Source organism: Solea senegalensis, linkage group LG20 (assembly GCF_019176455.1).
Source record: "Solea senegalensis isolate Sse05_10M linkage group LG20, IFAPA_SoseM_1, whole genome shotgun sequence".
In the NCBI taxonomy this organism is placed as follows: Eukaryota; Metazoa; Chordata; class Actinopteri; order Pleuronectiformes; family Soleidae; genus Solea; species Solea senegalensis.
In genome coordinates, this window is record NC_058039.1 from 14,233,560 (window position 1) to 14,377,738 (window position 144,179).

The 144,179-nt window shown below is 39.6% G+C and overlaps 6 protein-coding genes across 8 annotated transcripts in view; 4 read left to right on the forward strand and 2 right to left on the reverse strand.

Annotated features, from left to right (window-relative positions):
• The first annotated feature begins 7,322 nt into the window (after positions 1-7,322).
• Positions 7,323-17,917, forward strand: LOC122786196 (sal-like protein 3). The gene is made up of 4 exons (XM_044052323.1): positions 7,323-7,903; positions 12,940-15,912; positions 16,001-16,344; positions 17,066-17,917. Exons 1-4 carry the CDS (start codon positions 7,729-7,731, stop codon positions 17,444-17,446), a joined length of 3,873 nt encoding a protein of 1,290 aa, XP_043908258.1. The 5' UTR covers positions 7,323-7,728; the 3' UTR covers positions 17,447-17,917.
• Positions 17,918-17,981: 64 nt separating this feature from the next.
• Positions 17,982-67,172, forward strand: atp9b (ATPase phospholipid transporting 9B). 2 transcript variants are annotated; one of them, XM_044052324.1, is made up of 30 exons: positions 17,982-18,907; positions 22,171-22,344; positions 25,268-25,418; positions 26,530-26,643; positions 27,061-27,169; positions 27,815-27,873; positions 28,999-29,050; positions 30,781-30,875; positions 33,069-33,149; positions 35,499-35,574; positions 37,640-37,716; positions 40,978-41,138; positions 41,646-41,788; positions 43,328-43,440; positions 48,091-48,342; positions 54,631-54,792; positions 55,451-55,543; positions 57,392-57,475; positions 57,808-57,978; positions 58,385-58,483; positions 58,572-58,661; positions 58,920-59,064; positions 59,755-59,819; positions 60,417-60,572; positions 60,655-60,719; positions 60,915-61,023; positions 61,658-61,715; positions 63,963-64,166; positions 64,997-65,029; positions 65,955-67,172. In XM_044052324.1, exons 1-30 carry the CDS (start codon positions 18,828-18,830, stop codon positions 66,089-66,091), a joined length of 3,408 nt encoding a protein of 1,135 aa, XP_043908259.1. In that variant the 5' UTR covers positions 17,982-18,827; the 3' UTR covers positions 66,092-67,172. The 2 variants fall into 2 exon arrangements, with proteins under 2 accessions (XP_043908259.1, XP_043908261.1); XM_044052326.1 differs by lacking the exon at positions 64,997-65,029.
• A 13,894-nt stretch (positions 67,173-81,066) lies between these two features.
• Positions 81,067-131,484, forward strand: nfatc1 (nuclear factor of activated T cells 1). The gene is made up of 10 exons (XM_044052337.1): positions 81,067-81,591; positions 82,929-83,973; positions 84,269-84,428; positions 90,915-91,117; positions 93,498-93,670; positions 95,897-96,037; positions 108,670-108,725; positions 112,382-112,514; positions 116,841-117,446; positions 129,682-131,484. The coding sequence occupies exons 1-10, from the start codon at positions 81,573-81,575 to the stop codon at positions 129,735-129,737; spliced, it is 2,592 nt and encodes an 863-aa protein (XP_043908272.1). The 5' UTR covers positions 81,067-81,572; the 3' UTR covers positions 129,738-131,484.
• A 2,260-nt stretch (positions 131,485-133,744) lies between these two features.
• LOC122786820 (2-oxoglutarate receptor 1-like) lies at positions 133,745-134,542 on the forward strand. Its single transcript, XM_044053317.1, has one exon. It carries the CDS (start codon positions 133,745-133,747, stop codon positions 134,540-134,542), a length of 798 nt encoding a protein of 265 aa, XP_043909252.1.
• A 2,706-nt stretch (positions 134,543-137,248) lies between these two features.
• On the reverse strand, positions 137,249-142,496 carry si:ch73-196l6.5 (riboflavin transporter 2). Of its 2 annotated transcripts, none has more exons than XM_044052363.1 (4): positions 142,218-142,496; positions 139,649-140,684; positions 139,341-139,464; positions 137,249-139,201 (listed from the first exon to the last, which is right to left on the reverse strand). In XM_044052363.1, exons 2-4 carry the CDS (start codon positions 140,647-140,649, stop codon positions 138,980-138,982), a joined length of 1,347 nt encoding a protein of 448 aa, XP_043908298.1. In that variant the 5' UTR covers positions 140,650-140,684; positions 142,218-142,496; the 3' UTR covers positions 137,249-138,979. The 2 variants fall into 2 exon arrangements, with proteins under 2 accessions (XP_043908298.1, XP_043908297.1); XM_044052362.1 differs by having other exon boundaries at positions 139,649-140,666; positions 142,218-142,494.
• Positions 142,497-143,022: 526 nt separating this feature from the next.
• The window catches only part of slc52a2 (solute carrier family 52 member 2), a 6,216-nt gene continuing 5,059 nt past the window's right edge, over positions 143,023-144,179 (reverse strand). The window contains exon 4 of the mRNA XM_044052365.1: positions 143,023-144,179. This exon is cut by the window's right edge and continues 1,035 nt beyond it. The gene's annotated coding sequence lies outside the window, so the exon portion shown is untranslated.

The following is a 144,179-nucleotide window of genomic DNA, read 5'->3' on the forward strand; positions in this document are numbered from 1 at the left end:
GTTGAAGCTGAGTTGACCCGGGTTCAAGAGCCTTTCTGCATGGAGTTTGCATGTTCTCCCCGTGTGTGCATGGGTTTTCTTCAGGTTCTCCGATTTGGGGTTTAGGCAAAATGGACACTCTAAATTGACCGTAAGTGTATATGGTTGTTTGTCTCTATATGTGTCCCTTGTGCTCCAGCAAATATTTACACCCACTTTATATCACCCGACCCTTTTAGGAACACATTCAATATCTTTTCCACCTCGGACAATCTCCTCCTTTTTGATCCCAGTGCATCGGCATCATCAGCTTCCCTCGTTTAAAGCTGGGAGACGAACCTGACACCCGGGACGTCATGTGAAATGGTGAAGGACAGGAGGCAATAAGCCAGAGAATAGCAGCAATCTTCGGGAAAGTTCTCCATTCACTCTCCTGTGCCAGTAGTTCTCTGTGCTCTTATCCAGCTCCGAAGATAAAGGGGAAAAAAATCAATACAGAAACACAGTGTTAGATAAAAGCAGAGAGAGAGCATGTTGGGTGTAATAGTGAATTAAAGCGATCAGAAATTTCGTTCAGTCCTCTCGGTCTACATAACCGACAGCGGCTCTGTCTCGCTGCTGTCCATCACTCTCCACTCTCTGCTCCTTTGTGCTCTTTTGATTTCGTCTTTGCACTAAATCTCCGTTTGCTTTGTGTTTTGGGGGATGAAGGAAGCTGCTCCCAATCAGCTGCAATAACTGCTGAGTGAAGGTTTTGGATATTGCATGGAAGCGTCCGTGTCAACCGCCAAGAGAATCACTGTGAGGACGGACTTTACTGATCAGTCTCTCTTGTTTCCCGTGGCCCCAGTGATACAAATGTTGGCCTTTTGATTGATTTACTGTTTTGGAGTGAGACAAAAAATATTGGATAAAATATGGGATACTTTTGGGCCACAAATGTCTGTTCATGGTCCCCAGAGGATGAAGTCCACACACTCAAACAGCGGCAATAATTCCTGTGCTATATTGGTATTACGTACTTAGTATTGGCAAGTACTCAAATTTAAGTAATCGTTCTAAAGTAATAGCGGTGTCCCTAGTGTAGAAGAGAAAAATCACCTATACAGAGACTAAGTCAATAAATATTGTAGATACATTCATTGTCCTCAGATGATTAACCCTAATGAATCCAATGGACACAAGACGTAGTGGTCTCCCTGGTCCACAATTATGGACAGTATTCAAAACTGTTGTAAAATGGTAAACTCTGTAAACTCTTTTATCCCCTGATTATTCAGTTCAATTTCTCACTTTTACCTCCTGTGACGAGATATGTCACCACGTAAGAAGACAGCTGTTATTATTATATATTATTATATATTATTATATATTATTGTGGACCACAGATGTGCCGCTGCAGCAAAGAGAAAAGAGAACATGTCTTTAAGGCTAATGATAATACTGCTAAAACTATTTGTGGTCAGAACAAGAGACTGCAAACAAGTTTTGTTGTGTTGAGCATAGCTACGCAACATGCTAACCAGTGTTATGATGATGATGGTATTAGTTTTCTTGGATTCAGTTAAGAATCTCATAACCTTCTGTCTGCAGTTTCCCCATGAATAAAAATCTAGCTAGCTCTTCCACTTTAACCTCGGCGCTAGTTAGCTCTTACACTTTATCCTAGGCGCTAATTAGCTCTTTCGCTTCATTTTAAGAGCTAGTTGGCTCTTACTCTTCATCCTTGGAGCTAATTAGCGCTTACACTTCAACCTATCCCTCAACCAGAACCAGGACATTAGCTTGTTTTTACTACTGATGCGAGTGGCAGCCATTTTGGAATCCTACAGTACATCAGGGTTTGTGAGGTTGCTTCTCAAGTTGGAAATTTCTGTCTTCCGACTACAACTGGAACACACCATAAGGGGCCGGGGTGGGGGATGAAATGCGAGTGATTCAAAATCATAAAATACAAAACCCAATTTGATTCTATTTAGTCTTTCTGATTAGTTTTCTCCAGCTCTGTGTCCACTCTGTGTGTCCACTCTGTGTGTCCTCACCCTCGTCTGCTCTGTCTCAGATCTCACTGACGTCTGATGAGCTGCAGCAGATATCGCGGGCCTGCGATTGTGCCGCAGGCTGTATTTCAAAAGGGGGTTGAGGTCATATTTCACTGTTTCAGGGCTGAGGCGCTGTCATGTATTAATTAAAATCCAAATACCCTGTATTGATTGTGTTATCAGGCCAGTGCAGCTTGGGCCAGCTGTATTGATCCGCCCTGTGATTTATTGTTATTTTCACGAAAAATCCTTTTGTGTGATTATATGAGGAAACACAGGCTTGAGTGAGCGTAATTCTTTCAGATCTATTCTGTGGCGTTGGTGCCGGTGGTGGAGAGCTAAATAGACTGCCACCCAGGAAACCCTCAGAGGAAATATATCTCCAACTAAAAAATTGTTATGATTCTGTCGATTCCACTGAGAACTAAATCAAGTGAAGAAGAATGCAGGCTCCACAGACCTGTGAGTTACTAACAGTCTGTGGCTTTTAACCTCTGGCTTCTCACTCTTTGAATTATTTAACTCTAAATTACAAAAAAAAACACACTGTATAACTATACTTTTATCCACCACCGATGATGCCCCTTATTTTACATATCATTTAGATTGAAGGGTATCAGCACAAGATTTTACATGTCAAAATCACAAAATATCCCTTTATAAATCCAATTAATTCAATTATTGTTTGATTAACTTTTTTCAAAACCTTGAAATACATCATAAAAAATGTGAATTTAACTTAATTTAACACTACTTTGCCACAAGTGTAGGAACTGTTTGTGAATTCCTATAATACAATTATTGGAATAATAATTTTGAACCATGAATGCATGTGATATGCTTTAAATTCATAGGAACAGTAGAATCATATTGCTGAAAATGTACATTTGTAAATGATGATTAAGTTACTCCTTAAGAACGATCATAAACACTTGTGCGGGTGTTGATTTTTGCATCTGAAGCCTTATTTGCTTTTATGTTGATGTAAGAATAAAAATGTATTTGACAATTCTTGCAAGACTTTGAAGTAACTTCCCACCTATGTTAAGCAGATATTGTCGGAACAGATTCACAGTGGAGTTTTTCTTATTTTCTCTGACATACTGTATCGCTGCGTAGTTGCGCCGGGTTCTCGTGGCTGATGGGAGCAGCAGGTCAGGGGTCATTAGCTCGTCATGTCTCCATCTGAGGCCTCGCGCTCCAAACAGCAGCGCTGACATTCCTCAGCTGGCACTGACTGCTGTGTCTGCTCCCCCTTCACCACCTCCTCCTCCTCCTCTCAGCTGCTGCTAAATAATCACAGACGTAAACTCATATGGACGGGAAAGTTTGAAATTCTGCAGACTCAGTTTTCAGTTTCATGTCGTCAGCGCGTCTTCCTCTGTGACGTGACATCACTGTCAAATCTGACACACTTACATGTAAGAAACTTTTAATGTTCAAGTTGCTGATTCGTTTATTAGATTTTAATTTAACTCAGTTAAATTGAAAGTGTGTATATTTCAGGGTTTCATTGATTTGTTCACTGTATCTTTTAAATTAATAATATGATATAAAGCTAAAAACTGCACTCACTCAAATTGTGCAGAATAAGTATAACTTTGGCAAAATAAAGGACCATTTTGGGAGATGAGTATTAACAAAGCAGCTTTAAATCTTTGTGTGGATACCTTTTTTCAATCCTCATTGCAGTATGGTCGCATATACATGAAATATGACACCAATGTCATCATTATTGTTTTTTTATGTAATTTAATAGTAAATTAAAATGAACATTATGTGAAAAAAAGTTTTTACATTTTTGCAATATTTATGTTAAAATAAGGTTTAAAGGCACAAAGTATTTCAAAAATGAACTTAAAATTCCAAAAAATACAGTTGAATTTAAACAGATCATTTATTTTATTCATGTCTTATGCATCACTGACGTTAATATACATGTCTTTAACGTCTACACTTGGTGAAACGTTCACATATTCACGTCCTGCAGCACTTCGACGACCCGTGGTGATGGAACTGATTTATCTAACTTGTATTGGCCTTGTTGGGACAAATCTCCGCATCCCAGATGTACACAATAATGAAATTCAAGTGGTGCTTAAGGCCATGAGTGGAGTCTGTGTCGGTGCACGGGCCAAGTTTGGATCTGGAAAAGATCATGGTCAAGTAGTCGCTGGTTTGATTTTGTGCGCTGACGCTGGTTACAAAGAATCAATATTGAATCAAGGAGGGCGGGGGGGTCGAGTTTCCAGATAAGCACTCGTGGCCACGATGGCTATTCATCATAAGTCCCTGGAAACCTGATAGGTCAGGAGAAATTATATTCCAACTGGAGTGGGGTCTCCTTATCTCTGCATAGCAGGGGAATAAGAGACATATGGATCGATACCAGGCTGTTGTGTCGTACTTTGCAATTATCAACAGCTGATTCTGTCGTCCGCTCACGCAGCTGCATCTTTTAATACCACCATAATCACAAGTTTTGGAACAATGCCTGAAAGAGGATTACAGCTTTGGTGAAGTGCACTTGAATTCTTTCCCTCAACTGAAAAAAAAAAAGAACGTGGCGGATGTAGAAGTAATAATAACTTATTTTTGCAGTTTTTAGCAAATATTGAAGGTTTGTTTGAGAAATAGAGGAAATAATTATCCTTAAATGTCTTTGTCAGTTGGATTAACGCGTAGCTAAAATTATTATTACAAAGTCAATTATTTGATGAATACTTCACCATTATAGTTGAAATTAACTTAATTGTGTGTTATTACTGTACATCAGTGATTTTAAAAAGTTTCCTTGCGAGTATTTAGTGTGTATTTCTCCATTACTTAGTAAAAACGTATACACAGAGGTGATAAGAATGTACAATATACGGTGTCTTGTGTCCTTTTTTCAGCACAATCTCTAAGCAATCTGATGAAATTATTTTTTTTCCCATTTCCACCAACTATATAAACACACAAAAGCAAAACATACTCAAATTTTTTTAAAAATCGGATTGAGTTTGTGAAATTTGGAAATAAGTCACATTTCAAAGTTCACTTGGTTCGTTTTTCGTCTTTTTTGCTACTTTTGCTACTAAAATGAATTATAACTAAGCACTTAGGGTTTCAATGCCTTCTTCAGCTGCATTAGCATGTTAAATAAAGCCAAACTGTGGAGAATAGAGGGTATACAGACTGTACATTTAAAAAAAAAAAGTATTTTTTAATCTTTATTGCGTGGAACACAAACATTAGTTCAGTTAAGTCACACTAAAGTTAGTAAATGAAGTGATGAATACGTGCCATGATACTTCAAAATTAACTTAATGTTGCTTTATCAATGTACAGTAGTGATTTTAAAAAGAGTTTTAAATTTCCCCAAACAAATTTGCTGAATTTTGCTCAGAGTTTTAGTAAAGATTTGTGTGTGCATATTTCTGATAACATGCATAAAAGGAAGTTGTAATTCATTAACTAAATGAGTTATTAAATTATGCACAAATTTGTTCTTGTCAGGTTATATATTGTGATTTAAAAAGGTGTGTTTTTGGTCTATTGGGACGTTTTAAATTGGAGAATGTAATTTATATTACCAAGTGAAGTGAATGAGTTTAAAGCTGCAGTATGTAACTTCATTTGTGGCTGTTGTGGTTGTTAACGTTCAAATTCTGCCTCTTGAGACAATGATAAGATGTTGTGTCCGTCGTTTAAAAACAGACTTCATCAGAAAAGCAAAACTATCAGACCTGACTGAGGGAGCGTTTGTGTGTATACAACAGCAGAGCAGGGACTTGGGCGGAGACAAGAACTGTAGAATTCACTCACAAGAAACTTTTCATTTATGCTTCTTTTTTGCATTTTCAGCCAAACTCTTGTGTTGCACTTCACAAGCTGCAATGTCGCTGTTTCCTCCGTCTGTCTTGACTTATTTTTATTTATTTATTTATTTATTTATTTATGGTATTTCCGAAAGGAACTTTTATGAATACAGTTTGACATTTGTTTTATTTGCATCACTGATGTTCACGTCCTGCAACAGTTTGACGACCCGTGGTGATGGAACTGATTATCTGACTTGTATTGTATCTTGTATCTTAACCCTCTTAACTCTGACTTAAGGCCATGAGTGGAGAGTCCTGCACAAGACTTTTAACTTCACTCAAACTACAGAAGTAGACTAAAAAGTTGTGACTTCCTTCTGGTGTTACCAAAACAACTACGTCTTTCAAAGTTTGTCAAATGTGTTCTTGAGCTTCACTTCACACTGTTTTCACTCTAATGTCGTCACACACGTCGTAATTTGCTTTGACTCAGATTCACAGTTTGCGTACATGAAACTTGATGTCCTACCAAAGACAAGATGAATAGAATCTCACATTTAGCAAAGAGTACTGAAATATCTCAAGTAAAATTACTGGTCTAAAAATCTACACAAGTAAAAAAGTCACTTAGTTACTTTTTTAATAAGGTTGTGGTTCTGTCTTGTGTTGTGCAAAAAGGACAAGGGAACACAAATCTCAAATGAATTGTTTTTCCTTGTCAGTTTCTGGTGCGTACATTTTTATTTTTAAATTTTGAAAGTACTTCCCAAAAAACATAATTAAGTAAAAGTAAAATTACAAAAGTAGATGTAAATGTTATTCATTACTTTGCACCGCTGACTTTTAATCCATGGAAAGAGAAACTTAAGCTCTCAACAAGATCAAGGCAGGTTTTATTACATACTGTATTCTCTGTTTTTTTTTTTACTTTATTTGACATTTTATTGCAGCTGCAGAAGCAAAAAAGTCGTTTTTTGAGGACTAAAGTCCTCACAGGACAACATGAAGCCTCACCTCTCTTTAATTTGAGCTCACAGTCCCTTGATCATCACTCTGAAGAATTTTTCTTCCCCAACAATCGAGACATTTTTCAGTCTCTTCTGGCGCCAAATAGTGGGAGGTCGTTAACCAATGAAGCGCAGGCTCCAACACCTCCTGTGTATCCTGGCAGTAGCCTATCGCAGCCGCCTGAAGGGCAGCTAATGATGGACAAGAGGCGGAGGCAACAAGGAGAGACGAGCGCCGGTGCCTCGGACACAAACCAAGGAGTCTCACTTCCGAGGAAGGAGCTGTGCGCGTTCTGCTCGACGCGCAAACTTTGACTTTACGCACGAATTTTCAGTGTAATCTGCGAGTGTTTTCACCTTCTTCTTTTTTTTTTTTTTTGCGGCGTCGAATGTGGACTTTACGCAGGTTTTCCTCTGCGCAGGATTAGAGGATGGCAGGACGACAGTGTTGCTGCTGTTGTGTATATGTGTGTGTGTGTGAGTGAGGTGAGAGAAGAAGCTGGAACTGGAGCGTGTGTGTGTTTGTGTGTTGTTCATCCCACATCTGTGCGCGTGTGTGAAGGGAAGAATAAAGTTCCCAAACGCACAGGGAGTTTGGCTCAGACTGGAACATTTTGGATTTGTGCGTAAAAGCAGCGGCTGATCCAGGACAGGAAGTGGGCTAATTCTTATGAACAGAAAAAAAGAAAGAAAAGAAAGCACACAGATATCCTAATTTCCATATCGAGTGTGAGTTTGTCTGGAGCGCAGCCAATCAGCCAGCGAAGGGCAGCGAGAGTCGTAAAAGCATTATCCTCCCTCCATCATAATTAGACTGACATGCGCAATCTGCACACGGACATCAGCACCATTTCACCGAGCCCGCTCCCACCGGAGGCTCCCTGTGTCTGCCCGTAGATGCTGCGGGGCAAAGTCAGCACTGAGCCGCACAGAGACAGACACACAGAGAGACAGGCACGGAGACACAGAGACACCGAGACAGACAGCAACATGTCCCGGCGCAAACAAGCCAAGCCGCAGCAGCTCAGGTCTGAAGGTGACGCAGCGCAGAGCGGACTCACCCGCAGAGACGGTGCGTGACTTTTGATCCACTTTTACTTTAGAAACATTTATTCAAAAAAACCCAACAACAAGTAACATTAGATTTCATGTTGATTAAATTGAAAGAAAAGTTATGATTTGAGGAGTTTTTAACGGAACAAACGAGCAAATTAAAGAGGAAACTTTTACATTTCAACATGTTTGGAAAAAGTTCACGATTTACACCCAAAAATCTTCATATTTCAACGAGTTATTACTTTATTTTCGTCAGATTCAACAACTCAGCATGCGTTTGGAACAGTTTATACATCTATATGACCTTAAAACCTTAACATCTTATTATTTAATCCAACAGCTTTACTGACGGTGGCTGTTAGTGTGAACTTTAAACCACCAAAATTAGGATCAAATCTATTTATTTATTTATTTTGCATTAATTATATTTGCTCACATTAGTTTAGGGTTAGTTTTTTATGTCAACTTAACTAACAAGAAACACTGACCATAAACTATAGATACACTATGAGTAAAACCATGTTTATGATATATGTGTGTTGATATAGTATATATATGTATTGTCCAGTGTCCATGTGCTGCATTATTATCTTTACACTTTACCAGAAGTGTGCAGAAGAATAATTATTAATAATTACGAGCACAGTCCATATTATTTGTAATGAGATCTCATTTATTGAATCTCAGTGCAGGGCTGTGTTATAAAACACCATCACACACACACACACACACACACACACACACACACTCAACATTTCAACATCTTAATATTTCATTTGACTGACTCAGTACTGTTATGTGTTTAAACTAAATTAACCTTTGACCTGATGATCACATTAAAATGTTCCTAATATTGACAGCTGAATTTGGTCTGCGTACACGTGTTTCTTCATACATTTAAATATTCCTCCGGATGCTACATGAGAGAGTATAAATCTAAATGATTCTGAAGTAACATAATTAACGTCACACCTCCTCTGTTGATATTGGCTGTTGTTGCTTCATTCTCTACAGCTAAAATCCTCTTTTACTGCATATAAAAAGATCATTTTCATGACTTGTGGCTAATCTTTTTCAATCTTTTAGTTTTGTTATATGTTACAATTTGAGTTGCAATATAACTTTCAAGCCAATCACCTTATTTACTGTTTTATAGATTTAAAACGAGATCATGTGACGCCATTTGAATGAATATACAGTAATGAAAGAATGAGACTTAATAGTTTCTGACATTTAATGTGGGGATTTCACTGTACATTGTGAGATTCTCATTAAATGATTAGAAATAAAGTAATTTATTGTGACGATTTGTGGACACGAGACACAAATTATAAGGTTTTTTTTTTTTAACAGACAGTTTCCCGTTGTCTTGATTTATTGCAATTTTTGTCCATATCAGTTAGTTTTGACGTAAAGGGTGGAGTTTGTAGGTGTAACTAACCTTTTAAATGTTTTTACTGATAATTAATCTACACTTCAGAATTATAGATAAAACAGTGTAACATAGCTGTTTTTAAATACATTAAAGCAAAATGACAAACTTTGCAATTAAAGGTACAGCGTGTCAAATTTAGCCACATGTATTGCTCAGGGACGCATGTTGCACCTCACTCTTGTCTTCCACATGTTGTTGTTGTTGTCGGGGTAATATAACATATATGTAGCCTTCAGTTATAGCGTCAAAGGTTGTTAAGTTTGTCCATTGTGGGTCATGGTGGTCCAAAATGGCCGCCTCAGTAGAGCTGACCTGGCTCCTGATAAAGATTATACACTTCTGACAAATCAACTATTATTATTTTCTCTTTAATTTTACACACTGGACCTTTAATAGTACAGATAAGTGGGGGTGAAGCCATGACTGGATTATTAATCAATAATTGTTTTGTTTTTTTCTAAAGAATTAAAACAATTTTTCTGATTTTTCAGCTTCTTAAATGTGAATATTTTCAGTTTTTTCCACTCCATGTAACAAAGAAATCACTTAAAAGGAATAGTTTTGGTTTGTGGACAAAACGAGACATTTGAGGAAAGATTTTCTACTCAATTAATTGAGAAAATGATCGTCAGATTGACTGATAATGAAAATAATCGTCCTAAGTCTATATAGGATCTATTTTAACAGTGAAACTGCTAGTTTGCGTTATATATCTTAAGTTTATGCAGCAGATTTTTGATAAATTGAACAACTTAACTTGTCAATTTGACAATAAATATTGTCACTCTGGTTTTTTTTAAGGCAGCAGATAAACTCTCAAAATCTCTCATAGTGGAATTACATTGTTTGAAAGTGTGATTTTGATTATTTGTCCTTTTTTGTCCTTTTTTTTGCTCGTGGTTGTGAAAAGTGTTGAGTTGTGTGTCAGACTCAGACTGGGGGGCCCTCGTCACTCGGTGGGGCCCTCGTCACTCTGGGCCTCCCACTGCTGTGCAGCAGGCGCTGAGGCTCCGGCACCGTGAGCCGGGCTTTGATGGAGCCCTGCTGACTTAACCTCTGTGCGAGGGGCAAGTGCTCCGAGTCGGGATCATAATACAATTAGTACATCTGACCCTTTGACCCCTGCGGCCCAGAGGTCAAACTGCTGCAGTCTGACAGCCTGTTTGCTCTTCAGCTACAGCTTCATCATTTTTTTTTTCTCCCCCCCCCCTCCTCCTCTACGTCTTCTTCTTCTTCTTCTCGAGGCCAAAACCGCACAACAAGAAACAGCCATAAATCTGTTTTCTGCCCCTGACACTGTGGACCAGAGCGAGGGTGACATTTCTAAATAAATTTCAAACCGACTGCGCTCGGAAACTCGCTCGGCGGAGTCAAATCAAACCTCATCTTTCCTGATCTTTGTTTTCACTGGAAGTGAATCTTACGGAGTGAAAACATGGTCCCGAGCTGCAGCAGTAAAAATGTTTTCGCTCCCGTGTTTGTCGAATCGCCCTGGTGATTCTCAGACCACCCACTTGCTCAAACCAGGAACTCTGATTATTTCCTTGTGACGACTTTACAGGTTTCACTCGCACAGCTTTTTTCATTACAGTTGTCTTCTTTTGAGCGGAAATTGGTCAGAAACTATGTTTTTATTAGGTCAGATTGTTTAGAAGTCAAGCTTTTAACATGTAAATCAACTTGTTTCTTCAATACACAAATGAGGATTTGCTGAGTTTGACTTGATACAAGTTTCACTCCCCCAACTTGAACTGGAATGAGTTGAAAACTGTGTTTTTATTAAGTCAAATTCTTTAGAAGTTACATTTTTAATGTAAATGTACTAATTTCTTCAGTTGGATTTGATATCGGTTAAACTCTCACAACCTTTGCCACTGTGTTCTGTGTTTCCATTTTTGTTAGATTACGTTTGTAAACATGTAAATTAACTTATTTATTCAGTGTACAAACAAGGATTTGCTGACTCGATGTGTTTTTTGAGCTGAAATGAGTCAAAAACTATGCTCTTATTAGGTCAGATTATTTAGAAGTGACTTTCATTTAAACAATTGTATTTCTTTAATATACAAATGTTTGAGTTTCACTCTCACAACGTTTCCTTTCTGAGCTGAAACAAGTAAAAAAAGGTCTGTTTTTAGTACGTCATATTGTTAAAACCTGAAGTTAATAACATGGCAATTAAAATACGTCGTTAATAATACAATTAAGGATTTGCTGAGTGTCATTATAAAGGTGTAAATACATCATCTCGACGTCTCTCTTTGTTTAGCTTGAGCTTTGAGAAAGTGAAACACTGACAACACTGAAACACACACACACACTTATTTATAACATAGACACTTTTTTTCATAAATTTCTGTCACATTTTCTTTTAAATAGAATTTTATATCAATTTCCAATTTTTATTCTCAAATTAGTGTGAAAGCATGTGTGTGTGTGTGTGTGTGTAACATTAATTTATTATTGATTCCCCCCCTGATCTTTCCATCTGCTCTTGCTGTCTGTTTCCTAATGGGGCAAAGCCTGAACAGATGATTGTAAAAATCTTAAGTCAGACATCAGCTCCTCAAAGAGGATGAAAAAAAAAATATGGATCAACGTCAAACTGAAGCAGTTATTTACCAAGAGTGAGTTTTTTTTATTTTTGGCAGAAAACTGCATTAATGTTTTTTGTGTATTTTTGTTTAAAAAATATAACACTTGCGTCATAATTACCGTAATACAAACTATAGAATCAGACGACTGTGACTTATTATGTAAAATTGAATGTTAATCTCGTGATAAAAAGTGATTTTCAACTTTAATTCACATTATTTACACATATATCGCCTGTGATGCGGTAAGAAAAGGGACAAAATGTCCCTCTCTGAGTGACGATGTGGCGTTGAGACCACTGTTGTCTCTGTTGAAAGACGAGACACATTAACTGAAAATTTATTGAATGCACAGAAAATCAATATCCTGTATGGAATTTCATTATGTGCCTGCGTGAACAGCAGAGAGATCAGATCACTTCACTGATGATCGTCATTGATCGTTTAAAGGAAGGTAATTAACATTGTAAAAATTAAAGAAGGGGTGGAAAAAAACCCAAAAAAGAAACATTTTTATGGGCCCTTTTGAATATCATGAGTTTATACACAGGCTTAACATCTGTTAACGGTTAGCCAACCTTTTCTATAATTGAACTTCTGATATAAACAAGGGGAAACATGGTGGTAGCTATTTAATTTCTAGCTTCATAACTAAAGAAAATATATTTTACACCGTTTATGACAGTGTTGGGTTCGCTGTAGTGCAACGTGTGGGAGACAGAACGCTTTTTTCTTTGACTTCAAACTAAACGTTTCCAGATGTGATTTGCATAATTTCATAGAAATCATCAAGGGCTTCGACGTGAACTGTTTGTTTGGTTTGGACACTTTAAAAACCCTGGTGGAATTTTGAAGTCCGGTGGGTTTGAACGATGCTTGTCCACACAACATTTGTTGTTTGAAAAGATGGGCTCTGTGTGTGTGTGTGTGAGGATTCATTACTGTGAGATAAAAGGGGATGTGCCACCGGTGAAATAAATGATCAATTTTGCATTCTTAATCTTGTTTTCTTTACTTTTTCAGGCATCTTGGAAGTCACGGGGAGAGAGGAGAGTAATGGAAGCTGCCAGAGCAGTGAGGAAACACACGTCTGTGACAAATGCTGTGCTGAGTTCTTCACTTGGACTGAACTGAGTGAACATCAGAAAGTCTGCACTGAGGACTCCTTGGTGCTGATAGTTAAGGACAATGAGGTTCACGAGGAATCTCCCACGGGACCCTCGCCAATTCCGAGTGTAGCGTCCAGCAGTGACTCTTCCCCGGAAGAGTCCACTGACGCCGGCTTTGATCTGGGAGAGACGCTGGTGAATGAGGACAGTCTGGATAACATGGATGAGGACGAAGCCATGGAGCTTGATCCTCATCCACAGGAGAAACACACTATGACCTCCAGCCCTCGGCTTCCACACTCAGCTGAGTCCACTTCCCCTCAGACGTCAGCTGCAGCTGACAGCTACAGCATGCCCAGCACCAATGTGACGCTGGAGATCCTCCACAGCACCAGAGTGGCCGTGGCTCAGTTCTCCCAGGGGATCAACGGCAGCGGTGCAGGAGGGAAGGCGGCGTCAGCGGCCATCCCCATGATCCTGGAGCACCTGCTGGCTCTGCAGCAGCAACAGGTCCACCAGCTGCAGCTAATTGAGCAGATCTGCAGTCAGGTAGCGACAATAAACAGACACCCAACACAAACTGCGTTAAACCCGGCCTCCAGATCCCTGTCTCTGGCATTGAACCCTTTCCCCTCTCAAGGAATCGTCACTCCTCCCATCCTGCCTCTGTCCGGGACAATGCCGTCCAGCGTTAATGGACAGGCTGCTGTTTCTTTGTCGTCCGTGCTTGAAAAGTCTCAAACTGTCCCCTCGCAGACTGTTGTTGGCAAGTCCGACTTTAGAGACGTTACGTGTACCTCAGCTTCCTTGGACAATTCAACCCCATCTCTCTCAAACAGCAGCAACAGCAGCAGCAGAAGCAGCAGCATTTCCATGTTACTGCCTCCTTTCACCAGCTCGCAAAGTAACAGCATCAGCTGCACTCAGACACTGAGCTCTTCCACCAGCCCGCTGTCCCTGGGGCAGAGCAACCTCCTTAGCTCGTCCTCCAGCCTGCCATTTCTACCTCAGAGCCCCCCCAGCAGTGTCATTTTCCCCAACCCGTTAGCTAGCATCGCTGCCACAGCTAATGCACTTGACCCGCTTGCCGCCCTGATGAAGCACAGGAAAGGGAAACTGTCCAACGTGTCCCTATTTGAAACGAAGCCCAGCCCGGAGGAGCCCTTCTTCAAGCATAAATGCAGGTTCTGTGCCAAAGTGTTTGGCAGTGACAGCGCTCTGCAGATCCACCTGCGGTCCCATACAGGAGAGCGGCCCTTCAAATGCAACATCTGCGGCAATCGTTTCTCCACAAAGGGGAACTTAAAGGTGCACTTCCAGAGGCATAAAGAGAAGTATCCTCATGTTCAGATGAACCCCTACCCGGTGCCAGAATATCTAGACAATGTGCCAACAACTTCTGGGATTCCCTACGGAATGTCCCTCCCTCCAGAAAAACCTGTCACCTCGTGGCTGGAGAGCAAAACAGGTGTAGCTACTCTGCCGGCCACCATGGGTCTTCCTCTGTCCTCCACTATTACCAGTGTCGGAGGCTCAAATGACCTTGTAAGTGTAACAACATCCGTTAAGTCTCCCTACCAGCCATCTCCTGGTGAATGTGTGTCTTTGTCTCCTAACCACAGAGGCAGTGAGGCTCATTTCTCTCCTGTTTCAGAGTCGGCTCCGTCTAACCTTGAGACAGAAGCATCCAATATACTGAAAACAGAGGGAGTTCACCTACCGCAAAACTGTGCAATGAGGCTGAGAGCCACCTCAGAAACAGACACAGCTCACGCTACTATCCCATCTACGGCCACCACACCCGAACCCACCACCTCATCATCCCCTGTCCCCAACTCTCCGCCAATCCCGTTCAACTCAGATGAAACAAAATTTCAGTCAGGTGGCCTCCTGGATTCTATGCAAACATCGGAAACCTCGAAGCTTCAGCAGCTGGTGGAGAATATCGACAAAAAGATCACAGACCCCAACCAGTGCGTGCTCTGTCACCGTGTCCTCAGCTGTCAGAGTGCACTGAAGATGCACTATCGCATTCACACGGGGGAGAGGCCCTTTAAATGCAAAGTGTGCGGCAGGGCCTTCACCACCAAAGGGAACCTGAAGACGCACATCGGCGTTCACAGAGAGAATCCTCCGGTTCAGGTGCAGCACTCGTGTCCAATTTGCCAGAAGAAGTTCACCAACGCTGTTGTTCTTCAGCAGCACATCCGCATGCACATGGTCGGACAGATTCCAGACTCAACCCTCGTGGACGGGCTGCAGGACATGGACAGCGACGTGTCTGTCAACGGGACAAACTTTGACAGCCTCAGCAGCAGCGGCAACGACTTCAATGATGACATTTCAATGGAGGACGATAACGAGGAAGAGGAGGAAAGTATGAAAGAAGATGCCAGTCTCTATAAACCTTTGATCTCGGAATGTAATTCTCCTCCTAAGTCCTACACCATTGTTTCAAGCATAGCAGCTCTGGAGAACCAAATGAGGATGATTGACTCGACTGTAAGCCTAAACCACTCGTTCACCATAAAACCCCTTACAAATGGTTTTATCAATAACAGCCAGCTCAACATTAAAAGTGCTTTATCAGAGAAAAGGGTTGTCAACGGCCAAAACGTGTCCGAATCCTCCTGTTTACCTCACGCGTCCACGTCTCCCAGTCGAACCAGTTCAGAGAATCTGACGATCAAGTCACCTGCAGTGAAACACAACAGACCGGAATCCCAGGAGGCTTTGGCAGCATCAGTGAAGAGAGAGCAACCTGAGTCTCCCACGTCAGCGTCAGCAGCCGCAGCGGCCCAGGAGCAGAGAGGAACACAAGCCAGCAAACTGTGTGTGAAAGAGGAGACGTCTTACAGTTTGTCCTTTCAGCTGAGCAGAGACAGAGGTACAGTTAGAATGACCTGGGTTCATTTTAGTGCGCTCTTCATCTTTTTGGTGGTTTTGCTCATTTGTGTGTTTGATTTCACCTGCAGGTCAAAGCATCCCCAGCCTGGTCACCAGCACGTCGCCGGCCACTATCGTAAAAACTGAGGTGAGCGGCCACAGTCACCCGAGCAACACACACGAGGGCCAGCACGCGCCGTTTACCGTCCACATCCCTCCGGCTTATCCGTCAGTCGTCAGCCCGGCGATGACGTCGCTGCTCAGCCCCGCGCCGCTGCCGCGACGGACGGCGAGGCAGCACAACTGCAACGTGTGTGGGAAGAATTTCTCGTCGGCCAGTGCGCTGCAGATTCACGAGCGCACGCACACTGGGGAGAAGCCGTTTGTCTGCTCCATCTGTGGCAGAGCTTTCACCACCAAAGGCAATCTGAAGGTAAAACTTGAGATGAAGGGCAATTTTGTGGTTCATAAATTGAGAGTGTACGAGATATTCATCTGGTATATTGCCATGGAAAATAAAGAAATAACATGTGAAATAGTGACCAACCAATTAACTTAAAGATCCTTAAAGCCCAAAACCAATTAAAGGTCATACTAGATGATCTCTAGTTGTCATATTATATACTCTACTGAAGGAAATTGGCAATAAAATATTCTAAAAGGTCATTAAAGATGTAGCAGGTACAGGTAATGGCGCTTTTCCATTATGCAGTTCTAGCTCAACTCAACTGTTTTCTTTTTGCTTTTTCATTAGTGATAGTACCTGATGCTTTTTTTTAGTACCCGCTGTGGCAAGGGTCCAAGCGAGCTGAGCTGATAATAAAATGTGATGTCAACAGACTGCAGGTCATTGATTGGTCAGAGAGTGTCATCACTGGAAGAGACATGAGCGCGACGTCCGACTTAAAAATCCATGAAAACATGCGTTAATCTCCAACATTTAGCAGAGGAAATGTCTAAAATGTCAATATTTAACAGAGGAGTCTGGTGTATTTAGCGACAGCACCACTGAACGCCAGCGATCATGAGTCAGATCATCACCTGTTCAGTCGTATTTCAGTTCAGTGACTGTGTCAGATGGAGGAAGTACTGAATTTTTCTGTGAACAAATCTTTTTAATTCTTCTTTAATTAAATGTATGTCATATTTTTTAGGTTCACATGGGGACTCACATGTGGAACAACGCACCAGCGAGGCGAGGCAGGCGACTGTCAGTGGAGAACCCCATGGCCCTGCTAGGTGGAGAGGCGGCCAAGTTTGGGGAGATGTTCCAGAAGGACCTGGCGGCTCGAGCCATGAATGTAGACCCTGGATTTTGGAACCGCTACGCGACAGCTATCACTAACAGTCTGGCCATGAAGAACAACGAGATCTCGGTGATTCAGAACAGAGGCCTCGCTCAGCTTCACCCTCTGACTGCAGGCATGGACAGAGTGAGCACCGCAGGAAGTCCCATACCCAGTCTAACCAAGACAGGCATGGACAGACATTTTTCTATGCTGATTGATGACAGCAAAGAAATTGGGATCAACTGAACAAAAAAAGCTGAATGTTGATTAAAAAAAAAACAAAAAACAAAACAAAAAAACACTTATGCAAACTATTGTGGACGTTAAAATATTTGTAAAACGACTCGTTTGTTCTAATGTATTATATAGACTTAAAAATTAAGTTTTTATCAATTCACATTTTGCTATTTTTTCCTTTGCAGTCATTTGTGAATGTTTTTTTTTTCTATAAATGAGGAATTCCTACGGTGCTCAGACGTATGGAGGCTCCAAAAAAAGAAGGGAATGTGTGTTCACATCAATAATACGAAGGGACCGTCATCTCCTGCGGACAGCTGCCCAGTGCTGCTGCTAGAGCTGGTGCAAAGCACAAACGTATGCTCCTGAAACGTAACAACAACTACACACTGCAATAGTCTGTTGTCAATGTTATGGAGAGAAATTGTTATTCTTAAAACAACAGTTGGACTGAATAAAAAAATAGAAAAAGAAACTTACTTTATGTCTACTTCACTTCCTCACAGATTAAACACTGATAACTGAGATCATCTTGATGTCATTTTCACACACCTGAATCAAATGTTCAATGAGGATGGATTTTTATTATTACTGTTCCCTCTAAAAACGGCAGCATTTTCATTATGTGTAAGTTTACAAATAATTATAGGAAGTATGTATGCATTTTATTTTGTATTCATCGATCACCTTACAAACTAAATTCATATTCATTAGATGTTGGTCATCTCCAGTGAATCAATTTCAAACAGATAGCAGATTATAGCTGAAGAATCCTCACAAATAATAGTTTTAATTGTTAATGGCTGTTGCAGTTGTATTTTTGCAGATTCAGTTTAAATCTTCAGTTTTTTTAAGGAAATAAAATGAAAACATAGTGGTCAGAAAAATCAAATTTTCATTCATAATGTAAACATTGTCAGCTGTGTTTTCAGCCCAGCAATGATAGGTTTCTTTCTTAATATGCATCAAACTATGTGTTATACATACTGCAGTTCTTATTTTCTTATATAGAATATAACAGCGCTTCACAGTCTTATGTTTATCATAAATAAACTATACAGTTTCTTCTACCACACAGTGACTGTGGTGACATATGCTACCTTCAGTTGCTCCAGGGATAAACGGTTACTACTTAGAATAATTATTATTTGTAAGAATAAGAACATTGTTAGTTATTTACATTATTTTATATCATACTTTAACACATTGAATAGAGTGGATAAAAAACGTAATATATTAATTTTACTTTAACATTAAAGCCCTCGGTTTGAGCTCCTTTTGTGCAGCATTTGAAAGTTCCAACCGTTTTTGACAGTACGTGAATGCTGCACACACTCGGGTCTTCCCTCGTGCGTGTGACGTCAGGACGTGCAGGTCCTGCCCAGCCAAGATGGCTGACAGCATCCCGTTAAATCCGGTGCGGAGTAACTCGAAGAGAATCACGTATTACAACTCCGCCAGACATTCAAGGTATGAAGGGGCCAGCTGAGCTGTTCTTCGGCCTGACACCGCAGTAAACGGCCGGTTGTGTGACACGTTAACCGTCAGCTGCGTCGGTTCCTCCCTTGCTCCGTAATTGTTTGTACCGCGGCTGTTAGCTTGTGTTGCTAACACTGCTCCTGACAGCTCATACGCCGTTTCCCGTTTGACAGATTTCCTGTGCTCACATTGTCACCATTTGACATAAGTAAATGTGCTATGTTTATTAAAAACGTGATTCGTTTTTTGTTCAAACGCAACGTGACGTGGCTTTGTTGGCCACTTTCATTTAATTGAAGTCACATGACATCAGTTTCTCTCTGTTCCTCGTGCTGGTCAGATGTCATATACATTGTTTTGTGTTTTTGGATTTTTCTTTATGGACTTCTTTGTCTGTGTTGGCTGGCAAATTGCTTAAAATTTGTCAAGGTTGTATATTTTGGGATTCATTTTATGTTTTTATACAGTGGAAACAAAATTAGGCAATTTGTGTCCCTTAGGCATTTTTTGTACCATTTTTTTCATTCCTTTTTATTCCACTGACAGGACTATTTGAAATATTAATTTCTGTTGTATATGGTGAGGAATTAAGTTAAAGATGGCGTTCATAAAAAAAAAGAGAAAGAAATCCTTTGCTACATAATGTTTCTATGGCAGTCTTTAATAGAGCATTTTTTTGTCTTAAGGACACACGTGGAGTAATTAACTTACAACCTGACTTTGCCAAACAAATAAAAAATGGATCAAAATCAATGTTGCTGCCCATTTTTTACACTCTTAGACCCAGGTTCAGATAACCCGCCTTAAAAAAATCTAATTTTCATGATTGGGACGAAATAATCAACTTTTTTGTTTTTTAAGAAAAGTAAAAAGGACTGGAATTTAAGGGGTTAAAAATCTGAAAATGCATTCATGTTTGTTACATATCCAAGGACTGAAGTTAATGATGGCTGCCGTAAAAAAAATAGAAAAAAAACCATGATACATGTTTCTATCTTTATTAGAGCATTTTTTTCTGTCAAAGAACTACAGGTGTGCTGATAATCTGACTTCAACAGTCCAGATTTTTAACTAGATGTTAAACATAAAAACAACAACTAACTTACAAAAACTACCAAAACACACAACAGTGGTAGTATGGGACAAACTGGAACAACTTGGTTCAGAATTGGTTCCAAATTGAAATTTAAATAATTAGGTTGGTATTGTTTAGTCCTTATTCTCCATTAGTGCCATAACTAATGATTTATTTTATAATCACTTAAGGGCTGAAACAATTACTCGATAATTTAATTTTCATTTCTAAATTAAATTAATCTAACTAGTTGTCTATTTAACTTGTTTCTTTGTTCCACATAACAAAGAAATCATTCAAACTGAAACATTTTTGTTTGTGGACAAAACAAGACATTTGAGAGCGTCATCATTTCCAGGTTTGAGAAACACTGACAGACGTTTTCTAAATTTTATGATTAAAAAACATAATCGTTAGTTGCAGCCCCAAATCGCTTCATCTGATGATTATTTCAAATATCAGAACAGCTTGATGTCTTGTTTTTGTCCAAAATCAAAACATTTCAGTTTTGTTCAATTTGATTTCTTTTTTATATGGTGCAAAGATATTCACGTTTTAGAAAATAAAAAAAATACACCCCAGCCGTTTATTAGATTTTCAAAATACAATAGATTAATGTAGTAATTACCTACCTACCAACCAACCAACCAATCAAATAAGCAATCAATCATTCAATCAATTAATTATACATTTTGGCTTTTGCTCTACTCTTACCCAATTTACTCAGGTTCTCAAATAAAACATTACTGACAATTTGGTTGGTTATTCTTTTACCTTTATTGAGTCTGTATTGATTTTCCATCTAGATTTCTACATAGTTTAAAAAGATCACTTTCTTTCTTTTTAACTAACCAAATTATCTTATTGTTGTTTTTTTTATTATCATTAATATTAGTAGTAGTAGTGGGTAGCACTGTTGCTTTACAGCAAAAAGACCCGTACTCTTTCCTCACACAGTCCAAAAACATGCAGAGGTTAATTGGACTACCTAAATGGACTGTAGGTGTGAATGTCAGCTGAGATTGGCTTCAGCTTCCCACGACCCTCATGTGGAGGCTAAAGAGGTAGACAATGAATGAATGAATGAATCTTCTTTCTTCTAATGAACATTAGCAGAGTGGACTGTCAACGTTTTAATGAATGTGGCCCCCGCAGTCTCTTGAAACAGCCCTGGTACCACTGTTATACCTGGCATCATATTTAAAATACACATGTCAAGTAGACACCGGCTGCTGTAGTGATGAGAGAATGTGTAACTTGGACAAAGATGGAAACTGTAGAGAGAGATGGATTTATTTTTAGAGGACAGAGAACAGAAACTGAAATTTGAGCCTAGATGCGATTGACGACACTTTTGTTTCTCCCTCTTTATTCAGTTTTCTTTGTCTCGTGGTCCATGATTAACGCTCTTGTGACAGTGGTGTTCTTGCTGATACGTAGCCTTTGTTTACGATCACAAATGATTCTCATGTTTAGCTGCTGATAAGCAGTGTCTGATACTTGGCTTTTTGGATTAGGGGGTAAGATTAAATTAAATGGCCCTGATGTGAGTCTGATTTTTATACATCTGAAGGTGAAACACTTTTAAGATGTTAGCATCTAAAAATAAAGTCGTCTTCCTGTATTTAAATGAGATTAAAAGTGACTGCTCCCCACGATCAAGCTGGAGTCCCGAGTTCTGCTCTGCAACGTATACGCTCTCCAATGAAATTCAGGAGACTATTATTTTGCCATGTGTACAGCTGCGACTAACAATTATTTTCTCCATTAATCGAGTATTTGTTTGGTCTATAAAATGTCAGAAAATTTTGAAAAATCTCCAGTTTCCCAAACCTGTAAATGATGATGTTCCCTAAATGTTTTATTTTGTCCACAAACCAAAACAATTCAGTTTTGATGATTTCTTGGTCAATTAGGGCAATTAAACCACAACCACAGAATAATCTGAATATCTTTGAAGGATCAGCATTTAATCAAATATTTGTTGGAACTTTTTTCATTTTTTTAAACATCCCTTGTTTCCAATTAATAATCAATAAACTGTTACAGACCTAGCTGGGTTTACATTGACAGTAACATAAGTGTTGGTTGTGTTGTTTTAACTAAAGGAAAAATAGTTTCCTGTATTGTATCCTGTGTCGTTATGACATTGACACAACTCTGGTTACTGTCCTCACAGATACTCTGTAGAAGATGAGCCATCTAACCTGGATGAAATGCCACTGATGATGTCGGAGGAAGGTTTCGAGAATGATGAGAGCGATTATCAGACGCTGCCCCGGGCCAGAGTCCATCAGAGACAAAGAGGTTTCGGGTGGTTTCTCCTCGGAGGGTGGAAAGTCCTCTGTGGCAGGTATGACTCAATTAATATATTTTTAACTAATAATGTGTTGGCAAAGAAATTAGCCTCTAGAGGTCAACCGATATGCCGATTTTTAGAAATCAGGGCAGTCTCGCCCCTGTTTTTTGGTGTTTTGTTTTTTTCCCTTCCATCTGATAAAATATAAATGTCATAATGATAATAAATCATTCAAAAAAATTGCTTAACTTCAGTGACCAGTTGAACTACAGTAATGGTCTGTAATGGTCTGTCTCTTTATGTCTGAAACAATAATATACAGTATTTCCCATAAAAATAATGTCTAAACTAAATATTAAAAACATGACACAAGCCTTAAAAAAAAAAAAAGCTTTAGTGACTAATAATCGACCAATGCAAAAAAAACGGTAAGTATAATGTATATATTGCAAAATATCTAAAACAGATGTCCATCTTTAAAGGCACAGGTAGAGGACCTTGTCTTAATATTTATTGTAAATTTGTTAATAACAAAATCCCAAGAATTTATTGATTGTAATGTCACAAATCTGTATTGCTTTTAAAGGTGCAATGTAGGGCTGCTGTAGGAGTACTTGTTTGGTCTGTAAAATGTCAGAAAATGTTTATCGGTGTTCCTCAAACTTGTAAATGATGATGTTCTCTAATGTATTGTTTTGTCCACAAGTAAACATTATTCAGTTTTCATGATTTCTTTTTTCATAAGGAGTAACGAAACCAGAAGATATTCACATTTAAGAAGCTGAAAAATCAGAGAGCATGTTATATTGAAAAAAAAACCCACTCAAAATTGTTGACGATAAATTTCGTAATTGAATAATGAGCGATTAATCGAATAATCATTGTAGCCCTAGTGCAGCGTGTAAAATGTACCAACATTTATTGTTGTTTATTTATATATATATTTATTGTAAGTTTTATGTTGCAGCTGAATATTCCTCACCTCACTCTGCCTGTCCAAGGATTGTTGAAGAACATATGCAGCCTTCAACTGAAAACATGTCAAGTTTGTCCTTTATGGGCTCCTGTAAAAACATGGTGGTCCAAAATAGCAGCCTTAGAGCTGACCCTGCTAAATACGAAAGGCTCATTCTGGAGTAATACAAAACAAGAATTGGTTATATGAAAATGATTTTACTCAGATTTTGCACACTGGACCTTTCACCTCCATTTGGACTGTGGAAGCTGCCGCCGTTTTGTCATTCAGTTAATGTATGTGCGGTGTATAATGTCAGTACGTCTGCCTGTTATGATCAGCTTGGATTTCCAACGCTCCAGTAGCTGTGCGTGAAGTGAAAAGGGAGGATAAGGGCATATTTTTGGTCGAGTTCCTTGATGCGCATCATCAGTCCAAAAAAGATTTTCAGGTCAAACAGAAGAGGGAGGGCGGTTTATCCAGCTAATGATTCATTTGACAGATTTTGTCCTCTAAAGATGCTCCCGTCTCTCTCTCTCTCTCTCTGGCTCAGAGATGAGTGTTTGTTTATGCCAGAACAATAAAGTGTCACAGTAATAAACAAATGTTTGTGCAGCACTCCACTGCCCAGAAAGTAACATTTACCAACAGAGCAATTTCATAGAATATATGGTTTTAGTTTTTTTTTCTGTTGTCAGCGATGCATCTCCTGTTGAAGCCACATATTGATCCCCACCCCTCCCCGAACAACCACCCCCCACCCCTCCCCCGACTAATGAACAAATCGGATTTTTCACAGCTGACCAGTTTGATGCTTTCCAGTAATTTTATGTGTGCTTAGTGTGGGATTATAAAACACAAATAATTCACACTGAATAAGCCCCGACTGTTCAAATAGCATATTATTTGAATAGCATTCATTTGCTCAAATAATCGCTCTTATGAATCTGGAGCGGGTTGTGCACAGAGAACAGGGCAAATCCAGGCCAATACAAACAAGGCTCTTTATATTTTTTTAACCAGAGTTGATTTATTTAGTTTCATGTTTTGCCAACTTGCTTAAAAGGTGGAAAAGCCAGGTCGATCAGCATGACGGTGCCCAGGTGCCAGGTTAGGTCATGCTCACATCGAGCCGCTCTCATTGTAATTTACCCCCACACGCTACGCTGCTGTGTTTGTGTTTGATATCAGATATGCTAGATAAGCTCCAGTGTAGTCATTAGCGGGTTGATGGAAAGTCAAACACTTTTTTTAAAAAAGTGAACGTCAACATAGCAAGTTATCTCTCTTTTCTTTCTTTTAGTTTTGCACATCGGTATGTTCTATAAGAGAGGACTGGTGCTTATGTTAGAACAAGGAAATGAATGCCATCATGGTATGGTGCAGTTTGGTACAGCACGTTATGGTGTGGAATGGTGAAGCCCTGGCTTGTGTTTGGACTGAGAACAGTTTTTATGGCTGTAGAATAGTCAAAAAATGTTCAATGAGTGAGTGCTTCTGCCCCTTTCTCCAAGATAATTTTCACTTTTGATATCTGGCAGTTGTTCAACCGTTGAGGAATTATGTTACTGAGAAGCTGACGTCACAAACGTGTAACGCATTGGTGATTTTACTGTGGAAGTCCTGAGGGCTACCGTAATGACAAGTATACGGGCACAAAGGTCTATTTCTCTGCTGGTGTCCATCCATCCGTTTTCTACCAAAAGTCGGGGTCACACCCTGGACAGATCGCCAGACCATAGTTTATGAATTTTCTAAACATCACAAACGGTCTAGGAGTTACGGTAATGAGAACCACACATGCCAAATCCCTATTGTTATTTATGTTTTCACATACTGTGCATTGTGAAGCATGTGGTATATATACAGTAGGATTTTTAGCCTTCCGATATCCAATCCAGTTACTTTGATGTCTTGTCACAAATAGTCAGAGAAACTGATTTTTATAACAAAAAAGTCACTTTATAACCTTTTATAATAATCTAATACTCAGTATTAATGTCTTGGGTTTTTTTCGGTCAGTTGCTGTGACTGCCTGGCTCATGTATTTTGGAGGAGGAAGGAGCTAAAGGCACGGACGGTTTGGCTCGGCTGCCCGGAGAAAAGCGAAGAGAAGTATCCGAGAAACGGCATCAAAAACCAGAAGTACAACGTCTTCACCTTCGTGCCTGGGGTGAGTCAGTGTTCACAGAACCACATTAGTGTGTTCTCTTATGTAACATCATTGATGTTTTTTGTTTGCGATCTTTGTTTTTTATTGCTGCCATGTATACAGCCATCGTTTCACATATTAACAGTATGTGAGGCACTGTAGCATGTGCTGGATCTATTTGTTAACCATCCTGTCATTAGGGTTAAGGGTTTTCCACTGTAGGAGGCATTAGGGATCCATCAGTTACTTATTAAAAAGCAACCGCTTCCATGATTAAGAGGGCCACCTTTGGTTCGGGCCATAAAATGTCAACTGACTATTAGAGACGTAGATATTCTCATCGATGTCGAACAAAACAGCTCCACCCCCGTTCTTTGAATTATTTAATGCACACAAATTAAGTTTAGCAGTGTGCGTTTCTCCCCCCTAAAGGTCAGGGGGGTTCATTAGCCGAAGCGTGTCGTCCATTGATCACATCGTCTCTGATAATCTGTGACCACACACTAGACTCTCATTATTGCAAACATTATTCAAAATGTGACCTTAGATTAATAGAATAGTTAAAGCTCCTCCCTCACTGTTGATGTATGGCCCATTAGTGACGAGGTGTCAGGAAGTTACAGTTGGCACTTTGGTGTAAGTGAATAAAGAAAGTTTTATTCCACCCCCACCACCAATGTTGTCATCTGTAAATCTGTCCTTCTGTTAGCAACTTCCTGTTTACAGCTTTTGACTGAATTTTTTGTTACGCGTAGGTGAGCAACCAAGTATGTTCCCATTTTGGTAAGAATCTACCCACTGCTGACACAAAAATCTCTTACAATGGGCAAAAATGTATGCAAGATCAGACACTTAACCATCAGATTAAGTTTCATCCAGATCTGATCCAGATTACAGATTTGGAGGGAGTTTAAATGCAACATGGGAAATCCCATTTAATAAGTATGTATACGTATACGTATATCTCGGCAACAGAGATATCCTCACTGTGTGCTCTACTGTAGGAGTTGTTAAAGCATTAACACGCATTATACTTTTATAATACATTGAATTGTTTTTGCATGCTCTTCCTCTTCCTACTGACATTTTTGTTTCACCTTTGGTGGATCCTTGTCCTCTTGTCTCTTCTCAGGTTCTCTACCAGCAGTTCAAGTTCTTCCTCAATCTCTACTTTCTGGTTGTGGCCTGTTCCCAGTTTGTGCCATCACTGAAAATCGGATATTTGTACACGTACTGGGCGCCTCTGGTAAATAAACTTTAGTTTGCTCTTGTGAAATAAAGTAAATAGGCAACGAGTAACGTTCTTAAATCAAACCATAGATTTTCTTGTGTCTGTTTCTTATTTTGTTCCATAAATGTCAGAAAATGTATATCAATATTTCTCAAACCTGGAAACAATTATGTCTTATTTTGTCCACAAACCAAAATGTATCAGTATTCATGATTTCTTTGTGATATGACAGCAAAGAAAATGGAAACTATTCACATTTAAGAAGCTGAAAACCATTCATTCAGTAATTGATTAATAATCGATTCGTCATTGGAGTAATTTAAAAGTTTGTTTATTGTGGAGTATATTGATTTCAGTGTTCCGTCTCAAAAAAATGTGATGTTTTATTTAAAGAAATGAAAAAGATTATGGTCTTCTTCTTCTGTCCTTCAGGCTTTTGTGTTGGCTGTTACGATGATGCGAGAGGCCGTGGACGAGATGCGTCGTTACCGGCGGGACAAAGAGATGAACTCCCAACTCTACAGCAAGCTGACAGTCAGAGGTGAGTGAAGGGGATTGAATGATATCTTTCCACTCTCCTCCTTGTGCCAGGAACTGTTTGCTGACGTTATGATAACGGATATTTCGAGCTGCTCCCCCGTGCAATTTAGAGACGACACCCCACTGCATCTACACTTGTAACTGAAGTCATTCGTCTTGCTGTAATTGCATTGATTTTTTTTTCTTTCTCTCCTCTCTCGACTTCTTGAGACCCTATGATCTAAGATCTGTTCCTTTGTTAGAAGTGTGGTAAAATCCCCTTGTGTGATATTTGTGACTGTGGCGGAGGAGGCAGCTTTCACACCCAGTGTGTGCTCAAGTGAGAAAGAGGGTCGCAGTGTATACAGGGGAAATAAAATTGACTGACCCTCTTTTATGGAGTGGGAGTCACAGGGTACCTCACGGTACGATATGCGATACAACGGTTCTGTGATAATCAATATATTGCAAGACAATCACAATCACGATACCTCTCTAGTCGAAGAAAACAAAATGTGAAAAGTTAAAAGTGCAGGATTTCTCTTTTTATTCCCAAAATAGAGAACTAAGTGCATAAAGTCTATGTAATGAACGTGGGTGGAGCATCTCTTAACGTAGCTTTTTCCACTGTTATATTTAATCTTGAACCTGTGTTCTTCTTCCTCAGGTAAAATTCAAGTGAAGAGTTCAGACATACAAGTGGGAGACTTGATCATTGTTGAGAAGGTAAAACCTTTTTTGGTCAAAGTTTCATATACTGCATTAATCTGTTTGTGTGTAGCTGCTGTGTTTAAGCAGAGAAAGTTAGAAAAGGACGCCTAATTTCTGGAAAATGTTATACCAAAAAACAAATGTAATACTGGTAAGCAAGTTCTGCTATAGAACAATAATGTAATTTTAGGAAAAAACATTTGTTTGTACTTTAAGCTTTCATTGCCAGTGACAAGCTGAATCCCAACTGCTCCTGGTTTGTGTGTTCACGACTGGTGTGTATTAAGTTTATTCACTAACACAGATTAGTGTATGCAAATATATTGTAATTTTTTAAATCAGCGCAATCAAGTAAAGGAAGACTCATTTTTTACATGAGAGAATTTGTTTGCTAAAAGTCCAACTTTCTTAAAGTTTGGTCAGTTTTGTCCCATTTGTGGCCTTTTTTCCTCCCATTACGGCGTAAGGGAAGCCTGATTTAAGTATTCTTCCAGCAGCCTGGATGGACAAACCAATCTGAATGTGCATTTTACACTTTGAAGCAAAAACAAAAAGAAGAACCCTTATGCACTTTGTTAGAATCTGCAGTTTCACCATCAGATGTCACTAATTCTTTCACACTGGACCTTTACATTTCGAGGCTAATCTTATTAAGGAGGTGGACACAGGGATTTTTTTTTCTTTAACTTTGTGATACAGGGTTGTTTTAATGACGCTGAGGTTCAGTATGTGATTACCTTTATGTTTTATTAGCCGTGACTGCACCGCCCTGTTATAATAGTTTTTCTGGATGAAACACTAATCTTGTAAGGTCAAATAAAAGGGGACATTTTAAAGGCCAGTCCACAGTGTTGATTACACATTTGTTGTCGCTGTAACTGTTGTTGCACTTTTGAAACATTAAAACTCACCCGTGCTTGAGCTTGTGTTTCAAGTGGACAAGTTAAATTTCCATTACTGCTCTCGATAGACTTTTTAAAAAATGACCCACCGGTCAAAGTATTGACCTCGCTTAATTATTCAGGAAGACTCCAAAGGCTTTTGCCACAGTAGCTCAATAACACACTTCTTTTTTCTTTCTTTCTTTCTTTCTTTCTTTCTTTCTTTCTTTCTTTCTTTCTTTCTTTCTTTCTTTCGTAGAACCAAAGGATTCCTGCAGACATGATATTCCTGAGAACGTCAGAGAAAAACGGTGAGTAATAGTGTTTCAATTCAGTGTAATTCAGTGTCAAGCAGGCAGCACTGAAAGGTTTTTTACAATATTCAATACGCTGAGCGAGTCTTCTGTTCATGGTTAGATGTGGTGAAGAAATAACTGACCATTTCAGTGCAGCTCCCTTTCAATAGATCCCTGTTTTGTGTATTCTTGTTTGTTTTTCATTTTTACCGATATCTCTTGCATTTCTTATTGAAATAATAGTAAAGTTGGTACTGCACTCACTGGTGCTCTTAGTTGGTCACTTGCCAAGTTTGAAGCCTGTCCGGTGAACTTGTTGACAGAAATTCAGTTTCAAAGGCTTTATTGTTAAAAGTAACATTCTTTCCTTATGCCACTACATGAACCGCTACATAAAACACTTACAGTCTCAAAAAAGAATATGAATAAGAGAAAATACCATAATAAGAATTGTGAATGTATACTCCTGACAGAATGTAAATAACATACTATACATAATAAACAATATGTACAGTAGATGTACATGAGTGAGCGAGTGCAACATAATCTGTGGATATAGTGGATGGAATGTGAAACAGAATATCAATAGTATATTCAGTTTCAGATGTGTGATTAACAGACTAGAATTTCCTTTTCCGTTGCTGCTGCCCTGTGTAAAATGTTGATCAGTGTTTTCCCGAACCTGGGAATGATGATGTTGTCAAATGTCTTGTACTTTTTTTCCAGGAACTAAAATTATTCAATTATATGGAGCATTATATCTCTATAAAGCTCCCCCTACAGTTTCGGCGTACAGATTTTTACGACACAACCCTAAACATCCATCCATCGTCTACCTCTTTATCCTCACACAGTACGTTTACATGCATGCTTTAATCAACCTCAGGCCGTAGTCCAACTAACAAAGACATTCCTTGCATTTATCGACAGATATGTTGAACTCTTACTGCCCTGTGGAATTTGTTATCACTGCGTTTAGATCGTTTTCCTGCACTTCCTGTCCTTTGACATCATCCCGATCAAGGCAGCATGCGATTCATATGATGTATTTTGCAATGTGCAAGTGACCGATGATGCAAATTCCAATTAATCAATGAGCTGTGCCACATCCCAGCTCTTTTCTGAGGGGCATCCGCAGGAAATGTTCTGAGGACATCGTTTCCATCAATCTTCCATGTGTCAATACGCTTTGACGGGAAGTTGTTGATGTCTTTATACCTCTTACACACTCACACACATACATAAACACTCTCTCACACCCTCGGTCATACACACACTGCAGTGGTGTTATGTGAGAAGTGCCACTGCAGCAGAGGGAAGACATGAATCATCCTCCTTGTGTTAGTGTTTTCCATCATAGTTAGCCCTCCATGGATGGTTTATAGCCGCCCTTTACCCCCGCTGTCAAATATGTTGCTCTCATCCATCAGTTTCATATGTAATATTAGCTCAGATCAATGCAGGTCACCACTGCTCAACGTTTATCAGACCCTGCGGTGTCCACAGCAGCCGCAGACTCTGCTCCACAGCCTCTCTGCTAATGTACTCTGCCAGTTGTCACCATTTAAACATGTACCAGGGCTGCAACAATTACTCCATTATTAGTCGATTTTTTAATTAATTGTCAACTATTTTGGTCATTGATTAATCAGTGATTTTTTTCTCAATAATAAAAACAAGTTTCAGCTCCTCGAACATCAAATGGTGACAATCTTGACAGTCTTGTTGTCTGTATTTGTTTCCAGGTGCGTGTTTCATCAGAACAGATCAGCTGGACGGAGAAACAGACTGGAAACTAAAAGTGGCTGTTGGCTGCACACAGAGACTTCCAGCAGTCGGGGTATGGATACTTTACAGTGCATTGAATCTAAATTTGGTCAAAGTTTCAGTAAGTCATTTCATGATTGGGCTTCATTAATCCTGACAAGTTATCCTCAGTTTAGCCTATTTTTCCCACGATGGCATGCTATTGATCAGTTCTTTTTAACCTTAGAAAAAACAAATAATATTTGACAGTTTTGACTCGGTCTCACTGTGTTTCTTCTGGAGACAAGAACGAACCGAATTGTTAAAGCTGTACTATGTAAGATCAGTGAAAAAACAGCTGATTGTTGAGTTTTTAAATGCTAATGTTTTGAGTCCTCTGCGCTCTGTTCTGAGCTCTTCCTCTCCAGATGAGCACATGTCACACATCACACATGACTCCAGGCAAAATTCTCTATCTCTAAAATGAGCAAACTATAAAAACAATCATATCTATGTTAGAACCTTTCAGTTGGTTTTTAAATGCAGGATTTAGACACTGTACCATCAACTAAGGCCCCCTTTATACCTGGCATTAAAATGCGGATTGCAGTCGGATAGTACATGAGCACTGCAAGACCACTTTAGGAGCTGGTCGGAGACGAATTGTGACCACATTGAACACAAGTGTAAATGCGATGTGTCTCTCAGGCACTGACTCCGAGCACAGTTGACTTGTCAGCGGCAACAAAACTGCACATGCTTGTCTGCTTTCATAATTTTTTCTGCTTGTCAAAGATGACTTCTCAATGAATTGTGTCATGTTTCTGAAAGATGGCAATAGCTTATAAGCAGGTAAAGGTCTATACAGATCCAGAAAGTGCTTCTGGATCCAGTGGGTCAAAATGTGTAGGTGACAAAGGGTTTAAGTCTTGTTGGAGGTCTGTGCTCTCTGAGTGATCTTTTTTATGTTTGAGTGGATCTAAATCATTTATTTGTATAAACTTAATTGTGAGTCCAGTGTCTTTTAGACTGTGGCCTTCATCGGCCACAGCTCTGCCTCTGATTGTGTTCAGACTCTTCAAAGTCTCTGAAAACGCTGGAGCAACATTACTCTCCACTGGGGTTTCAGTAAAATAATCTTCCCTGCTCCTCTTTAACCACTCTGCCCATGTTCTCACCAGGAGAACACTATCTGAGGACAAGCGAGGGCCGTCGACTCGCCTGCCTGAATAATTTAATGTTTACAATCAATTTTCGCTCCATTATGAGGAGAAAAGAGGCTGGTGTTTGGTGCTTGACAGGTCATAGGGATGATGTGTCTTCTTTTTTGGTCAAGCTGATCAAACATGATTATGTTATATCTGCTGATATATTTATTTTTTGGTCCACTGTGGTTGTTTTAAAGTGCTTTACAGTTAAAGTTGGATTGGATTGGATTGATGCCTTAGCATTAGATATACACTGTATTTGTCCACATTATAGCATTCAGGTGTTTCAATCAGGCTTTGGTCTAGACCAATTATCTGCAACGATGGACAATGCTATGCTTCGAAACGTTTGAGGACAGTTTCAGGAAGGTCCTTTTCTATTCCATCATGACTGTGTCCCATTGCACAAAGCAAGGACTATGAAGACATGGTTGGACTTTGAGTTTGGTGTAGAAGAACTTGACTGACCCACACAGAGCCCTGACCTCAACCCTATTGAGCACCTTTGGCATGAACTAGAACATAGATTATCAGTGTCTGAGCTCATCAATGCTCTACAGAATGAATGGACACAAATTCACAAAGAAACACAAACACTAAATTCAGGAATGTCTTCCAAGAAGCTTTTATAGCTGCAAAAGTGACCAACTTTATATTAAAGTACTGTATATACATTTGAATATGTCATTCCAATCCTTGTTGGTGTAAAGGTTAGACATCCCACTACTTTTGTCCATATTGTTTAGCTGTGGCATTAACGAAAGCCTAAATGTTTAATTTTGTGTGTTTAAAACTAGTAGAGCTGCAATTTTGCAATGGTTATTTTAATCAATTAATCTGTCATTTGGTCCATAAAATGTCAGAAAATTATTTAGTTTAAAGGGATTTCTTAGCTATATGGAGCTTCTTATTTGCATTTAAGAAGCTGGAAAAAATCAGAAAACACTCAAACCGAACAATTAATCTTTAAAATGGTACACGATTAATTTTGTAATTGATCGATTCATTGTGTCAGCCCTAAAAACTAGGGTAGTAAAGTTGATTGAGACCTTTTTCTTTTCTTTTTTTCCACTTCTCAGGACCTGTTCTCCATCAGCGCCTACGTCTACGCCCAGAGGCCTCAGCTAGACATCCACAGCTTCGAGGGCAACTTCACCAGGGTACAGTTGCCCGTTGACATATTTATAACCCAAACAACAAATCTCAAGCACATGCGGATTATTTCTATAGAAGCTGAACTGACGTAGAAGATGTGTATCACCGCAATATGTTGACATGAGGCAACAATGAGCTCTTGTGTGTCCATCTGGGCCCCGTTGTTATCTCCTGCAGACATGCCTCTTACATCACAGGCAGGTTCTCGCTGCTTCAGCTCCATCCATCCCGTCTTGCTTGTTGCTCAGTGATTTTTTTTTTCTTCCCCCTCCTTCCTTTCTTTTTTTCTCGTCTTTTTTTTTTTTTTTTTATTAATAGGAGATTAGTGCAGCCCCCACAGAGAGGAGAGCTCCAGTACAAAGGGAGGCTTTGTGGGCCGTCTTCACTCTTGGCCACACACCAGGCTTAGTGAGCGAGCACTTCCTCCGCTCATTCATCCTCCGCGGCCTTCCTTTGCATAGCGTGTGCTTTTAGTCTGAGCAGGATGGGAGAAAAAAAATGGGTTCCCACAGATCTACAGCAAATGAACTTACCTATTTATGAGGGGTTCTCCCCTCTTTTCTTTTTTCTTTTTTTTTTAAAGGCGGATATTGTGGCTTTGTTTGTGTGGTCTTTAATCGAGACCCTGTGCAGTTATGATGCCAATGTCAGAGCGGTCAAGCGTTCTGCAATCTGCCATTTATTTTTCATGCACCTCTTCCCATTTGTGAGTGGTCTGACAGGATGTGGGTGCTTAGGTATCATAATTATCATATCAGGGAAGCCATTTGAGCCGAAACTGGAGCCTTGACTCTGCACTCCTGACTCATGCCATTTTCAGAATTCGTCTTTATTTAAGTGAGAGGGCTGAAACACGGGGGGGTAGGGGGTGAAACAGGAGGCTCTCCAGGGGCATATTTATCACTGAAATCTCATCTACATGCACTCTCTATACTGTTTTTAAAAGGAGCCTCTATCACCGTGCCAAATCTAGTCAACGTATCTATAAAGAGGCTACTGTATCACTACAGTCTGCACAGCTGTGTCAGGTGCTTGTGGAAATGAATGGCACAGGAGTGCCCAGTCATTCTGCTCCGGACGTATACTGACGTAACTGAGCTTGGCTACTTTTCTTCCAGCAAAATATTTATTTTACATTACTTTTTTTTTTTTTAAATAAACAATACATGAATCAGAATCAGAAATACTTTGTTCACCCCCCATGGAGTGAATTGCTTTTCTCACAGCTTCTCCCATCAAGCATAGAAAATAACAGAGATTCACAAATTCATAAAAAGAAAGTATTAGCGTTTTTTTGAAAACCACCCTAAATAGATCATAGAAAGTACTTCGTTAATGTCTCCGGCCGCCAATCTGTAGTGGTTGCTGGTCTTTGAAACAGGTGAAGCTCATTTCAGGCCCAGTTACTTATACATAAATTCTGCAAACGAACAACTAGAACAAATAAACGCAATAATTATGTAAAACTGAAATGCTATAATAGTGTTTTTTATTTACAATGTGTATGCTGTATTTTGTCGAGCCAACACACAACAAACAGCTATTCTGTGCCATAGAGAACAGTTGAAGCTGAGCTTCAACTTGTTTTAATATGGGGGCTGCTACGGGAATACGAAAATCACGCAAGACTTTCCATCATCTGTGATAAACAGCTGATTCTGAACGGACTAGTGACGCGTTCTAACTGCGTTCTAGCGCGTGTTTAGTATTAGAAGTGGAGCTTCTCTTGCTGTCTTGGAGCAATCGTCACTGCAGCCGATGTGCCCTTGTTTGACGCCAACTGCTGTTTCATACTCTGCATTGGTTGATGTACGTAGACTAGGCCTACACAGAACAAATGTTGAGTTTTACAGGAAATGTTAAAAAATAGTTATGTATATATTTTGTCAAAGACACTACTATAAATACTAAGATTCATACCCAACATCACCACAGCTTCTTACCGTAAAATATATGCTATTGCTATAAAAGTAGTTCTTCCTCTCAGAAATAAGTTCAGTCAAACAGTGATTACTGACATTGACTTCAGCTACAAATTTTCTATAGATTTTTGTTTTCTAAAAGAGAATTTTATATTTTATTGCATCAATTGTCTCATTAAGTCTAAAAGCAAAATTCACAGCCTCTTTTGTTTTTCTTATCTGCTCCAGGGCTTCACTGAGCAATACCAATTAACGGTTGTCTAATTGCAGAAATAAATCCACCTCATTGAGGAAGTCTCTGCCTCTCCACTGGTTTGTGTTCATGGGCGGAAAGTGTGAGACTCACACTGTGACAAAGGCTGTAGAAACAAAAGTAAGGTTATAAAATCTAACTCATTCTTGTTGTTTGTTTATTGTTTTTTTTTTCTATAGGAAGACGCTGACCCACAGATCAACGAAAGTTTGAGCATTGAAAACACTCTGTGGGCGAGTACAGTTGTGGCGTCTGGTGAGTGGATTTTATTCCATGTCCACTCTTATTTTGAAATGATCCCCAATATTATCACAATATTATTGTGATACCTATAAAAAATTATGCATGAAAATGTGTTACTAAAGTTCAGAAATTAGTGATATGAAAATTAAATTAAATTAAATTAAATTAAATTAAATTAAATTAAATTAAATTAAATTAAATTAAATTAAATTTAATTAAATTAAATTAAACTTTATTTTTTAGAAAAAGTATAAAAGTGGCACTGTATGTTGGCGAGATAGACGAGATTGACCACAGTCAACTTATTTATTGAGATCTGCAATGATTTTGTACATCATCAGATCTTTGGTTGTGACTTCAAAACTATCAGACCTGAGTGAGGGAGCATTTGTGCCTATACAGCAGTAGTGCAGGGGCGGGTGGGGCAAGGAAGCATTTATCACCTATTCACTTCTGACACTTTTTTGTCTGCGCTTCTTTGTGTTTTCAGTCATACTCGTACTGTCTTAAACGGATCACTTCCCGTGTGCAGCTTGGGAAGTCATGGTGCAAAACAAACATGTATCTAAACACAGCTATACTGAGAAACAGAGAGTTATGTGGAGCTGATAGGCTTAATCAATATAGTGTGAACTCAGTTAAGTACTACAGGAATTCAGTCACCATTTCTTTTTTCATAATTTTTAATGTTTGTCTTTTGCTCAAGTTGTGTTGCATGAAACTAGGCTACAACAATTGATTGATGCTAATATAAATCAGATATATTTTGATAATCATTTAATCATTGTGCTTGTTTTTTTTAACATTCTTAAAGTTCTCTGATTCATCAGCTTCTTAAATGTGAATATGCTCTGGTTTCTTTGCCCCATATAACAAAAAATATCATTAAAAGTGTATTTTAGATTTGTAAATATCATCATTTAGCAGTTTTGGGAAACTGATCAACATTTTTCACCATTTTCCTGACATTTTATGGACCAAACCACTATAATCCATTATGAAAATAATCTTTAGTTGCAGCAGCCCTGCTCAAATCATCCACATCATTGACCTTAGAGGATGTTGCATTTGATACTGTCGTGCTCTTGTTTGAGTAAGTCTGAGAAAAACCCACAGTCGAGGTAATCCTCCCGCGCTTCAACAAAGCCTTTCCCCACAGAAACAGTTGTGTCAGTTGAGAGTGTTTGTGACGCTCTCGGCATTGGCCGCACCATTGATTTGTGGTGTTGCTCTCATCTTCTGGCCTGACCTTGACCAGAAAATGAAAAACACACACACACACACATACACACAGATTTGGGCAGAAAGCCTGACTTGGATGCCTTACATCATCTCTGCTCGGGGAATGTCATTGTCCCTCATAAGCGTCTCCTTGACAGACACTTCACTGCCGTTGTCGCCACTTGAACTGGCCCAGATTTCACCACATTTTCACACACTTACAGGCCTCAGTCCAGCTGTGATGAGAGAATTAGTCGCTCGCATAATCAAACTGAAGCCTTGCCTCATGCTGAGCAGCTCACCATTTGTCACATTGCTTAATATTTCTCTACGTGAGCAATCTATCACCGCCGTCCTCAGACGCTGGAACCACTGGTTGCTTTTCTCTTTCTCTCCGTCTGCACTTTCCTTCTTTTTGTTTTCCGATCATTTATAACTTCCCCGTTTTTATAGTTTGGGGAATTCAGGGGGTAGTATTTAGGTTTATTAGCGCCTTTGCTCTCCCATTAAGCTCATTTAATATTAATGACCCGTTCATCCTTTGTAATAAAGGCTCTGTAATGAATTGGCAAATAAAGATGGAAGCATATTGATCAGGTTTTATGAGGTTCCATAGGGTGGCTGAAGGCCTTGAGAGCCTAAGCGTATTAAACTCCTGTCTGTTGGTCTGAGTGGCAAAGAGACAAAACTGCCTCAGCTCAGCCTTATTGTGTTTCCCCTCATGCACTTCATCTTACTTGACCAAGATGAGTGTGTGCATGTATGTGTGTGTGTGTGTGTGCAGGTGTGTGAGATGGTGGCGGTGATGTTCAGTTAATGAGCAGCATTACTTTCTTTGTCTCTCTCCTCTTGGCAGGCACGGTGATAGGGGTGGTGATCTACACCGGCAAAGAGACCAGAAGTGTCCTGAACACGTCCTACGCCAAGAACAAGGTGAATATACGTCTTTAGATTTTGTATATTTTGAAAGGCAGAAGTGACTATTTTTGCTTAAAATCTCCCCAAATATTATTTTTTTTATATCTCTGTTTTTCTAGTACACAGAGATATTCCACAGTCTTAAAGGAAAAAGAAAACCAAAGGGCTTATATTTTACTGCAATATAACAAATACTCTATATAATTTTGTTGTTGTCAGTCAGTACATCAGTCAAGCTCATGAAATCACATGGAAATACAATATAGATCATAAAGGATTGAAAAACACGCAAAAATGTAGCTGAGGAAATGAAATATGATATATTTACTTTAAATTTGCGTTTTCTTAAAAAGTGTTTGTTTTCTTACAAAGTTACAATGAATTGGATTCTTCAATTTTGTTACTAGACCTTCATAAGGAAATTCTGTCCTAAAAGTCCTCCACAGTCTTGATAAGAAACCTTGGTTTTTCATGCAATACAAAAAAAATGCTTCCTCATTTTTCTTAATGAGTTAGACTCAAAAGTACCAAAGGTCTGTGAGGTGATGCCAGTGTGGACATCAATGTTTTGTAAAAGCTGCCGAGGGTAAAAGAAACATTCACATAAAAGTAACATCTGTTCCAACTTCCCCTTATGCCATCTTTGTTCCCCTGTCTCTAATCACTAATCAATCACTATGGCAAGGTGCTTTTTTAACCTTGACTCTCTAGATAAAGTTGGGCCTGTCAATGCTAAAGGTCAGTTCCAGTTGCTAATTAACCAAAAGGGAAATTAACTAACTGAGGATTTAAATGACATTTTCAGCAGAAAGTTAATCCCACCGAATCCCCATCGAGCGCTTTTGTCCTCAGATTGAGGGGATCAATGAAAATATAAGATTTTTACCTGAGATTGTAGCGCTAGATAGACACAGGTCAGTTAACAGAGGCAGAATCTCAGTGACACAAGCAGTTTTCACCCACAGCTACACCTGCACCTCACAGCACGGCCTCTTTCTGCTGCAGCACAGTTTTGACATCAGTGTCTTTTATTAAGAACGCTGATGTGGCCGGTCGAACTGCAGGGGCCACTGTTTTGTGTAAGCTCGCCAGCTGAGAGGAATTCAATATTTCAAGGAGATGATGTCAGAAGTGCCAATACGGAGCCTGGAGATTGCGGGAGAAAGTCGATACAGTGCGGCTAAAGTCACAGGAACGTTTTGGCCTCATATAATCTGTAGTGACACCAGCCAGGACAATGCCTTCACTTGATCAATCTGACAGGACGTGAGGCAGACTCTCTCACTCTTTGTCTGAGTGTTGTTTGACAGAACAATGTCATTTGACAAGAAGCCACTCCTGAAAAAGATAATTTGTTCGCACGTATCCAAGTCGCTCTTCATGTCTCTCTCTCCCCCTCTCTCTCAAACTTTAAGTTGTTTATCTCCAAATCAATTCCAGTTTATTTTCTAGACTTCCTCAGTTTACTGGTGTCACAAGCACTAAACAATACACTACATGCAGCTGATGTTCTTAGGGTTTAACTTATTTAAACCCAAACTTTGGCTTATTTGCACACACCATTTGTTGATACTGAAATTGACCTCTGAATTTAATTAATGGCATGCACACCAGTTGTGAATATACACAAATATACACTTATCTGCACCTGGAGAGCATTGGGGATGGGTACCTTGCTCAGGAGCACTCCGACCTGGGATTTGAACTGGCTGCCCTCTGATTACAAGCCCAATTCCCTTCCATGGATTGCCCTTCTACCTACTAATACTAATAATTATGTGAAAATTACCATTCCCTGTCATATTTTACTCAAAATAATCGCAATTAGATATTTTTATACTTATTCAGCCCTAGTTGAACGGGATTGGAATTTATTATAAATATTTGTCCGATATTCTCCAGTGACTATGGAAAAGCATGTTTGCCTGAAATCATCCCTAATTCTCACGCAGGAGCTTTAATTCTTTCAGAAATCAGATTTCGCACATGTGATAAAAACACACGTCACACAAGCGCATTGAATCATTCTCTTCATTCTTTTTAATGGCTTGGAGATGAATGAAGTAAAATATGCACTTTTATTCATTGATAGCATCTTTAGGTTGAGGTAATTGAGTCCTCCCTCCCCCACCCCCCCCACCCCATGACTGAATGAATAATGACTTCATCTGATCCCCGGCAAAGCCTGGAAAATTTAGACCAGCCATTGTTCACGCAGAAGGGGATCCTTTGCTTTTCAGGCATGCACTGTCTTAATTTTTCTTCATTTTAATCCACCCAAACCCCCTATTTTTCTCAATTGGTCAACCATGAACCTTGTAGTGAGGCACTGGGGTGGGGAGATACCACCCTCTCACCCTCTCAGCCGTACCCTTCCCTTTTTCCACAGTCCGCTACTGGGAGTTTAACAGCAACCGATAAATCAGTCACACTGGTCTCCCAGTCCTCAGGGGAATGGACTTCACTGCCTAAAACCCCCACGGTTTAGTCAGTGTAGGAATTCTGCTGCTTTTTATAAGTTCCTTTCCCTCCTCCCCTCCTTTTCAGAGACGTTCCTTTATTTGAGGGAGGAGAGATGTTATGTTCTGCTGTTTTTGTAAGCGTGGTGTGTCAGATGAAAGCCCTCTGTGTACAGGGCTTTGCTGTGAGCGCTGCCAGAAAAGGGGAAGGGCACTTCTTTATTTGACATCTTTTTCCCACATGCTCCATTGGCTGGGAGATACACTCGAAAAATAAGACAACTCTGACCCCCTTCCTTTTTTTTTTTCCTGAGAGCCATCTCAATATGGGAACCTCCTCCATTTTTGAGGGCCTTTGACTGTTTGTTGCATTCAGCGACAATACTTCAGCATGACATGTTTGCAGTTTACCACAAAGTAGGGCCACTAATAAACTTATTTATGCCGTACACACACAGTTTGCATAATAAAAGCCTGCAGCTAAGAATGTCTTTCACTGCCTTTGTTTTCCTCCCTGTGTAGCATGTGCTTAAGGTTTTAGGAGCAGATGGTAATGTTATAAAGAGACTTCTTTAGAGCAGGTTGTCAAAAAAAGGAGTAAGATATTTACTGATAATCTCCAGTCTGGACTGAAGTGTTGTTTGTATAATAGTAACAGCTGTTTGTAAGCAGTGGAGGGGATTATCCATGATATACGCCTACTTTCACTTTTTAAAAATAGATTCTACTCGGATTATATTTAAATTGGACACATGAGCAAACCCTGCAAACACTGTAATGTCTGCTGGTTTTGACCTCTGACCTCTTTTACCCAAAGGTCGGCCTATTGGACCTGGAGCTGAACCGCCTCACCAAGGCCCTGTTCCTTGCCCAGGTGGTTCTGGCTGTTGTCATGATAGCGTTGCAGGGGTTTGTGGGTCCCTGGTTTCGCAACCTTTTCCGATTCATCGTGCTTTTCTCGTACATCATCCCCATCAGGTAAACTGTTGTGTTTGCTTTAATCAACACATATATTTTTAAATTTGAATTCTTTAAATTTAAAAGAAATGACTGATTATCAGTCAAGATTGTAGACCATGTATAAAATGGATATGTGGACACTGCCTTGTTGTTTGAAAAATGAAGCTTGGAAAGTGAGTTGCTGTCAGTAACCAGGAGGCGACAACATTTGAAATGAAGTCTATAAAAAAATTGAGGTTTTCTCTTCATTTTATGACATCAGTAAATAGTTAATGGTCTCAATCACTAGTTTCGGATCTTCTTCATTAGAGTACAATGAGAATTGTGTAAGTTATTCTCCATTTCAGAGAAAAAATAGATGAAGCACGGCACATGAGTGAACACCAGTGTGATTGACAGCTAGTGTCATCCAGTAGGTGCCTGGTTGCAGTGACCTTCTATGAATCCTGTGGCTAAACCTAGCCATGGCCGATATAGTCTGACAACTCATGGTTTGTTGTTGTTTTGCTTCTGCTCCATCGTTAGCTTGCGTGTCAATCTGGACATGGGGAAATCGGCGTACGGCTGGATGATCATGAAAGATGAAAACATCCCCGGCACTGTGGTGAGAACCAGCACCATCCCAGAAGAACTTGGCCGGCTGGTCTATCTGCTGACAGATAAGACAGGTACGTGTCCAAAAACATAATCAGTTACAAGCCACGCCTTCTCTGTCTCTCTGAACTGTTCTGTGATTTGTCAAAGCCCTGGCTTTCTTTATTCTATCTCTTTTACATTGTAATGTATACTGTATGCACATGCTTCACGTTTTCTTCTGTGTTTTTGGTGTATTTTTGTGGCAGCGTTGCAGCGCCAAGTACAGGCCTGGCATATTAACTACAGCATTTAGAGCGGGGGTCTAAGTGTGTCTAGTTTGGTCAGTAGGGAGCCAGTCAAGTGAGAAAAAAAAGATATAAAAAATAAAAAGATATAGAATTAAAATTTATGAAGCTATGTCGCAGAATTTCAAAATAAGAATGTTTGTTGATGCAAAATGAATCTATTAATTAAAAGAAATACATAAATATCTCATTATAACTTCATATTAATTTGAGACCTCTGGCTTAGATACTTTTTTTTAAATGTATTGAAATAATGACATTTTTCTGGAAAAGTTTCAAGAACAAAAAAAGAAAAAAGTTCTGTTTCTGTGTGGATAAGACTTAAGTTCTCCTTAAACTTGTCTCATTTCACTATCATGACCTGATTCTCTAATAACAAATAGCCGCTCTTTACTGATGCTGGCCACTGTGTCACAGTGATCGAGTCCTGTGGTGGTCACAACATGCTTCTTTGTCTCAGCCCTCTGAGTTAGGTAAGAATAGATTAACTATACGGCCAATTTATCCAGTTTGATAGTTAAAGCACATGGAGAGAGGACCAAACAATCAGTCCATTAGAATTGTTTAACCCCGTGGCTCTGATGTTTTTGGAAGTTAGATGCCCTCTAATCAGGTTTAACGCTCTATCAGCGCTCATCCTGGCAGCCGGCATCCATTAAACCAAAGCCATTGCCCTCATTTTCAATGTTTCTCTCTTCTTTATTTTTCATAGTGTCTGAACATTCACTCCATCTTTATGGATGCAGTGTTTTGTCTTGTTTGTTAATTAGAGAGGACATGCAGTCCATATTGGAAATGAGATTAGGTCAGTGAGAAGGCTGCAGGTCCCATGATGCATTGCAAGTGCTGTGTGCTCACTTGACTATGGTCTGTCAGAGATTAATTCATATCTTTTTATGTTTTGTTAAGAAGTAGTGGCGGAATAATTTGTTAATTTAATCCATGAATATGTCTTGGATATACTCAGCATGTTTTCAAAGCGTTTCTCGATTAATCGAGTAATATTTTGATTTGTAAAAATCTTGTTTTGTTTTGTCCACAAACCCAAAATTATTCAGTTTTAACAATTTCTTTGTTAAGTGGAGCAAAGAAACCAGAAAAATGTCACATTTAAGAAGCTGAAAAATTACTGTTTTACTTTGATTAAATTTTCTGAGTTTAAAAGAAGCTGAATGAGGCATCCAAATATGAATATGAAACAGACAATGTGGAAGTTAAATCTGTATGTCCCAAACACGTAGGTGTTGCATTTTCTCCACTTCATGATTTTGTTTGTTTCTAAAATATGAAATGTTGATACACTATATTGTTTTTTTTGGTCTGCAGGCACTCTGACACAGAACGAGATGATCTTTAAGCGGCTGCACCTGGGAACGGTTTCCTACGGCACTGACACAATGGATGAAATCCAGAGTCACATCATCCAGTCATATGCTCAGGTGAGTTTTCACACCTGCCAGTCAGATTTTGATTGGTCCTTTGTTATGGACAAACATTGAGAAATGAACTTTATTCATGTCACTTGACACTTGTTTTATGATAATCTGTAGATTGACACAATCTACAATTACAATTCAACTGGAGTTAATTGAGAAGAACTGATTGTTGTGAGTCTGTGTGACTTTGTGTGTGTGTGTGTCTCGTAGTTGCTTCCTCCTGTATGCAGTGATTACTGTTGTTGTTTGCTGTAACCATAGATAAAAGGCTAAGAAACAAGTACAATAAGAGTAACTGACTCATCCTCTGACACAGTTAAATACACGCGTGCCGGTTTTAGGTCAGGTCTGGTCGAAATTCTATCTCGGGCTCGGTCAGGAATGGAGGGAAAAATGTGGCCAGAGCCAGACTCTGCTACACAACAGCAGAGAGGACAGTCAGTAACTAGCAGCTTTACTGTTGTTTCAGTCCACTTTTGTCCCTGTGTCCCTTAAACCACAGGACGTGAGGACAATTTGGCTTGTCCTCACAGTCTGTCACATCTTAAACGGGCTGATTATGGGGTAAGACTTGGTTTTAGGGATAGGATTAGGCATTTAGATGTGATGGTAAGGGTTAGGTTAAAGGGATATGGAATTCATTATATGTATAGCCCCTTTTCCACCGTAGGAACTTTTCTCATTAACCCAGGATTTTGAAAAACCTTGCCGCGTTTCCATCAAAATTACCCGGGGGAAAAACTTTCCCCAAAAGAAGTTCCTACTTGCGACTGGGGACTTTTCCGATTCCCATGAAAGTTGCCAATTTAGCAACTTTGACGCTAGTCTTCAGATCCCTCTAGCGACTCCTTTTCCAAAACAGCGACTAGCAACAAATCTCGCTACCTTTTCTGGTGTTATTTGAGACTTTTGGAGACACTGACGTGAAAGCATATGTTGTTCCAAAGGTCCAAACGGTGCGGAAGTGCGAGTCATCCGGATGCGAATTATGACGCACCCTCCCATGCACATCAAGTGCGAAGAAACTAATACATTATGAGGACAAGGGGAAAAAAATCGCATCATGGTCTGTCAGCGACCAGAGCAGTAAAGCTCCATTATAACCCATCTTGCAATTGTTTTATAGTTTTTTCCTTGTTAATTAAAATGAAACAGGTTTTGGGAAACAAACACAATGAAGCGATCCACTGCTGTGTTACATTTTTTGACTGTACGTCATCAACAACACTAAAAAAAAAACCTTTACCAGGAATTCTGGTAATAAAAGGTCCTGGATATGTTGGTGGAAAAAGGGCTTATGAGTGTCCTCACTAAGAATGCTTTACAAGAATGTGTGTGTGTTGGTAACAAAATGAATTTATAGTTTTCAGAGAGCTGGAAATAAATAGACCTCATCGTTTTTCTCTCCTGACTCTTTGAGATTTTAATTTAATGGGGCCTTGAAAATTACAGAGTCATTAATTAGCATTAATCACACAAAACGTAAAAACGTCCACTAAGGCAAACTTGTCACTTTCCGTATGAAAATTTATATTCACTATAGAGATATAAATATGTGCTGTGTTTCCAGCTCATTCCCACCTCTCTCACTCTCTCCTTCTTTCCCCTGCAGATCAGTTTAATCAATTTTTATATTTAGCTAAGTTTTTCCAGGAAAGAAAAACCATATTGTTCATTCATCACGCCGTGCGTCCCTGAGCGACTCCCTCTACTGTAAGTCTTTTCCTGACTGAGAGGCTCAGATCTGGTTTGGAGAATTGACAGAATGATATTGTTCGCTCTCAGCAGCCGGCTCCACAACAGCTGGTCCTCACTGAAACCATCTGCCCCACACCCTGATGTGTAATCTCAGCAAATGAAAAATGACTCGGCTTTTTTTTTTTACTGCCGTGCAGCCGAGCAGCAACGTCTCCGTCTGACTAACATGTTCAGTAGCGTAGTGGCACACGTCTGATTTTAACATGTTAACAACAGAGTAAAAGTTCAAATTAGACGTTCCTTCACTGCAGCATACATAAAGGTGGCATTTACATTTTTATAATTAACTTTAACTTGCATATCATACAGTAGATAAGTGTTTACCTCTATGTGCTCACTTGTCAGAGATTAATTCATGTCTTTTTATGTTTTGCTATGAAATAGAACAGACTTTAAACAGCAGGTTTATTTTGTTTATGTTTGCAAAGCTGTGTATTGATAGAACACATGATGACTTTACTATTTTTCTACTTTAGTGAGGAGCTTAAAAGAAGCTGAATGTGGGGTCCAAATATGTCATTATTTCACAATATTCTCAGCCTGTGTGGCAAGTGGACATTATATCTGATGCGTTTATCCTTAAAAGACAAATAATACCAACTTAGTATTTTAATATTGTAGTTGATATTAGCATAGCAAAGTTTTACTTGCATCGTCCCTCAAAGAAAATAAATTCCTACTAAAATTATTCATATTTTGTTACTTTTACATTTATTTCTGTATCAATATTGTATTGTTTTTGTGTGCAGATTGTCATTCATCCAGGTTTTAGTTCCCCAAAAGTGGACTTATACATTTAAGTAAGCACACAACACTGTTTTGTCTTTAGTCTAAAAAAAGAGACAGTTTTACATTACCGTCATTGTCCATTAAGTCAGTTTAATATTCAACTAATATTATGTCTACAGATTTGGGCAGAAATATTCATGAATTCATTTAAAAATCAGCAAATCATCAAAAATGACCTTTACATAAAAGGTTTGAAGGCGCTTTTTGTGCAGTTACTTAAATTAATTTAGTTGAATGATATTTTTAGCCTTGTTTTTTTTTTCTCCTACCACTCCACTTGTTATATGAAGGAATTATTTAATCTACTAATAATGATTTAGATTATATAATGTTTTATAAATATTGACTAGTCAAGTCTAGGGCTCAACAACTAATCAAAATTCTATCAAAATCGCAATGAGGCCCATTGCAGTAGGCACAGTATTTGTTTAATTTAATGCTTGTCAAAATGTAATTTTAGATGAATTATTGTCTTGATCTATATATCTTGATCATCATATTCTACAGACTGAAAAAGTCTCTTTGGTTTTCACAGATCTGCACAAATATCACACAGTCATCATTTAAAACACTTTTTTTAAGTAAAATGAGAATAACGACATAATAATGACCATTCCCTCTGATATCGGGAATCAAATTAATTGCAGTTGCAATTTCAGTCATTATGATCGCAGTTAGATATTTACCTCAAATCGTTCAGCCCTAGTCTGGAGGCAGCACTGTGTACATAATAACACTTTTAAGCTTTATCTATGGACTGTAGCACCTTTTTAAAACACAGTTACAATGTGCTGTGCAATATTTAAAATCAATAATATAAAGCAATAAACAACACCGCCAAAAAAATAAAAGCACAGCAAGAACAAGCAGGACTTTATGTATTTTTTTTAAAAAAGGTTTACTATTTCCAACTGCTCCTTTTGTACAAATTTGTCTGCATCTAGATTAGACTAAATTAGTCAGAGGAAATCTGTAAATTGCTCTTGATGAAGGTTGTCATCTCGTGTCCTTGCTGTCCTTTCCGTTCTCTGCCCGGCAGGACTGAAGCTTTATCATAAGCTGAAATGAAATGCTCCAGTAGAGCACGTCGCCCCGGTCACATGCAGCTGGCACAGTGGGCAGTCTGCCTGCTCGTTCACTCACTCACTCACTCACTCACCGGCTCACACTTATATTGATGGCAGAACACGTGAAAGGCCCTCAAACCAGATATGACACGATAATGACGGTGACACAACAACACTTCCCCTCTCACGAGTATGATCTATAAATATATCATGTGCGCTTCTGCAATTTTAGCTCCATGTCAGATTTGTTGTATGCAGTATAAACAATATATCAACATTTTTGCAAAATGTTGTTCAATGTTTCCCAAACCTCAAAATGATGATGTTCCCAAACGTCTTGTTTTGTCCACAAACCAAATCACTTCCGTTTTAGCGATTTCTCTGTTATATTGAGCAAATAAACCAGAAAATGTATTCCATTTCGAAGACGAAGCTTGTTTTAATTATTAAAACACTTAGAGTGATTGAATTGATTATCAAAATGCTTGACGCCTAGGATTGAAGAAAACACATACATATTTCCCAAATTAACTAAAGTTCCCCATCCCATGGAAAGTTTCTGGGAAATTTACTGTTACTTTTCCACCCCTTTGCATCCCCATTGACGACTAATTTAATAATCGATTTGTAGCAGCTCTAGTTCAAGTAATAACATTTGCTAGTCATGTGATTTATGGGACTTGCCTCAGAATATTTAGAGCAGTGCTGCAATTATTTTCATAATTAAATTATTAGTTTGGTCCGTAAAATGTTGAAAAATGTTGATTAGTGTTTCCAAAAACCTCAAAATAATGATGTTCTCAAGTGTCTTCACACACCAAAGTTATATGTAGTTTTAGTGAATTCTTTGTTCTTTGTCATAAAATATTCACTTTTAAGAAGCTGAACATGCAGATAACTTGTTTTAATGAGTAAAAAATACTCAAATATTGTTAAAAGAAGAACCACATTTTAAAGATGCCAAACCATTGCAACCCAATTCACTTTCCAAGACACATATTTGAAAAGTTATTCTTAATTCTTTGTGTGGTTGTTCCAGGTGACGGCCCAGCCTTCCAGCAGCAGCACCGGTGCTGCGACTCCATCACGGAAAACCCAGGCGTCCGCGCCCAAGGTTCGCAAGAGCGTCAGCAGTCGCATCCACGAGGCAGTGAAGGCCATCGCCTTGTGCCACAATGTCACGCCCGTCTACGAGTCACACGTCGGCGTGAACGGAGAGACAGACACTGCCGAGGCGGACCAGGACTTCAGTGACGACAACCGCACCTACCAAGCATCCAGCCCTGATGAGGTAGATATCTGAGATACAGTGGGCAGTTTAAAGAAAATGAAGAAAGTCACAATAACATGCAGATTAAGTGGTGTCCAAAATGTAGTGCCCTGAACACTGTTGAAAGATGTTGGTTAATGTGTAAACATAGATGAATGTGGTTCGTTCGTGGATTCTAAGATGGCTGCCACTCATGTTAAGAGTGAAGAGACACAAATTATTATTTATTTTTTATTATTGGACTTCTGTCTTATTTGTTTCACATTAAGTCAGCCCGACACATAGTACTGTTCAACATTTATCTGTGGACATTTACCCAGTTCCATTTTCTGGGGTAAATGCGACACACAAGTACTCAAAGAACACAGGAATTCAGCCTTTGTAGTTTTTTTCCCGTAATGCTGAAACATCTTTTTGAGTTGTTTACAACAACTTCAAATGTTGACCAAAGTTTTTGCTTAAAATTAAAATTAAAAGCGTAAATACACGCGAAGCATTGAGCACAGATTGAGATCCGATCTGCCAAACCAGTTCATGAGGTCTTTGTAGAACAGTTGTGACCACATTGAACAGAAGTGTAAATGCAACAAGTCTGTTTTGGGTCTTTGCTCCACTTGGTGCGATAGTGGCAACGAAACTCCTCTGCTTTCGGCTCTTTTTTTCTTTTTGTTGTCTTTGATATGGCGACACACAAGACGTGACGCTGTAGTCTACTGCTGGAAGTAAGGGTGGAATCACTATGATCGCATAGTAATAGTGTAAGTGAGTACCGTGTGTAAAATGCATTAGGTAAATCACAGAAACACATTTTAATGCCAGGTGTCACCTGACCATTCAGGTACACTGGACATGTGTGTGCAGGTGTAAACAGGAAGTTGATTCTCTCCGTTACAGTTGTTTGCTTACTTTCAGAAACATAACACAATAACAGTGGTGAAATTCAGAGCAGGTATTTCTTTTTTTTAGAAAGTGAAACTGAAAGTAAGTTTTAACTGAGTTTTTCTTTCTCAGTCGAAAAAGTGGATCATTGAGTCCTCATTTCCAAAGACAGTCCTGGAGATTTCAAACTAAAACAAATCCAGCAGCATTGCTAAATTTCTTTATCTTGTGAAATATCAAGACATATCGGGAGCAGAATTTATGCTTTTTAAAACTAAAATGTAGTCGTGTGGACGTAACCTGAGAGTCATGGGAGTAAACCTGATTGTTTTCCCTCTTCTCTTAATGTTTTATTGGTGATGCTAAATAACCCTGCTTTGTCATTATAGTCATTTCATGAGCAGGAAGTCAAAGGTCAAGAATTCCTCGTAGAGGTTAAGCCATTTATTCGTCTGTGTGTTTGCTGCTGGAGGATTTACTGCTCCGACTGAAAGAAGAAGAATGCAGCACAAAAACAAGCCCCTCAGGCATCGCCATAGCTTCCTCTCCCGCTCCTGAGGCCCATTCTCAGTGTTACCCATGAGTTGGTGCTTTTACGGCTCCTAATTGCCGTATAGAGTGGATAAAGAAATCTAAGGCTGATGCTTAAAGTGATTATATGATGGAAACACGGGGGGAAAGTTTGAGTTAAAGTGTGTTTTGAAGGAGAGCTCAGCTTCCCATACACACCCAGCTCTAGACCGTTGACGTATTTATCACCCGTTTACGTGTGAGGCTCCATAAACCCTCCATGAGACTCGCATACTTGTTTGTCAGAGCCCGGCCAAGTGTAGCAGTCAGAATGGAGTTAAAAAGGTGGTGAAAGATAAATCTCTGTTTTCCATTTTGCCTGTCCAGCTGATGTATATATTTATTTATATCCCCGCTCTTTTTCTCTCCTGTCTCTATTGTCTTACACTGCTCGGATTGATCAATATTTAATTTTCTCTGGGAGGCGATGAGTGGTGCGGGTCTGTGATTGTTGTTGTAGCTCTCTCCTCCTTTCCCACTACATTCTTTGTTCTTTTTCCTCTGTTTTCTCTCCCTCCGTCCTCATCCCTCTTTCTCTCCACCGTCTCATCGACTGCTACATCAGATCTTTAGTAAGAGTTTGCTCTCTCAGCTCGCTGCCTCTCTAATGTAATGAGCCGTCATTAAGGAGATGAAGTGGGCCAGCCGCTGAGGTCGGCGCAGGGGTCACGTGACAGTAGAGTTGAGCAGCGTCCTTCTGTAACCTTTGACCCTCGTAATATCAGAGGAGCAGTTGACTGCAGCCTGTAATGACTGCCACGTCCTGGAAAGTGGGTGCTTTATCATTTACAATCAGCCGGAACTGGCAGCTTCAGTGAGTTGATCAGACGTACACTCTGTTCTGTAAGGAAGGAAAACACACCACTAATATTTGAAGTAAAAGATAGACATATAATGAGGGTCAGGCGATTTTGGGCATAAAAATAAAATGTCCAATTTTTTCACGCCAACCATAACAACTTAAATCGATTAAAAGTTTTATTTCACATTTGAACAAAAATTTCCCCTCAGGGTTAAAGTGCAACAAAATACAAGCCTCAAAACAAACATCTAAGTAAGATAGCAGGTCCCTGACGTTTTAAACAACAGAAAAAATATTAAACTTCAAACAATGTCCCAACCTCCAGGAATCTTATCTTAACTACGGGAGCCTAAGGGCAGCATCAGCAGTGGGTTGGAAGTTAAAGAGAAAAGGTGATTTTCATTCATAACAAATCCTCCATAACAAATCCTCCTAAACTACAAATGCAAAGTGAGTTGATAAAATCGATTTCAGAATATCACAAAGTGCAACTTGCTGATGCATTTCTTTAACCAAACGTGACTAAAACGATGCAACAGTAAATGCAGTGACGATAGTCTTTAGCCTGTGTTAATTCCAAATGACTCTGAGCTTATATCAGTAATGTATCGTCAAGATTAAAGTTTGACTTCACCTATAAGACTTTTTTGATCTCTTTTGTAAATTGACGCATTTGTTTACAGATTATAGGGGATTCTAGTACAGTTAAAAGGCAGTAATATAATGGTGATGAGACTGAAAGTTGGTCTTATATTTTAGCCCCAATGCACAATATAATTGGCAGGTTATCGGTATTAGGTGTGGGTATCACAGGGGAACTTCCCAATACAAGGATTCTGTGATAATCAATATATTGCAAGATAATCATATAGCAGTATGTCACAATATCTGTCTAACTGAAGAAAACAAAACGTCTGTGGAAAGTTAAAAGTGCAGGAATTCTCCATTTATTTACAGAGAACAGAGTGCATAAAGTCTATGCATTGAACATGGATGGAGCATCTCTTAACGTAGCTTTCTCCACCATTATCCCGCTGTAAACATGAAGTAGTGATGCCCAGCGAGTGAAACTAACAAGGAATGTTTACTTGAGAGTGCCTTAATTTGTTCCTTAAAACGTTGTTATTTGCCCTGACGTATCCATTATTGTATTGCTCGAGGAACGGTACATCACCGCGTCGATATTTTCACCCACACAATGAAGAACATTTATATTTACATCTGCTGTGACATGAATATGAAAAATAATGTGTTGATTTCACTACAGAGAAGAAAAAATAATCTGCGGTTGGACACAGGGAAAAACGTACACGTATTGTTGCGTTTATCGGCCCAATCGACCCCGATATCGGCATATTGGATATCAGCAAAAAGTCCCAAAAAATAATCACACAAACACATACAGGGAGTCATTTTTTGTGTTTAGTCACAGAGCATTACAATGAATTCACATCAGTTATGTTGCATTCATGTTTGAGCATACATTTAAATTAATTAAAAGCAGAAATAAAAAGCCCACAACATGATTTACATTTTTACAGTATGTTCATAATGAAGGATGCGATATGTAGGATTTTTGGATTGTATCAGATTTTATATTTGTCCGTGCGATCCAGTGATTTTGACCAGTATTGGACCAATACCGATACAGAGTATCAGCTCATCCCTATATAAAAAGTATATAGGGACGTATATAAAATGTAATTTGCCGCACATGTTTACAGAATATAGGACATAATTCTTCAAACAATGAAATGGTATAAAAGAATAACCTTAAAAAAATGATATTTCACTAAAAAACAGACAGTTTTACAAGGATAATCATTTCATTTCTTGCCCGTTTGTCATGTTTTGTTTCTGTCATGTTGTGGTGTTTTTTTTAAGCTGCTGTCTGCCGCAAATTTCCCTGCCACAAACTGAAATCATGTGTTTCCACACGTCTGCTTCTGTTTTGTGAGGGTTTCCACTATCACCACATTTGTGATCTGCCGACATGTTTATGCTCGACCTCTTGCTTCCCCAGACCCCAGGCGATTTGTCGCAAGAAAAAATAAATAAATAAATATATATATATATATATATATATATATATATATATATATATATATATATATATGAAAATCTGCTGTCAAACTATTACAAAATAATTCCAGCTCTTCTTTTTTTCACCACTTAAATCGCTTAATCATTAAAGAGGGAGAATTTAACTGTTAAGGGTCTGTTTTCATCATGACATGCCTCACTTTTTTTTCTTTTTTTTTTAAAGGCAGTGCTGCCAGTGTGATTTACATCATCACTAGAACATTGTGAACACAGTTGAAATGATTGATCGGGTTGTTTAAGTCAGTCTGCCGTTGTCGTAAAGTAGTCGGCAGCAGTCTTTTCTATTAGCGTCGTAATGCGTGATTCATGTGCAGTTTGTATCCGAGTTGACAAGGCTTTAAATAGTTTCAGTTAGAGCTGATAAAGTAGATTAAAGAGCGAGGTTTAGGATCCTCAGCACATGCTGCGTGCGTAGCCATGCAACTCACACACACACACACATACACCCACACCAGGATAATGGCACACAGATGTGTGTTAAAGCAAATATAGGCAGCCCCCCCTTTTTTTTACAGAGCTCAAAGGAGGCGCAGGAGAAATGACGGGGTATTACCAGGAAGTTCCAATTTGTAGGTCAGAGTATAATAACAACCTTTGAGTGAGCAAATTGAAAATGAACCCATTGAGAATTGAGTCGTGTGCAGCTGAACGCTCGCTTGGGGGCCGCAGTTCCTGCTGAGGAGAGAAAGAGGAAAGAGAAACAGAAAAACACTTTATGCGGAGCTGAATGAGAAAGGGCAGCGGCAGCTCTGGAGACTCCGCAACTCTCTCATGTCTCGTCCTCCAGCGCCAAGTGAAATCGGATTAAATCATCTTATATTCAACTCAGACTTTATTACACACTCTTATTTCAGTAAAATAAAAGTAAAGACAACACATAAAATGTTTCTAAATACACAAGAAAAGCTCTAAATAATATGCAGAATGTAAAGAAAATATATAAATATAGATTGTTTGTCCAGCTTGGACAAACAGTGCTGAATGTGAAACTTAAGTCATTTATTGATGTATTAAGTCATTAAATTTAAAAGCAAGATTCCTTAAAACTCCTTGAAAAGTATTAAAAAGAACTGGCATTGAAGCATCTTGACCTTTTCACTAATTTTCAATAGATAAATGTACTTTATTGATCCCAAAACTGGGAAATGATTGTGTTACAGCAACACAAATTCAGAGAAATTATTATATAAATATATAAAACTGTTATTAAAAGAGAGAACATTAAAATAAAACATACCAAAATAAGATGTTAAAGAAGAATATTTACAAATATTACAATAAAATTCATATAAAATGTGACCCTGGAGTGTGAAAAATGTAAGGACATATGCTACAGCTGTATAAGGAATAAGGGATTTAAATGCAACCAGATAAACCAAAAAGTTGCACAGATATATTGCACATAATTAATTATTATATGTCACTGTATGATTTCATTACTCAGCTTTTTTGTTTTTGGTACCAGTTCCTTCTTCATTACTTAAAAAGTGCATTTTATTTTCTGCCTCCTTTCAGTCAGACTTTTCTATGCTGTTGATTATGTTTTTATTTTGGTAATCTGAAGGCAAATTTCTACATTTGGTGGACAATTAAGTTCTATTCTGTTCAGTATTGTGTTTGTATTTTCCCAAAATTCCAAACAAATTTTTTTTGTTTGTCAAGTAATTTGTCATTTCTATACAAAAATAATTGTGTAAAATACCTAAATACATCAGACTGTTAACATTTTGTGTTGTGTGAGCTTGTGTTGAGAGCTGGGAGTAAGGGTCTACGAAAAGCTTGCGTGTTCATCTGCCAAATGTTTCTTATATTTGTTCTTTCTTTCTATTTTTTTATTTTTTCATCTAAAAGAGGTCATAGTTTGCATTTTAACTGAACTGTGTGTCATCAAATTGTTCCATGATGACTGAGGGGAGGAAAAAAAACAACCTTTTGTGTCTGTGTGTTCACCAAAGGTGGCGCTGGTGCACTGGACGGAGAGCGTCGGCCTGACCCTGGTCAACAGAGACCTGACCTCCCTGCAGCTGAAGACTCCTTCAGGACAGATCCTCTCCTTCTACATCCTGCAGATCTTCCCCTTCACCTCCGAGAGCAAGAGGATGGGTATCATCGTCAGGGTGTGGACTTTACACACGACAATAATATGTGTGGATGCTGCTTTCTGTGTGGTCTCTTGGTCCTCAGGATTTTTCTGTGTCAGAATGTCCTCACTGAAAGGGACCTTTTGTCCTTTTAGTGCTAAACCCTTTATTACCAGTAGAAATTAACGTGCTGTTTATTAAGTTTAAGTAGCTCTTCATGAGTTTCTTACTCACTTTGACTCTGACACTAAGGGCCTGTACACGCAAAAGAATCCCAAACGTTCTCGTGTTCTACCGGCTTTTTAAGATTTTGGAGCCCTGAAATGTTATTTTCGGACAAAAACTTCACACTTCACACGGTTTTGTTTCCACTACACAACTTTGGGGAAAAAACGACAATCTCATAGCTCCACCTCTTGCATTTGTCACAATTTTGTCATTGTCGTTTTCCTGTGTTTGGAGTTTGTACACACAGCTTGCAAGCTTTAAACTTGTGCTCCACGTCTGTTTGTTTTTGGTGTACTCCTGTGGCAGCGTTATAGCGCCACCTACTACAGCATTTGGATTCATTTTGGGGGTGTTGTATGTGTGAAATATTTCTTGAAATGATGCCACATTTGCAGAAGAGAAAGATTGTTGAGGGACAATTCAGTGTCATATTCCTGTTCTAATTGTCGATTGTGATTTGATTCAGGAGGAGTCAACAGGGGACATTACGTTCTACATGAAGGGTGCTGATGTTGCCATGGCGAGCATCGTCCAGTACAACGACTGGCTGGAGGAAGAGGTAAAAATTCCACCTTTAAAAATACTAAAAAAAAATAAAATAAAATAAAATTCCTGTATAATTTTAGAATTTTGGACATGTGTTTGTTCTATGATTATTTACTACTTAAAACACTATTGTGCAGTCATGTAAGTAAATTAGCTTCACAATCAAAAGCACCATGTGTTATTAATGTTGATTTTTTTACTGTAAAGCTGCAGCAGAAGTGTTTCTGCTTTAAACAGAGATTGAGATATACAAATTTCTACTATATTCAGGCAAATATGTTCATCATTGTGGGAATGATGCAGAATGAATGAATCCAAACTTTGTTTTTAAAGCACTTTAAAATGGCCACAGTGGACCAAAGAATAATAAATGAAAGACACAATAAATAAAAGAAAGAAGGCACATGAGGCGATCAGATACAAATAAAACAACTAAAATAAATCAAAAGCCATAAAACGTGGATAAAATTAGCAGTCAAACAGTGCACCACAATAAAAACAGATCAAATATAATAAATAAAACTAAAATGAAATAAAAAATAACACCAATAACTTAAACAGTGTCAAGTAAAAAAAATAAGAAGAGGGAACAAAACACACTCAAAAAAAACTTAACAATGAGAAAGATGGCCGTCTTTGAGGGAAAATTATAAAATGTAAATACAAGGAAAGACCAGTGCTTTGTTTTTTATTCAGGATTACATCTGTGAATCCTCACTTAATGGACGAAAACTGCTAAAACTGAAAAGCGCAGTTGATTAAAACCAACAGATAAACGGATAAATGTCCGTTCACCCAATCCCCTCGTTTAATCAGGACATCCATGGAGAGATCAACATGGCCACATCAGTGCTCCACGGCCTTGTGTGCATATGTTCATAATTATATTGACAATTATTGAGTCATTTAGCACCGGGGGCAGCTTTTGATTTAATTAGTGACCTAGATAAAGTCGGGAGTAATTACAGTATGTCATATTCTTCACCGGCGGTGTCGATGATGTCCGTTGGCTCTAAATATCCCTGTGTCACATGCACCCGACGCTGTGGTTTCTCTGCTTGTCAATAACCAATCAACGGCACTGATTCACCCCATCATCCATGTTATACATATACATATATATCAAAAGATAAACCGCCATCCTTTGTTTTACTGTGTCCTCTGACTCTTCACCACAGGCGATGTTATTCTATATTGATTCCTCGTGGTGTTGGTAACAATATGTAGATATTGACGTTACTGTACATGGTGTACTTATACAGCAGCTGCTCCAGTGGAACACTTCATCTGCCCTATATTTGATTTACACCTGATTTTGGAGGGAAAACACACAAATAAGTTAAGAATTAAGTCAGTTTTATTGCCTTTATATTATTATTATTATTATTGTTGCACATAAGTGTAATGGGAAGATGGATATATAGTGTATATACACATATAACATAGTACATTCAAATATGGTAAGTTAGGGGACAATAAAAAAAACATTTAAGTGATAAAAGTGACCAAGAAAGATAACTTTCAAATAATGAATATAAAAAATACACTTAACTTAAACGGTAAAGACATCAACGGATTAAATTAAACCTCAAAAGAGTAGAACTAATAAAACCTATGAGATAATGTTATTATTCTAATAGTGTTTTTAAAGAATAATACTATGATTCCTTTCTCGATTCATCAATTGGTTGTTTAGTCCATAAAAATGTTAATATCGCCTAAACCACACAATCAGAATGTTTCCCAACTATCTCTTTTTGTCCACAAGCCAAAAAACAACTTTAAAATCTGATTAAGCCAAGAATGAAGCATTTTAAAAAGATATTTTTGTTTATTGTGGTTATTATCTTGTTTCTAACAGTGTGGGAACATGGCCAGAGAAGGACTGAGGACCCTGGTTGTGGCCAAGAAGTCTCTTTCTGAGGAGCAGTACCAGGATTTTGAGGTTCTTATATCATATACTGTATTTTCATTTATTTTGTTTTTACAGTATATTTCCACTCTCTTGTACACCACAGTGTGTCTGTTTCTTCAAAAATGCAGCTATATATGTGGATATGTTTTATGAAATGGACAGTGGTGTCGAAAATATCAAAAATATTATTTTATTCTGAGGATAGGAAGGATTACCTCATCTTATTATGGATATAGAACGTTTTGGTTAAATTCACAATCAAATTTTGTCATTGCTTTGTAGTAAAAAGTAAAAAAAAAAGTTTTCATTTTTAGAGGGGTCTGTGTTTAGAACTGTGTTTTTTTATGGTGTGTTTTTCTCAGAATCGCTACAACCAGGCAAAGCTGAGCATCCATGACCGAACGCTGAAGGTGGCAGCAGTGGTGGAGAGTCTGGAGAGGGAGATGGAGCTTCTTTGTCTGACTGGTGTCGAGGACCAGCTCCAGGCCGACGTCAGGCCCACGCTGGAGCTGCTCAGAAACGCTGGCATCAAGGTGAGATGGTGACAAACATCAGTCTGTTCTGAGGTCTGACAACAGGTTGCTTTAAGATGCTCCAAAACCTGACTTAAAATTCTGGGTGATCAAGAGTTATCTCTTCTCCTTGGCCTTTACTTCAGCATGAAAATAGTCAACCTAGATTTTTACTGTTTTATTGTTTTTGTGTTTTATATATTGTTGTTGTGCCTTTAACTCTGTAAAGCACTTTGGTCAACCCTGGTTGTTTTTCAATGAAACAAAGTTGACTTGATTTGTTCTCGCAGAGGAAACATACAGTAACATGAAACATACTGCAGTGATTCAGTAGCCTTTCATGAAAAATGGTGGTGTTCATTAAAGGGATGTCTTTAAAGGCCACATCTTCACTCCATATTTACGCTCATCTTGTTTCCTGCCTTAGATTTGGATGTTGACAGGAGACAAGCTGGAAACGGCCACATGCATCGCCAAAAGCTCCCATTTGGTCTCCAGAAGCCAAGACATCCATGTTTTCCGACCGGTACGCCATTTTTTTTCTCTCCCTCTCGTCTGTTTTCCTCGTACCTCTGTTTCCATGTGGATAATTGTATTGTGTGGCCCTCGAGCAGGTCTCGAACAGAGGAGAGGCCCATCTGGAGCTGAACGCCTTCAGAAGGAAGCACGACTGTGCTCTGGTCATCTCTGGAGACTCCTTAGAGGTGCTACAACACAACATCGCACACAGTGACTTTTCCCTGTACAACAGATGATGCTGAGGATGCAGCCAAACAGACAAGGAGAAGGGGAAAAAGAGCATTGATAGCATAATTTGGATTTATTACTCTTATAAGAACGTTAAATGGAAACTAATCAGTCTTTTCATAAATTTGTCTACAATATTTGGCAAACAAATTGATATGAATTAAAAGAGCAACTAAACCTGTGTTTTTACATACGTTTTCTTTGTGGTGTCGCAGGTGTGTTTGAGGTATTACGAGCATGAGTTTGTGGAGTTGGCGTGTCAGTGTCCGGCAGTCGTCTGCTGCCGCTGCTCCCCGACTCAGAAGGCCCAGATTGTCTGTCTCCTGCAGCAGCACACGGACAACAGAACCTGTGCCATAGGTGAGCACTGAAGAAAGACTCTTAGGGTCGGCCAGGAAAAAACAACAAAAAAAAAACATCTCTGTGGATTAGAGCACTGGAATGTTGACCAAAACTGACCACGAACCCGTCACAGTTACAGTAAGATGACGTGTAATCATAGTTAGCCTTAATTTATAGTTACGTCAAATGATATCCTTTAAAAATGTTATTTAAATTATGATGAATCGATTGTTCCTGACATATAATATAGCAATGGACACAATATTATTGTATAACTGCTTATTTATTGTATTTAATTTTAAACTGTAAAAACTATAGAAAGAGTTTTAAACAAATGTCATTCATATCAATAAAATCCCCAATTTTCAGTCAAATAGAAATTATACCATTACTATTTTACTCTATATTTACTCAGTGTTTCCAAAAATTGAGTTTGAACTAATTTATAATGACTCTGAATTCCAATGGAGGTCTGCTTATTAATATTTACACGCCATTTTAAATAAAGCATTTAAATTCACCCTATTTTACTTATTTTAACTCAAACACGTGTCTGTTATAACTGCAACACACAGATGTAGAAGCATAATATTACACTTGTACTACTCATTTAATCCACAAGGTGGCACCGATGCCCTCCTAGATAAACACCTACATTATTATCACTGTGAGTTAATTTTACACACTTGTTTTGTTTCTTCTGTGCAGGTGATGGAGGAAATGACGTAAGCATGATCCAGGCTGCACACTGCGGTATCGGAATTGAAGGAAAGGTAAATTATTACCTTTATTTTCAACATTCAAGACATTTTTTCTTGTACTATTAACTGATTCAGTTAAAGGCAAAATGTATTCATAATTACATTACATGTCATTTAGCAGGCGCTTTTATCCAAAGCGACTTACAATAAGTGCATTTCAACATTTGGGTACAAACAATAAAACAGGTTAGAGTTCCTGAACAGTATTTAATAACGACATGGACACATTTACAATATTTTAACAAAACAAAAACAATTCAAAGTCCTAGAATGTTACATTTTCAAGGAAACATTCATATTTAGAGATAAACGCGTTGTCAAAACAATCACAGAAAAGTCAATCATGTATATAAAATTTTATACATGAATAAAAAATACTATTTATCCATATATTTTGTTGTACACATTTCTCAAAAAGAACTGCAAATACAACATATGACAACAACATCATATTTTCACGTCTTAGTAAAAAACAACTATTACTATACATAAACGGTAAAAAGACAATAAAAGTAAATCTAGGAAAATAAATAGTAGACACTACACTACTAAGTAGTTGTGCTTTTAAACAGCACTTTATTTGTTTATCGTTTATTTGTGTGTAAACAGGAGGGAAAGCAGGCCTCTCTGGCCGCGGATTTCTCCATCACACAGTTCAAACACATCGGCCGTCTGCTCGTGGTTCACGGCAGGAACAGCTACAAACGCTCAGCGGCGCTGGGTCAGTTTGTCATGCACCGAGGCATGATCATCTCCGCCATGCAGGTACACCAGGTCACCATTAAAACACCAGCGACAAGGCACATTCTTCACAGTAATGTTCATAGATCTCACTTCCTCCCCTCAGGCCGTCTTCTCCTCTGTATTCTTCTTCGCCTCCGTGCCCTTGTACCAGGGATTCCTCATGGTCGGGTATGTGTTGGGCATTCCATGCACAAACAAATGTCATAAATTCACGTCTTGGTACATAAACCAAATTTTTAAATTCTTAATGACTAATTTCTTGCCTCAAACGTTTCTAGTTTTTACTTCATATTTGCTAGTGTCGTCCTCACAGCAGCAGTGTGTTTATATATTTTTTACAATAAAAATGTTTGTTCTGTGCAGATATGCCACAATCTACACCATGTTTCCTGTGTTCTCCCTGGTGCTGGACCAAGATGTGAAGCCAGACATGGCTCTGCTTTACCCAGAGCTTTACAAAGACCTCACCAAGGTACAGTTTTTATCAGATGTGCATGGGACAGATGTTTTTTCTTTTTAATCCTTATTTTTCCCACAGGTAAATACCACATTTGAATGATTAAAAAAAGGTCAATACGTGTTTAAAAATTGTGTTTCAAATTAGGCGACAAAATGACCTGGGGGCCAATGAGCATCCAGTGTGGAACATGCTTTAAATCATAATGATATTTTACAGAATTTCAAAGTAAAAGTGCTTGTTATGATATGGAAAGATACAGTTGACAATTAAGAAAACATTTATGATGTAATATAACTAGCTAACTAACATGTACTAAAAACACGGAACGCAATAATATATCCATCATTTTACATTGAATGTATTACTTTTTAATGTCTGACATATATAATCTAATATAATATAGTTATTATTTTTGATAAAATATATTCAAATATTAACAGCTAACAATCATATTTAATATTATATTCTGTCTCTAATCTAGCGACACATATAGGAGGTCATGGGCCAATGGTGCCTGCTAACTTACACTTCCTTCAATTTTGAAAATTCCCAATTTACCCAATTTTTTTTAAATTTAAGTTTCTAATTTGAAAAAAATCCCAGAATTTGTTTAAAAACACTGTTTTTTCTTCATGCTTTCTTCCAGGGACGTTCGCTGTCTTTCAAGACTTTCCTCATCTGGGTTTTAATCAGCGTCTATCAAGGTAAGCGACACAGACTGAAGCTATTTAAAATATGTAATGTTATCTTTAAAATAGCGACCCGCCGTTATACTGACAGCTGTCAGGGCCGCTCCTCAGCCGTCGCTTCATCATTTCTGCCGCGTATTCCACCGCCGTCCCTGGGCCCCATCTGAACTCCCTGATACTCACTTTCTCAGTATCTTAGGTTTCCAACCACCATCCACTTCCACATGTGGGCTTTTGTCCGTCCAGTAAATCGATATTTCTGTAATCGCTAAGCCATGCAAGAGTGTGAGAAAGATCTATGTTCCAGCTGGAGCGTGACTTCCTGACAGCTCCAGGTTTTTAATTAAAGCCAATACCACGTCTGTGGAGAAAGAGGGGAGAAAAAAAAAGAGAAAAGAGAGATAGAAACATGAAGACGATATGGATATGGAAAATATACCAGGCACCAATTTGACTTCATTTATTACAGAGTTTGACTCGCAGGAATGCACAATACGGCAGCGAGCGCTATGAAAAAAGCAATTATGCGATCACTTCTAGGCTATTAAGCCCAATTAGTGTAGCATTATGATAAAATCATACAGTTGGCACCGAGAGATGAGTGAGTGAAAAGAGGTTTAACAGACTGAGACACACTGGAGCGCATTGTGCATCTTAATCTGCAGACGCACAAATCCTGACCTCAGTGTCTCAGTCAAACTGTTCCACTCAAATGTTCTCAGGTAGAATCCACCTCAGGTTTCTCATTAGATACTTTAGTACGGGGACGAGTCCAACGTAGGATTAAAGAATACATTTTGAATCAGTTGTTGAGGTAAAACACACCTTAAAAAGAACAAACACTACTTAAAGTGAAGAGCAAACAGTCCTCTGTGTCAAAATAAAAATAGAAAATGAAGTTGAATGATCCAACACCAGGGAGAAATCACATGTCAGCAGCAAGTCAAGTAACAAATACTAAATAGCTGTAGAAAAAGACAAAATAAACCTTCTTCTTCTTCTAACTTCACGCACGCTGTACAGTAAGAGGTGCAATGCTGCCCTCTACAGTTCAAAGTTCCTAATCACATTTTCAAAGATTGATATCAGGTGAAGATTCTTCTTATAGTTCATATTCACCTTGTTTCACTTCTGCTCCTTAATCCCTCTGGATTCTAATCCGTAGTTCCCTCTTGGTGGTTCTTCAGCACACATGTTGAGCTCTATAAAAATGCAAATATTGTTTTATTTATCTCAAAATGTGTCACTTTTTTATTTGAATTATTTTCCACAAAAAATTGGTTGGATTCAAATACGTCGACATAGTTCTGTGTTTTATATCAAAGCCTCCGCTTCCTGAGACGTTGCTGTTTTTCCATTTTTCTAACAAGCAAAATCAGCAATGAAACCTCAACAATTTTCACAAATGCATGAAGCTATAGTTCCTTTATAAGTATATATAAAACGTCACCCGAAGCCACTTATTTATAGTTTATTTAAAACATGTTTAACATTTACAATGACAACACATTTATCTTTCCTTCTCGTCACATGTTTGAAAAGGAGTGGACAGAAGTATAAACTTGTATGTTCCTATTACACACAACTTTAATTTATTAACTGCTTTATCTTCTCATCAAATATTTGCACAACATTGTTTAAAATGTACAACGCAAGAGTATTTCTGGCTTTATACACAACCATTTCCATCACCGTCATGGATTAAACTGCTGTTCTACATCCTTATGTTTATTTAAAATTTGTATTTTGTATTTTCTCTTTAATTATATCCCCCTTGTCTTTCTGAAAACAATGTCTTTGTTTTATTTGGGACGAAGTTATTTCTTGCTTTGAATATTGTTTGCCCTGTTTTAAACTGAATCAGAGCTGGATTTACAGACGGTTATAGAGGGGATTTGTGTTTCTGTTTATTTTTTTGCTTGTGTAATTTTATTATATTTATTAAGAGTTCATTTCAAAAAAAGGGGGTATGCATATATTGCCTGAGGAATGTTTGCATTTTAAAGAGAGTTGAAAGCTCCCTGCTGATTTAAATCTCTCTCTCCTGACAAATACAGTTGAAAATACCTTAAAATATCCTTTAAAAAAATTCTGCATTAATCCTTTAACACCTCAGTTATTTAGTTATATAACTTTTGGAACAAATGAATCTATTTCTTCTGCAGAGTGATTCTGCTGACAAACTTACAACACTCTAACATGTTATTGTTGGTTTAAAAAAAAGTGCCGATTCATCTTTACTGTGTCCTTTGGCGCCACCAGGTGGCATCCTCATGTACGGCGCGCTGCTGCTCTTTGAGTCAGAGTTCGTACATGTGGTCGCCATCTCCTTCACCGCGCTCGTCCTGACGGAGCTCCTGATGGTGGCGCTCACCATCCGCACCTGGCACTGGCTGATGGTGGTGGCGGAGTTCCTCAGCCTCGGCTTTTACCTCGCTTCTCTCGCCTTCCTCAACGAGTACTTTGGTAAGTACCGCCTTTTTAACCCTCCTCACTGGGTTTGAAGTAGTTGTAGGTATTTGGTTTTTTTTTAAAGGGAAAACAAAAGCTGAGTCATAAATAAGAATGTGCGGGACCCACATACGGGTCGCAGGAGAGTGTTTTTAGGTCCCCACGTTTTGGTTTTATATGTTATATGTTTTAAATAACATGAATAGAATTACCTTTTACAACGTCTTGACCCTTTAATTTGCAATGTTTCTCTGTGACTTATCATCATGTCTGGGTGGATGTGTTGCGTATTTTGTTGTATATTTCATTGATATTTATATTTATATTGTGTGTTTTGTGTTTCCCCCAAAAAAACCCAACATGGTTCATCCCAGTTCTAATAGTCTGGAGTGGTTAACATGAGTTACTCTAGTGACCATTTCCTTTATTGATTGCAGGTTTTCTAGAACAGAGAGAACTCTCTTAGAAACTTTTGCTTCTTTTTTAAGACTTGACGAGCAAAAGAATCCAAAGAAATGTGGTTTTCAGTGTCTGTTAAGTTAAATTAATTATGAAAGTCGGTAGTACTATAATTGCAACGTGTTATCATACTTGTCCTGAGGACAGTGGAAGAACGTAGTCACTGCAGCCATTTTGTGAATGTTTTTCTGGCACATTTGTGTTTTCTTCTTCTGCTCCTCCTTCCTCTTCTTCTTCTGCTTCTCCTTCCTCTTCTTCTGCTCCTCCTTCCTCTTCTTCTTCTTCTCCTCCTCCGTTCTTCCATGTGTCTCTCCTCACGACTAACATTATGTTTCCACTCACTGTGTCTCTGCTGCGCTCGTTTTGCTTCTGTATGTTGACACCAGGCATAGGCAGGGTCTCGTTCGGAGCTTTTCTTGGTAGGTGTGCAGCCTGAACATTTAAATCCATGTGTCTGTTTTGTCTGTTTGTTCCAGTGATGTTTGATGGGTCGTTACTTTATCTTGAATTTTATTTTGAACTTTTTTAAGTTGTTTGGAACATTTATTCCACTGTTTTGTGAATTTTCATTTTGTGACAAACGCATTGATCCAAATCAGGCTTGGTGTTAACGTCTTTAGCTCCAGGGGTCGCTCTAACCGAGAGATTCTGCTTAAGTTTGTCGTTTTGGCTTTTTATCCACACAGAACAGCTGAAATGCTGTTTTTGAAATGTGCAACCAATATGCTCATTTGGAAAAAAAAAATATCTTAGCAGCACCACCTCTTCTCTTTGTGTCATGATAGTGATCATGATGGTCTTTCAGAGTCATTTTGCATGGATGAAGACATCATTTGAGAGACTTTTTAAGAACAAAATAGAAAAAGATCGTATTGGGAAAGTTTCCGTATGGATAAAGCCTGATCTTTTGCATGTATTTGTCCTCAGCGTGGAGGAAAGACAGCAGTTTTTACTACTTCCTGCATCCAGGAACAGAAATTAGGAAAGGCTCAGGGCAAAATTCCATTTGAAATTTCCCTAGAAATAAACCAAAATGCCATGGAAAATAAAAAACAAAACATGTCTAGTCTCTGCCCGCCGCTGCTCTGCTGCTGTATATACACAAACGCTCCCTCTGTCAGGTCTGATAGTTTTGCTTGACAGAGCCTGTTTTCAGAATGCAAACAAATAATGTGACGATGTTTCACATCATGAAGAACAAACCTGTACTGCAGCTTTAATACCAGGTCTGAACTCGGTACATCGTGACTCTTCATTTCATTTTTTATTTTTACATCTTTTAATGAAGTCATGCTGACACGTGTGACTCAGCGTTTTGTCCCTCTTTCTTTTTCCTCCTGTCAGACCTGTCGTTCATCACGACGTGGCCTTTCCTGTGGAAGGTGTCGGCCATCACGCTGGTCAGCTGTCTTCCTCTCTACATCATCAAGTACCTGAAGCGCAAGTTTTCGCCGCCAAGCTACTCCAAGCTCTCGTCGTGAGCAAAAACAATGGATGTATTTATTCTTCTTTGCTCTTCTCTGCACTTTTTTTTCTCCACACCTGTCCTCGGTGACGGACACGTGACCCGTGGAGGTGAAAGTAAGAAACACTGAATCAACGGAGCACGGAGAGAAAGCAAACACTCGCTCTTTGGATCTTCTTTTTCATTTCTCCTCACTGAGTCTTGGGATTACTTGAAAAGTCGGAGCACATAGTGACAGACGACAAAAACGTAAAGTTTGCCACGGGCCTGACACGTGTGACCTGTGAACCTTGGGTCGATCTGCCTTTCTTTTGTTTTCAGACAATTCAGCGTCATTTTATACAGTCACTTCTTCAACGTTTAGATTTTTATATGTGCAGCTCTGATTTTTTTTATCGTAGGTATTAACTGCTGCGTCTTTCAACACTTGAGTTGCTGTAAAGGATAAAAAAAAGAATCTTTTTTTCTCTGTAAATTGGCGTTTACATGCTGACAACAACAAAGCTCACTCACGTTTAAATCATTTACCAAAAAACAAGGTCATTTATACACAAATGCTGAGCACTTGTTCCGATACAAACCTCTACGTGTCTTTTTGTGTGTTTTTGTCGTGTCCGCAGAATACAACTTCAAATATCTCAGATTTGAGCATCTGTCGATAACTAACATCACTCCGATAACTGACATTTTATTTACGCCTTTTAAACAAACTCCACTTACACTTTGTTATAAATATACTGTTTAAAGGCTCAAGTATAAGTATAATCATCTTTATTTTCAACTTCTGCTAAATTAAAAAGAATTTCACCTACATTTTTACGGACTGGACCTTTTAAAATACTGCATTTTTTTTCATTTTAGCTTAAACTAATTCCACTCAGTTTTTACTGCCGCGTCGTCTGATGGTTTAAAATGTGAAGCTTCGGAAGTTGATTGGAAGTAGCAGTTATCCGCCAGCAGGGGGCGAAACTCTGCTACGTTACGAAACAAATGGGAAATGGGAAATTTGTTTTGTGACTGGACGACTCTATTTTATACTAGGACTGAAGCTACGTGTCGGATCGACTCATACGTGAATAAAAGCAGCATTAAATGTATCGTCTGCATATTAGTGTTTGTCTGACATTCTGAGATTCCGACGCGTCCGGTGTTAATCAATCACTCCAAGGTTTTTGTGGCGTTTTTCCATGACACTGTTCCAGCACAACTCGGCACGGCTTGACCTTGCTTTTCCGACTACTCTGGCAAGGTTCCCAGTGAGCTGAGCCGATACTAGAATGTGACGTCGACAGTCTGCCGGCCACTGATTGGTCAGAGAGTGTTGTCACTGGAAGACTGGAAGAGTCACGAGCAAGAAGAATTAAAGCGAACAATGCCGAACTGTGAATCGGTTAAAAAAGACTTAAAAATCCTGAAGACGTGCGTTAATCTCCAACATATCTCGAATGTATTTCAGTTCAGTGACTGTGTCAGGCGGAGTCTGTGCTCCGGTCATGCAGGAAGTACTGAACGATTCCGTGAACAAATCTTTTTAATGAGCTGATTCTAATGATTCATTTACACCGAAAACCGCTTTACAAGTCACTAGTTTGTGTGTTTGCGTCGTGTATAAAACCATGTCTCGGCTGCGTTATGATGACTCCGCTCACGTTGAGGATGTACTATATATTAATACCAAATTGTGTTGAGTCGAGCTGGAACTGTTATGGAAAAGCACTTTGGTTTGTCCTGCTGCTGTTTTTCTTTGATCGTTAAAAAAAAAAAAAGTCACAAAAACGACCCTGAATCAGTGACGGCTGAATATTTTTAGACCTTTATCGACAGTATGACCCTCCCACTGGGCGCCGCCGTGACTTTAGCCCATGGTAGACGTTGACATTCAGGAGAGGATGAGTTTTATCATTCACTCCACAGGATGTGTGTAAGTGTTAAAGCACAGAGGAGAGACAGTGTGTGTGTGTGTGTGTGTGGCGTTTAGCTATTTTTATTAGTCCGGCTATCATTTATCTCCGAATCCTAATTGAGTTGAACTCAGGTTAAATCATTCCGTAAATAATTAGTATTAATCGTGGCGGCCCGACTGTAAACGTAGCTACACTGTAAGAGAAAGACTGCGTCACTATGGTGTTGATGATGGGAGTGAGTTCCCATTGTCACATAACGATGTTGGTTCTTTTATTCCTGTGTCTTTGTTTTACGCGGTGTTTAAATGTTAAATGTGTAAAACTTCGTGCTCTCCACGTCTTACACTGCACTTTCAATCAGTGTCTGTTATTTTTATTATTCTTATTCTTTAAAAACTAATAAAAACTGCACATCCGATGTCTTTTCATGTGTTTCCTGACACTGAGGTTTTTCTAAAGTTGAACTTCAACATGTGGCCACTAGATGGCGGGAGTGACCAGATAATAACGAACGAGTGTGTTTTAAAGGAGCATTTCAGTCAATGTTGACCTCATAATATGAAGCATGTACAACAATGAATCCATTATTAATAGATTACTAAGTTAACCACTGCGTGTTTTTTTAATAGTTAAAACACATTTTCTAATTTTCCATGTGAATATTTTCTACTTTTTCTTTGTTTTATATCACAAATAAATCATTAAAAGTGAATAATTTTAGTTTGTGGACAAAAGGAAACGTGTAAGGTCATCACAGTTTTTGAGGTTTGGGAAACACGGATGAAAATCTTTGACATTTTATGGACCAAAGAATAATTTACAGATGAATTCATGATGTAAAATAATCATTCAGCTTCAGGACTCAGACGTCATGAGTTTCTCATTATCTCATTTGTATATAAAATACTCTTTATAGCTGTATTGTCTTATGCGCTTGAGTCAACTTGTTCAGTTGTCGCTGCTGTAAACTGAAACATTGAGGCTAAAAATATGGGAAAGTAAATTTCAGGTCTGACTTTTTGCATAATTTTCTCCTCTGGCTGCAGCCAAAAATGTCTTGTTGCTGTTTTAAAAACATGTCCAAAGGTTTTATGTTGTGGTTTTGTATTTTTGGTACAAACTTTATTTTTACCTTTTCAGCAGAAGACCTGAAAACCAAGGAAGACACAATTATTGTGGAAAAGTTCGAAAAATGTGTTAACGCAGGGGAAAAATTTAAAAACTACACTCTAGTGCAGTGAGAGATGTGTGGTGCAAACAGGATACACAGGAAATGACATCATATTAATCACTAAATTCAATAAAAAACACATTTTTGAAACAAAACCCAATAAACAATGAAGTCGTCATAGTTTTGACATAAATGTATCTTTACAAACATCCCACTCAGGAATCCTAATCATCGTCTTCATTTAAGCCTGGATATTATTTTTATCTTTGTCTGTGTTGACTTTGGTTCCAGCAGGAAATCTTCTCTGCGCTCAGTTTACGCCACGTCAACACTGAGTCACTGACGACACACACGTGATAATGACTCACAAACAAAAAAGTCTTAAAATAGACATTTTTACAACCAGTGGACGCTTAAACTCACTCGCGTTTTCATTTGAACAAATTTGAATCCTTGGATTATAAACAAACGGTTACAGTGCTTAACAAATGTATTAGACCCTAAATTAACAGCATTGCTATTTATCAAAATCATGTTTTTGTGTTTCTGTAACAGTTAATACACCAGTGTGTAGAAGCTCTTTAACAAAAATGATATTTTTAAATGCTTAAATATAATTATTATTGTTGTCCATGCATTTTAAAATGTACTCTTGTACAAAAAGAAATACTGTAAGAATAGTCAAACATTTCTGGATTAAGACGTGAAATAGTTATTTGGGTATAAAAGGGGAGTTCAGTTCTTTATTTTCCAAATAAATAGCAATAAAACATTTAGTTTCAAACTAGTTTTTGAAAAATTGTAAATAAAAAAAAATGTCGATGATAATAACTTGCAAATGGTAATAGTGTGTGCCTTTAACTGCAGTGCAGTTTAAAGATTTACACTTCATTGTAAAGAAAAAGAAGAAAACAATAAGTTTGATTGTGTAATTTCAAGCCTGCGTTGAGCGCAGACACAATGTGTTATCAATCTCTTCTTCACCACGGAGGATGAGGAGGAGGCGGCACTGATGAATGTGATGGTCCGCTGGATTTAACATGTATAACATATGTACATTCTCTCTATACTGTACAGAGGAAAAGAAGAAGCTATGCGTCGCTATTTAACCGTTTCCTATACATAGATGCATACGTTTAACTCATATACAGTGTATTTGTTTGACTAATCTATATATGTATGTATATACAGTATGTGTGTGTTTGTATATGTATACATTCACACACATACTGTATATGTATGTATATAATGTGTATATACGTATGTGTATGTGTATATATATATATACATATAAAGCTATTTAATGTTGAGAAGAATCCATTAATCCACCCTTTTATGTAGATTCTCATTGATAAAACTTTATTAAACCTATATATATATATATATATATACATGCATGTATGTATATATGTGTATTTATATATAACTATAATAACTATTTAAAACTATTTAAAACTAAAACTTTATCAAACCTATACATACATATATACACGTATGTACTTATGTATATACGTATAAATTAGTACATATACATTTTATATATATATATATATACAGTGAAAACACATATACACTGAAGAATGTAGTAAAAACTGTCACTTTTCTGTGATTCTATAGTTTGTCCATAAACCTGAAAACAACAAATTTGACGTTTATAAATAATTCGTTCATAATAATGACCAGGTTTCATCATAATAACGCAGAAGAACGGCACAATAACAGGTTCTATTTGGTAAAAAAAAAAAATAATAGAAAACAGAGAATTGGATAATAAAAGGTTAAATCTGTCAAGTTTCATCTAATTTAGTGCCATTTTTGATTTATTTTCATTTATCTGACAATTGCACAATGATACGTTCGATTTGTTGAATTGTCCGTCATACTTTGTCTCTGCTGGTGCCAATGTTTGTGTTTAATAAAAATGTATAGATAGAAACACAAAAATAACACATAAAACATAGAGAACTGCACAATGATACATTACATTTGTTCAATTCTTCTTTATGCATTGTCTCATTAAGTGCCAGGAACAAATAGAATACATGGAAAATTGGACACTTCATTTGTTAAATAAACAAAAGACATTTCAGTTTGTTTATTGTTTATTTATTGACATGTATTCGATCATGAGCAGCTTTAGCCCGAGCGTCGTGCAGTAAGTGCAGAAACCCCATAATAAACGATGTGATCCAGGCCATAAGTGGCTGTAAAACACTGACACAGCAGAAACTTCACATTTGTCAAATTATTATACTTTTCTCTTTTTTTCTATACGTTGCAGGGAGACCTACCATTATGCCATTATGCTATCTTGTTACTAAGCGTCTAAGTGGCTTCTGCAGCCGTGTTCCATCGGACTGGGCTTGTTCTAAAACTCCACAGCACGCTGTTTGAATTAAGAAACACGCAGCAGCAGCAGCAGCAGCAGCCGAGAGATGAAGTTACCAGTAATCATAATAATAATAATAATAATAATAATGATCCAGCAGTGACTCAGTGAGGCAGAGGAGTTCTGCTCTCCACGATTATTCCAACATTTCACTATTTACTCAAACTCTCTATGTGAAGCACGCGTCATTTAAAGTTATTATTTCACCTGCTTTCACTGTGACACCGAGCTGACGTTTACATGAATTTTAATGGAAGAGAATGCAAATGACAACATGAAGTCATGTTTTCACTGTGTTTTCTCATTTCAGCTTTAATATGGTGCGTGTGACATGTGAAACGTGTGTGTGTGTTCTTGTATTTGTGGCTTTATGAGGACCAAACATTGTGTAAATCTTTGAAGGGCTTTTGGGGGCTTAAGACCTGGTTTTAGGGTCAGGGTTAGAATTAGCTTTAGTTAAGGTTAAAGGTTAAAGGTTAAGGTTAGGGTCAGGGTCTAGACCAGGGCTCTGCAACCTTTACTATGAAAAGAGCCACTTATGTCCCCTCTCCACCCAAATAAAACTAATCCGGAGCCCCAAAATCCATTAACTTAAGCTAATATCACATTTATACAGATGTGCTATATAATCACCTTGATCTCTAAATAAGATAAGAACTTCTTTTTATTCAAAGCTACAGTGAGCCACTGCAGAAGGCCTGAAAAGCCACAGGTTGCAGACCCCTGGACCAGGGAATACATTAGACAGCAGCAGACTGCACTACGGTTAAACACACTTCCCTGCAGTTACACTCACTCCATTCTTAGTTTATATAAACGAGTGTGTGCACGTGGAGCGTGAGCAGCAGCTCAGAGACACTAAACTTGCTGTGTGTGTTCAGGGAGATTTTGCTCAGTGTCTCATGTAGTCTCAGTCTCAGGCCTCAGTCTCATTTAGTCTCAGTCTCAGCCTTAGTCTCAGCCTTAGTCTCAGTCTTAGTCTCAGCCTCAGGCCTCAGTCTCATTTAGTCTCAGGCTCAGCCTCAGTCTCATTTAGTCTCAGTCTCAGCCTCAGCCTCAGCCTCAGCCTCAGCCTCAGTCTCAGCCTCAGTCTCATTTAGTCTCAGTCTCAGTCTCAGTCTCAGCCTCAGTCTCAGTCTCAGTCTCAGCCTCAGTCTCAGCCTCAGGCCTCAGTCTCATTTAGTCTCAGTCTCAGCCTCAGTCTCATTCTCATGTAGTCTCAGTCTCAGCCTTAGTCTCAGCCTTAGTCTCAGTCTCAGCCTCAGTCTCAGTCTCAGTCAGTCTCAGTCTCATTTAGTCTCAGCCTCAGTCTCAGCCTCAGTCTCATTTAGTCTCAGTCTCATGTAGTCTCAGTCTCAGCTAGTCTCAGCCTTAGTCTCAGCCTCAGCCTCAGTCTCAGCCTCAGTCTCAGTCTCAGTCTCAGTCTCAGTCTCAGTCTCAGTCTCATTTAGTCTCAGCCTCAGTCTCAGTCTCAGCCTCAGTCTCAGTCTCAGCCTCAGTCAGTCTCAGTCTCAGTCTCACTCCAACCCTGGGACCGTTAGAGAGAGAGAGAGGGAGAGAGAGAAAAAAATGAACCTCCTGGCCTTCTGTAAAAACGCTCGCTGGACTCCGCCCACTGCTGTAACCAAGCGACGGGCCTTCACAACAGGAAACAGAGCAGGGGATTCCGTCAGAGCGGCAGAGAAAAAAGGAGAACATTGATGAGAGACAGGAAGTCTGACTGTAAGAGAAAGCGGGGAGGGCATGGGGTGTGTGCGTGTGTGTGTGTACGTGTGTACGTGTGTGCGTGTGTGCGTGTGTGTGTGTGCGCGTGTGTGCGTGTGTGTGTGTGTGTGTGTGTGTTACCTCTCTGGGAGCTTTTCTGGCATAAACTCTGACCTTCATGTGTTGAGCTGTGGTAAGGTAAAGTTAGGTTTAGAAATGAACTGGTTAGGGTTAGTCTGTCCAAATGAGTGGAAGTCAATGCAGTGTCCTGAGAAGACTGTCCCAAGTGAGGACAATTTGGCTGGTCCTCACGTTCTGTCCCACAATAACAGGGCCCTTCATGGGTCAAGACTTAGTTTTAGGGGCAGGTTAAGGGCGTTTTTGTGATGGTTAAGGTTAGAATAAGGACCCAGGTAATGCATTGTGTGTTTGAGTGTCTTCACTAAGACTGCTGTACAAGAATATGTGTGTGTTTACTAGTATTTGTTACCTCTATAAGACCTCTTTTAGTCATAAACACTGACCTTGTCGGGAGCAGTAGTCGTCATGGAGACCTGGTCCTAATGAGACAGAACCTCATTTCTGAGGAACTGGTTGAGTTTAAATTTAAAATTTGAATTGTGGTTTAGGTTAAGGTTAGGGTTAGGCATTATGTGCGTGCGTGTGTGTTCCAGATATTACTCATGTTGTGGGGATCTAAATCTGCTTTCACATTATTGGGACTCCCCATAACACAAATTATTACTGTTTAAAGTCAGTAAAAACACGTTGTATGGTTAGTATGATTTTAGGTTAAGGTCAGGGTTAGGGTCAGGGGTCAGGCTTAGGGTTAGGCCAGCAGTAGTTATAGTTAAGGTTGGAGTAAGTCTCCAGGAAATAAAAGTCAATGTGATGCCCTCTGAAGTCATGGAAACCAGATTCTGTGTGCGCGCCTGTCTGTGTGTGTGTGTGTGTGTGTGTCTTACATAATCAGTCTAAACTGCTCAAAGTACCGCGACACAAAAGCTTGGCGTTTTCGACGGCGCAGCAAAGAAAGTCATATTTTCTCCCTCATTCCTCAAATTGACCATAATAAAATTAGTGGCTTACTCATGCAGTGAGTCATCGTGACAAAAGCAGCATTATCCGTGTGGAGTTTTTACGTGACATGACACTTCACCACCGCTCTGCCTTCCTTTCACCGCTCCCACTGCTGCTCAGACACAAGTCAACTTACCGATTACTCAACGTCCCCGCACTTTTCTGAACCAAGCAACTGACTCTTCTTTATCTAGCTACTCTGCTGAATATTTATCTTATATAATGAATGAAATTAAACTTAAGAAAATGTTGTGAAATGTCAGTCTGTGTTCACCAAAACTCAAAATATCAATGTCCTCAAATGTTTTGTTTTATCCAAAAGATATTCGGTGTAATGCCACAGAATAGAAAAATAAAGCAAAAATATGTTCACATTTTAGAGGCTGAAATCAGAGAACTTGTTTTTAGAGAAAAAAACCAAAACACCCAAACCAATTGACAATCGATCCTTTCCAGCTCAGTTTGTCAAAACAATGAGCACAACTTCCTTGTCAAAATTCAACAAAGTGAAACTCAGCCCTGAAAACCATGTTCTCAAAGCTGAATCCTCTCACCACAACAATCACACACAGCTGCTCTGTGCTTATGATTCACAAATAAACACTGATGACATCAATTCAAAACACGACTAAACCGCATAACTGTCCTTTTATGCTTCAAAAAAATGTGAAAAAACATCCTTTGTTAACCAATCAATGGTTCAGTGTTGCAGCTGTCACAACTCAAGCTGTTATAATAAGTGGTTTGTGATTCCATGTTAAAGCTTTCAAGCATCAAAACATCAGAGGCGACTGAGGGAGCGTTTGTGTGTATACAGCAGCAGAGCAGCTGAAATCTGAAAGACCTTCTGTGGACGCTGCTGCTGCTGCTGCTGCTCCGTCTGTTTTGACACAAAGTGAATCACTTCCTGTGTGCAGCGTGGGAATGTTGCCAGGGCAACACAAGCTCTAAACAACGCTTTATTGAGAAAAACAGTGAGAGTCATGTGGGGCTGGCGGACTAAGAATAGAATAGGAGAAATCTTTATTGGCAAGACCTAAAACCACAATAAAAGCACTAAAAGCAAATAATTCAAAAAACAATAGCAGTTCAAGTCATGTCTTAATCAACTTGTTACATTATTTTTTGTTTATTTTTAAAGGTTACACACTCTAGCTTTAAGAGGACTCATGGGGTGAGAAGGCTAAAAGAAAAAAAAAAGTACAAAGACGTACAGTACAGTAATAATTATTTTTTTAGTTTTCTTTTCTAATTGTTTTTTTCCAAAACAAACAGGTGCAGCCAAAGTCCTGCTCCGCTTGTTTCTCAGTTTATGAATAACTCACAACCACGCCCAACGCTCCGTCGCGTTTGTGCTCAGACGCGGCCGACGCCAAGCACTGGATTCTGGGAGTTTAGAGCTGTGGAAAGAAAGAAGAGCGAGTCGGGGGTCTTTTCCACCTCGCTCGCGGCCAAACCACATCATACCGGGCACAGACTTCGCCGCCCCCCCATCACCACTGCGGCCGCGTGGCACATGACGAGAATGTGTGGGTTTGTGACAGAAAGACCGCCCCCAACCCCACTAACCCCACCTCTGTCAGACTCACAGCAGATCTGTGGGAAATGGTCCGGGCAGATCACAGAGACACTGGGGTCACGACCTTCCTAATGCGCTTCAATCTGATTACATCAGATGAAAGCACAAAATCAAAATACACTAATTGCAAATAAAATGTCGATTTAATCATGTTTATAATCTGCCAAACGTTAGATACTTACAATTATTTAGTCGGATGTCGATGGGGAACACCTGGGGAACAAGTCCCAGAACTCGCTCCAAAACTAAGTAGCCAATCAGCAGGCAGCGTCCTTAGCCCCGCCCATGGTCAGAATCGCAAACAAAAAACCACGACTTAAAGAACAAATCGTGCCATTTGATTTTGTGGTGCTCAATTCATAGAAGTGTTTGCTTCTTTAAGTCTTATTCCATGTCACTGTAATCACTGTCTGAAAACCATATTTTCACATGAATTCATGACATCTTGAATCTTTCAGTTAAATAAATGCTCTTGGGCAACAAGAGTGGACCACGAGGTCCGCTGACTTGTTTCCTGGAGACGAGAATTTCCTGTGGGATTAAAGTGACACATGCTGGTTCGCCGCTCGTCCAAGTTACCCAACGACTGGCCTTTGAATCACTGCCTTAAATTCCAACACTGTGTGAAATGTGGTCCCCGTTTTAAATTAAAGTTAAAGGTGCAGTATGTACATTTGTTGCCACATTTGTTGGTCACATGTTGCGGCTGAATATCCCTCGCCTCACTCTTTGTTTCCAAGTGTGTTGGAGAAACTATGAATTGATTGTCCAGTGAGGGCTATTGTAAAAACATTGTGGTCCAAATTGGCGGCCTTCGTAGAGTTGACCCGGATCCTGATTGATAGTAAATATAAAATGCTCATTCTGTGTTAAAAGCTATGCTATGTGGAGGAGGTACTATAGTAATGAGTCGTGCTAGAACTGTATCGTGGCAAAGCTCCAAAATAGGGTGTACAATACACTAAACCCCATTCAAGACCAAACGAGACCTTCAATAATATTTTTCAGCTATCCAGTTGCATCCAGAGGCCTTTTCATCCACATCTTCTGGTCACACCTCGTAGAAGTCAGAGGTGACTACGCAGTTTTCAGACTCTGGCGTTAACCAGGCTAAGTTTGAGCCACAACAGGGGCGTTGAACCCCAAACTGTGAGATAAAAGATGCCGATGAACATTTTCTGTGTCTGACTACGGACAAATATCAAAGACTTGACCTTGAGTTTTCAAAGCACCGCGCAGGTCTTTGAGAGGCCCAGAGACTCCTCGCGTGTTTAATGCTGTTTGATGTTTGATGATGTGGTTTGACAAGGAGTCTCAGACGGTTGTGTAACAAAACACTTTTAATATGTCTTTGAAAGGAAAATATTACTATTTTAATAGTTGACACGAAGCCTCCAGACCTGAGACTTTTTACAAGACTGGATATTTTACTAGGAGTGAACTCAAGACTTGATTTAGACTCTGGTAGTCATCACTTCAGCGGCTTTGTTGATATCAAAGTGAGGACGGGTTTTTATTCTGCTGTCTCCACATTATCAACACAGGACACTGCATGTGTTGTTTCTCATTTTCTACCGTTCTGCGTCTTCATTTGTGGATCTGGATCCATCCGGCCTGTGGCGGCCTGTTTCCAAGGTGTCCGCTAACCAGCACCAGGCCCGGCTGGAAAAAAACGCAGAGGCCCAGCTCCGCCGTGACGTACACGAGTCCACGAGTCAATCAGCAGTAGGGCTATTTATTAACTGCAGGCGGGTGGAAGTGTTTACTGCAGCACATGTTTCACTTACACATAACTGTGTAGTGGCGACCCCTCCCCCGTCCTTTTGCCCCAATTAGCCGCCACCCAACCTTCACTATCATCCCCGCTAATGATATTTCCATGAGGTCAAAGAAACGCGCAGGGTTCCACAAATGACTGGGCAGTCACCGAGCCTCGTCCCCGTGATGAAACGGGACAGTTTGGATTTCACAAGTGTCGTCACGCCCTCGGATCCTCTGCTGGAGGGGAAGCGCTGCCAAGCATGAGATCCCACTGGGTGAGAGGGGGGATGTTGCTTTATTGCTTTGGACGCAGGGCGTGTGTGTCATGTCATTGCACAACGTGGAGCCAAATGTGGATTAACAGCTGATTTCGATTTCTTTTTGCCGCGTGAAACGAGAAATACTGTACATACACGTGACCTAAAGAAGAAGAGGGGCAGAAATATGAGGGGGAAAAAAGGGACATCTGAGTGAGATGGTCCATTGCCAAGTGGAAATGGAATTTGGCTTGTAACTGGAGGTTTGAATCCCAATAGGTCAAGGGCTGGGGTGGCCCCTGAGCAAGGTAACCAACCCCCATTGTTCCGTGCGCAGAGCAGTAGCTGCCCACTGCCCCGAGTTCTCGGCTGCTCCTAGTGATAGTACATGTTAATTTGGACTGTGAGACTGATATAATGAGGGCATCTTTTACTTATATGATTATTGATGTAAGAGAATCATATAGCAATACGTTACAGTATTTGTCGAAGCAAAAAATACAAAATGCCCTAAGAGGCCTTCTTTGTTTTCCTCTGTCGACTTTGGTTTGTATCCGTCTAACTTCTCGTCAGAGTCACGGAGAAGTGACGACAGTGAGTCGAATTGGTGGGAAAATCTCCTCAGTGGGCCATTTTCTTGGCGCCAGTGTCTTGATAATCACATCTCATCATTCATTAGCGATATTTGTCCCATTTCTGTACATACAATTACTTCAACGTGGACAGAAGGTTCAAGAAAACACTCAGGAACATAATGAGGCACACTGGCTGTTCACCGTGAGCAGCTCCTGCATGGATTCTCTCTGAAGACTGTCATGGTTCCAAGTGGATGGAACCTACTGAAGATCCTCTTGATGAGATGAATTTATTCATGGACTTCTTATGCCAGGTTCAGTTGCAGCAACAGCACAACTTGACAAAGCTTTCCAACTATTCCTGAGGGATCCTGAGATGTTCCCTGGACAGACTTGTGAAAGTCAACAGTTTGTGCTTTTGAGTGAATCCTCTCAGCAACTATTGGAGGAATGAAAAAGAGTGCAAACATCCACATCTGCACCGCGACGAAGAAGCGAGACAACGATGAGGAGTGACCTTCAGATGGTGACACTCCACAACACTGAGGGTGTCAGTGATGGGATCACTCCACCACCACTGTGGATCACACCAACCAGCTGATAAGATGCTGTAGAGCAGATTCCCACCTCCAGGGATGGACAGACTCTATCAAGAGCTGCCATGTGACTACCGTCATCACAGAAACCACGGGTGCACTGTCTGCTGCTAAATAAGATCCAGACCTGCCAAACATAGCAACAGCCCTGCTGCTGCTGCTGCTGCTGCTGCTGCTGTTGCTGCTGCTGTTACCACCAGGGCCTGAAAAAGCTGAGGAGAGAGAGAGTAAGTATACACCAACCACAGAGTGCTGCCTATGGAAAAAAACTCTATGAAGATTCTCAGTTCAGCGTGTTAAATGACAGGGTATATGATACGATTTTTATATAGTACTTCTATGCAAGTATGGATAATTATGAGTTGTGTGGCCCCGCAGACGTCTGTCAGCAGGAAGTGGGAAGGGAATTATTTGTCTCTGCAAACAACTTCAAAGCCACGCGACGATGCCTACACAAGCTCTGAGGGAAGTTTCATGTTTTATTATGTTTCATGTACGTCTCGTGAAGCAGCGCTTAGGTGTACTTACTCGTATGTGCTGTGGCATGTCCCGTCTGCAGCTCTGGAGCTGTACATTCATGTGCTGGAACAGTTCATTTTTGTTTATATAGCCCTTTACAACACCCGCAAGTTAGCCAAATTGCTTATAATGACAAAAAATAGTAAAAAATCATGAAGCTAACAATCCATAAAAATAAGAAATTTTACATTAAGAGCAAACGGAACATGTCACAGTGTTTTTAGATGATAGAAGCCATTCTACAAATACACATTTTGACTTTGGATTTACAAAGTGTTTGGTCCCTAAATCTGAGAGTAATTTTGGGAGCAGCTACAGCAAACAAACGATCACCTTCAACTTGGGACGTCTAGTTTGAAGTTGATAGAAAACTATCGAGAACAACACAATTAAGGGATGGAATTCTACAGAACTGTGATGTTTAGAGAAACAGCTTGGCTGTGCTTATTTTGACTGAAGATCATTCTTTTTAAAGCATAACTTTAGACGTCTGGTGGCTTTTTCTCTATTGGACAACACTGTCCGACTGTCGTTTCCTCTTCCTCACTTCCTCCGACAACGCTTTTCTCTGCTTCTTTTTTGATGAACGTCTGAAATAACGCAATCACTGTCTTTATCGTATGTGTGTAACTCTGTGAAGCAATGTTGCTCACAAGACCCAAGACTTTGCGAGACCTCCTTATTCTTGGCGGCTCCGGATCGGAGTTACCCTGATCTTGCAAAGGCTGGTTTTCCGCTAACAGACAGTAGGGGGCAGTGGAGACAGCGCCCACTCTCCCCACAACAAGACATTAACCATCACAGTGACTCTGAACATGTTAAATTAGCATCAAAATCCTGCATAGTTCTGCTTTACGGCCAATCGGTCCACAGTGATATGCTGCAAAGCCAATCATTTGCACCACCTACTGGCAACAGGAAGTACGGCTTGAGTAACAATTGTTTTTATTTACCTGATGCTTTGCTGTACTCTGATGTGACAAATTATTGGTGGCCTCTCTCTAGTGCCACATAGTGACCCCAAAATGAATTGGGGAATTGGGAGTGCAGTTTTACAGAAGGCCCCTTTAATTTTGAACATAATGTTATTCGTCCATGTCACTACGACTGAGACTGTTTTGTAAATGAGGGTAAAGGGAAGATAGATATAAAGTGGGTGGAAACTGCAGATTAATGTTGGTGCTGTCCATGAACAAGAGGTCACAGTGTTTTGTGCTGTGTCATGCAGAGGATGTGGTTGACCGTGGCTCAGAATCAGCTGGATTATGTTCACCAGACGTGTTGTGAAGATGTGTTGTTCTAGTTACTGGAGGTTTACTTTTTGCGCTCCAGCTGCATATCGGAGCCTCCAGGCTTCACTGCCAGCTCCACTAATTATCCCGTGTGAAACCCCAGTGTGTGTGTGCGCGTGTGTGTGTGTGTGTGAGAGAGAGAGAGAGAAAGAAAGAGGAGATCTCCACTGGACCCATCTGGTGGTCGGACGCGCAGATGCGTCAGAGCTCGGAGGGGCGGCGCGCCGCCGCCGAGGTGATCCCCGGGTTTAAAAGCGCAGAAGTCCTCCCTGCGCCGGAGCAGTGCGTCACAGCGACCCAGCAGATCCAGGATCCCCCCGTTACAGAGTCAGAAATCCCGAAAACAGCTTTTTCTACCACACATCTGCATCAGCCATGATCATATTCATGCTTTAATACATTTTTACGCGTCGCGCTTTTCGGTTTTGGATACGACTTTCTTTATTTTTTGAGTTTAATATCGGAGCCGTCGTTGTTCGCCACAGGCTTTTGGTTTAAATTTCTGATTGTTTTAACTTCGCTGTCTCGCTGCGGTTGTTTGCTGGCGACATAGGATCCTGAGCGACAGCTGGGGAATCTGTAAACTCCGCTTTATGGATAAAGGATCGCTCCCATCTGTGACTGCGCTCAGAGTGTGATCTCAGACGTTGCTCCCTGACCAAAGACCGAAATGAAATCAGCTGAAGAAGGTGAGTTTGACTTTTATTTTCTTCAAAACTCTCTCTCCGTCTCGTTTTCATTTAAAACTAAACTGCTCCAAACGTGGTATCTATTCAACTTTACGCACGGATGCGTAAAGTGGAGTTTTATCTTGATTTAATCTGTTGAATGTGAACACACTGAGTCTCTGTGATGTTAGTATTAAAGTGGAGATGCAGTTTCGTGCCCCTCCCTGCTGATCTGGGCAAAGTGGGCGTGGCTCATGACTAAACAGTGCTCCCAAAAATAGTCAGAATTGAACCTGCGTTAATGACTGTGGGTAGCAGTAGTGAGTGGAGCAGTATTGATGGCAGGGAGCCCCTCAGGGTACCTGTTAGGATGTCAGCTCATTCACAGCAGTCTAATTATAGAAAACAAACATTTTAGGGCTCCTGTGTCACACACACACACACACACACACACACACCGCAAGCAGAATTAAACATACGCATAATTTTCTTTTATTACAAGGAGTCATATGGAGCAGCACTGATGTCATAGTCTTTACACTGGGGCCCCTAATTCTCTTTAATTTACAGCAGACAGGAGCTGTGGTGACTGCAGGCTGTCTGACTGCATCTGTCTGCCTTTTTCATCCATATCAATGTGCCCGGCTGTGGTCACACAGCCTCATGCAACCATATAACCACAACTCCCTTTCCCATGTTCCCCCTCCTCCTCCTCCGCTCCTTCTCTGCTCCCTGCTGGTGACCTCAGCCTTCGCCACAGACGGGCAGAGTTTCTTACAAGCCAGCGGGAGCGTTGGACTGAGACCACGAGCTTCCCCGTGGCTCGGTACAGCGTGCACCTTCACAGCATGCAAATAACCGAATCGTGTCCCTCCTGTGTTTATTTTTGAAGCCTGTTGGAACATGAAACTGGCCAACAAAGGCCTCACTGTGTGTGTTTTCATAATGTCACAGTTTATGGGCTGCAGCATGTGCATTAAGTGGCGTAAATCTGGCAGCATGTAGTGGAAAATAACCACCTGGTCTTGCATTTGGTTATTTTTAGGCTGCAGTTATTTTTGGCTCCTATACTTGTGTCTCTCACCTAATTTGATTTGTACAATTTGAGCCATTCAGAGACGCTTTGTGTCGCATGCCTCTGTGTGTTTTGGGAATTCCGTTAGATGAGGTGTTAAGTTTTTACTCGCAGACCCTCTGCACTGGGAAGAAGCCAGAGCCAAATCCAGTAGAGAGGCTGCTCTCTTGCCATTATAGGCAACAGCTCTCACAACACTCAACTTGGCAACTGTCTCCCTCCCAGGAAAGGAGCCAGTAAATGTGTTTTTGATTATCAAACTCGATCTTTTGTTGCTTTTCAGATGCATATGGCTTCACGCCAAATGTCAGTCTCTCCCTCCCGCTGGGCAACCCTTGTCTCCCGTCACAGTACCACAACCTGCAGGCCAGCCCCATCATATCTGTCTCTGTCACCGAGCCTCACAGTTATGACACCCAGGATGACATTAGAGCGGCCGGCTACTACTCTTCCCCTAATGCCCGCCCAAACGGTGCACCAACCCTGGAGAGCCCCCGTATTGAGATTACAGCCTACGGTCAGTTTCCTGAGGATGAGGTGGAGCAGAACAGCCTTCCTGTTGCTAAGCGAGTCAACTCCATCGTGACACTGACCCTCCCCAGTGCAGAGGGTTACCGTGACCCCAGCTGCCTGAGTCCGGCCAGCAGCATCTCATCTCGCAGCTGCCACTCTGACGCTTCCTATGAATCAAGCTTCTCCTACAACTATGACAACTCGCCCCAGAATTCTCCATGGCAGTCTCCGTCCGTGTCTCCTAAAGGCTCCACCCTGGCCCTGCCGGGTGACGGCTGCACCTCCGGAGGTTCCCCTCGCCACTCCCCCTCCACCTCTCCTCGCACAAGCATAACAGATGACACCTGGATTGGTCAGCGTGGCTCCAGGTCCAACTCCCCTTGTGGTGCAAAGAGGAAGTACAGCTTAAATGGTAGCGGAGTGCAGCACAAGCAGTTTCCATACTCACCCAACCATTCGCCTGGACCGTCTCCACAGACCTCCCCTCGCCTCAGTGTCACAGAGGAGACCTGGCTTCCAAACACCAACCAATACACCAATTCAGCTATCCTGGCTGCCATTAATGCCTTGACCACAGATGGCGTGATTGACCTGGGCGAGGGAATCCCCATGAAGGCCCGGAAAACCAGCCTGGAGCATAGTCCCACTGTCAGCCTGAAGGTGGAGCCAGGGAGCGATGACCTGAGTCCGGGACAGCTTTGTGAGGACGAGCACATATCCAACCGCATGTTGTTAAAGAAGGAGGGCTTCTGTGGTGGGTTTCTGGACGTGCCACAGCACCCGTACTCCTGGCCCAAACCAAAGCAATATGTAAGGTGAGAAAATAGCGGCACTCATCACTGATGTGGTTTTTACACTATTTGTTGAAATAAAGCCTAAAAGAAATGGCTCAAATTAATGAAAACATAAATTGAGGATTTAAAAGATTTCCATATAGATCTGTTTCTGAGAGGTTTTAGCATATTTGCAATTTCATAACAGCAGTAAGGCAAGGTCTGGCACATCACACTGTTCACATTCTGCACATTCTACCTTGATAAGTGTGTCTAAAATAAGCTCTCCTCCCATGCTGTTAAGTTGACATGTTCAACATGTTCTCGCCTCCGACAGCCCGTCCCTGCCAGCACTTGACTGGCAGCTGCCATCCAGCTCAGGGCCATACAGCCTGCAGATCGATGTGCAGCCCAAGTCCCACCACCGAGCCCACTACGAGACAGAGGGCAGCAGGGGAGCGGTGAAGGCCTTGGCGGGAGGACACCCAGTCATTCAGGTCTGCTAGAACAGGTTTTTATTTTTTTAGGTTTTTGTTTTTTTAAGCTGCTGTTGTGCTGCACTCACATGTACTGTATCTGGTGGAGGCTTGTGCCACATGTTGCCGAACTGCATTGTTGATTTTCTGCTAATCACAAATACATCAATTAATATGTTCATTTGCTAGAAGTTGACAAATGTCCAAACAGTGTTCTCTGACATTGCTGTGTTCCCCAGGTGTGAGGCACGCCCACTATCAAGCTCCGTATTCCGAAACCTATCACTGATTTATGTGGTTCTCTCAGGCTCAGGGATCTGACAAAAATGCTAACTGTACTGTACCTGAAAGTTATCTAAAAGTTAGCCAAAGACGACATTGACAGTGTTCATAAGGTGACGTAAGGAGGATGGAGAGTAACCCTTCACAGGAAGTTAGCTAAAAGTTAGCCAAAAGACAACTATGTTAACATCAGCTTCAACTTTTCTAGGAATTGTCTTCTTTTCTCATGCGAAAACACTGAAATTCTTTCAGAAAAACAACAAAAACAACATAATTTTAATATTTATCATCTAATCATTCCCGTAGGGGCCCAAACCACATGTTAGGAACCGCAAACCAAGACCGCTGCGTTTCCTGTAATGATTAGTCCAACACACGGTGCACCCATTAGCCCCATTTATTCCCCAATCCCCTTACCTCGTCACTGCTCACGTCAACACTTCCCCTCTGCCTGCTTTCTACCTCATGTGTTAAAATAGATCTGGTTAGCATGTGTCTCATGACCTGGCTGTTATGGCGTTCAAAGATGTCACATTTCTGAATGGAATACCATAGGTATGCTACTAGACAGACCAGTCCACTCAGCCAGTTCCTGTCCAGACGTGGGTGAGTCAAGCTTTTCCACTGCGCCCTCAGTTGCAGCACAGACAGTTACGGAGTGATGTAGCGTGGCCAGTAAAAGCTTAGTCATGAGCTTTAACCACAGGAGCTCTGGTGGTCGAATCTGAAGAAAAAAATAAATGTGGGCTGCAGATATGTTTTGGTTATAAACCCATCTGGTCCCCCAACCATTACTGCTCTCCGCTGACCTCAGTCTCTGAATAAATAAAGGGTCTGAAGGAAGGAGTCGGGTAAAGTGAGCGGTAAGCGGGGCTGTCGCTTTAATTAATACTTCTGACATTTTGTTAACACATTACAGTGGGTCTGCAAATTAACTGGATTTTCATGACATAAGGAGTAGAATAATTTTTGTTTGTAGTCTTTTAGGTGTGATAATGTTTGAGAATGAGTAGTTTTCCTCGTAGCCACAGAGTAGCAAGCTGTTAGCTCTTGACTGTAGCTGTTAGCTGGCTAGCATTTTTTAGCAGAAAGATTAAATTTCATTGTTTGAGTCATTCACTGTAAGTGAAGCATCAATGCTAACAATTAAACATAACATAATCCTGTTGGACAAACTATATGACGTTGAAAGGGTTAAGATATTACTGCACATATTTATTAGCATTTGCATATGGCAGGTTGAACAAATTAGCTAATTCAACAGATGTATTTTGGCTTCAAGTCAGGGTACAGACCAAAATACTTTTCCTGCTTGAATGTGGTGGAGCTTTTTTCAGCTGGAATAAATTTAAAATAAATTGCAAGTAGATGAGACATAACATGGGCAGCACTGTCGCCACACAACAATGTTTTTTTGGTTCTAATCCCAGTTTGGTTGTGTGGAGTTAGCATGTTTTTTTTGTTTTTTTAAATGACTGCGTGGGTTTTCTTTGTGTACTCTAGCATTTTCCCACTGTTCAAAGGCATTGAGATTGGGTTTAGGTTAATTAGAAACTAAATTGACTCTAAATTGACTCTGTGATATGAAATTCTGCCCAGATTGAACTTTTTATCTCTATCTTTTAATGCACTTTCACTATTTTCTTTTTTTTTTTATCAGGGAGCTGTAGAATTAGGGAACACGAGTACTACAAATATGTATGCAGCTGTAAAACCTTAAAGAAGTTGAATGAAAACATGTTGTGCTACCCAGTGTGTCGCAGCAGCCGCCACACATCTGTGCACGACGCATGTATTTGTCCATGAGAAGGTGCTAATGATTTAATGACAGGGTTCTGGGTTCACTCGGGCTGAAATAGAGAGCGTGTGTTCACTTTAAACCCAAACTCAAACCTCCCCCTTCTTCTCCGCCAGCTACCGCCCCAACCACACAGACTTCCCTTTGTTTAGGAAAGTTCCCGTGTGCACGGCTGACATCACCGCGCTCTGCGTCCTGCGGAGGCGGCAGCGGCTGAACCACACACGTTTCTGGCAGGCTCTGATGGAGATGTTGGTGGGAGCTTCAGACAAGGCAGCCCCATCTCTGTGACTTCCTGATTACATGGTACACACAGGGGCTGCAGCCTCTGCTGGCTGACGAAAGCCTCTGCGGCTCATCCCGACGCTCCCGTGATTCAAACCCTGCCCAGACTTCACAGAGTTTATTCTGGAAGGTCCTGCTCTGTGTGGTGCACTTTTTCTCCACGTCGAGCATCTATCACAGCTAAACTGGCTGTTTTCTGTTCTCTTTCAATGCCATCGCCGCTGCGCTGCCTGCCTCAACCACACCCGCCTTTACACCGGCAGCAGACTGAAGTATGCCCCTCTGAAGTGCTGTGTGCAGTCCTCACCGCAGTTAATGCTCAGGGTTTCGTGCTGCACTTTAGTGGAGAGGAAATACCCTCGTTCAAGTCTGTGAGGTCTTCTTTTTTCTTTTTGAAGTTAGCTTTCATGACCCAAATTTATACATAATATTTCAGAGTCATGAGCCTTTTCTTGGCTTTGATCCTTGTGATTTAATTTAGATTCTGAAGCAAAGTCATATCATGTGAAACACAAAGTGTGACAGGGTGAGTCGCTACTGGAATATCCCTCTCTGGACAAAACAAGCCCTATTTTGATGGGATTAGTTTATCATGGAATGGTGGGGTAAAGGAATCATTACCAGAACATCTCAGTGATTTTAGTCCCGTCTGAATGTGCCACGTCAGTAATCATTACCGGACTATGTTAGTAAAGATTATGGCGACTTTAACCCGAGGGAAAAAAGTGTGTAATATGTGTACGTAAATTTTCCATCTTATCCTGTTTACAAGTAGTTTTTCACGTATTTTCAAGCAATGTAGCCACTTGAATAAGCATTCATTTTGCACTAGGCTAGCAGACAAGTCTGTGGCAAACCTTTGGTGTGTTTGGTGTATTCTGAACCAAAACAAGGTCGAAAGCACTTGCTTTAGGTAAGTGCCTAAGCACCATGGTCTCAAATCCGACATTGTCACAGAAACTGAAATTGAATTCCGTGTTTCATCCCTGGTCAAGTTTTGTGTTTTAGGCGTTTTAGCTGTCAGTGTCAGTGTCAGTGCCATGTTGATGTCTGTCTGCGCTTGTGAAATCAGGAAGCAATATAGTATGCTCAGGCGGCGGCAGCAGTAGTTCTATTGAGATTTTTTTATCCCCTGCAAATTGAACATTAACGATACAGATGTCCTGTTGTTAAAACCCGTTACTCCACCTACCCATGTAAAACTAATCCCGTCTGAATAGTGCTATAGATGACCCTACATTTGTGTAGAAGTGTGATCATCCCGCACAGAGTACAGAGAGGTAACCCCAGTCTATTCCTCACCCCTTTCTCCTCCTCTTTGGTGCCTTGAGCAGCCAGAGTCTCGGCATTCCTCTTGTGGGTGATAATATGAACAAGGGAGGAGTGGCTGCATTTTGCTAATGTCAAACTTCTAGGGCGGAGGAGCACAGGGTTTACATTTAGTGGTATCACAGTGCTTTAATCGCAACAACAAATCATGTGTTGCTCACTGCAGCTGCTTTTTGCAAAACATATTCAGATTACAGAGCGAGTGAAGCGAATAGAAAAAAAAAAGTCTCTTGATTGCAAAATTACCACCTTGATAATTTCCCGTGTCTGAAATGATGAATGACGCATGTGATTTGCAAATATTCCAACAAATATACAACAAGTGCTCACAAATTATTGTTTCTGAAAGCATAACATTGACAAACAGCTAAAATGAGACATCTGACACAATCGTGTTTGATCATTTCTTCATGTCTAAACTTTTGTTTCTGACAATAATTCAGAGCAGATAATCTGATCACTAATCTGTTAGTGATTACATTTTGAAAGCAACCACCGAACCTTTGCGAGCGCGCTACCTCACTTCATCACACTCCTCTGTGCTGCCTAAATAAACAGCATTGCTAGGCAGCAGCCCATTTCCTTACACAAATATACAGGGCTTTTGCAGGCTCTTAACTCTGACAGGAATCCTCCTCCAAATCACATGTTGTGCCTCCCCAGTCTGAGTTTTTCAGCCTCGGTGTGGTGGGCACTCCTCGCCTCGAGTGCTCCTCTTTATGTTCGTAAAAAACTGCTCTTCATTTCGACAGTTTCCCTCCTCCTGACGCTCCCACCCAGAGCATCTGATGATTGGATGGAGATCAGTGTTTGCTGCTGCACAAATTTGACTATGTTCTTCTTCTTCAAAATCACAATCACCTAACATAATATAGAGATAATGGCAGAGAGATGATTATCAACAACAATACCTATGTTTATTCATGTACAAATTAGGGCTGCAACTAATGAATATTTTCCAGTACTTCAAACGTAAAATGCCAGAAAAATGTTAATCACTGTTTCCCAAACCTGGAAATGATGATACTCTCAAATGTCTTGTTTTGTCCTTAGACCAGATTGATTCAGTTCTAATGATTTCTTTGTTATATGGAGCAAAGAAACCAGAAAATATTGACATTTTAAGGAGCTGAAAAATTAGAAAGCAAAAAAAAATAGTAAATAATATGTACACATTCACATACATCAACTAACATAAAACTAACAAAGATATCCATACAATTAACATACATTTAAAAAATATATCTGTATAATATAACACAAGGGATACGTTCTATTTTCAAGGAAGTTCATCAAATATGTTTTTATCATGTTTTATAAACGTATTACTTTTCTTGTTTATCAAGGAAATCAATTTGATAATTTTAATTTATTTCCTTAGAAAAAAAGAGGCAATAAAGAAAGTAAATAAAGAAGTTTGTGATAGAATGTTGTCCCTAATTAATTTAGTCTTTTAGTCTTTATACCTGACCCAGATTGCACCATAATAATTGTTCTAAATATTCAAAAAACGTACTTATATCACTTAAAATCCTTGCAGTCGATAATAACATTGCAACAAAGTTTAAATTGCATGAAAAAGTAGTTTGGAAAATGTATTTTGAGTTTTAGAAAAAACAAAGTACACAACTTTAAATATGTATAATTTGCACATTTTACACATTGTATTTTGTCATGTGTCACATGTTGCGATCGCCCGCTTCCAAACCTCTGATACGTGCAAGGTCACGTTGTTGATCCAAAATGCCGTCGCTTATTTGCATGACTACTGACAGCATAATTGTGTTTAATAACACTTTCTCCTCGTTTTGAAACAACATAAATTATGCATTTTTATTACACACGCCGCATACTTCATCGTGATCGACAGAGGGAAAAAGTTGGTATTGTGAAACTCTGCAGACCACAAATTCTGCCTCAAATACTTGTGAACCACTTCACTTTTCCAAAACGTCATATTTAAACATTTGATTTTGTCTACTCGGCGGACGCGGAGTGATGGCTTGTCCAAATCCTAAGTGGCTTGCTGAAAAGTAGAATAGCTACATTTGTTCAGGACACACGTCTGTCCTGTATTAGAGCCCCTTTTATCCTTTGTCTTGTGTTTTAATTGTTTTGACTGCGACGGCTTGTGCTCCAAATCCTCCCTTGTCACATTGTATGGATATCATACATAACTCTCCCAACTGTGTGTCAGTCGGCGCTGCTGTTCTCGTATTTCAGCCTGCGGGTTTGGGCCTCATGCCTGCTCTCTACAGTCTGGGTGGTTGAGGTCATCCTGGCAGGAGGCCTCCTGTCAAGTAACACCTATGGAGGTCTGGGCTTGAAGCTACAGCTAGCAGCACGCCTGTGCTGTCTCCTGCTCCGGGATGCTGGGATCGGTTTACTGATAACAATCAGAGGAGGGTCACTCGTGAGAGTTTTTCTTGACCCTGAATGTCCTGGGATTAGAGGGACTGACGTAACCTTGACTTTTGTGAAACACTAGCTTAGTGTTGTTGCACGGCGTGCATGGGGGCTCACAAATCACATCGCCGCTCACTGTAGGTGGTTTTACTGCTCTCTGGCAAAGGCTGCCCCTGAGATTCAGCTACTGTAGGATCAACATCTTGGCAGGCCTGAGATGTACTGATGGAGGAAGTGTATCATTGGTAGTAAATTAAAGAAGATGGAAATGGTGATTACAAGATCCTAAATGGGCACTTTATTTGAAAACCACCGTGCTGAAAGCCTGAACTCTGACAGACCCTACATTTGTTTTTGACAGAATGCAAGTAACTCAACCGCAACTCTTTTCTCTGCCTCCCCTTTAGCTCCACGGTTACATGGAGAGCGAGCCTCTGACCCTGCAGCTGTTCATTGGCACAGCTGACGACAGGCTGCTGAGGCCTCACGCCTTCTACCAGGTCCACCGCATCACTGGGAAGACAGTGTCCACCCCAAGCCACGAGACTTTGCACAACAACACCAAGGTGCTGGAGATCCCACTGCTGCCGGAGAACAACATGCGGGCCATGTGAGTCACCAGAATCTGAATCCATCACTGAAGTCTTTGTTCGTTTTAGTCTGAATTAAACAAATGAGACAATTTTATGGTTAGGGTTTGGTAAGCTAAGACTCGTCTTTGATTCAGGAATTGACAGGGTCTTATGTGGCTTCCCAAAATGTTGCCTGAATGTGGTTGAAAAGTGAAACTTTGACCACTAGAGCCTTAGTATTTTAAAGTCTTTTAGGGCAAGACCACATCAAGTCATTTGAAGCAATCCCAAGTCAGGTCTGGAGACATTTAGACAAGACCATGTTGTGTCATATCAGTCAGAAATGTAAGACTTGAAGGCCAACTGGAATCTCATCCTTCAAGATAAGTCCAAGTCAAGCCACAGCCCAAATTTAAATAAGATACGATTTTTCTGGGTTTTTACCAGATCATAATATTGAGACATTTTGGAGATATTGGTTTCAAGTCATTGGAGGCAATTCCACATCAAGTCTAAGTCAGGTCTTAAGACAAGTCTACATTGAGATCTTCAAGGCTTAAGCACATTGAGAGAAGCCCATGCCAACAGTTTGATTCATTTAAGATAATTCCAAATGAAAGTTCAAGCCATTTGAGACTGATTCACGTTGAGCTGTGTGTTAATCAAGTTCTTCAAGGTCAAGTCAAAGTCAAGGTCAAGTCACAGCCCCAAAAATTCCTTGGGGGATTTTACCAGGTCAGAACAGGAGACATGAATATTTATTCCCATGTACTGTAAGTCAAGTCTCAAGTCCACATTTTTCTTAGTCTGACTTTAGTCCAAGTTTGAAATCACAAATCTGACATGTATGAAACACTATTGATATAAAATATGGATTTTGCTAAGATTGCGTGACCATCTTTCACTGCTCTGGCTGCTCTGCAAAGATGGACAACAGAGTTGTTATTTGAAAGCCTTCAAATTCTAATTTAAGGCATTTTCTTGGATGCATCCTTCACTTCTCTCTGAGGAGGATTTTAGTACAAATTTGGTTAATTAAATCCTCCCAAACTTTGTTTCATTGCTGCCAAAACATGAAAAAGCTGATAAGCTGGAGACATGATGTTGACTTGTTTTATGTGTCTGTGTGTGTCCTGCATGTGTGCACGCCCTGCTGTAGTGTTTGGGTTTTGAAAGTGTTGCCCCCTGCACACAGACGAGTGGCTTTCCCATTTTATAAGCCTCAGAGATCAGATTACCGGGGAAGCTTAAAGCTGCTAACAGCGACCCAGTGTTTGTGTCTGAGCTGCAGGCAGTAGCAGCCTGTTTGCATCAGCACTTTCTCTGCTTTTTAATGGATGCAACACATAAGCGCCTCTTATACAACGCCATCTCCTCGGGATACGGTTTCTCTTTTCTCACGGACGACACGCCTCAGAGTGCTTAAAGTTTAGGCCAGGGATTTGCGGGAGATTTATTTGTTCTGACATGACATTTTGTCTAACGTATAGATGTTTTATTAAAGTGGTGAAGAACACAGGCAGGCGTTATTATATTTCTGAAATAGCTTCTCTTTAGGTTATTTAGGGGAGCATGTCTTAAATTAAACCATTAATCAACACGAGTCCACATTTTTTCACATTTGACATGGTATGACTCCAATTACAATAAATCCAGTGATTGAACTACTCATAGTACCAGCTGTATTCTTACTGAAACATTTGTCAGGCACTGAGCGGACGCCTCAGTGTGTGTGGTTTTGCACTCAGCCTGTGTACGTAGGTGGAGAGCAGAACAGCTGGGGTCCTCAGCATCAACACCTGATTACTTCGCCAGCGGAGCAGACCCCAGTGTCTGGCAGGAAGAATGTTAGGGAGTGTTCAAATGTGTGTAAAAGTTGACATTAACTAGGCTTTGAGGAATGTGGCATCAAGTAGCACGGCTGTGGAAAAGCTAGGTTTTTGGTGAGGTATTGTGCAGACTGGGAATGGTGGAGAAGAATGGCAGGGTGGTCTTTTATTAAGTGGCCGACGAAGACTGTGACACTGTAAAAATATATAACTTTTGGTTTTTAAAGTTTTTGTAGGGGAACAGTACTTTAGAAACCATCTGGTATCGATCATATCAAAGATATTGATATAATTACAGTCCCCAGCCATGTATTTCTACAGACTTTTGTATTTAGCCCAGGAGTAAAGGCAGTGAGGTGTAAAGGTTGAGGGCGGTGGTGTTAATCTTCTCTTGACATGGCTGCAGCCTCTGTCAGGACACTGTTGATGGAATCCAGAGTTAATATCACTTTCAATTTGGCTGCAGTGCTGCATAAATCACCACCTGAATAACTGTGAGCTTATACATACATCATAAAAGATCATTTTGCCTGGTGGACAGAGGGACTTTGGCAGACTCTGACTCTCTGTCACGTGTCTCCACTAACAGAATCGACTGCGCGGGGATCTTGAAGCTGCGTAATTCAGACATCGAGCTGCGAAAGGGGGAAACCGACATCGGACGCAAGAACACACGTGTGCGGATGGTGTTCAGGATCCACATTAACCAGGCCACAGGGAGAACGGTGTCCTTACAGGCTGCGTCCAATCCCATAGAGTGCTGTGAGTACATCTTGTTTTTCTCTCCTTTTCCAAAAGCCCAGACTCTAGAAATTAATGCTAAAATTGTAGTTAGTTTTGTCAACTAAGTGAATTACAGTATCTACTATGGGGTCAGAATGTTTATATTTTCATTTTCTTGGCACTAAAAGACAATCAATGCATAAACGCTACTTTAAACCACATACATTTAATTACGTTCCTCAGAGAACTCTCATTTTTGACCTAATGGTGCATTCAAATTTTAGTCGGAAGTCAGAATTTTTCCAACTCGGAAAGTCGGAGCAACCTCACAAATCCTTTCCTCAAAAACTGCTACTTTTAATTGTTTATTTATTTCCCCGTAAATCAGTTGTACACTTACTACTGTTCAATTTTAATCAATGCACATGTTGCTACACTGTTTAGCACTGTTATTAACAGGTATTGCTAACAATGGCTAGCTCGAGAAACTATAAACTGGGCTTGAGGCTTGTTAGCAAACATTAGCATATGGTAACACATTAAACTTAGATGACAACCATGGTCATTAGTATGTTAGCAATACCATTGTGCTATGTATCTTAAAATGAGAGCTGTATAATGTAGTAGTAGTAGTAGTAGTAGTAGTGATATTAGTAAAAGTTAAGCAGATAAGACACCTTTACCCCGTTTAATACAAAAAAGGCTTTATTGTAACTTCTAATACCTGAGGGGTTTTCTTGGCGTCAAATCCCATTAGCATCAGCTATAAACTGTGCTTGATGCTTGTTAGCTAACGTTAGCATGGTGACATGTTTAACTTGGATTGCAGTCATGCCTTCAGGGTCATTATTATTATTATTACATATAATTATATAATTTTATATCTACATATAGTGTATATAAATATATATATATATATATACATATATTATGTTAGCATTGTGATTGTGCCCATGAGAGCAGCATGCTGTAGTAGTAGATACAATAGCTGTAGACTAATACACAAAACTACTTTAAAAAAAAACAAAAAAAACAAACAAACTTTATCCTAACTTCTAATATCTGAGGATTTTGTTGAGGTGTCTTTTTTTTTTTTCTTCTCCAATTTTTCCGGGCACTGTGTCCCGAGGATCTTGTCGCGTCACAATGTTCCAGCTCACTGAGACAAACTGTGATATCTAAATTGGAATTTGAAAGCTAATGCTGAAGCTATGTCGTAAGCAAAAATGTCATAGAGTCAGTACCTTTTCCTCTTAAAATGAAATAGTGTCAGGTTTTCTGGGTGTTTGTCAAACAATACAATCAATCATGAACATAAGAACAATGGACGTCTTTATAAGACCGTCTTGATAAAGTCCATTGACTGTCAGCTCTGCACTGCAGCTGACCTTTCTCTGGACCAGGACACACTCAGGCACATCAGCCACTTCATGTGGTTCTGGCTCTGAGAGCTGCCATAGAGATTAAGTCTTATGAGGTAAATGAAAGACAGTAGTTAAACCATGATCTCAGCGCCTAGAAATAGACCATTGTTAGTTTCTGAACGGCTGCCACAAAGCAATTGTATTTTTTTTTTAACCAAAATTCATTCGCTGTGTGTGTGTGTGTGTGTAAGGTTATTCAGTAGAAAGACGCAGAGAAACGCAGGGAAGTGGGAAAAATTGATGGTTTCCAAAGACAGAAAATGAGGGTTTTATCAAAATCAGAACGCTGCAGCATCGAATTACGAGAAGATGATCCTCACAAGAGAGAATTATTCCGGTTTTATTTAGCTTTGACTCATGTGTCATGGTCAATTGCAGTAAAATTGCAGGTATCTTTCACGGAAGAGACCTAACTATGACATTTAAATGGAAAAAAGTTTGTAAACAAGTCATAACAAATAACATATCATTTCAGAGGGGGATAAAAAGAAAGAAAGGAAGTGAGGGATGAGAAGAGCAGGCCAGAAGGTGAAAGAGATGTAGAGAGAGAGGAAAGATACTCTTAAAGCTAAATATTTGAGAGCAAACATCCAGTTTCATTTGAGGAAAAGACAAATAAACAGAAGGGGAAGCCTCTTTTTACTTTGAGGCAAACAGGGAGCACGGATCTGACACGAGGGGGCCGAGGTTTACAGCTGCACCCGTGCCTCTGTGGAAGCGGTCTAGGTAGTTATTCAGCCTGGGCCTGGATGCTCAGGTCTGCATGGGGAGTGGGTGTGCATTAGCCTGAGCGATGAGTACGCTTTCTCTTCTCCCTCCCTCCCTCCCTCCCTCCGAACAGCCCAGAGATCAGCGCAGGAGCTGCCGCTAGTGGATCAGCAGAGCCTGGAGACGAGTCCCGCCCACGGAGGGGAGAGGATGCTCCTCAGCGGACACAACTTCCAGCATGACTCCAAAGTGGTGTTTGTGGAAAAGGCTCAAGGTAAAAGAGGAGGAGGAATGGCTTCAGTGTCTCAGTACGTGTGTGTGTGTGTCTCCTGTTGTTGGAGAAACCCCAAGAACTGCTCCCTCCTCTCCCTCTGCCGTCAAAATATCCTCCATCTTGCCAGAGTGCCACATGTGGTGCACATTAATGTGCTGTATTTTTAACCCAGCAGATTTACATTTGCAGAAGTTTCCATTGCCTGTTCAGCCGAGGAATGGATCACAAATGCAGCATGTGTGTGTGTGCATGTGAGAGTGTGCGCACGTGGCGTGGATGCACACAGGTTTGTGTGTGTGAGAGTGTGTGCGCACGTGGCGTGGATGCACACAGGTTTGTGTGTGTGTGTGTGTGTGTGTGTGCCAGGCCCCAGTATTTGTTTCTCTTTTTCTTTTCTGTTAAGTCTCTTTGGTTTGGAGGGAGCGGGGACTGCTCCCAGATGTTGGTTTACAAACAACAATTTCCTTGATTAGCTTTAGCTGAAGCAACGTGAGGCGCGGTGTGGGCCGAGGCTCGGCAATGTAAACACAAGTGATCCTATCAGCCATGTGACTCATTCAAGGGAGAGAGAGAGAGGAAAGGTAAGAAAAAAAGAAATAAAAGGAGAGAAGCCTTTTCATTGTTCCACCTGTGAAAGCAAGAGTTCAAGGTTGGCCAGGTTCAGGCTGCACCTCCTCCACCTCCACCCTCTTATTGTACAATGGAGGAGGGAGATTGTTTATCAAAACAAGAAGTGATTATTTGAGCTCAGGCCTCTTTGATTAACCCCAATCTTTTCCGGAGAAAAGCGCCAGATCATGTAAATACACCGCAGAGACAGAAACACTAAAGCTGCTGCCTGTTAAGCAAAATAAACAATCAGTAATGATGGAAAAATATAAATATCCTCTTTGGCACCTCCACCCTCCACATACTGTATGTTCTTTTGATGTTGTCTCACTGGATCAGCTCAGTCACATTCAGAATCAGCATATTTTATAAATCCCTGGAGACAAATTCGGTTTATTACATTTGCTCCTTCAGAATTAAAGTAACACTCTGGAAGGAGAATTAAGAAAACACCAAACTAGCAACAGATAATATATATATGTACATAAACATGACAAGAAACATGTGCTTAGTTCTGTGATGATCAATAAAACTGAATTATATAAATAGAACGTGTGAAAGTAATGTATGTACAGAAGGCCGTCAAAACCACAGGGTTTATAAGACGTGGTTATTGCTACACTACATCGGAAGTTATGTGAGGTTGTAAAGTTGAAGTAAAACTTGTTTAAAGCTTCTTTTTTTTACGTAACATAATAACAATAAAATATACACTTCAAACTATGACCCCTAAATCAGTTTGATGAAATTATACGAAGACAGTTTGGGTACTTTACTATATATGTATATATATATGTTTATATATATATATATACATACATATATGTATATATATATGTAGCTTTAATAAACCTAAAAAGAAAATAGGACCAGAACCTGTTTGTTCAATAATTCATAGACAATTTACTGAGCAAATACACATATTTAATTTAATAATTTAATAAGTTATGATATTAAATTACTTTTTAGTTAGTGTGTGATCACTTAACTCAGCAGAAGCTGCTTCTCATATTAATAATTAAATGTTGAATTATATAAAAAAAATATTTACAAATTAAATTAGTATTTAATTACTAATATGTAGAGGAAATTATCAAGGGATTTTTTTTGGTTGATCTTACCTCAACAAAATCAGAGAACAACAAGAACAACAAAATGTCACACACAAGCAAAATAAGAGTGAATAAAAGAGTATGGACATATATAAAAAGCAAAAGAGAAACAGAACCAAGAAGAAAACATAACAAAATAAAAGTAATAATGCCAGTAAAAGTGTTGTTTAAAACTCCAACAATCCAAGTGTTTACATATTTTATGATATGATAAGATAGTCCTTTATTAGTCCCACAAGGAAGACATGTGCCGTGTTACAGCAGCAAAACTCTGTCAACAAGTTAATGAATAAATATTTATTGTAATAAACATGCAGTTTAACATCTATTGATATACAATAAAGAAAAGTATTAACTATAGTAGAATAGACAGTGAGTCAAGTGGAATATATGCAGCATAACCTTAATATTTACAGTGTAAACATTGGAGGATTATATTTATAAACATACAATAAACCAGTTATACGCCTTTAAACCACTAAGGGTAACTGCCACAAGAGATTTCCTTCTTCGCCTCGAGCGAATGACATTATTTCTGGATCTTGAACGTATTTACTGGACTCCGTTGAGACATGGAGCTCGACAAAAGAAAAGAAAATAAGCTCACACCTTCATAAAGCATGGTTAAAGTTTGGGTCAGCAGCAGCAGCAGCAGCAGCAGCAGCAGGGGGTTGTGCTCCTGTGTGAGCTGTGAATCTGACTCTCTTTAAGGCCATGTGAGTCTCTGGACAGGCGTTGATGGGTGTGCTCCCTTGTTTTTGACGAGGGTTTCCCCACGTCTGGCACCAGCATCAGATTCCTGGGCAATCCTACCATGGAAACACCCTTGAGCCAGGCTTCCACAAAGCTGCACCCCGCCACCACCCCCACCCCTTTATTTTTTCTTTTTCTTATACTTCCCTCCATCCTTCCACCTCTCTATCCAAGTTGCCTCCGTGCCACCAGCTCTCAGGTCATTAACTCTGAGAGCTGTGTGTTCCCCGCGGATCGCACTGGGACTTCTTTAAAAATAGACACAGTAAACGAGTCGGGACGTCATTAATCTCAGGGGTGAGATGGCGTCATGAGCTGCAGTCTAATAATCCCAGGAAGATACAGTGTACGGTGTTCAAAAAACCTTTTAATTCAGCTTTCACGTCCCTGTGTGTCGTTGTGATAGAATCTGAAGATTTAATTTGCCTTCGCTGCTACTTCACTTGGGCCAAAGCGCGGCCCTGAGAAACAGTTTAACGATGAAACTCATAAATCCTGAGTGGTGGATTCAGTTGCCATAAAGGGCTTAAGCATTTAATTTTACCAATGCACAATTTTCCTGCAAATTTTCCAATTAGGCGCTTTCACAGAGAAGAAAAAAACCCCTGCGGTAACACAACATGTGAGCACCGACACAACAGTCCCACTGGTTCTGTGTTAGCATGTATGTCAGTTTCCCCTGTAATTATATCCAGGATGGGTCACCCTGCTGTAAGAAGCTGCCAACAAACTAAAACTTTCATTTGTTTTGGTTTCTATTTTAGTGTCCAATGGTCTAAATGATGTTTCCACTCAGCTGACAAATGAGAATCTGGGGAAACACTGGCGTGAGTGTTTTCAGAGAGAGGAGAGAAGAGGAAGCAGCAGCAGCAGCAGCAGCAGCGGCTGATGTTTTTGTGCATGCACAGATTCATATTCATGTTTTCGAGTGGGTTGTTGTTGTCACGCATGACTCACTGGTGAAGGAAACCCCTGTTTCCTCTGCAGAGACGCTCACACGCCGTCACCTGTTCCTGTCTTCAGAGCGCCGCTGTTTGAACACACTAACGCTCATATTAGTCTCACCTTATCGCGCGCCCGCCTGCTTTCCTGAGATAACATCGGTGCAGTTGTCACCGCTGGTTGCAGCCAATCAGTCATGTGATATTTCAGACATCAGCCTGTAATCTAAACCCGACCCCGTGTGGTCGCACCTTGCTTTGATTTGGCCGTCGTTCTGCGTGGAAGATGCTGTCAGTGATAAGTCACAGTCACTCCATTTGCTGAATGAGGCCCTTTTTCTGTTCTTCATTCACCTCTGTTTTTCTCCACGTTTTCTTCTTCTCTCGGTTCTGCTCAGATGGGATTTATTGTCTGTAAGTTGACAAGTTTGACTGTAAATAGAAATGAGAGACAGAGGCGAGAAGATGAACAGTGTGTGGAAACTGTGAAGAGAAAAAAGGGTTTCTGAAAACTGGTTCACATTAAAAACACCTCGTACTGGTCACAGAAAGGTCAACATTGATCTGCTATGAAAAGCTTTTTTAGGATACCTTCATGCTAGGTTAGCATAGGACTGTCGCAATGGGGAAATTTAGCTGTTAGCATAACAGCTAAGCAGTGTTGGAATGTAACTTGTACTTAAGTACAAAAGTCACGTTTCTAGCAAATAAAATCAGAAGAAGATGAAGAAGAGTTGGTAATGGTCTGTATTTATATAGAGCTTTTCTAGTCTTGATGAGCTGCTTTATACTTAGCATTCACCCATTCACATGCTTCAACATGGGGTTGAGTGTCTTGCTCAAGGACACATATAGACTAGCAGAGCCTGGAATTCAACCCACAACCTTCCAGTTGAAAGACAACTCGCCCTACCACTGGCTTAATCCTAAGTTTTTTCATACTTTTACTTCTAAAACTTTAGTACATTTCATATCAGAAAATTACTGATAAGTACAGTAAAGGTCATATATTTTAAGACGTTTACTTTACCAAAGTCATTTTCTGGTAAGATACTGAAGAATGACAAATTGGCAACAACTCGTGTGTGTACATTGGCTTTGTATGTAAACTTCACACCGTGTCTGATGAACATTTAGCAAAGTTAGCTACCAGGCTAGGATAACTGTATGTGAATTTACGTGTAAACACAGTGAAGTGGCAAGCGTGTCGCTTACAGAGGTGAGGTCAACTCTTGTATTAATGTGTCCCATGGTCGTCTTGTGTTGTTGAACTGTTGGCTCCATTGCCTCCCCATGGTCGCCGATGGCATTGCTCCGTTTCTCTCCTGGCGCGCACCAATACGGAAAAATCCTTCCATTATCTTGACTTATTATGTAACATTTCTCACCAAAACCATGTGGTTTGACTTGAAGTTGAGTTTTCATTCTTGACCTTTAAAACGGCTAACCACAGTGGATGCCGTGTCTGTGTTGTCATAGTGAAAGTCGGGTGTTTGTTTGGTTTCCATATGTGCCCTTTCACCTGCCTCAGCCTGTTTGCTCACAAAATCCGATCTAATTGATTTTAATCAATTTTCCCTCTGCTCAGTCTTTCCCCACAACCATTTATAATAGCTTCACTTTAGAAGGAAATCCTCGCAGCTTAGAAACCCCCTAATGACAAGAACACTTGCACATCTGCTCAGCTGCACAGTCTCGACCACAATCAGTTTCTCGTACTCTCTCACGTCCACTGAACCTTTCTTTCCTCCAGTCATGGCTGTAGCTGTATTTCTGTTGACCCAATTTTCCTCACTTCCACGTTTTTCTGAGATCCTGATGAGCTGGAGCAGAAAACTGGAACATGGTGCAGTGTTGCTGGCCACAGCAGCGTCAAGAGCACGAGGACCTGAAAATTGAACTGTGACAGGATTATCACGCTGCGAGGCTGCCAGATGGCGTTTGGAATTACCTGTAGAAAAAAAAAAAAAGACACACGGGCCATCCTCATCCTGTAGAGCCCACGAGAGCAGAATCACAGTAAAGTAAGCACGGCGCTACAGTTGTTGTAGCTCCGTCAGCTTCGCTCAGCTCACAGCTGTGGTTTTGTTTAGTGGGAGTGTTGCTTTGCTTCAGCGGCGGACATGGTCAGCGGCCTCGATTTGGTTGCATTCATAGAACAATGACTTCTACTTGAAGCCATTCAGTGGTTTGGCTGCCTCTGACACTCCGGAGAACAATGGCTGTTTTCATAAACAAATCAATTACAGCCGCATAAACAGCGAGGATGATGTTTTCATAAATTACAGTGCATGATTCATAAAAATTGCAGGCCCTCTTGGGAAATTTAAGAGACATATTTCTCCATAATCTGCCTCCAGATGATATTGCTCGGTGTTGGACACCGTCGTGGCTCTAGGTTAGTTGATGTCAGTATCTGTTACCTTTATTTTTTGTCTTAGCCGCCAAGCCTTCCACACCACAGCAGCTTGCATGCAACTTTTAAATGTATTTATTTCAAAAATGTAATCACAGAAATAACATGTAAAACCTTTACATTATACAGTTCTAGCACTACTCAACTCGGTTTGGTATCAGGTACAGAATAGATCCTCGTCAATGGGTCGTTATAGCACTGTCGTGATGTTGTTTAATACGCATTCAGCTCTCTCTGGATTTTAGCCAGTTCCACTGTCTTGTTGCCATTCCTCCTTATGCTCTCATATTTATTCTGTGCACGTACATACCTTACATACCTTCAATTATTCACACACACACGTGTTAAGCCACGTCTTCCTCTTCTCTTTTGTGGAATGATCTCCAACTCTGGTCGTAACTTCCTCTTCGCCTCGATACAGCCAGTCACGAGCACCGTTAGATCTCCGTCAAACAGCATGCTCTTTGCTCATTAACTCCTTAGTTACCAACAGTTGATATCAAACTACCACAAAAGTGTTTGAAGTTTGACACCAAATAATAATTTTATTCCATAAGATCAAACCACAGTGTTTGAGACGTCTGACTTTTTATTAGATGGAGGATAAAGATTGCTGGACTTTGAGAGTTAGAGCTGAAATGAAAGAGTCAAACTATTTGGTAAATCTGAACTCTGGAAATATGCAGGAACAGATTTTTGTTAAAAATAACCATAATTGTGCAGCAGAACTGAAGAAAACATCTTGGACGAGAGGTGTCATGTCTTCAACTTAACTCAAGCAAGTTCAGTTGCCTACAGCGAACCTTCACAGACATTTGGAACGACAGCTTTGGAAAAATTTAACAAACCTCTTCTGAAGCAGTAACAGTTTGTCAAGATTAATAGGAAAAGTACTTGTCAAAAAACGGTTAGATCTATCAATAGTATAACTTTAGGAAACATTGATCACGTAGAAAAGTATACATTTGTCATATTGAATCGCAGAAAGGTTCGATAACAAACTGACCAAATCCACGTGTTTTCAGGGCAGTGAGAAGGAGGAACTTTCAGTCATCAGTCAGAGGACAAGGGAACTCTTTCAGCGTGGCACATGTGCCTGGGCAGAGCATGTGTTTATATTTACTGTAGGTTATGAGTGCTTGGGCATGTGCCACCCCGCTGTTTCACTCTGGGCATCAACGTTTTTCTCCACCCAGCCCCAATTAAGGAGCACAAGGGGCTGCTTGATTCCCTTTTATAAACCCATCATGACAAATAAGTGCATTGTATATGGCTTGATCCCCGTCGCCTGCCGTGACTTTGTACAGCACACCAGCACTGTGTCATTGACTGCTCTGTGTTATGTCTGCTCGGGGAAAGTAATGATTTGTATAGACCACCGCTAACGAAATGTGAATGGTGCGTCTTCTGCACAGCTGGGACGCTGCCAACGCGAGCGCGGCTCATGAGAACTGGGAGCGGGGGCAGGGAGTTTGTGAGGTTGAGGTTTTTAGGTTGTTTATCTTCGATAGAGCAGCAGGCCAGCGAGTTAGAAACCATATTGTGTCTATTGTTGGAGCTGCTACTGGAGATTGTCATTGGTGCAGGCCTTGTGCAGATGTTGCCCTGTAACTCTGGAACGTTCTGTGGTTATCTGTTATCCGGTGCACTCTTTTTAAACAAAAGGCATGCCGTGAATGCAACTTTTCAATGCTCATTTTTCAGCTCTGGCGAGAAAGTTTCCTGGCAATAGGTCGAATAATGCTCAGTTTGATTTTCTGTCTCTGTATTGATGTGAAAAATTATCTGACTGTGAGTTAGAGAGAGAGAGAGAGAGAGGCAGAGCGAGAGTGAAGAGGGAGATCTGAAAAACATGTTTACCTCCTGTAGTTTGATGTCGGCTGTGAAGGCTTCCCCTCTGGACAGGTTCCCAAAGAGCAGAGAGGCAGAGTGAAAGAAGGAAAACAATAGAGACGATTGCATTTTATTTTTATTTTAGATTATTTTTGTAATCTGAGCTTGGGGACCCACTTTTTGAAGATGGCAAATGTTTGTGACGCAAAAACCCAATATAAATCGGGAAAAGCGCAAATTTGAAAGACTGATTGTTTCTTGTTTGATTATTTCCTTTCTTTTCATCAGCATTGTCATCATCTTTGTCTTTCACTTACTCTTTGAGAGCCTTGCCATGCAGGAAAAGTCACCAGACTTGGAAAGCACATGCTAAACCTGGTTTTAGGGTGATCAGATGAATTTAGCAGCAACTATAGTTAAAAAAAAAACCAAAACATTTTCACAAGTTGAGTTCCCATTAGCCCCGCCCTCAGCTTCCTTTGATCTACATGCACGCCATGTGGCAACCATGGTAGTGGCCAAAACCTGCCTCCTTCCTTTTTCGTCTTCTTTTTAGGGTTAAGGGTTTAGGGTCCATGTTGATGATCTGCAAAGTCAATGTGCCACCTTCTGGCAACAGGAAGTACACTTTCGGTATCATTGTTACTCTCTAGCGCCACACAATGGCCATTGCGGTCGCTCCACACCCTGACATGGGGGGAATTGATAAACAAAGAGTTCCCAAGAGATGTTTATGAAATTAATGAAAACAGATAGTGAATGTGGGAGAATTCTGCCAATTTGTTTGAGGACCCCCAAAAAATCTCCCATGACCTATCTGTGGGCCCCGACCCAGTCTTTGGGAGCCACTGCTCTGTATTGGAGAAAGTAATCTCCCTTTTTTGAGTGAAGACTCAGAGTATGGGGAAATCTCCTGGGTCATTTCCTGGTCTCTTCTTGTCAGTTTTGGGAAACGTTGCGCAGATGCAGTTGGGTCAGTGATCAGTTTGTGGGGAAAAGACTCCCACGGAGGTCATTCCTTTGTTCCGAGCTCATGTCGGACATTGCCAAGAGTTATCACAAGATAATCAATGGTCTAATTTCTCACATGATTACACTCACGAAAATGCATTCACACAAACATGAGTGAGTCTTGAGTTCCCCACCAGCGCTGCTGTGGCTGACAAGACTCACTGATTAGACGAGTCTCTCTCAAACGTCCACATGTTGAACTGTAGATCGTTTACGACCTCAGATACTGAAATATTTTAAAGGCCCAGTGTGTGAAATTCATATTTGGCAGACACTGACACAGAAACTTAATATCCTGATTGTATAAATTGTTGTTTTTCATTATCCCTGAATCAGCCTTTTATATTTTAAGAGCTGTATAGTCACCATGTTTTTACAGTAGCCCACAATGGACAAACTAAACATCTTTTGAGTTTTGATGCTAACTGAAGGCTACGTTGTTTCTCCAACACACTTTGAAAGGAGGGTGAGGAGAAGGTTATTCAGCTGCTACATGCAACTTCACCAATAAATTAGTGGCGGGAATCACAGGGTAACTCGCAATACGATACGCGATACATGGTCCCCGATACCAATAATATCACAATACAATGATTATGTGATAATCATTATATTGCAAGTCATCGTATAGCGATATCTGTCTAACTGAAGAGAACAAAGCATCGGTGAAAAGTGCAGAATTTCTCTATTTATTCACAACACAGATAACAGTGCATGAAGTCTATGTATTGAATGTGGATGATGGAGCATCTCATAACGTAGCTTTCTCCGCCATTATCCCGCTGTTCGGTCAGGTAACTTCCACCCCTCGAGTTTCCCCTCATTCATCTGAGCAGCGCCACCATGAGGAGACATGAAGTAGTGACGCCCAGTGAGTGAAAGTGACAGGGACTTGTTTACTTTAGTGCCTAAATATCAGGACTAAAGTGAGTTTGATGACAGTATGCCTGGTTCAGTCCTCTCACAGTATGAGGACCATGTCATCTCCAGCAGAGCCTTTTCTCCCAAGCATCCTGTACAATTTCCTCTTACATTTCTCCTGTTTACACTGTTAGCCCCCACACACACACACACACACATGCTTTACAAGTGTTATGTTTTAGTCATAGTACCACACACTGCTGTGTGCGCATTCAAGCCACATGTTTACAACTCGCTCCGCTACAGGCACGATATACGAATTCTCTCCGATGTTGCTTTTTAAACGTTTCTTTAACCTCAAATCACTCAGATCCTGAATGCCCTTCATTGGTTCTTCTATTTTTGCATAATCCTGTGTAAAAATGTCACCAAAAAGATAACGATAAAGGATTTTGTTATAATTGAAAAACTGTTTATTTTTCTGGACAATAATGTAGCTTTTTTTTTTTTTCTTACAGTTAAAGGTTTTACATTATTTCCCTTTGCCCATTAAGTGTAAACGGGAGGAACATATGTGTTTCATAACTTTTCTGTTGGCAGACTTCAGCTCAGTTCTCCTCTGTCTTAACTAATGTATAATTGATTTAAACATATAAATAGGCAAATACAATTGAACACACATGGATCTAATTTATCAATTAAGACATAAAAAGTTTTTTTTTGTTCCTGATGAGCTTATAGTTAAGGTCTTGCATCACCCTTTTCTTCATTTCTACTTCGGACCCCGCTCTCTTATATAATGACTGTCATTTTTTGGCCACAGGTTGGACATTTTTCATTTCTGAAAACTCGTGCAGACATAATAACAGGAGTTATTATGAATAACAACCTGTGTTTAAATAATAGTCTGTGGCATGGGGGAAACAGGGCAGGCTTCAGCTGCCAGACGGTGCTCGAAATATTAAGTCGAGCACACGAGGATCGAAAACGTCTGGGGAGAAACGCGCCAAGAAATTAGAATATTAAAACACATAGCCATGTCCCAGTTCCAGAGAATAATACTCAGCAGGTGCACTGGAAAAGTGACCAAACTCAGGATAATCACGAAGTTCTCCACAATTGACATCCTTTTAGTCTTTTCTCCTTTGTCCTGCGTTGCATATCCATCGAATCCTTCTGTGCACATGTTTATTTTGTTGTTTTTTTAAAGTGATAAATGTGGTTTGAATTCTTCGCGGAGTTCCAGAATCAGACAGGGAGGAGAAGTCAGGGAAAAAGGGGAGTAAGTGCAGAGAGAGGTAAACAGGTTCCCAGTGTCTCCTCAGACATAATAGAAGCTGTCAGTGTCTGGCTGCACCTCCTCCGTCTCTGCCACCTCCTCTCCTCACAAACAAAGTTGTAGCGCATCTGTCTGCTCCACTCCAACGCGCCGCTTATCAAACTCCACACAGTCTGACCTCAGCTGAACCTTTTTCTCCCTTCAAATCTTCCCACGTTGAGTCAGTTAAAGCTTTTTTTGTTGTTTTTTATAAGGTTATTATTCAGCCTCTGTTTGAGACAATGCACATGAAAACAGACTCTGTTTGCCAAAACTATCAGTCCTGACTGAGGGAGTGTTTGTGTGTATACAGCAGCAGTGCAAGGGCAGGCACAAGAAATGTTGGTTTTTTTTGGGAAGAATGCACTTTTTCATGTACACTTTGTTGTGTTTGTGTCACGTCCCATGTTGTTTTGCTGTTGCCTCACTTCCTGTGTGCAGGGTGGGAATCTAAGTATCACTTGGAGCTAATAGATTTAATTAGCATTGCAGGAAGTCATTTGACAAAGGTTTGGCTTGATATTTGCTATTTATTTCCCTGAATTGATTAGATTCTGATTCACAAGGTCCCGTTTAATTTCAATGTCTGATTCAATTTGATATTGATTCTTCAGAAAATAAAAAAAACATTTGCTCGGTTATGAAAGCAATATTCACAGGACTATTAATGAAAGTTGTACAAAATCTCTTGAAAATTTACTCCAAATTTAAAGGTAGTAATGCACTTTTTATTTATTATGCCCACACAGTGCAAATCCACTGTTTACCTGGAGATGATGATTAAAACTCAAACTTTTAAAACATCCATCCTAGAAGGGCGTCAGACAGTTTGAAGTCATTAGCAAGTTGTCCAGCAGAGGGTGCTGTGGACAGTCAAGTTCTGTTGTTTTCAGGTGAGCAGACAATCGTGACACCAAAGTAACAATTCTGCAGATTGCAATAATCTCATGTGACTGCGATAGTCTCGCGAGATTTGTGCAGAGGATACAAGAAATTGCAATCTAAGGATTTTAATGATCAGAAAATCAATGTTTAAAGGTCACACACAACAGTTTAAAGTCTTTTTTGACTCACAGGTCTAAAGAAGTTGCCCTGGTTTCCTTCCTTCCGTGTGAATTGGTGAAAATCTAGATCTTCTCATAGGTCATTGGGCAGAAAAACAAATTAAACTTGCTTTAGTCTTTGTTTTCCACATCCTTGTATGTTTTATTGTCTGATGGGAAAACCTCTTTAATGTGGCATGTTTGCAAAGGGGGGGAAGGAATTACCAGAAAAGGAGAAAAATACCAATACCATCATTTTATGAGCATAACAGACAGATTCCTGTGAGGAGGAGAGAAAAAACAGAAGAGGTTTAGAAAGCCGAGGCGAGTTGTCAGTTTCCAGTGGTTGCGTATTAACGAGCCCACCAGCTGCTCGAGCATGCTGGGATTCCACACAGCGATGAAGTCAAGGTTTCTCTCGTCCACCAAAGATGTCGCTCATCTCTCTGGTATGACTCGCTTTTTTTAAGGATTGCATCAGATTTCTCTCTCTCTCTCTGGGTTTGTCGTCTTGTTTCTGTCTCAGCTTTGCTTTTTGTCAGACTGAGGATATGAGCTCATGAGCTGCAGGTCAGACAGTATGACGTGTGTGATGCCCCTTTAGCAGCAGTTTTGTACATCACCGATGCAGCTGATGATAACAAGATCACTTCATTTCTGCTGTAGGTGGATCTCTTTATGACTCTTCTTAATAAAAACGCTTTTTCTCTCTGTCTCCTTTTTTTTGTATTTTAGACGGACATCACCTCTGGGAAACTGAAGCTAAAGTCGACAGAGATGCCTCCAAGTCTGTAAGTGAAACATGTGACACTTTTATCATGAATATTCGGCTCTGATTTCAGGATAAAAGTGATAAAGTAGCTGCTGTCAAACTGAATTAAAGCTCCAGTGTGTAAGAATTAGTGACACCTAGTGGTCAGACTGCAGATGGTAACTACGGTGGCCTTCATGTTCAACAATGGGAAACACACACTCACAACATAGCAACACAAAATGGCGGCCTTGTCTAAATTACATATAAAAGACTTATTCCAAGGATTTTAAAGTGATTTTGCACATAAACAAACATACTTACAGGTACTATATGTTTGATTTCTTTCTTTTTTAGATATTTATTTATGATTTTCCATTTTACAAGAACAAATAATAGGAACAAACAACCACATAAACACAAAAAAACTGTTCCATGTCAATCTCTGCAATTTGAAATATGTAGAGGATAGGAAACAGTGAACCAGTCCCAGAAAAGTAGAAGTAAACTATAAGATATATTTGATTTCGAATAATAATAAACCCTCACACTCATATCACAGAACTAGAACTTTAAATCTTAGATATAATAGATATTTGACTGGAGCTTCATTAAATCTGTTAAATATCCAGCCAAAAGAAAAAGAAAAAGAAAAAAATAACTGGTAGTTGAACTTTGGCCACAGGATTTTTGTTATTTACTCACACACGTGAAGACAACGTCTGACTGGCTTTATTGTATCATGCGAAATTATCACTTATGTTCAAATATTTCAATTTGAGCAAGTGGAGCCGCTCAATTTGATGTGAAATTAACCTCTAGTTCAGCATTTTATTTATTTATTTTAATAAATAGTAATGTTATAGCACCAATGAGACTAGTCTATACACACCATAGCACAGAGTTAAGTGTAAAAACATTATAAAACCTTCAGTCATGAAGTTCAAGTGGAAGATGAAGATGAATATATCAAAAAAGTCCACAGTATGTTTCCTTTAAACATGTGACATGTGGTGTTTTACTCACTGCAAGGAAGCAAATAAGGACATTTCCTAAAAAAAGGAATTCATTTAAAACCATGTGCTCGCCACAGAATTATAATTAACACTGGAAACACACACACAGCGGTCTGCACTGGCAGAATGAACCTACACACACACATATACACACAAACTTGTGTTTATATCTTAGTCCCTTTACCTTAACCATCACAACAAAGTGCTTGACCTTAACCCTTAACCTAATCCCGATACTAACCCTCACCTTAAAACCAGTTCTTAACCCTGAAAAAGCGCTTTGAAGTTGTGTACTCACACACACACACACACACACACACACACACACACACACACACACTCACATTGAACAGGGATAAAAGTGTGGATTTGTTCAGCTCTGAGGTGGAGCCATGGAAACAGCCAGGTTGTGTTTGAAACACGTGAAAAAGGTTTTCGAAAGTTCAACCTTCAACCTGAGTTTGAGCTTGGCAGTGTGTGCTGTCGACACACACACACACAGACACACACACACACAGGGAGGGAGGGAGAGATGCAGTGGTGGGAGTCTGGGAGATAGACGAGGGGATTAGACGGTGTCTATATTTGAGGCGTTGCACCTGCTCCCTGTGTCTTCTCATTGCAAAACACACACTTTCTCTCAAATCACACACACACACGTACGCACAGGGACTGCTGGGACACATCTGTCTGCGTGAATAGACAAAAGGCCTCTCACCCCTCCTCCCCCCTCAGCCCCAGTCTGCTGGACTGGTCCCAGTTTAAACACTGACGCCACGTTGGCCAGGTTTAACCTCTGCCGCTTCACCAGACCACAGAGTCAGAATCCCTCACGGCCTCCATCACCTGCGCCGACACTCCGTCCCCATGAGGCAGTCAGGTCTGGAACCAGAGGGATGATTTAGTTTCCGTTTAAAAAAAAAAAATAATAATTTACAATCAGACACATCAGGATATTCATATAAACGTAGATTAACGGCCGTGAAGCACAAAGTCCAAAAATACTGGATGGATTTCGCGCTGTTTACACAAACTTGACGATCCGCTCGCTCCCCTGTGAGCGTTTAACGCGATTTTACAGCACAAACACGTGTGCGCATAAAACCTTCAAATGAACGATCCCACTCGTGCACGGTTTGGGATTTAAAATTCGGGCCTGTTTTTCATGCGCATGCATGAAGTGACACCTTGGACGGCTGCCGCGCTCAAGTACAACGCCGCAAATATTTCCTGCTCAAACCTGGATGCAATTACACAAACGGTGGAGTGTTTCCAGAGCTTTTTATCAGCTAATTCTCCGCGGAATGGATGGATGGATGGATGAATGGATGGATAAGGGTGAGGAGGAGAAGTCAAAAAGCCTCATCTGGCTTCACTTGACTTGTAGTGATTTAATAAAAACCTGTGTCAGCTTTAACCTGTACTTGTCGGGGGCCAGCTGTCGTCCTTGCACCCCGCGCCGCAGACGTACGACTTCCTCTCTGGCTACTGAGCAACACCTCCGACACACTTCATTCAGGCTGTATATTCACATACACACGTGTTGTGTGCGAGGCTGATGTTTTCACAGGCTGAAACGCAGGAAGAGAGCGGACGCTCCTGTAGCCTTCGCGGTCTTCCTCACAGGGCAGGAGGCTCTGCTGGGGAAATAAACTTTCTGGACACTCCCGCACACACTTAATTTATTCACACCATCTGAGTTATTCACTGTTCAAATAACCAGGCTTCTCTATAGGCTGAATTCATGGTCCCTGGGTGGCTCGTTTTGGGATTACAACCAGATTTTTCAGGGGTTTTTGTATCCACCATCCTCATGCAACACACACAACCTCAGGCTCTGGATTTCAAGAAAAGGAGACACAGGCCACATCCACACTACACCATTTTCATTTGAAGACACATGAATTGTCTCCCTGACCATCCACACTACCCCGATGTTTGAGAGCCAGATGTTTTAAAGGTCCAGTTTGTAAGAATTAGTCAGTCCGTTTACATACATGGTGCAATTTTAGTCAGACTAAGACAATAATTTGGTTTTCTTAATGTCATGAAGTCGAGCTAGTCTTAGTCCGACTAACATACCTGGATAATGTGATTCTTAGTCCAGTTATTCCTGCATGTATACGATTAATCGAAGTGTATTCAGACCTCCCCACCACCCGACGTATAAACTACAGTACTGTACAGTACTGAAATCATACTCTCATAACCTTTCTCTGACTTTTCACTATTGATGTTTTCTGTTGGTAGAACTTTGTGAAACCAAGTAAACAACAGAAAAAGAGAGAAAATCAACTTCCTGTTTACACCAGCACTTGCATGCCCAGTTCACCTGATTGGCCATTTTCAAATGAAAACATTTAGTATGGATGTGGCCTAATAATAACACACACATTGAATCAGTTTGAATCACTGTAAGGCCATTTCTCTGCTCAAACAACTCAGTATATTGTAATATAACACAAAAAAACAGTGTTTCTTCCTGTTATGGTGAACCCTGAGGCAGATGATATAATTATGTCTAAACAGGGCAAAGAAATAAAAAGGAGACAATATTAAGTTATGTTCAACAGACACCAAGTGAGTTGGCAGAGATATAAAGGACGCTTTTTACTGTGCAAAAACATTTCAATTCTATTACTACGTTTTTAATGAAGTCGTTAAATGTGTTGTTTTGCAGAATTCACTCATCGTTGAAATTCCTCCGTACCGGAACCAAAGACTCTCCACTCCCGTCCACGTCAACTTCTACGTCTGCAACGGAAAGAGGAAAAGAAGCCAGTATCAGCGTTTCACCTACGTTCCTGGCAGTGGTAAAGCTCTTCTCTTCACTCTGCTGCTTACTTTTCTGGAATGAAATGTGAATATGGAAAAAGAGCTAGAGCAGTTTGACAACATTGAGCTTGGTACTGTGGTGCAGTAAATATGAAGGCGACATAAAGTACATAATGATAAAAAAACGTGGGTTAAGCAACACTTGAAAAAGAAACACATCAGTAGTCTGAGATCAACATTTCTTGTACAGAGAGGATTTTGTTTTGGACATAATCATCTTTTCTTTGAGTGAATTTGGATTTTACCACTAAGAAAATTTAGATTTATATTATCTAACTTGGATGTGAATAACGGAAGAGCTAGTTTTTGAAATGTTGACAAGAAAGATCCACATGAGACTAACCAACCAACCTACTTGACTACTAACAACCAGCTTACCAACCAATCAATCTACCTAGCTTCCATTTTTATGCACCTACATACCAAGAAACACTCATCCATCCGGCCATCCAACCAACCAATCAGTCCACCTACCTATGCACATCCATCCATCCAACTAACCAATCAATCAATCTACCTACATATGTACTTTCATACCACCCATCTATCCACCCATCATCCCTCCAACCAACCAATCTACCTACCTACATATTTTCATACCCACTTAAAATCAATCATCCATTCATCCTTCCAACCAATTTACCTACTGACCACCTTACATACTTACGTACCTACGTAAAATCCATCCATCCATTCATCCATCTAGCCATACTTTTTTCCATCCATCCATCTCTCCAACCAACCAATCTACCTACCTACAAACTTTCTTACCTACTTAAAGTCAATCATCCACCCATTCATCCATCCTTCCAACCAGTCTACCTCCCGACCAACTTGCATACTTTCGTATCTACCTAAAATCCATCCATCCTTCTATCTATTTGTCCCTTCAACCAACAAACAAAACCAACCTACAGCCTACCTACCATCATACATACATACTTTTGTATCCATCCATTCGTCCAAGCCTCAAAACTTTGGTGAACCAGTAACTATATCAGCAAACCACCTCTGAGTTTGTCTTGTGTTTGTTTCTATGTCTTCCCTGTTCTCTCCGTAGGTCTCTTGCTCTCAGGCAGTTCTTTGTCCGTCACATTTCAGACTAATCAGAAACACTTTTCACATCTGAAGATGAGAACAAACTTCGTGTATTCCCTCTTGTCTGGTGCTTTTTTTCTCAGGAACAAAGCTTTACTTTTACAGAAAGAGAAAAAAAAATGCATGAAATGTGTTATTCTCTGTACCTGTTTCTACATGTCCACCACTGTGACACACCAGGGTGGTTGAAGGGGGCATGGGAAAAATGTGTTATTTGAAAGGAGAACCGATTTCCAAGCTAAATATAAACACTGACCCACAAAGTGAAATGCTAAAAAACCACTGCTAATTGCACTCTGGGCTTGGAGCGAAAATCCAGTGGGTGGTTCAAAGCTGTGATTCAAGTGAACTGGCCCAGCCCTGTATGTAGGCGACGGAGTGCCCCACTGTGAAAGTGAAGCATTGTCCTCGAGACTCAGCGAGTGTGAGGGAGTGGACGGACTCAGGGACAGTTAGTCTGGTCAGTGCCTCCAAACGGGTGAGCACAGCTCAGGCAAACAGCCAGCTGGGAAAAATTCTAAAGTCGGGGGGGAAAAAGTTTTAGAACAAATTTGGTGAAAATATTAGTGTAAAAACATCATCAGAAGCGAGGAAATTTCAATACATTTCTGTTTGTCCCATTTTGTTTTTGCTGTAGCTGCAGCAGGTGTGACAGCAACACATATAAAAACACCTTGTTTATTTCCGAGGCCTGCAGTAGACACATTGTAAAAACCAAATTGCAGGTTTTCTCTCACTTTTATGTGGCATGACAAACATTTGCACTTCTTCTGCTCCTCTCACTGGGTCTGTGCATCAGCAGGCAGACAGACACATTTCCTCCAAACAGGCCCAAAATAGGGGTGGATGTGCTATTTTAGTCCTTGCGGTTGGTGTAACCATCTCATCGCAGTTCCTCTGTTACAGTTCAAGCTGCAGTCAGGCGTGACATGCCCTAGTTTCACTCCTTTTTTACTCTAATTAGCCCCCTCTTTAGTTTGATACACCCTGTGAGGTTAAAAATATCTGTTTTTTAAGTGGCAACGAGCAGAGTGGTGAGATTCAGATGGACAACACTGTGACAGTGTGCACCAATAAAATATACGAATAAAAACTGCAGAGGGAAAAATAAAGTATGAGTAATTTACTACTTCAGCTTTGATTTCAAACACATGCTTTGTGTTATAATGTGAAACAGCTTCACCGCAGCAGTGAAAGCAGGAACCAGATCCAGGTTTGTGATGCAGTCGCCCCAGTCGTAGTAGTTCAGTGAAGCCCGGGGTCAGCGCGCCACTGTCGTTTGCTTGTAACTGCGATGAAATGATGATTGTACGACGGCGGTGTCGTGTCATGAGCTGCGGCAGATTGATGGCCCGCGTTGAAAAGATTCAGATTCATGTTTCGCGCTGGAATCTGTTTGAGCGGCCAAGAGCACAGTGACCGCCTCGTTTCAACTCAGCCCTGCTCCTTGTTTGTACAACAACCACAATCCACGTACACCCCGAAGCCACCATTTTGTCTTACATATCCTTTCTCTCTCTCTGTCTTTGTCTCAAGCAGTAATTTATTTTAAATTACGGGACCATGCTGCGTTTGACGCTGCTGCTGTGCTTGCAACGTATGTCATATATCACACATTCAGAGAACATTAGTGCCAGAGCAAGTTCCAAAAGAAATAGGGCTTTTATTATAGAAGCTGCTGGATGTTTCTCGTGCTGATGAGTCATCCCTTTTTTTCCCCCCTTCTTCTTCTTTCTGTAGTTTGGTGAATATTTTCAGCAGGGTGGGAGAGCCCAGGCCCAGACACAGAGACTCATTGATGAAAGTGTTTGTTTGGCAGCGGGTATCCTAGCCACAAACCTACTCACTCACTCACTCACTCACTCACTCTCACTCTTGCATGAAGGTTGGAATATGTCTTTACATATTCCTCTCTCCCACTGGTCAAAAACCCATTTAAACCCGGGTTTAATCATGTTTTTGATCAGTTGAATCTGCGTTCACTCCCACGTCAGATGATTCTGCAAAAGCACTCAAGTTTTTATCGACTTTGGCTTCAATCGGCATCAGTAGAAACGCAAGACCCTGTCTTCTGTGTCTGCTTTTATTTGTGGCAGTGACGCACATTTCTTGCATCATTTCCAGTGCAATGCTACAAGGCATATTTACTTTCTGAATATAGCCATGAATATTTGTTGCATATCTTATTTTTTTACACCATGGGACAGCAGTCAATGTTGGTTATTCCATCAATCACCTCAGTTGAACTGCAGCCAATGGCTGAGCAGAAGGGGAGTGGGCTTGTAACCAGAGGGTTGTCGGTTGGAATCCCCACTTGTTCAAGGGCTGGGGTACCCCTGAGCACCGGGCCCAAGCCTGGTTAAAGGGGAGGGTTGTGTCAGGAAGGACATCTGGCATTAAAAACGTTGCCAAATCAAATGTGCGGATCATCCGCTGTGGCGACCCCTAGAGGGGAAAATAAAAGCATCTGTTGGGCAATAGATTGAAAGAGGGACCAAAGGAAAAGTTAGTAAAACAAAATTGTAACCACCATAACTTACTTAGCTATGTTTACATGTGCAAAGTTTCTTCAATCCAATTAAAATCATTCTGATAAGAATTGTTGTTTAATCAGAATAAACCACTCTGACATGTGCAGAGTTGTACAAATATCAGGAAATGGTAGAGGAAGAAGTGTTACATTTGTGTTCCTCACCTTTTGACCATTAAGACGTTCTATAATTTGGAGTTCTTTTAAAGTCTCTTATAGGAAAACTGTGTCGGATCATTCCAGACCAGTTGTTTGCCACCACTCCTGCCATGTTTCTGTCCATTTTCAGACAGCAAAACCAGAACTTTGTCTCATTTATGTAGGGCAGACACGTGTTAGCCCAAACCATGAAGTCATGATTGGAATAACTGTTGATGATTGGCATAAACCACAGCTACTACCTATCGGAATTAACTTTCCTTCTGAATTGAATTGGAACATTGGTGTATTTAAATTTCCGATCGCGCTTTTATTCCAATTAACTGAGTCCATGTAAACAGAGTGACACTGAGCTCTTTGGTCATTTTTTTGTAACCTGCGCACTCATGACCTCACCATTCACGTTCATGTGAAAAACCACTGGCAATGAAAATGATGCTAATCAAAATATAGCAGGTATACTCGCTCGTTTTAGTGTGAGAGACTTTAATTAGCATTTCCCTCCGTATTCCCTCAGTTCCGACGATAAAGACGGAGCCACGCGACGACTACGATGCTTCACTGGTGTGCACTCAGCATGGTTCCACCGTGGCCCTGCACCCGAAGCCATACTTCCCCCCACAAGTCATGACCCCGATGATGACCACTGATTTGAGGCCATGTGTTGTGGGCGGGGCTTACCCTGTCAGCCAGGACAAATTGACGGTTAAACCGGCCTCTTCGTCTCCAAGTACGAGCCCCAAGCTTCACGACCTGTCTCTGCCAAACTTCCCCAAGTGCCTCCCCGCCGTCCCACAGTCCTCGATCCCTCACGTCTCCATCATCCAGGAGACTCCAGGCCGCTACCAGCTGCCCAGCCTCTACCCGCCCAGCAGCTCCTCCTCCTCCTCCCCGACCTCGCAGCCCTCCACCCCGACTGACGCCCCCTTCTCTCCGACCCTCTGCATCACGCCGGTCCAGCCGGTCAGCGCCAGCGCCAGCCCCGACGCCAAGCAGCAGCAGCAGCACGCCAAAGTGCCAGAAAGACCACGGTCCTCCCTGCAGGAGGACGGCGGCTCCCCGACGCTGACCGTCAGCATCAAACAAGAACCACAGGAGCTGGACCAGATGTACCTCGATGATGGTGAGCGAGAAAGTTTTTCAAATCTGGTGCCTGGAAAAAATTATTACACGAAGAACTCGTCCAAACTCCTAATTAACTTAACAAAAATGTCTTTTTATTGCCCTCCAGCATAAAAGGACCGTAATATATCTGCAGGTGCTGATAAAAAAGTTTCTATCGATATCGCATGACTCAACGATCACTGGGCCAAAAACAAAAACTAAAACTTTTGGCCCAAATCTTCATATGATTTAAGGGAATAGTTCAACATTTTTTTTGAAAAATGCTAATTTGCTTTCTTACTTACCATTCAAGAAGTTTATTGTCATATTCACAGTGAAATGCAAAATAATGGAAATCGCCCAAAAATCTAAATAGATAGACACTGCAGTTATGCAGGTAAGATAAAATGGTATTTTGAAGAAATGATGCCGTGCTGCAGGAATTCAGCCCAAACATTTCGATATTCAGTGGAGGAAATATGTTTTATTTGGTGACAATTATCAGTTAAACCAATTTGAATAATTTTTGCAGTTGCAGTTTCTGTCAAAAATAATTGTAATATAACGTTTTTCTCCATATCTGGCAGCTTCAGTAAAGACTTTGCGATATCACAGCCAACCAATATCAGTGTTTTTGACAAAATGACTTTCATCTGTTGCTTTTCTTTCCTTCTTTTATCCTAAAATAACTCCACAAAGCTGACTTAATAACTGCAGCTCAGCAGACATTTGCACTCCTCACTCACATGACACCAGTGGCACACGTCTCTGTGCAGCCTCTGCTTGGATGTGATGTCGAGGTTAATGGGATCATATCAGATTCTTTCAGGTTTTTTTTCCCTCTGTTTTTTGAAATCCGATCCAGTGATTTTTGATTTTTGAGTATTGAAGCTTCTCCGATGCAGAATATTGTTTTGGCTCATTCCTCATGGAAACACAGCAGCTCAGATCATGTGGTGACATTTTTTACTCTGCGTGTCTTTGTTGACAAAAAAAACAGTTGTCAGTGATTTCTCATGACAGAGAGAAATGTTTTGTCGTTTAACCCCATGGTTCTCAAACTGTGGTACGTGTACCACCAGTATTACGCAGACTTCCTCTGGTGGTACTTGGAAGAAAATAAAAAATACTGTTTTACTGTATCTACCAGATGTGATCGGAGTGGAGCTTAGGGATTTTGACTGGAGTGCATAGAAAATGAAATGAATAACAAAATAATAATAATTAGAGTCACCTTATCTCTCGCTGTGAGGAAGAGGAGGAGGATGAGAGAGCAAATTATCTCACTGGGAATAAATCTGCCTCCTGTAGCTGACTTTGCTCGACCTATTTACACCACTGTATTTTAATGTTGGTGATAATGTGGTGTTTCTTCAAGAGCTTAATATTTTATCAACTGGTATAAAAAGTTTGAGAACCAAATAAAATAATAAAAAATAAGTGTACATACGATAGGAAACCATAATAAGATATATAAATAAGTAAGCTACAACACAAAATGTAAGGCATGAAGTATGGGTGTGTTTCAGCTGTACTCAGAAGTCAGAATTTCCAAGTTCCTTCAAGTGGAAACGAACAACTGAACACACACAAGTTCCTAATGTGTGTCCAGTAAAACAATGGACAGCAAAAACAATAGTCGTCATAGTTACATATGTGTTCATATTTACTTTTTTTAAATAAATCAGAACTACACTCACTCCCTCACAGACAGACAGTGTTGTAATGTAACAAAGTACAAATACTTCATTACTGTACTTAAGTACACAATTTCATGTGTACTTATTGTACTGTTATTTATATTTCTAGCACCGTCTACTTTTACTTCACTACATTTCCCCTAACTGTCTTTTGTTACTACCGTCTATTTACACCACTGCACTATATTTTCTCAGGTAGTACTTCGTAAAAAGAGAAAAGAAAACTATGACGCAATCACATCACAGATGCCTGGTGGTCTGGTGTCTGATAAATGTTGCCTTTAAACCCTGGATCAGATAAAATTGTCCAAAACTCCCTGATAAAATAAATTCAGGCTTTCGTGTGTGTGTGTGTGTGTGTGTGTGTGTGTGTGTGCACGCCTGTGTGTGCATGTGTGTGTCACCAGGAGAGCAGGATTTTAGGAGCATGTATATTATGATCTCACCGCTCAGGGCCCTGCTCTCACCACAGAGGTTCAGGGGCCGTGTGCTCTGTGCTGTGGTGATGTGAAATAAATTGGATAAATGATCTTCCTCTGGACACAGAGAAAACACAGCCTGGCTGTGAGAGAAGAGGAGAGCAGTGAATGAAGAAACACTAAGCAGCAGCAGCAGCAGCAGCAGTTGTTATCAGTGGACAGAGCAGCGAGTCTTTGATCCGTCACCAGAGCCCCCGCTGAATCGTCTGGCCGAGCTTCCTGACGATGGCGAGCGAGACTTGGTTGTCGGGCCGCAGACTGTTCCCATGCCACTTCCTTTAAACAGTCTGGGTAAATACATTAACGCTTTTTTCGTGCTGTCTGCTGGGATGTTTGGCTGGTGAGAGATTTCATTTGTAATCGTGCTTTAACTGGTGCCACCGCCGCTCGCGTCTCCCGAGGATTCCCAGCTTTGAACGAACTGTAGTTAGAAAATCTAGGTATTAAAGTGCACCACTAGAGCCATAATGGATACGTCTGAGGTATTTGGCCCCGTAATTAGTCATGTTTTCATTGGAATATTGAAGGAAATTGAAGTCACGTTAGCGTTCCAAGCCTAATGCGGCTTCTCACGTCTATAAAACCTTTGGCAGAGTTGGATATGACTTTCAGGCCTCGCTCAGGTGCAGAGTTTTTTTTTTAATTTCTAGTCAAATATGCTTGTTAAACCATACAGAGACTTTTCAGGAGTTAAGTCACTTATCAAGTTATTTATTGTGCAGTGTATGTTCATCTGTAGCATTGACATCTACTCATTTAAAGCTGCAGTAGGCAGAATAAAGTGTTCATAGTGTTCATAAAAATACGTATAGTTTTCTGGTTCTTCTTTCTGGACCATAATATTACAGGAAATTATGAAAAATGTTGATCAGTTTTTCCCAAAACTCAAAATGATGATGTTCTCAAATGTCTTGTTTTGTCCACAAACATTACATATTCACATTTAAGAAGCTACAAAAAAATCAAAGAGCTTGTTTTAATCTTAAAAAACACAATAATATTAAAAATCAAATATTGCTTAATCATTCCTGCTGTATTTACTAGGACTAGTAAACATGTTCACATTTGAAACGCTATCATATTGGTACCTTGAATTTGATACTTTACCAAAAATGTTTTGGTACCTACTGTCTCTGTAATAATAAAACATAAAAAAAAGTCTTGTAAATTTTTGAGTTAATGGTCACAATTAGTTTTAGGTGTTCTTCAATCAAACATGCTGTCAATTTTGTGAATTATCTTCTCATTTAGAGGAAAATTGACAGCAAACCACAGCACATATGTGTGGACACCAGTGTGATTGACAGAACCTTTGATTTTAATTTAATTTCAGTACATCATCTTTATATGACAGTGACATTGTCAGGTGTTTGTCATTGACACAAACAACGCTGTTGCCCTCATATCGCCTCTCTGTTTGCTCAGCTCTGTCATGTCCATCCACTGTGTTGGACATTTTTTTCACACCCTCTCCTGAGAGATTAAAAACATGACCGCTCATGGAAAATGTGAATCATATTCTCTGGCCTGCCGCCACAGCTATAGGCAGAAAAATCCTTTGCTGCTCAGACCTGGAGAAAGTTCAGCCACGCCACCATAAAAACTGGCTTCCCTCTGGCACAGAGTGAGTCTGTGAAGAAGTGGACAAAGCCATAGACCAAGACCAAGGAAACACCAGCCAAACATGTGCATGAATGTAAAGTCAGAGTAGGAGCCAAATCACATGACGACATACTTTGTTTTATGACATACTGTGGCCTTGGTGGACGTCAGAGCAGGATAATTGACCACCTGAGACGATATCTAAAGTATCCAGACTCAAACTCACTCACTTCCTCCAATATTTTTCAGCCACAGCTTCAAAAATAATGAGCAGGATTTAGTCATTTTAATTATATTTCATCTTTTTATAATCTCACCTGCAAGGACAAGTTTATATTTATTAAACATTTATGTGTTGTAGTCCTGTAAATTTCACTTTGTATGTATTATGCACACTTTGTTGTTGTACTTGTTGTCCCGGCTCATGGACGACAGATGCAGATTAGCTTCATGCTAACTCTGGTGCGGTAATTATCTTAAGGTTAGCTAGCAAAACAAGCGTTTTCACAGTAAAAGTAAACAATTAACCACAGAAAGTACATAAAAAAAGCTAATTATCCCACTAGAGCAAATAGCAAGGACAGGTCTAACTAATCACAAAGACGTGTAAAAAAAATTATACAACAAAAAGTAGCTAAAACCAGGTGTGTGACGCACATACACAGCCTTCAGAGAGCATAAATTAATAAGTAGTAATAGTAGTGGTAGTAGTAGTAGTAGTAGTAGTAGTAGTAGTGTTAATGGTACCAGTAGTGTTAGTGGCAGTAGTAGTAGTGGTATTAGGTAGTAGTAGTAATAGTGTTAGTAGTAGTGTTAGTGGTACTAATAGTAGTGTTTATAGTGTTAGTAGAAGTAGTAGTAGTAGTAGTGGTGGTAATAGTGTTAGTAATAGTAGTAATGTTAGTAGTCTAGTAGTAGTAGTAGTAGTAGTCTTAGAGGTACTAATAGTAGTGTTAATAGTGTTAGTAGTAGTAATACTAGTGGTAATAGTGTTAGTAATAGTAGTAGTGTTAGTAGTACTAGTAATGTTAGTAGTCTTGTGTTAGTAGTAGTAGGACTGGTAGTATTAGTAGTAGTAACAGTAGTACTGGTAGTAGTAGTAGTAGTATTTGCCATTTTAGTCACGGTTTTAAAATTTCATAAATCGAAACATTCAAAAGTGGTTTAAAATATTTGTCCTTGTTCTAATTAAGTTTATTCTGACTCATCTAATCCAATCCAGTCAAACTTTATTTGTAAAGCACTTTAAAACTTTAAAACAACCAAAGCGCTGAATAATAAATAAGAGCTTGAGGCAATAAAATACATCTAAAAAAAATAAAGCAACTAAAATAAATTAAAAGTCATAAAACAAACAAAATAAAGTAAACAAAAACAATAAGGTCATGTGATTAAAATAAATCTTGTAGTTTTTGTGTAGTTTATATCTTTGTGGTTGCACTAATCTGTTGCAATAATCTAAAGTTTTTCTTTCTTTTTCTTTTCAAATAACACCTGGACAATAAGAATAAATATGTATAAAGGTTGCCGAAGTCTGTGGTGAACTACAGAACTGCTCTGTGGGAGCGACTGGACTCGCTGTAACGCAGTCGGAGCCTCGTGTTTTGGGCCAAGAACATCTCGTGGCTTGTGGCCTGGACTTGACGTGGCAGTAAATGGAGGAGGATTTGTGGCATTTTTTTGTCTCATTTCTGCTCCTTTCAGCTGATTTATTTTGGAGGAGCTGTTGAATACTGTATATCTCCTCTGTGGGGATTGTGTTATCACAGGCTGAACGGTGTTGACACGTTTCTGCCCTTAATGAGACAAACAGTGGTGTCCTGCTAATTGTTAGGGAGTTCCTGGTTTGTCAGGAGTTTCCTGGTGGCAGCGCTGGACTGTATCAGTCACCTCCAGCTGCTCCGAGCTTCCAAGGCACAGGAAAGCAGTTCCTGGAGTACTACAGCGCCACCTTCCTGCTCTGAAGTAGACGTGAAGTTACACACTTGTTCCCTCACTGCACATGTTGAATAAAACCATCAGTGTTTGTTCATCCTTTCATACCTATTCACACACGCAGTCGTCAGGAGCGACTTGGGGATAAGTGTCTTGCCTAGGGACACATCAGCACGTAGACTAGTCTAGCTGGGAATCAAACCCTTGACGTTCCAATTAATTACCACTCATCCAACTAGTAACAAAACTCTCCGGACAAACAAAAGTGATATTTGTCATAGTATTAAAGCTGCAATATGTGGAATTGCAAAAAATAAATTATTGATTGTTGAATTGAAACTGCTTTAAGATAAGGTTTACTGAGTTAGGGCTGTAACTAGCTTTTTTCATAATCGATTAATCTGTTGATTATTTTAATAATATATAATAATAATTATAATCGAGCACAATGTTGAAAAATGCCTCAAACCTGGTGATAAATGATAAATGATGATGTTCTCTAATATCTTGTTCTGTCCACAAACCAAAACACCATCAGGTAATTGCTGTGTGGTCCAACAGGGGGCGCTCTGGGTGCAGCTTGGCCTTTCAAATTTGCTGATTTTGATTGAACTGTTCACTATATTTACACTTTGAATTGCACTGAATCAAAACCCAAACACAGCATTTGCTGATGTCGACTGTGAAGTTCAAAAACATTGACGCTGCTGAAAGAGCTGCGTGACACAGATGTCACACTAGTGCGGGGGCTTTATTTTTAGGACACACACTCACAGATCAATACATCGAGTTTTTTTTTTTTGTTTGTTTCAATTAGATCGTCGACATCAAATGTGACGGCTGAGTGAAAAGTGGGCCATGGCAACGGACACGTAAACAGTAAACGCTGTTGCCTCAGCAAAAGATGAATCCTCTCCGCCTGCTTCTCCTTTGTTTTGTTTTTTAATGCCAGTACATTTCTGTCTCTATAAATATCTTTAAACCATTTTATTACCACATGAAATTACAGCACAGGATGTAGCGTATTTGAACGCCATAAATCATCTGTGATTTCCAAAGTGGCCCGAAAGGTCTTGGCTCAAAGTTAAGTTTGTGTATAACATTTCCCTAAAGTTTGAACCTGAAAGAGTATATTGTATATATATATATATATATATATATATATGTACATATATATCTGAGTCCAGATGTGCAGAAGGTCAAAGCCAGATCAAACAGAGCAGCTGAGTTCAGTCAGTTCAGTCTGGAAGAAGGAGTGAGGGAGCGCACCAGGCCGGAACAACTCACTGTAGGAGGGTGGAGATGTTTATTTCTTCAGGTTCAAGCTTGTCTCTTGGTGATATTGGTCACAATATCTGACATTCATGTGGCTGAAAATGTAGGTGAAATGTAGGGCGCGTTAGATTTACTGTACTGTACGTCAGAAGAACTGAGAGAAGCGGGAGTGACGTCACCTCTGAGCTGACTGAGGGTGCTTTCATACGGAGCTTGTTCAAGGATAATAATGCATTACTTGGTTCATTATAAGTAGAGTAGAGGATAATTCTTATAACCATTTTTACTAAATGAAAACTGGTTTTGTTTGTGTGGTTTGTTTTATAGGTGTTACCCCAAAATACAATAAGTATTAAGGCATTAAGGGAGAACAATATACAGTATAATGACGAGTAGGGATGGGTGATATGATGCTAAAATAAAATAAAATAATCAAGCAAGCCACTTAAGTACATGTTTAAGTAGTACATCTATGAGAGAATGTGTCATCTGAGAAGAATTCTTAACGTTACCAGAGACTGTGGCTGCTGTCGGCGCTGCTGCTGCTGCCTCATGTTTTTTCTGGCTTCCGTCGTACTCCGCTTCATGGTTGTGTTTGAGGTGGTGGAACCAATTTGTTGTACTACTATTCTTTATATTTTCTTATTATTATTATTGCAGATCTTGCAAATTGTACACGTTTGCTCCACGTCAGACTTGCTGAAGCCAAACCATTTCCACACCAATGAAGTGGAGCCTTGTTTAGGAACGAGGATTTTATTTTTACCACGATATATCGTGAACAATAAGGCAATGAAAGTGAACTTTTCATCTTTGATGTGTCTAGTGGAAGTTAAAGGGCACTTCCTGTTTTGGGTGACCTATTTCCTGTGAGATGTATTCAGGTGTGGGTCCCTAGTCTCACATATGAAGTGTCGAGCATATCGGTCAACGTACAGTTGTTACAGCGCACTTTCTGTTTCATGGTGAAACTATGGCACAATTTAAAATGGCCAACTTTGCGTTGATCAAGTTTACATTCGTAGAGGTGTTCAGGGTTGGGTCTCTTGTGTCAGTTATGAAGTTTTGAGCCGATCGGTCAATGTGTGGTGAAGTTACAGCCCACTTTCTGTTTTGTGGCTAATAGTTGAAATTCGCTAAAATTAAAAATAAAAACGCCCCTTTTGAATTGAGTTGATCCTTTTGATAACTTTTCATCTGTCATGTGTCAGAATTGACGCATTTTTTATGTTAACGATACAATAAAACGTGCTCAGACGAGAACGTTCATTTACGAACCGTGCAAATCGCAAAGATTGACACCAAATTCAAAATAGACGACTTTCGGTTGAGTTGAGTTCATAGACCCAATAGACTATTTTGTTCATCTTGGGCTGTGACATGTTCCCACCAAGTTTCGTAAAATTCGGTGTAACTTAATTTTGGCTTGTTCTATCCGCGTTTGCGTAATACTATGCTAATATCACACTTTCACCTCATAACCTCCTGAAAAATGACCGGAATAATAATAATAATGTGAAGAAGAACAATAGGTTTCTTGCACTCTGTGATCAGGCCCTAAAAAATAAATGGATCAATTTTATTTATAGTATATCTACATTTATATAATATAGCAATTACTTTGAATATTTTTGTTTTAATATTATGCAAATGCGATTTCCAATGATTATGGAAACAATCTCTATTGTGGCGTATAAATAATATTATTAGGATTCACCCAGGAGAGTTCATGCCAGATGTCAAAGCTGCTACATGGACATATTTTTGTCCTCCATGTTGTTAACAGCGAGACAAAGCTGTGAATCACCGTCCTCGTGTGTCCTTCACAGATTCAGCGTTGCACTCATGTGAGACGATCTCTGCTGTAATCGTCAAACATCACTGTTTAATGAGGAGCTGTCAATCACGGTGTCCAGTAAACAGCGTCTCACCCTCACAGTGTGTTTGTGCTATTTTTGACGTTTGTCCTCAGATGATGATGATGAGGATGATGATGGCACACTTTTCTGTTTTGTTTTGTTTTTTACCATAGCAGCCGCTACGCTGTGATTAGTTTTTTGTTTTTTTGTGTGTGAATAGAATTGTCCTCGTCGTCCTTCATGACAGGAACTGAGTGATATTCCCGGTGTCAGGTCACAGAGAGAAAGACTTCTCTACTGCCTGCGTTTAAAAAAAAAAAATCTTTCCATTGTGTGTGTAAAAGTGTGTGTGTGTTTCTGGGGATCTAAGGTTTCCACACTGTCTGAGTCAAACTGAGGGAATTCCTTCCTCGGAACGCTGGCCTGGATTCCCAGCTCTGACTCCGGGGGTGTTTCCCCTACTTCTTCTTATTCCCTGAACCTGATCCTAGATCATAATTTGTACCACAGCGAATCACAACAACATAGTAAGACAGAAACCTTTACCATAGTATATACAGTATATAGAGAGAGCACACAACGAGCAAACACTAGGGGTCACTACTACTACTACTACTAATAAGAATAATAACAATAATACCTGTGAGTACATACATACTGTATATATGTATATATATATGTATATATACATATATATGTATACATATATACAGTATATAGATATATGTATACATATATATGTACATATGACGAAAACATAATAAGTCATAATAAGATATAGAAATAAGGAAGCTACAGCTCAAAACACTGGGGATGAAAATGTCACGTAGCTCCTCACTGGTGCATCACAGACAAAGGCGTGACACAGGAGACTAAAACAAAGGTTCCACATGTCTGTCAGGTGAAGTAATGGACAGCAAAACTAAATAACGTTGAAATATACATATGAAGTTATCGCTCGTCTTTAGTGAGAGATAAATAATTCCTGTGTTTTTACGTATATGGTTTATCTTTATTTTCTCTTGGATCGTCCCTCCCTCTGTTATCAACCAAAGCACACAGCTGATTAAAGTAGATAAACAAGTGCACCTGGATCCTTTAGCAGCAGCAGCAGGAGGAGGAGGAGGAGGAGGACGGTGAGGTTGCATCATCTCTCCTGATAACAAAGGTCTGGGGATCACAGATACGATGTGATTAGATTAGCGTCGGCTCACGGGGAATAACACTTCCTGTGGAGCTCAGACGCTGCTGGAAAACACGACCATAACGCTGCGTTAATCATATATTTCAAGAGTCATTTAAGAGGTAACTCACGTGAAAGGTGTTAATTACCAACAATGATCACACCCACTGGTGGGGCTTTTTCGGCACGGCACGGTTTGGTATGGTTTTCCATTATGTCGTAGAACCTCTTCAACGCGGCTGCGTGAAACTGTCGTGACGTGGTTTTATATGCGACTCAAATACACAGACTAGTGACTTGTAAAGCAGTTGTTTTTCGGTGTAACTGAATCAGTTCATTAAAAAGATTTGTTCACAGAATCATCCAGTACTCTGGAGCAAAGACTCCTTCTGACACGGAACCGAACTGTTTCTGAACCGAAATACGACTGAACGATCGCTGGCTTTCAGCGGTGCATGTTTTCTGGATTTTTAAGTCTTTTTAACTGATCTGCAGTTCGGCATTGTTCCCTTCGATTCTTGTGCCGGACGTCGCGCTCATGACTCTTCCACTGACGATACTCTCTGACCAATCAGTGGCCGGCAGTCTGTCCACGTCACATTTTAGTATCGGCTCAGCTCGCTTGGAACCTCGTCAGAGCAGGTACTAAAAAAGCACCAAGTACTATGACCATAGATGAGTCGTGCTAGAACTGTACAGTATCGTGGTAAAAGCGGCGTAATATTTAATATTATATACAAAGAGTGTTTAAATATCTATTTTTAAACGTCTTTATTTACTTACTTACTGTGACTGATTGTGAAATATTGAAAAGATAGAAAACAAAACTTTCTCCTCTGATAACTGCCTGATTAGTAGTGCATTTATTACCACAAGTGGGCAGCAGCAGCAAATGTTTAATCAGAAATTCAATTTACAAGGTTTCTTGAATGCATCTCCTCTAATCTTATATCCCACAGACGTTAAGAATATTTGAATTATTTGATTATACTAATATTATAATATTCAAGGCCTATTACTTGCTTATTTATGCTCAATATGTGGGTTGTGGCCCACTGGTGGTTTCTGAAGGTATTGCAGGTTTGTGCCTGATCAAATTCTGTTCTCGATGAAGAAAATCCCAATGAACAGATAATCATTGTAAAATATAATTTAATTTTTGTTGTACTGTACATGTTTTATTTATTTGTAAACACAGCTGCTAAAACGATGCTAATAACAATTGTAATATTTCATCAATATTGAGATTATGATCATTTATGGTGATTATTGACAGGTAAAAGAGACAAAATATTTAAAATGTTATGGGTTTTTTATACTTTAAATGTCATGATACAGATCTGTTATGTTATGTTTGTTTTCTGTTCTCTTATGTGCTTCAGTCAGGTTTTGTGTTTTTATTTGTCATTTAAATTTTACCTTGAGGCACAGTGAGTCACATGTGCCACCAACAGTGAATACATTTGACTGCACTTAAAATAAACTGCTAGAAATAAACAGTTGAGTTTGGTCCAAAGGTTGTTAAAGTCTGACTCTGTCATGAGGTTATTGCAGCGCAGTCACATGAACAAAATGTCGCCCTGTTTCCCTGAGGAGCAGAATGAGACCAAAACAGAGTTTAAAGAAGAACATTTAGGCTTTAAGTTACATTTTTGCTTATATTTTAAAATGTTTTGTAGATATGGGTCTATCTATTTATAGCTATGCAGCAAACATACACAAGTACAAGTGTCTTTACTTTTGTTAAGATTTAAAAATGTTTGAGTTGATAAGATACAATTTGATTGTGGAGGTGGTTGATGATTGTTTTTCCACAAGGAAACAAAAAGTAACCACTTTGCTGTGAAAGAGGATTAGGGCCAGATATGATTTATTATTATTTTTAATCATGATTAAAAAATCTCAGAATTTTGTGTTTTTTTCTTAGAATTCTGACTTTAATCTCAGAATTCCTACTTTTTTCCTTAGAATTCTGACTTTAATGTCAGAATCGACTTTAATCTCACAATTTCACAATTTTTAACTTTAGAATTCAAATTTTAATCTCACAATTCTGACTTGTTTTTTCCTTTTATTTGAACACAAAAACCTTCGCGTGTGGGTGTAATCCTCTTCTGTCACTAGTGAAAGAGTAAAAACCTGGACACAGAAATGTCTCATTTGTACTTTACGTGAAAACGTGCTGATCGTCCTCTCTCTCTCTCTGTTTTTTCCTTCACAGTAAACGAGATCATCAGGAACGACCTGTCGAGCATCTCCGTGCACAGCCACGCGTAGTTTCCTGTCACATCATAAAAACAAAAACAAACTGACTCTATACTAAAATGCTTTTGCATGCTCGGACTACAGCGTGTGACAGACAGCAACAGGAAATGCAAAGAGAACAAATGTAAATGTATCGTCCAGACGACCAGGGTCCAACGTGTGCCTTGTTTTATTGTTGTTTTTTCATATATATATATATATACAGTATATATATATATATATATATATATATATAAACGCTTTTATGCAGAAATTATCCAAGGAATGAATCACATGACTGATGTTTTTGTTCTAAACAAACACACGTTTACAAGTGTACGTGTGAAACAAGTATGTAGCAAACAAACCTGCCATAAACAGACATTTAGATGCTTTTAGAGGACCAAGAATTGTCTTTTTCTCTTTTGATTTTGTTTGTAAATGATCCAGTGCCTCTGGTGTTTGTTGTTTTTGTTTGTAAATACAGCGTCTGAACTGCTTCACTCTGCTTCATATCTGACAATGTAACGGGGAGAAGTGCCTTTGACTGGAAACGGAAAGACGTGGGCGGAGTTTGGCTTTCACAACCTCGAAAAATGGAAACTTAATGGTCCAGTGTGTGAGATTTAGTGACATCTAGTGGTGAAACTGCAGATGGCAGTAAACCTTGGACTTGAATCTCAGAATTCCAATTGTTTTTTCTTTGAATTCTGACTTTTATGACTTTTAAATTTCCACCAAAAAATTTCCAAATGCTTTTTGAGGTTTTGTACTGCTGTAGAATCGTGTCGGCACAAAATGATGTCCGTCGTCCACTGGGATTGGCTCTAGCCACTGTGTGACCCTCATGTGGAGGATAAAGCAGTAGACAATGAATGAGTGAAATATTATATATATGTATATATATATATATACATATATAGCAGAGCTCACCGTAGCCTCACAAATCTTACACACTGGTCCTTTAAAGAATTTTTTTAAAAGCAAGATAATGTAATTTTTGCAGGACAATCATGCCGTAAGGGTCATAATGTCCAAATGTCCCTATTTTTTTTTTTTTTTGGAAAATTGCACAATCCCGATGGAAGTCGTACTTGGTTTTTGAGTTACGATAAATCAAGAGAACGCAGGTTTTTTTTTTTCTGCGTTCGCCACCAACAACGAGCACTTAACCACTAAACCTGTGCTACTTTATGGTCGTCGTTACTGAAGTCGTCAAAAAGAGACGTTTTAATGACTGTTTCCCAAACTCAGAAAAAAAGCTACTTCCTGCCTTTATGCGCTCGTACAGCACAGTTTTTGTTTTTTTTAGATATAAGATAATAAAATAAAAAGGACTCAGCACTGACGTGGAAATAAGATGGAAAAATGAAAAAAAAAAAAACATTGAAAAATCATCTCAGTTTTCGATTGTTTGTCTGTGGAAGCTATGCAACGTTAAAGAATGTAAACATTCAGCGAGACGGCGTCTTCATCCAAAGGAAACAGCAATAACAAATATATATGTAAACTCTTCTTTTTTTTAAGCGTATTTTCATATTTATTCCCTCAGCATGTGCTCTGTTTATCCATGTTTATCGTTCAGCTTCTTCTTTTCAGTTCACGTTTTCCTACCAAACTGTATTTTTTCTTTTTTTTGTTCCCTCTTTTCTACGTAATCACGAGTCTTAATGCGTTTGACTGAAGAAGCCATAGTGAAATGTTTACTCTGAGAGTCTGTAACACTCTGTGTCTGTCACCTGTCGTGGGTTTTTGTCAATAAAGAAAACTTTGTCTCATTCTTCTGTGGCGATACATTTCTGTAAGAGAGAATTAAGGCCTTTACATTTGATTCATGAGGACAAAATAGATTTATATACAAATCTGATCTTTCTAATAAGTGATGTTTTTGAGTTCATACGACACTTTTTTTTTTTACATATTTTTCATCAAAATAGAGAAATTCTGCTCCGTTTTCTAAATAAATAAGATATACTTTTTTACCTAAATAATTGAGATTATACTTTTCTAAAATATATATATAATTAAAAAATATATTTTTCATAAAAAATGTATTTTTTTCTTCAAAGATAATTATTTTTATTTAATTCTCAATTAATTATTCAGCAAATGTTTGCTTTGATTCTCTGAAATAATTAGATCAATACAAGTGAATAAATTACATAATTTTAAGATAATATGAAAAACAAAAGAAGAGAAGAAAGAAAGGAGCTTTGCTGTTTGATTTTACATAATTGTGGTCAAAACTGTTTACTGCAAACCCAGGTTTGTTTGTATGGTGTTAAATGTGAAAATACTCTCCTTGTTGCAATTATTATATCATTTATATATTTTTTAAATGCACCAAAATAATAATATTTATGAGGATATTTCACAGAACTTAAAGATAAAGTTGTTTGTTTTGATGTGGAACGATAAACAGTTAAAAAATAACAAATCATAACTTGATATAAGGAGTTTGAGACGTCACTGAGACAGTTTTAAAGTGAAATTTAAAACAGTAAATTGCAACTGAAAAAAAAAACATTATTTGTAACTAAAATAAATAAATAATAAAAATATTACAAAGTGGAAAACAGAGATAAAAGAGTGAGTGTCAATATTCAGTGCGTGGATTTCAGATGTTGTGGTGCAACAGTGACACCTTGTGGCCTCTTTATGTAACTCATATAAAGTCAGAAATGAATGTACTCTTGAATGAAGGCAAATTTCTGTCAGTTTGTTGTTTTGTTGTCCTGTTGCTTTGTTTATGTGTGACGGTGTCACGGGCCGCGCTCACGTGAAACTCGTCTTTTATGAAAATCAGGACGTGTTTGTCTCACACTTTGTTGGTTTTGCTCTGCACCTGTTTTTCAGGCGTTCAGGGAAATCAGGTGTTTGTAAAAACACTGGGTCCTCAATAAATCTTTGTCTCTTTTGGTTCCGAGCAGCAGCTGAACTCACAAGGTGAGGTGGAAATTAAATGTTACCTCTTATTTTACTCAGAATTGACAGATTTTCTCATCTACGATAATCACATGTGACTGTAAATGACAAACTTAAACTTCACTTAATCATTCGTCTTTATCTGCTCCAAAAATATTAGACAAAAATATAATTCTTCAACAAATCTTTCTTTATTTTATGATATGAAATCTATTTTTTTCTATTTAAATAGAATATTTTGTGTTTTTAATAGAATACTAAAATTATATTCATGCAAAATGTTTTACATACACACATTTATGTATTTAAACAAAAACAATATAAAAAATAAATAAAACAAACCTAAATAAATCATAATCTGCTCCAAAATGTTATCACAGTAATAAAACTTGTATTACTGTGTAAGTATATTTTATTAAATCTTACTTTACATGAGGATCTTTATTTAATCTAATCTAATCTAAAAAAACATTGTCATGATGTAAAGATGGATTACTAATCTATTCGTACAAAATTCAAAAATCTAATCATGTCACGTTATTTAAGATTGAACAGATATTTAACAATATGTTTCTGTATTTGTATCCATTATAAAAATGGCTAAACTGTTTTTATTTCGAAAAAAAAGTGTCATTTTAGAGTTTTAACAGAAAAACACTTTTAATACTAGAAAAATGACAGAATTTAGAGATTAGGGAGCTTAGAAATATTATATCAGATGATATTTGATGATGTTTTACTGTATGTGTTTCTGTATTTAGATCAAATATACATAACTATTTTAAGTGGGGTTTTTTTTACATTTGAAAGTCAATAGAAAAACACCATTGATGAGACAGATGAGACATCAAGATATTTGACAGTTTTATTTGAGAAAAAACACAAAAAAAAGACAGAATTGCAAGTGTGGACATTCAATAACAAGGTATTGATCAATATTGCATCATGTGTGTTTCTGTATTTTTTTAAGATGGAAAAGGAAAACACTGTATTAATTAAAAACAAACCCCACAGAATTCTAAGATTAGATACGTGTGGACGTTGAGACTAAACAGTGACATGTGCTCGTGCAGCTTCTCTCTGGTGATCTGTGTGTGAATCGAAACTCCGGTGAGATGAATCACACAGAATGTGGACCATATCAAGTCATTTTGCTGTCCATGGTGGACAGCCTGACGTTCGTCATCGGTCAGCCGGTGGTCCTGAAGCTGATGTGGAGCAGCCTCACGTCCCCGAAGACCCCCGACATCCTCAACACTAACTTAGCCGTCTTCCACAACATCCAGTACTTGATCTCGCTCATGCATTTGTTCACCCTCTTCCTGATGCCGCAGAAACATGGCTGGGTCTTCAGCTTCCTGTTTGTCTACGTGCAAATCGGAGGCCCGATGAGTTTGTCTTTCATCTGCATGCAGAGATACGTGGCCGTGGTTCACCCCCTGTCTTACCCTCTGCTGAGGAAGTACAGGTACAGCGAGGTTTGTGCCGCTGCAGTGTGGTTCGTCACGCTGCCCATCACCTTTATTTACGTGTTCACCCAAGAAAATGTCAACCCTTCCCAGGAGAACTTTTATTATGCTATCCCATCCACCGTGATGGTCCTGATGATCATGCTGATTCTGAAGAGCAGCATCACTGTCGTGAAGACGCTGAGGAAGCACAGCCCAGGAGACAAGACCTATTCTTCCAAGAAGAAAGCCTTCTCCGCCATGCAGGCCATGTTAAGCATCGGCATGTTCTTCTACCTGCCGGTGCTCCTCATGCAGAAGATCACAGCCATAAACGAATATATGTACATCTGTATAACTACACCTGCAGGTGTGATGTTGTTGTCCCTGGCGAGTGTTGTGCATCCAATCTTTGTCCTCTCCACCCAGGGAAAGTTGTTCCAGAAAAAACGCCAGGTGAAATGAAGGTGATTGTTTACCAATGTTTACAGTCGGTGCCAAGAGTGTTTCGCGATGAATTATAGAATCTAGCGGAGGCTGTCCTCTGCTCAGGGTTAAATACTTCAATCTTTTCGATCTGCACTATATGGACAGAAGTAAAGTATCACATGGACGTGTGACAATTCCACCGACAGAGGCGTATTCAATACGCTGTGCGCCCCCTAGAGAGAAAGAAAGGAAAAACCTTTGTAATAATTAGCTGTGGTTTGACCTGCAGCTAAGACAAGCTAAGTCTCTGGAACTGGACGAACTTCTGTGGGTTTATTTTCCATTCCATTAAAGCCTTTTGTTTTCTAGAAGTCAGAGTTGTTGTAAAGCGACACAACTTAACCGACAGGAAGTCTCGCGAAAAATAGTTGCCCGAAAACAAGGTCCCTACAAACACTTCAGCAACATATTCTCATAATATTTAAATGTAAATAACTAAATGGGACACTGTACTTTACTGGACGCATTTCACTGCTGTGTCGTGTGCTTTTTCCTGAGATGAAGATGTTCCCAACTATTTTTGTAAATGGGGGAATTTTCGTCATTGCTGCCACCTGCAAATACCTCCATGGTCCACCAGGGGGCTGCTCCCCTCCCTTTGGGAAGCACTGATCCCGACGTTGCCTCACAGCAGTGATTATGTGATGGAAAAATAATTCCACTGAGTTTAAACTGTTGTGTAAGAAACCGCCGCAGTAATGTTTCTGCCTCTGCCTCCGATGATCTAATTGTATATTTAAACATAGTTAAATGTTATGTAAATATTTTTACAGATTTGTATCTGAAATGATGGAAATATGGAAATAGTGTTTTGTTTGTCGTCTTTATTCCGGAAAAGCCGCACAGATTAATAGAAAGTGAAGTGACTGGTTTTTAACTGTGCTACGGACGTGACACTTTAGTTTAGTAAGTATTTTTAAGAATTGAGGAATATTTTATTGAAGTTTTAGAATCATTCCCAACTATCATATGTGAGTGTAATCTTTTTAGTTTGCCAAAACTACCCACCACTGTGTTGTTTATAGCCAATTCTGCTTACACATGTATGTCTTTATTTATTATTAAACATGTGTTTATTAAAAACATGATTCTAAGGGATCTACAAAGGAAAGAGAAAAAATGATTCAGTGAAACACAATGTCACCTGATCATTAACACATTTGAATGAAACATTATAAATGATTCATTTATACACAGCTGTGCTTGTTAGAGGTTTGAATGAAGCTGTTACTATGAAAAAACTGAGAGTTTAAACAAAGCAAATAAACAAACAGAAACATGTGTCACACTTTAAAGTTGAATAAAAACTACATCTGCTTAAGTTTACAATATTTAGAGTATATATTTATTATATAAAGAGTGTGTTTCTAAACTTTATCTCACTATTAAACTGCCTGTTTAAAGACTGGAACTGAAGTTTGGTAACCCACTCTCGCTGTGCACCAAAGTCCATTGAGAAAATCACCGATTTTACATCATGGCACACAGGAGTTGTTGATCCACTGTTGCCTTCGTCAGCAAGTTCAAATGTTATTGTGTGACTTTGGTGTTAGAAAACCTTTGTTTGGATAAACTTAAGTGACACAGTCTTACCAACCGGGGCATCAGTAGACCAGCAGCTCCTATTTCCTTTCAAGTTAAAAATGTTAGTTTTCTCTATGGAGTTTGGTGTGTGAGTGAGCGGTTTACAAACTGCAGGAGAAAAATCTATTTAAGTGAAAAAAAACAAGTTGAACCTTTTGAAATACTTAAATAATGTGTTTTTATTATTGTGGAATAACTTTCCTCGCACGTCCTCTTCTGATTTATGAGGACAGTAACTTTATAAAGTTGTATACATAACCCTCGAAAGATCTTAAATCCATTAAGTGAATTAAGGAAGAAGAAAAACACAGCAAGAAAATAGGTTTGAAACTTCTTTTTTCCCCAGAAGAAAGTCCTCATGTCTCTATGACTCAAGCACATTTTGTGTTGCACACGTCTCCTCGTGACCACAGCACCACAGCTCCACACCACACGAGGGCGCTGTGGCCCTCGTCACGCAGGATCACAGTAATCGTCACCTTCACGCAGGACAGCGTGAGAATGAAGAGGATCCAGACCGACACCTGTGAGCAGGAGAGAGGTGAGAACCTGGAATCTGCTCCAAACTGTGTTACTGTGGTGACGGTCATTTCAATTCAGTTGTTGTTGAGTGAGTGCTACTGTCCTGCTGAAACACACACCATTCACATTTATTTAAGAACAACAAGCTAGCTAGCAGTGCTTTCTAGCAGCCCAAAGCTAAATTGTAGCATTATCGTCAGAACACTTGGATTTTAGAGCTTCTTTTCATTTTCGTGCTTTTCATAGGCGTATTAATCTCAATAAAAATAACTATTGTTTCTTCAATGTCATGTTATCCACATACTCCAAACTAATGCCAAACTGTAATACTACCCGAGACTATTAGGACACGCTATTAGCTTTTACTGCATTTTATATTTTACATGAATAGTTTCATCACGTATTACACGAAAAACAGAGGTTTATCTGTTCTCACTCTACTGCACCAAAGTCCGACACAGGAGTATCTGGGAATATGGTCATTAATGGTGATGTTTATGAGATGAAAGTCTAAAATAGTTAAAAGGAAAAAAAGTCAACGTATGATCGTAAAACAAAGAAAGCATTTCGAGTTAGTTATTTAACTCTGTATTGTTTATTAATTCAGTAAAAGCAAGAACAGTCATGGAGTGATCACAGTTAAGTCTCTACAGCCTTAGATGATTAAGTTTGTGTCACTTAAATCTGGCAAATCATCTCCAAACATTGGAATCACAAAATGGCTTAAACATAAAGTTAGTTACTTGTCAAAGCAGCAACAATGTGAACACATTCTTAAGACACTGTAGAATTAGGAAGGTGTTGAATATATTAGGTGGGTCTTTAAATCAGTGGCTTTTTCCTTGTTTCACTGAGGATTTTTCTTTTCTTTTTGTTCATAAAAAAGAAACCAAGTGAACTTTTAACTCTTGACGTATTTACGTATTTCACAAATTCAATCCACATTAGCAAATCTGGCCCTTGTTTGGACACCCATGGTTTAGGTCTTTAGTAGGGATGCACGGGATGCCTCTAAGAGACGATTCCTTTTGTAGCGTTGGGGAGAGCCAAGTCTTCTGCTGCTCCTGCTCAGCTCAGCTGAGAATCCATGCAGGCAGGGGCTGGACTTTATTTTTGATGGACACACCATGTGGCCAATGACATGCGAGGACAGACTAGGATCGTACCAAAGAAGCAGTATGTGGCTGCATTTCAAAGATATTGGAGGCTGCAAAGCTCAGTGTAGGGTTAGGTTGGTTGGTTAGGTTACCTGTTCAGGTTCTGTGTTTAGTTGTTCATTTAAGGGTTTGATTAAAATGTTAGAAAAAAACAAAAACATTATTATATATTATATATTTATGAAAACACAACAAACCATTCATGATTACTAATTTAGGCTAAAATTGAAGGCTCTGATTGACACTAATTGAAGAGACTTTTAGGAACCGTAAGAGTTCTTCTTAGGGAGCCAAGCCAAAAGAACCGAATCTTTGAAAAGGGCTGGACTTCTGATCACCACTGAACCTTTATACAGTTTATACAGTTTCTACAATTACAACCAAAATCTAATATTTATTTTGAGACATGAGCCACATCCCCAGAGGTCATGTGTAGGTCAGGACTATTTTAACACATTTTGGTTTTAACTTAAGTATTGTGCCTCTTGCAATTTGAAAATTGCAGTAAGCCAAAACTAATACATGTACATGTTCTGATTTGATTGAAGCTTATATTAATAATATGTTTTCAAATTATTACCCAGTCTCAAGCTTAAAGAGTCCTTTTTTTTAAATATCAGGACAAACCTTGTCTCTCATCAACCAACATGACACTTTCACTCTGTCATACACAACCTGAGACCTAAACATCTCAGACTGTGTTTATAACGGATGAACGGGAGATTCAACACATGAACAGCGAAATGAACCTGTGGCAAAAACTGAAATGTTCAGTCAGTGTGAAAGTAAAGCTGTGGTTATGGCTCCACCTGCAGTAAAACATCACTTCACCGGGCAGATGATTTGGAATCACAGATACAGTACTACAGGGAATATCACTATTACTTCTACCACTACATTGGAAAAAGGTTTTGTAAAAAATGTATCAGTTTTGTCAAGATTTCTCTGGCTCTCAGTGTACAGCCTGCTGGAAATTATTGGAGGAGACAAGAAGAACAAGAATTGGTGACACAACTGTTGTGCATCTGACTTCCATTTCCTTCGGTGGATGTGGTCAACATAGTCACGGCCTCTGTCGAGCACATGCTTTGGAGGATGCAGCTCTTCGTTTAAGTTACAGTATCTGTCAGTTTTGTAAATGATGTTGCCATTAAGGATGTCCAGTAGCACATTTTGTGTTGCACGTGTCTCCTGATGAGAAGTAGCTGTACACGCTGACCAGTGGAAACATGGTCACGGCTCCCAGCAGGGAACCTAACTGCACCACAGCTCCACACCACACGAGGGCACTGTGGCCCTCGTCACGCAGGACCACACCAATCATCACCTTCACATAGGACAGAGTGAGAATGAAGAGGATCCAGACCAACACCTGTGAGGAAGAGAGAGGTGAGAACCTGGCTTCAGCTCCAAACTTTGTTACTGTGGTGCCTGTCATTTAAATTTTCAGTGATCACATTAGAAGATAATGCAGGATATTTGAGTGAATAAGGTTCAGAGAGTGAACTCACAATGATGACACCACCTGAGGCACCATTCACCAGCAGTGGACATGGACTGAGCACGGCCATGCCCATGATATAAGCTCCAGCTACACTGCCAATCACTGTGAGAGCTCCCATCAGCAGCAGAGACCTGCAACAGAAAATCACGCTTTGACTGTGGTTTGAGGCTGTAACTGAATCTGCTGCTGTTTGCATTTAAAAAGCAGGACAATAAAACAGCATAAACATAAAAGCAACATAGCATTGTTTAATTGACAGTTTTAGATTAGGTGAAATTATTTTCTTTTGGCAGAAATTGAAGATTAAATAATGACCTTATAGGGAGGAACAGGGCGATGAAGCAGGCCAGAGGGTTCGACACGGCAGCCATGGTGGCCGATAAGTGGTAGATGTTGTTTCCATATGGCATGCAGGAGTACGACTGCACTGAGGGAAGCACCACGTTACTTAGAGCGTTGACCCAGGCCAGAATCCCAAAGATGTACAACACCTGCATCCAGCTGTAAGCACCAGTGCCAAAGCTGCTTTTGCGCTTCTGGTTTGCAGGTCTGTAGGGGTCCATCATGGCCTTCTGCTCGACACTATTTCTGTTTTTCTGAGATGACTCTTTCACCCCGTTAGTGTACTGATTGTTGGAATGTTCCCTGCCCACAGCTGGGTGGTAGTTCAGCAGCAGGAAAGCCACCAGACACACCAGCATCATGGTGCTCAGGATGAAGAAAAAGACCTCAGCTGAGAAGTTTGCTGGCTGATACTGGGCATGGAGGTGAAAGATCTCAGAACTGTTGGAGGAGTTCAGGGTTTGTGTGTTGTTTACGCAGTGGACCACTCCAACACCCTGGATCAGAGCCACTACAGCAGGCAGCAGGCCGCTCACACCCTCCCCAATGTAGTAGGTGGTGAGATACTGAGGCTTGAGCTTCATCATGAAGGGTAGGAATGTGACAGATGAAGTGCAGTCGACAGCAGCGAGGAAAAAAGTTAAGACGAGGAGGGCTACACTGCGAGGAACACCCGCCACTACAACAGTCTCCTTCCAGAAGAAACCCAGCAAGAAGCTTGCCACTGTCCCCAGGCTGATGATCACATATATGACAGCAGACTCATTCAGGACACCGGGCCTGAAGCGATGCATCAACGTGACGAAGAGAGGTCCGACATTGGCCATTTGGATGAGGACAGAGAGGTATGAGGGCAGGTACCAGCCCTCTGGGATGTGATTGACGATGAGAGGCAGCTCCACCCACAGGCCGTTGATGGAAACCCAGGAGCCCATTCCAAACAGACACGCCAACAGGTGCGTGAGCAGCGACATGTTTGGAACTGATTTCTCTAGAGAAAGACAAAAGTCTTAAAGATCAGTGCAGCCATGTTTTCAGTGAGGGCGCGTCTCCTTGTTTTTAAGGTTGATTCCTTGTTCTAACAGTACCTGAACTATCCCTCTTAAAGTCATTTCTAAACATGGACCTCATACTTAAGCTACTGAAGGTCAACTGAAGGTCAGTTGTTTTATCACTTTTGTTGGAATTTGAACTTAAAATTAGACATTCAGTATTTAATGAAGAAATCTGACTTCTAACTTTTATCTAGCGCCACCGTGTGTCTATTTTTGTTTTGGGTAGTTATTGTATTGGTTACTGGAAGGATTTTCCTGTGGGTTTGAATGTTGCCTAGAGGAAAATATCCTAAAAATCAGCAAAAAAGACATGGATTTTGTATGTAGTGCATTGTGAGGTCTCAGCCTTCAGTGCCTTGATAATATACATGTTGTTATTTGATGTCATACAAATAAGACTGAATTGAATGATGATGCTAAAAATTGGATAATAACTCATGATAGCATCCATTCTAGCTGCTGAGGCTAGCATGCTAAAGGTAGCTTTTAGCTTAAAGTACAAACAAATGAAACAAACTGTTGTTTTATCTACTAAAGCATGTGCTTTCAGTGGAGGTAGTTGAGATTTGTAGCCTGTGGCTAGTGCTTAAAAAAAAAGGTAGATGTTTTATTAAATGATCATGAATACACAAACATAATCTCAATAGCTAGATGTGAAGTTTTAGTTAAGCATACAGTGTCATTTTGATGTCTAAAAATAAATTTAGATGAATTAATCAGATGATTTTACATTTCATTTGAGAATCTAATATGCCATACGGCAAGTTTTTTGACACTTGAGGATCTCAAACAAATACTAAACTGTACGATTTTAGAATTATAGTTTGGATTAAGCTTTGTGTGGTGGTTGTTAAGGCACAGTAACAAATGCGATTTGTGTTTGTTAGGCTCTTTATTGCTGCGTCATCAGTGCAACTAACAATGAGAAATGCTTCAGTATTATAACAAAGTCAAAGTGTAAACCCAACATTAATATGTCACCACAAGGAAACATCACTCCAATCTGTGACTTTTCCCTTACACACAGTTAATGTTTATAGTTTTCTTAAGTTGTTTGTGCAAAACCTTCAGTCAGACAGAGTTGAAATGTTAAATTCTGAAAATGAAATATGCACATTTTGAGTTGTTTAATTTGAAAGGCAGCATGAGGGTTAAACCTAAAACATGAAGCATACAGCGAAGGAAACATGACCACCTGCTGTTCTGGTAAACTGTTGCATAACCTGAGAAAAAATCTGACTTGTGCATTGTTTATCATAAAAGAGACTGTTGAACTACAGAGAAATGTTGACAAAAACAAAAAAAAACTTGGTTTGTCAGTTATTTCTGAAACAATCCATTTTTTTTAAAGGTTGCTCACCAAGTGTGGGTATTACACTGTTATAGAATCATTAAAATAGTCCTGTAAAAATTTTTTTTTTCATGATTTGTGCATCAATTTCACACAAGTCAAAACAATGATAGCAGGCATCTCTGCAGATACTCACATGCTTGTGTGGTGGAGAGAAGCCGCCGTCCTGTGCAACAAACTGTGTATGCAACCAGGGATTAAACCCTTATTGGAGTGAGTGGGTGTGTGGGACCACGTAGCCAACCGAGACAAATGTTTAGTTAGCTGATCAGTGTCTCAGCTCAGATCATCTTTGAACAGTCACATGCTGCGATTTTTGTTTCTTTCCCCTGAAGTCATTTCTGAATGAGAGAGAAAGAGAGACATTCAAGAATCTACAGAATTCATTAATTCTGCCTAAGGAGATCATGGGAGCAGAGGTGAAAATCTGTTTACAAGCTTCAGTTGCATAACAACTTCATTCAGCTGTGGGGTTTCAGTGTTGGAAATCTCCATAAACTGCATTATTTATTATAAAAGAAAAATTTGAAAATCCTTGTGTTTATCTGATTTATTCATATTTTAGGAGTCGGGGCCTAATTCTGACATTTTGCAAACAGCTACTTCCTGTACTGGATTTTCTGTATAGATTCTCATCCATCCAAGTCATAGTTGTCCCAGCAGCATTTTGACCTTTTTAAAATATAATTTTACAACAATTTTAAAATTCTGATTTGAGCAGCATCTGTCTGCCCTGACCCCCTCCATGAGTTTCCTCATTATTGTTTAATTGTCTCTTGTTACCCAAAATTTACATTGCAATATAGTTCATTTTAATGTTTTGCTTTTTTTGTTATATGAAGCAAAGAAACCAGAAAATATTCACAAGCTGAAAAAAATCTGTTTGTTTTAATTATATATATATGAAAAACATTCAAATCAATTGTAAACATTTTTCGAGATTAATTTAGTAATACTTTATTAACTGACTTATCGTTGCATAGTTGTTTGTTCCCCCACACAAGCCAGGTTGAGACTTAATGATATGTTGCTAAGTTAGCAAATGCTAATATGTAATAATTCCAGTAAGCTAGAAAAAGCACTATTTTGCAAATTTCTAAAAGAATAGTTGAACATTTGTTGAAATACTTTTATTGCAAGTTTTTAACTTAACTGTCAGTAGTGTTTACTATTTAGAGTTTTGAATTAAGATACAGCCTGCAGCCAACGAGCACAGTAGCTTAGTGTAAAGATTGACAGCAAGGCAAAACAAAAGTAAATGAATAAACTAGGTGTTTTCATTTAATTCAGTTTTTGTATAAATAAACCAAGAGAGAAAATCATGTTGGTGAGCTTTAGGCAGACAGTAGTAAACCATATTCAACCATTATTACATTTTTGTTTCCTCTATTTTTGCTAAGCTGAGAGCTACTAACTTAGTTATAATTTGGCTAGTTGTAAGAGACAGTGTTCTTTTATTTCATTTCTTTATGGGAACAAGACACAAAGCAACAAGTCATTTGATATCAGTTTAAAATGTGGAACTAACATCACTGCTAGGTGTTAGTTTTCTTTCATACTATAATACTATACCAACATGTATATTCCATTGCACGTGCTACAGCGACAGATCAGCAATTGCATTCTAGAATTATTAATGCAAGTTGGTTCTTATATGGGAATTATCAACTAACATTAATGACATTAGAAGATTTGAACAAAACGTTCTTGGCTTTGAGATCATAAAATAACGTGAGAAAGTTTCTATACAACAGCATGAGACGGAGACAATGACAAACTGAATACTGCTAAAATTACAATATATTAAAAATATTCTTGACTTGCCATTTTTGACATGATTTTAGCAGAAGGTACCAAACTACAAACATATGACACATGATTTAAAAAGAAACCAAAACACAACAGAAATGAACTGCTAAAACATTGAGGTAAATTGTAAACTTCTCAGAACAATGTATAAACAAGGTAGTGTTGTATAACAAGATATGCACATGACATTAAAGTTAGTAAGGCTGCAATTAACAATTATTTTTAGTCTAGATTTATTATTACAATTATTTCTTTGATTATTGAGTGCTAGTTTGTTCGATAAAATGAG

Excerpts from the sequence above, each read along its gene's own strand:
- LOC122786196 (XM_044052323.1), top strand. The coding sequence starts at position 7,729 with ATGCTGCGGGGCAAAGTCAGCACTGAGCCGCACAGAGACAGACACACA. Across the intron at positions 7,904-12,939 it reads CGGACTCACCCGCAGAGACG|GCATCTTGGAAGTCACGGGG; the intron begins GTGCGTGACTTT and ends TTACTTTTTCAG. Across the intron at positions 15,913-16,000 it reads TCAGCTGAGCAGAGACAGAG|GTCAAAGCATCCCCAGCCTG; the intron begins GTACAGTTAGAA and ends TTTCACCTGCAG.
- atp9b (XM_044052324.1), top strand. The coding sequence starts at position 18,828 with ATGGCTGACAGCATCCCGTTAAATCCGGTGCGGAGTAACTCGAAGAGA. Across the intron at positions 26,644-27,060 it reads ACACGTACTGGGCGCCTCTG|GCTTTTGTGTTGGCTGTTAC; the intron begins GTAAATAAACTT and ends TCTGTCCTTCAG. Across the intron at positions 33,150-35,498 it reads TCGAGGGCAACTTCACCAGG|GAAGACGCTGACCCACAGAT; the intron begins GTACAGTTGCCC and ends TTTTTTCTATAG.
- nfatc1 (XM_044052337.1), top strand. Across the intron at positions 91,118-93,497 it reads GAGAACAACATGCGGGCCAT|AATCGACTGCGCGGGGATCT; the intron begins GTGAGTCACCAG and ends CTCCACTAACAG. Across the intron at positions 93,671-95,896 it reads GTCCAATCCCATAGAGTGCT|CCCAGAGATCAGCGCAGGAG; the intron begins GTGAGTACATCT and ends CCCTCCGAACAG.
- LOC122786820 (XM_044053317.1), top strand. The coding sequence starts at position 133,745 with ATGAATCACACAGAATGTGGACCATATCAAGTCATTTTGCTGTCCATG.
- si:ch73-196l6.5 (XM_044052363.1), bottom strand. The coding sequence starts at position 140,649 with ATGTCGCTGCTCACGCACCTGTTGGCGTGTCTGTTTGGAATGGGCTCC. Across the intron at positions 139,465-139,648 it reads GCCCTGTTCCTCCCTATAAG|GTCTCTGCTGCTGATGGGAG; the intron begins GTCATTATTTAA and ends TTTCTGTTGCAG. Across the intron at positions 139,202-139,340 it reads CCTCAGGTGGTGTCATCATT|GTGTTGGTCTGGATCCTCTT; the intron begins GTGAGTTCACTC and ends TCTTCCTCACAG.